The 144,179-nt window shown below is 34.8% G+C and overlaps 1 protein-coding gene across 2 annotated transcripts; it reads right to left on the bottom strand.

Annotated features, from left to right (window-relative positions):
• Nucleotides 1-42,242: 42,242 nt before the first annotated feature.
• On the bottom strand, nt 42,243-103,566 carry PCDH10 (protocadherin 10). Of its 2 annotated transcripts, none has more exons than XM_059168680.1 (5): nt 100,049-103,566; nt 98,457-98,515; nt 97,799-97,905; nt 89,770-90,075; nt 42,243-42,705 (listed from the first exon to the last, which is right to left on the bottom strand). In XM_059168680.1, exons 1-5 carry the CDS (start codon nt 102,677-102,679, stop codon nt 42,638-42,640), a joined length of 3,171 nt encoding a protein of 1,056 aa, XP_059024663.1. In that variant the 5' UTR covers nt 102,680-103,566; the 3' UTR covers nt 42,243-42,637. The 2 variants fall into 2 exon arrangements, with proteins under 2 accessions (XP_059024663.1, XP_059024671.1); XM_059168688.1 differs by lacking the exon at nt 42,243-42,705 and adding an exon at nt 58,454-62,936.
• Between the last annotated feature and the right edge of the window lie 40,613 nt (nt 103,567-144,179).

Consider the following 144,179-nt stretch of genomic DNA (forward strand, 5'->3'; position numbering starts at 1 on the left):
GATAAAGAAGATGGATGTCCCAACTCAACCAGAGAGAAAATTTGACGTTCTTCTGTCTTTTTGTTCTATTCAGGCTCTAAACAGATAGGATGATATCAACCTGCATTGGTAAGGGTGCTACTGTTTACTTGGTCTAGTCATTCGAATGCTAATCTCTCATAATCATACCCAGAAATAATGTTTTACCAGCTATCAGGGCATCCCTTAGCCAGTCAAACTGACACATAAAATTAATGATCACAACTACTTTATACTTTGTGTTTTAGAATTATGAAAAGACTGAGATGAATAAATTTTAAAACAATATGCAAATATTTATTACTCAAAAAATATATAATTTGAAAAGGAATCCAAGCTTCCCAAAACACTCTATAAATTTATTTATCATAGTATACAATAAGTATATGGTCCTGATTAGACATTTACATCTCTATAATGAAAAAATGAAAGTTTAACTTACTTTTATCTCATGAAAACATCTCTAGAAACTTAGTACACTTAAGCCATTAAAAGAAAAAGAAAATGTGGGTCTAGCATGTAACTTTTGATCTCAGGGTTGTAAATTCAAGCTCACATTGAGGGCAGAGTTTGCTTAAAATAATACATTTTAAAAATGTGGGTCTTCAGTGGAACAGAGTAGGCAGCCTAGATATGGACCCTCAACTCTATGGTCAAAGAATCTTTGACAAAGTAGGAAAATATGTACAGTGGGGGAAAATAAAAGTCTCTTCAACAAATGGTGCTGGGAAAATTGAACAGCTATGTGCAGAAGAATAAAACTTGACCATTCTCTTACACCATACACGAAGATAAACTTGAAATGGATAAAAGACCTCAACGTGAGGAAGGAATCTTTCAAAATCCTAGAGGAGTTACGTAGGCAGTAACCTCTTTGACATCGGCCACAGCAACTTCTTTCAAGATGTATCTCCAAAGACAAAGGAAACAAAAGCAAAAATGAACTTCTGGGACTTCATCGAGATCAAAAGCTTCTGCACAGCAAATAGTCAACAAAACAAAAAGGCAACCCATGGAATGGTAGAAGATATTTGCAAATGACCCTACAGAAAAAGGGCTGATATCCAAGATCTATAAAGAACTCCTTAAACTCAACACACACAGAACAATCATGTCAAAAAATGGGCAGAAGACATGAACAGACACTTCTCCAAAGAAGGCATACAAATGGCTAACAGACACATGAAAACATGTTCATCATCCTTAACCATCAGGGAGATTCAAATCAAAAACACATTGAGATACCACTTTACACCAGTTAGAATGTCCAAAATCAAGAACACAGAAAACAACATGTGTTGGAGAGGATGTGGAGAAAGGGGAACCCTCTTACACTGCTGGTGGGAATGCAAGTTGCTGCAGCCACTTTGGAAAACAATGTGGAGATTCCTTAAGGAATTAAAAATAAGAGTTTCCCTGTGACCCTGCAATTGCACCACTGGGTATTTACCCCAAAGATATCATATGGTTTCACTTACTTGTGGAGCGTAAAGAATAACATGAAGGACATTGGGAGATGGAGAGGAGAAGTAAGTTGGGGGAAATCAGAAGGGGAGACAAACCATGAGAGACTCTGGACTCTGAGAAACAAAGTGTGGGTTTTGGAGGGGTGAGGAGTTGGGTAAGCCTGATGGTGGGTATTATGAAGGGCACATATTGCATGGAGCACTGGGTGTGGTGCAGAGAAGCCAAAATTCCTTTCAACAATATTTAATTTTCTCAGTGTCTGTTGTTGCTATCCTATTCTGGCCATGTTCTTAGCCGTAAGAGCAACAAGCTTAGACTGGTCTCCTTGGACCCTGTAGTTATCTCAAGCCTACCAGCCAATCCATCCTTCACCCAATCACCAAAATTACTATAAACCCCAAGTCTGACCATACTCATCTGTTGTTTAAATCCTTAAATTTTTCTGATTTAAGTCAAAACTTAACATGATTTGCAAGTTTTTCATGAGCAAGAGCCAGTTTTACATGCCAAGTACCTTACTGAATTATTTTCAATGCCATTAAGGTATCATGTTCATTATGTCCTAACTTACCTCTTTGCCTTTTGAGAAAACTGTCTTCTACCTGGAAATATTTTTCCATCACATTATCAACTTTTTCTCAACCTGCATGATTCACCCATCAGTCTAAGTTTTCCTTCCCTGAGACTGCCTTTTCTGACTCCCAGAACACTCAATCTGGAACATTCAAATGTGAATTTATCCAACCTTAGGACCAAGTCCCTACCCTTTAAGAGAAATTGCCCTGTTTGCATTTTCTTATGTACTCATTCCTTTTTTCTAGCAGAATCTTTAGCACAGAGTGAACATTTAATACTGTTTTTGAGAGAAAGAAGGATTAGACGAAGGGAGGGAGGAAGAGAGGCAGAAAGTGAGGAAAGGAGGTGGGGGACAAAGAACAGCTAAAGCAAGAAGAAAAGCAAGAAAGTAATCTTTTTTTTTAATTTCTTAATTTTTTTATAAACATATAGTGTATTTTTATCCCCAGGGATACAGGTCTGTGAATCGCCAGGTTTACACACTTCACAGCACTCACCATAGCACATACCCTCCCCAAGGTCCATAACCCCACCACCCTCAAGAAAATAATCTTTTAATCAAATAATAAGTATTTAACTGAGTTATCAATTTGTATTTCATTTGCAAGAATTAATTCAATAATAGTAAAAATAATACAATGTTCAATGAAATAAACATATTTTCATTTTCTTCAATATGACATTCTAGGAATGACCACTAATGACATTTTTTAATATACGAAAATTATAAGCAGGTTATAACCTTTTTTCTTTAGATTGTTCTTAAAATCTGTTAAACGGGGGCACCTGGGTGGCTCAGTGGTTTAAAGCCTCTACCTTTGGTTCAGGTCATGATCCCAGGATCCTGGGATAGAGACCCTCATCAGGCTCTCTGTCCAACAGGGAGCCCTGCTTCCCCCTCTCTCACTGCCTGCTTCTCTGCCTACTTGTGATTTGTTTGTCAAATAAATCTGCTAGATACCTTTTTCTTAGTAACACTACAACTTTTTAATATTCTAAAACTTTGTTATTTTAAATGTTATAATCAGGTATTTAATTGAATAGAGCTGACAAAATATTAAAACATGTAATATATTTGCTCATTTTTTCAATACTTTTACTAATTCAATGAGATTCCTATTCAGATTAGTAATTTGCTCAACTGCATGATTCATTGTAAGAGAACACTAATTTGAAAGTCTCAGAGATAAAATGATGATAGTCTGTATAAACATGCAAGTTAAATTATCTTGCTAATATGAAATTTAGAAGATATTAGACTGAGAACATAAGACACAAATTTAGAAAACTACAGTCAGAAAATACTAAAATAGGTTGTGATTTATAAAATGAGAGAGAAAAATTCCAGCAATATAATTATGTCAACTTGTTTTCAAATGCAGGTCCTAGCTCAGTGGTTTGAGGTGACTAATTCTTTATTCACATAATAAATATTGAATCTGTAAAAAGGTAAAAAAATACTTGAAGTCAGTGCTTAGTAATTCTTTGTGACCAAATTATTAATTCAACTTAGAAAGAAAGACACTATATAAATCTCTCACAAAATAACATGTTTGCTAAACTGTCATTTAAAACTCATCATGGGGAGGACACCTAGGTGGCTCAGTTGGTTAAGTGTCTAACTTCTGCCTAGGTCATGATCTTGGGGTCATGGCACCTCATGGCACCAGGCTCCCAGCTCAGCAGGGAGTCTGCATTTCCCTCTCTCTCTCTGCTCCTCTCCCTGCTCTGTGTGTGTACACTCTCTCTCAAATAAATAAATAAAATCTTTACCAAAATTTTTTTTAAAGAATCATCATTGCACTGTGGAAATATTAATATAAATTTCAGAAAACAAAGATGTACTTGTGAATTTTTTTTATTCAACTGTAAGTGAGATTAAACTACCTCAATATGTTCTTTAAAAAAGGGGGGGGAGGAATTTCAAAGAACTGTTCTTCTCCCTCCCCCTCCAGCCATCACTCTATCCATCTGTTCAGTTTGCTTTCTGTCCCTCATCCTTCTCCCCATCCCCCACCCCCTTTTCCTCTGTTGTCTGTGTTTCTGGATGTCCTTCTTTTGAAGTATCTGCAAACCAAATACTTTAACTTGACAGAGGCCAGGTCTACCAAAAGCTCTTAGCACCTCACATCTCTTTACTACCAGAAAAGAAGTGCAGGTCACCGTCCTGGGAAATCTTGCTGATTTGCACTATTTGAGCCAGATCCCCATGCCTGGGATAAGCAGCTGTGAATGGAGGCGGGAATGACAGCCTTAGCCTAAATCAAATACTTACTTACAAACCAAAGACTCTAAGAAAGTAATAGCTTCCATTTGAATGCATGTTTAGGAGAATTTTCCAGACACGGGGGTGCTGTTTTTGTCAGAAAAACTATAGATGGCATTTCACAGGGAATGCTGGATTATACTGAAAGAGGCAAAGATAAACCTATGACATTTTTCTGAAAAATATTTTCTAAAGGAGCATAATAATGTCAATATATCAAGGGAAGAACCAAGGCTATTTCTCTGTAAAGTGATCTAAAATTAACTAGAATTAGTAAATATATCCATGTAAAACTTTTTATAAAAACTACTTCCTTCTTGTTCTCTTTGTACAATCCAAACTCCTTTGGCCTGACAACAAACTATTATACTTTGGCAAAATTACTTTCTGACATTCACAGGGGAGTTGCACACAATCAAACAGCAGAAAGGCATGTCTGTGTCTATCCCTGTCCTAGGCTAGAGTGAAAGCAAATAAAAAGGCTTGCCAGGGCATAATGCCTCACAAACCCATTTCTGGTTTGGGATTTTGCCCAAAGTAGAGGAATGGATATTTGGGCTGCTGGTTTGCCCATGTCCATCTCAAAAGTTTGTTTACTTTTTTGTGACTCACAATAGTTTCAACAGTCTTACAGTGCCTTAATTTTATATCCACAAATTTATTACCTTTTTCATTTCCACTTAATCAGTTAGTATTATCAATACTTAAAACAACTTGAGGTTTTATAAATTTTCCAGATATTATGTTTACATTTTCTCTTCAAATTTTTTCTTAATCATTACAATGGATGTGTCAGCTAGTTATTTTTATTCTCATTTTTGAAGTGTGTGAGTTTTACTCCTGTGACTGACACTGTCACCCATGTTCTTTATGCTTTAACAGCTACAGCATCCATATAGATCTCAAACACATCATTATTGTCCCCTACCACTGCTCTTAGTATGCAATGTTTAGGCATTCTTTAAGTATGTAGTCTATCTCAAGTATCTCCTTATTCATTCTGTTCTTTAGATCCCTGCCATATCAGAGTTCTTCCACATCATTGTAAATGGTGGCCATTCCCAAAAACCATCAGGACCAGATGGGATAATTTACATACCATTTTCTTATATGTTCCTAGTGAGAAATAGGTATCCAATGTAGCCCTCAATAGATTGAACACTGGTTATTAATTGCAGTCATAATCAAATCTAAATACCTTCCAATTCTACTCTATATTTAGCTAAATGAGCACTTATTTAAGGCCACCTTTGAGTCTCTACACCCTTGTGCTGCCTGCTCTGGACCAGAAGCCATTATTAGCTCTTTTAATCTCCCATAGAACTCCCTTGTCATGTCACATGCTGTCTAAGACTCTCATATTAATGCTTTATGTCGCTGCTTGTCCATGTACTTGTCTTGAGGTTTGGAACTGAGTAAAACTTTTTGTGTACTGAAGAGCATTTACCAATCACCTTGGACATGGATGTTCTGAAAAAAAACTTTCTCTTAGTTGTTCTTGACCTTATTTAATTAATCATAGGCAGTGTCATAATGGGATTAAAGAATTTTTGTTTTTTAGCTAAGATTTTACCATAAACCTGCTTAGGGAATTTTTTTTGTTTTGTTTTTGCTGTTTTGTTGTTGTTCTTTGTTTTGTTTTGACTTTTTTTTTTTTTTTTTGTCTTGGCAACAGTTTTATTTTCATATAAAAATTGTGTAAGTGATACAATCTTATCCGTGTGGGAAAAGAAAACCAGAAAAACACAACTTGCGGAAGAAAAATAATCACTGAACCTAGTCTTCACCTGTATGAATGTAAATGTCATAATAAAAAGAAGAAATTTTTACACAATTTTAATAGGACAAGTTGAGCTCTCAAAATTGTATGAACTGCAAGAAATAAAAGAGATGAATTCAAATGGGACAAGGAAAAGGCTATGATGCTATACAGGATGTCTATACCAGATACAAATAAAGAGTAAAACACATATTTCCATTCCTGTAAGGAGAGAGAGAAAAAAATGGGGGGAATTCATATAATTAGACAACTTTGTTCTGGCTGCTATCCTCCATGACAAAATCCTAGAGAGATGATACATAAATTAGATAGCAAGGCAAGAGATTGTACTTGGATCCAGTTTTGGAATTTTGGAGGTGACCACTAAGCAGGCATTCCCCAAAAATCTGTGGGGGTTGGGGGAGGGTCTAAAACAAACCAAAAATGCATCATGACATGGCAGGGTGAGAGAGGACCAGAGAAGCACTCCAACAGTTCTTACAAATTCTGCTCATCAGGAACATCCTCCGATTTTCAGTACGTCTTAAGGCTGAGTTGAGACCCACAGGTCTGTCACGGAAGGGGAGAGATGACCCTGCTCTGGAGGATGATTACGGATGGACATCCTAAGCCAGACTCCAGGTGGAGGCCATGGCTAAAACTCAAGAGAAGTTGGCTAAGTCTGTGTGATTCAATCTGGGTTTGGCTGGGAGAAAGCACCGGGCATTCACCCAACAAGAGAATGGAAAATGTCATCAGTGGCCATCCTGACAGATAAAAGTACCAGCAATTTAGAGATCACTCAAGCCAAAAGCCTTGCAGCTGAGTCCAGCTCAAGGACCAAGAAAAAGCTCTGTATTATGTCACGGAGCCTCCTCCTCCATGCAAGGTTTATGGAAACTTTCACACTCAAACCCCTTCCAGGACAGGGAGAGAGAAATGGAGGTGGTTATGAAGAGCCTGGTTAACACAGAAATACTATCGCAAATAATAGATTAAGATACCTTAACTGGAAAGTTTAAGAATGCCTTTATTTTTGTGCCAGTACCATACTGTTTTGGCCACTATAGCTGAGTAGTATATCTTGAAATTTAGAATTGTGATAATTCTAACTTTGTTGTTCTTTCTCAGCATTGCTTTGGCTATTAGGAGTCTTTTTCAGTTTTATACAAATTTTAGTATGATTTGTCCTAGTGCTGTGACAAATGCTGTTTGTATTTTGATAGGGATTTCTCTGAATCTGTAGATTACTTTGGGTAGTATGGGCATTTTAAAAATATTAGTTCTTCTAACCCACAAGCATAAAATTTTTTCATTTGTCTTTTTGTCATCTTCAGTTTTTTTCATCAATGTTTTATAGTTATCAAAGTATAGGTCTTTTACATTGTTGGTCAGGCATATTTTTTTGTGCTGAAATTGTAAATAAGTTGTTTTCTTATTAGTGTATAAAAACACAGCTGATTTCTGGATAGTAATGTTGTATCCTATAACTTTATTGAATTCACTTATTACTTTTAATAGTTTATTGGAATGAATACATCATGCGATTAAAAGGCACAGCTTAGGGAATATAGCCAATAATATTATAATAGTGTTGTATGGTGAAAGATGACAGCTATACTCATGGTGAACTTATCTTTTTTATCAAAATTTCTAATAAAGCTTTAAAAAACCCTTTTACTTTTTTGTCTAGAATATTATTTATAAAATGACTTGAAAAAATTCAAAATGGTCACCTGGGTTAGCTCCATCAGTTAAGCAATTCTTGATCTTGGCTCAGGTCTTGATCTCAGGAGCATGACTTCAAGCCCCAGGGTGGGCTCCACTTGGCGCATGGAGCCGTCTTAAAAAAAAGAAAGAAAGAAAGAAAGAATTCAGAATGTTCACTGGAAGCATATTGTAACTGGTGATAACCTGTTAATAAATTTTTTTCCAGAAGGTATCACTTAATAATTCACATACTTTACAGTCCAGAACTTAGTCACACCCCAGGTAAAAAGGTTGTCAGGAACTGCAGTATTTATTCTGAATGACTGTATTTCATTAAAATACTTAGAGGTTTTTATTTCTAAAGTAATAGAGGACAGTAAACATTGGAGTAGACATACACCAGTCTCTGACAAGGGGTCTGTTCACATTTTTTCCCTCAAATTTTGGATTAAAATCTTTGACAAAAATGCTTCACTATCACTGTTAGAGTATAGAAGAGTGCTAATAGAATTCTGTGAATCACATATATAATTTTAAAAAGTTTATAGTCACATTAAAAATGTAAAAAGAAATAGGTGAAATTAATTTAATAATATATTTTAGTTAACCCAATACATTCCAAATATCCTTTCAACATGAGATAAATACAAATTATGATATATTTTTCATTCTTTTCTTTATACTACGATTTCAAAATATGGTACATAATTTATGCTTACAGCCCATCTTAATTTGAGCACATTTCAGACACTCAAGAGTCACATGTGACTATTAATAACTACATGTTGGATTGTATAGCTCTAAGACAACTCTGTCTCCTTGCACCTATCTTCCAATAACTACAAAACATTTAACTTTACCAAGTTTCTTCTCTTTGTCATTATAAGTGGAAAATGCAAATCTGAAGTCTCAACTGTGTTCAGTAAAAGGTAACAGCAGACTGTCAACTTTCTTTATACCTTCTTGAAATAATGATACAATACCTGGGACAACTGAAAAAGAACACTGAAGGATGGTGACACTATTATAGCATCTTTTCATATACCATCTTTTTTTCTTAGCATGGCTTGGAATAATTGATGAGTGATGAAAGAATTCCTAAGATGACAGATAGCAAAAATTTTTAAGACATAGCAAAAAGAAGTTAATAACGTAATGTATCTAAGATTGATAAGAGGATCTGTGGACACAGACAAGTGATTGCCAGATACAATAAATTTGATTGTAATACAAAAGAAAATGATGTTTTTTCCTCTGATCTTTGGAAGACCTCAAAGAAAATAATATATTAATCACTATGAATAGTTAGAAATGCTCAAAAATAGAAACAAAAAACTGAAACTAAGTACAATGCACACTTAGAGTCAACTGAAAACTAAAGATACATATTGCACACCACTTCCCATTTTGTCTTTGTGTGTTCCTCCATTGAGCTGCCTATGGTGTGATGTAATTTTAGCAAGTACTGCAGTCATCTTGACCCATAAGCACAAAGTTCACACATTCAGAAATATTAGAATGTTGAGATCAAAGAAGCTGGTTACCAAACCAGAAACTACTTCCTGACTTCTTCTTATTATTTTCTAACACTTGGTTGGTGCCCTCAGTATGGCCCTCTTACAGAATGGTGTACAAATGAGGATTATGCCCATGTTTTCAATGTTATTTCCCCACCCAAAGAGACTTTCACATAGGGCAATAATAAAGTCAATGCTAAATTACATATTAAATAATAAAAAAAACCCTCGTATTTATTTAAAACATCTTTCACCTAACTTCAATTTTCTTCTCATTTTACTTTCTACTTTACTGAATGACTGGACAATTCAAATGTCATTCAGGGTTTCTTTCATTTTTAAGAATGCATTGATGTTGAAATGATGAGACCTGGTGAACAATAATTACCACGTAAAGTGAAATTTATTGTAACAGTACTGATAGATCTTTGAATACATGAAAATTCTATTTGTATGTTTATTGCCATCTCAATATAGTGCTAGTTCATTCAAACAGGACTATAGTTGTTATAATATGACTTTTAGCCATTTTATTTTATGCTTTCTTATGTGTAGGCACTGTATCATCTATACTTGTTTCATGGTTGACTATGAATAAAACATCAGAAACTAAGTTATATGTCCAGGTAATATAAAGTTGCCTTAACCTCTTTGTAAATATCATCAAATCTTGCAGAAAACCACATTTTCTTTATTTCCAGACTATAGGGTAGTTTCTTTTGAAATGAATAGGTCAAAAAATAAATCATATGCATTTTAAAATATGGATATAGGAAACTACAAAGAAGAAAGAGAGCATGTAGGTCAGGTTAATGATCATTTGCTTATCACAACCAGACCAAAATCTACAAATGGTAAAATATTTTTAGGTTATTTTTTCTGCACAAAGTATATGAAACCCTGCACAGAAAAACTGTTTTCTAAGCACTCAGCCCAATTTTCCTTTTGGTGTTAACACATCTAAGGAGATATATAACACCAGGTTTAGGAATACAAGGGCTTTGATGAAGAGAATTAGAATGACTAAATCTGATAAAAAGAATTTTTTTTTGCATTAAACAAAAAAATGAAATGAACTTTTCTTAAGGAGGGAAAAAAATAACTAAAGCATCTTGCATCTTTCTTCAAAAGCATTTTTGTCTTAGTAACTTATAGCATGACAAAGATGAAAGGTGAAATTTACAAATAAATTAAGATTTTGAGTTTTCATGTCTGGATTATTCATATTGAGTACCTGAAAAATACTTGTAACCTATATTGTCCTTTTATTTTAAAAATAAATCTATTTGTGAACAGACTCTACAGTTGGAATTAGTTTATTGAAAATTAAAGGCATGGAGACAGAGAAGACAATAACTGCATTCTGAGTTCTACTCTGACCTTTATCTTTCAAAACAGTAACTCTCCAAAATTGCTGAAAGGTTAACTAATCTCTTAAAAGGTCACCTGTCTTTAAACTAGCTCCAGTGTATAAATGCTTTTCTGCTATCCTGGAGCAATTCATCAATAACTCATTAAAATGGCACTGTTTCTTTCTTAAAGTTTTTATTTTCCTGAAAGGCTATTTCCTCTTGGTCAACATAACATTTAACATATGTCATAATTTATGAAAACATGATTATATAAGGCTATTATAGAGTCACTTTGTTCATTAATATTATTGAGTACATAGTATATGCCCAGTGCAGGTCTGGTTGCTAGGAAAATACAGCAAAGAAAAAGTCATAGAACAGAAGAAATGTTTGCTGTAATATATGTTTATAGATCATGAATATGGTGTATAAAAACACATGATATTTAAGCTAATATAATGTTTCATGAAGCACTTTAAAGGAAAAGGTACTTATTTTAATATTACTGAATTGATTCAAACATTTTCAAAATTATTTTTTTCTAACTCATTTGAGGGCCTGCAGTGTTTCTTAATATCCTTAATGTTAAATATAAAGTAATGCAAAACTTTGTCTTCTGAGGTTAACTGGATATTTCGATCTGACCAAAAGTCACTAAAATTTAATGGGTTGAGTAAGGTGACTATGGTAGATGAAAAGGGGCTCCTAATTGTGGACAAGGAGAGGATTCTAAATAATAACACAGAATTTGCTTCTACTTTCTGCAAGTTGATCCAGAAGCTTTTTTTTTTTTTTCTTTTTTGGTATTGTTATTCTGAAAAGAATAAAAAATATTTTTTTGTATAATTTTTGTTTATTATTTAAAAATGAATCTCACATAAGTCTATGAACATGTATTAGAGTTAACCATAACCCACTCATTAATTAAGGCCTGGTATGCAATCCTACTCAGAAGGACAATGATGTGCTTTATGAAGACAGATGTCTTTCTTTCAAAGGAATAAAAATTTGTCCACCTTATAGATGAATAATTATAGTTAAAAATAAAAGTGTAAGGTGATATCTCAATGTGGACTGGAAGAGATTATGCTGAGTGAAATAAGTCAAGCAGAGAGAGTCAATTATCATATGGTTTCACTTATTTGTGGAGCATAACAAATAGCATGGAGGACATGGGGAGTTAGAGAGGAGAAGGGAGTTGGGGGAAATTGGAAGGGGAGGTGAACCATGAGAGACTATGGACTCTGAAAAACAATCTGAGGGTTTTGAAGGGGTGGGGGGTGGGAGGTTGGGGTACCAGGTTGTGGGTATTATAGAGGGCACGAATTGCATGGAGCACTGGGTGTGGTGCAAAAATAGTGAATACTGTTATGCTGAAAATAAAAAAAAAAGAAAATATGGCAGAAAAAAATAAAAGTGTAAATGCAGTTTATAAATCCATTTTAATTGAAAGTGTCCTCATTTTTGGCATTTATTAAATTCAAGGTTTTTCAAACAGTTTTTCAAACTGAAAAAACTTTTTTTTTTTCAAATATACGGATCTGCCATATATTACCTAGTTTTTCCTCAGCATAAAAAATTATAAAACAGAAAATGCACCAGTAGATATCAGGGTGTATCACATATAGTAAAGCCAAAAAGTGCTTGGAATCTTGTGTTTCAATTATGTTTATTTCTGTGTCTCTATATATGTATTTATGCATAATAGGTTGTAGTGTAAATCCTTTCCTTAACAAGTTTTTTTTTTTTTATTTGAAAGACACTAAATTTGAATATTAAGTCAGTCTTGAAAACATCAATAGGATATAATGTCTGATTTTCACAAATACTCGTTAATATCACATCTCTTGGGTTGCCTGGGTGGCTCAGTGTGTTAAAGCCTCTGCCTTCCGCTCAGGTCATCTCAGGGTCCTGGAGTCGAACCCCGAGCTCTCTGCTCAGGGGGGAGCCTGCTTCCTCCTCTTTCTCTGCCTACCTCTCTGCCTACTTGTGATCTCTGTCAGTCAGATAAATAAATAAAATCTAAAAAAAAAAAAATCACATCTCTTACTTTTCCTGCAAATAAGCTTGAAAGTTTTAGCATTCATATAAAAATTTGTGTTGATTTGAAAAGAGAATACAAACTTGTGATCTGAGTCATAGGAAAAGAGAAAAACAAACAGAAGTTATTTAAAGGCACTTAACTTATATGGGCATTCAGAACATAAAAGCTCATTCATTACAACATACAACTTAGCTCATGACCAGGAAATAAACTTAAATAATACAGTTCATTCAGAAAAGCACTTACAACTTTAGCTATATTAGTTATCTAACAAAATTGTTTTAAATACAATTTAACATATCATATCTACGCTTTTTAAAATATATGCACTCAGGCTTCCAATTCCCTGTGGGAAATTGAGGCAGTAGTTTTTTATGTTAGTGCTGTTATTGTTGCTTTATAACTATCTAAATGTAATCCTGAATTATTTACTTAATTCCTTACATTTGAATTCGCCTGCTTGCCTAGGAGCAAGTCATAACTCCAATGACACTCCCTGTGAGAAACTTTTCTTTTACTCTCCAAACTAAAGTACTATCGCCTTTTGTAACGCCAGTCGCTATTTAGAATGTCATTCTGTTTTATTTTCTTGATAGCAATTTTGTCATAGGAATGACAGCACTTAATTTAGGAAACCAACAAAAACAATGAAAGGCTGGAAGTCCTTTTAATATAAAGACTTTTTTTTTTAACCTTTCTGTAAAAAAAGAAACGATACAGACAAAACAGAGGACAGATCAGTACATTGCATTTCAGATAACCTTCCCAAGCCCTTAAACTCTAGCACATTCTATGTTTACCTTCATTCAGGAGGAAATGAGGCAATTTAACTGGAGAAAAAGAAATAGGCTTCAGGCTTGCTTGAAGTCCTTTCCTATAATCCAGCCCACCTGTGATTCAGTATTTTTGCAGTTCCACTTTGCTGGTTCTATCATAACTTATCTTTCTAGAATATTTCTTGTAGTTTGTATACCTATTGTTTTTACTATGATAAACTCATGCACTGCATACCCAGGAAGGGTAGGGTATTATATTTAATTAAATAAATACAAATATTCTACATTTCTTTGTGAATTTAAGGTAGTTCTCCTTTTTCCTGTGGAAAAATAGGCAACAATTGACTATCATCAGTAGGTGTGTATTTGTTATAGCATTACCTCCGCTACTTATCCACTTGAGGATCATTATGGCCCCATGGCCATTCACAAACTCATCTATATACAGTGTTGTTTTCTGCCCTAATTTTTAGTAGTATATATATAATATATGATATATATTATATTTACATATGTGTTATATATAATGTATATAAAATATTAATATCATATATATAGTTTGATATGTATATATTTTTTGTTTGCTTGAAATATTTTTGTTTGGTCATATGAATAAAAATTGGAGGTCTGTTGAAGTTTATGTTGAGGCTAATTTTTAAATTCTATGATCTTTGTATCTTAATATCATAGTATTCTAATTCAGTGGTTTTTCTTTTTTTCCACCAATAGATGATTTAGGATATGAAATAAATAATACATAGAATTAACAGTGGAAATAAATGTAGTGGACTAACACTCAAAATACCACATTGCTGAATAGCTTTCGTCTGATTATCAAAGTTAATGAATGTAACATTAGTTTTCCCAGGTGAAATTCACAGTTAACTGTACATGCTAACGAAATACATACTTCTGAGCTCTCAAAAGATGGCAGGAGTTCTAGGGAATAGACCCCAAGAGGGTAATATAAAAATGATAAGTCTAGTAGACAAATGACATGTCTAAAAGGATGCTCAACAGTCACCAGAAAACTGCAAATTAAAACTACTTTATATATAATGACACACAGCAAATGAGCTAACAATTCTGATACTGCCAAGTGTTCACAGAGATGTGGAGCAACTGAAATTCTCATATATTCCTGGTGGAAAATTTCTATTCTACTCAAGCCGTGTTTCTGTCATACAGCATAGCATTGCCATAAAGAGAGTAGAAAAGACAAGACTATAGTTCCACACTAAGCAATTGTCAGTTGTCAGCATCACTGCTAATAGACCAAAAATCAGGCGCCTGGGTGGCTCAGTGGGTTAAGCCTCTGCCTTTGGCTCAGGTCATGATCTCACGGTCCTGGGATTGAGCCCAACTTCGGACTCTCTGCTCAGAGGGAACTCTGCTACCCCCTCTCTGCCTGCCACTCTGCCTACTTGTGATCTCTCTCTCTGTCAAATAAATAAAAAAATCTTTAAAAAAAAAGAGAGAGAGAGACCAAAAATCCACAAAAGTTTGAGCAATCAGGATGGTGATACTTGGACATAAATTCCAATCTCAAGAAATTAGGCCTGAGCAAGAAGTCTAAGGAAAGAGATAAGGGTAAGAGCAGAACATAGCATGATCCATTCAGGTCTGCTAGACATTTTGTGTAAATTGTGCTTTCTACATCTTTAGAGGGCATCATTTCCATGTTGGCTATGTTAAGGAGTACTCTAGAGCAGTGCAGTGTACTATCTGACCATATAAATGGTCCTCCTATGCAGAGGCAGATATCTAATCACAGATATGCAAATTTAGATCTTGGATCTAAAGAATCATATATTAATAATTTATATTTTTATAAAATTATAAATTATAAAAATAAGAGTTGGAAAGAAATTGTGAGCAACCTCTATCAAATAGAATTTTGTAAACGTTTTTTTGTAGACAAAAACAATAACTAAGAGCAATTTAGTCCATAACCAAGGTGTATGGTCCAATGGTGAATAATAGATCTATTATTTTTGTACAAACTTCCGGATTTAATTATAAAATAATCATTAAATAGCAGAAATGTCATAAAAGATATGTGATATTATATATTCAAGAATTTATAAAATAAAAGAACAAAATTAAAAAGAGAGTGTGCAAACGAAAGAACTTTTACATCTCTAACTTCATTAATGGAAAACAAAGCATGAAGTCTTTTCTGCCAGTCTCTGTTAAATCAGATTGAGAGTAGTAATATCCAAAATATTACCAGATAACTTTTCCTTCTGTTGTGTGGTACATACAAAATAGGTTATACAATAAAAAAACACATTTTTCCTTTCAGTATTAGTGAAGCAGTCTCTGGAAACTTATTTTCCCATTAAAGTTTTTTCTAAATAAATAGAGGATTTTTCAAAATAAAGTTATTTTAACACCATGTTATATTAGAAAACCTAAAATATATATGGAAATTAGCTGATAGAGTGTTCTGTTCATTCTGAAACTTAAACCAATGCCTAGTAAAAATATAGATACTTCAAAAGGCACATTTGCTCTGAAATTTTACTGCCACATGTGAACTAGCCCACTGTAGCAGTAGTGTGCTAAATGGCACCGATTAATGTCTCATTATGTAGAAGCTTATTTTAGAAGAGCTTCTACTCTCTTTCAGAACCCATGGAAAGGACACAGAAAACTTCATTTTCAGTACTAACCACTAAGTAAATTTGCCAAACTTAAGATAAGTGCTCATTATCAGTGTAATCAATTTTTTAAAGAAAGGAGCTAATTGTCGGCTTTGTGGCCAAATCTTAACAGAGACAAAGTATTGAATATTTTTAGAAACTTAGAAGTGATCTATAAGCTCCCAATAGAAATCTGTTCCTTACTCCTACTGTTAATTATTCCATAATAAAAAAGTAATATAGAATATATTTGGGAAACTCTATAAATCAAATATTAAATGAAATGACAGAGTTTATATTCACTTTTCAAAAGAAAAGGCACAGATGATGACCTATTATAAAAGACATTAGAGGACTTTCTCATAGTATTACAAAGGTAGAATCGGAACATGGAATTATCTTCCATTATCTCCACCAGGTAATATTTCTTAGATACTCAAATCCTATACAGTGGAAGAAGTAAAAATTTTACCATAGATCATTTCAAAATTGATTTAATTTATTCCATATGCATTTGAAGAAAAGTTATTAAGTACCTTCTGTTTTAATCAAGATGCATTTTGTAGCAAAGAATAGAATACCATTGCAAAGTAATTCATGAAAAAAAATCATTTATCTCATCTGGATTCTAAAATGCAAATAAATAATGTCATCAAATATCTTTCTCTCTCATTTGCTTAGTTTTGCCTGTCTTTCTTTTTTTTAATTTCTTGTTTGCATTCTTTTCTTCTTCAAATAGGCTGCATTTATTTTCTGGAGAAGTTAGACTTCCAGCAGCCCACCTTAACACCCTTATGAGATAAAATCCCAAAAGAAAAAGAAACTAACTTTTCTAACTACTAACTACTAACCTCCTCACATTTCAGAAAAATTTAGACAGTGGGAAACTTCTACCTTTCCACCAAAGGCTACACCCCAAGTCTGGGTTCAGTGAATTATAATCACACCAATACCACAGATGGTGGGAAAATTCTCTAAAGGAAACTTGGTGGGTTACTCTAGAAGAAAATATATGGGAAACCATGATAAGCAGACAAAATAAACAAACAAATAAAAAATACAATTACTACATCTACAACTTTTACATCTTTTACATCTTAAACATCTTTTTTATTTAAAACTTCTACAGCCTTCTATGAGACATATAAAGTTAATATATTTTTCATACAGTATAGCACTTACAATTTATTTTGTTGCCATAAAATAATAATATACAATCATAATCATCAAGTCAAGCATTTTTAAAAAACACAAACTCAGGAAATGACAATATTTTTAAATTTGTCAGTTCTGTTTATGATTTCCAAATTATTGTTATTTTTTAAGATTTTATGTATTTATTTGAAAGAGAGCACAGGCTTGGTGGGGTGGGAGGAGCAGAGCAAGAAGGAGAAGTATGCTCCCTGTTGAGCAGAGAGCCCAATGCCAATAAATCACAGGTCTCTAAGATCATGACCTGAGCCAAAGGTAGACACTTAACTGACTGAGCCACTCATGGCTTCAAAGTTATTATTTTTCTTGATTTAATATTAATTTTAAGAGCTATATGAAGAAATAAAATATTTTCTTTCACATTATAATTCAAAAGTTATTATTATATAAATCATGATATCTAGCATATGCAAGGCCACTTCTGGACTATTCTTATGTGCGATTTGGAGGGCCAAGATTTAGGAGAGATGTGGGTAAGTTAATTTTATTCAGAGGAAGCTGGCCTGATTTTTAAAAATGTTTAAAACTCATATTCTGTAATTAATTAATTTGAAGAAAAGAAAACAAGTCCTAAGTGTCAGAAACTTTAAGTATAAAGGATTAAAAAGTATCAACAAATAGTTGAAGAATCTTTTGTTAGAAGAAGATATTCATGGAAGTTCCAAAGGCCACGAGGAGTAATGAGTGGAAGTCATAAATAGGTAGAATTTGACTCTAAATATAAATTTTAATAGCATAATTAATAAAGAAAAATTTAATGGGTTTCTCCTAAACTATCTTTCACTCAAAATACTTAAACGGAGCCAGAATAGGTGTTCTAATAGCAATAGAGAAGACTTTGAGTTGTTACAAGTTAGGAAAATGAATGCCTGTATGCTTAATAATTTAAAAAAAAGATTTATTATTTCTATTTTTGTTTTAGGTAGGTTATTGAAATTAAAATAAAATAAATGTTCATCTTGATCGTAATGGAATAATTGATGATATTTTAGGAAGAATGTCAGTTAAGTATTGAATGTGTTAACCTTTTGATTTCATTCATAGATATTTTCTTTTTTTTTTTTTTATAGAAACAAGATGGTATTGGGAGGGAGACAAACCATAGATATTTTTAAGAGTCAATTTTGTTTAAGAGAATAATACCTGAAATATAATCAACTTAATATATTATTACTGACAGGAAGTGATATTCATTGTAACTTAAAGAAAATGTTCAACTAATTAATGATGATTTCTCAGTAATGTGTAATGAATTATTAAACTATATTAATATTAGGGAGCATGTAATACTAATAGTGTGGTAGTATTTTATCATAGTATTATATGAAGAGACCTAAAGGTAATTTCTAGGTACAACTTATCTTATTGATGAAAAAACTAAGGAATAAGTTGTTAATTCCAGGACATAATTAATAATTTATTTCAAATCAATGACATATTCAAATTTCTTCACATTATTAATGATCCCACATACTGATACTCTACTGATCCACTTACTTGGAGTTTTTTTGTTTGTTTGTTTGTTTGGTTGGTTTTTTTAGGACCACATTTTCCAACACTATCAAATTAGCTTTCCTCCAGGAAAGTGCGATTAAAATACAGGAGGTTTAGAGGAAACAACATGTGAGAGACAATTTTGGAAACTAGGGATCCTTTTACTGAAATCAGCAACAATATCTCAGGTAATGAAATATTGAGAGCTCAGGGTAATTCTTTTCTTCTTTAAATCCAACAAAGTCAAAACCTATTAAAACCAGCTTTCCACAACCTTCACTATTTTAGCCCTTGTCCTAACCAACATTCTCCTACATTAATGTTGTGGTGTCTCAACTAGCTAACATTCCTGATGGTAATCTTCTGGAGACCTAATACTATGCCTTATATATAGTACAATCTGCTTTAAAATTTTGTGATTCTACATGCTAATGATTCTCAAAGAATTCTCCAGGAATTCTCAAGGTCTCTGAGACACTTTTAATGGGGTCCACAATGTCAAAGCTCTTTTCTTAAAAATAGAATCTGAAGTTTATCGACACTAATTCAGATTCTGCATTACCACTAACCTTTAGAAACAACTATTTGTCAAGTTTTAGTATGATGTCAAAGAAAAATACCCATAATTATCCCAAAAGACTACTGAAATTCCCCTTCATTTTCAACTACATATCTGTGTGCCTTATAGAGACATTTACTTCGTATTGGTTAGACATAAATATATAGTAAGAGATTGAGTGTGGAAGGAGAGGCTGAAAATCCAAATTTCTTCTAATAGGCAGACACTAAAGAGATTTACAAAGTTGTGAAACAAGGTTCCTTAAATAAATTCTTAAAATGAAATATTTCATATAAATTGAGACAGCATTAATACTTACCTAGCATATAAAACCTCTGAATAACTAAGAAAATGTAAGTTTCTGGCATTACCTCCCTTACCATAGCTATTTACCTTGACAAGCGCTGCCTGTGAAGAATGTAGGTATTCATTTATACATTCATTCACTTCATTGATTTTGACAAATATTTATTGAGTCCCTACCTTGCCCCATGCACTCCACTAAGTCACAAGAATTCAAATGGAAGTGCAATGTCTCTGTCTTGTGGTCCACCACTGGAATCTAGTCATATTCCAGAAATTATAATCAACACTTTGCATTCAAGAAAATGGCAATCAAAGTCATTATGGAAACCTGAGATGGGATGTTGGAGAGACTTCCTGGAAGTTAGGAAACATTTTGCAATATTTTACATGAAACTAGTAACAGAGAGAAAAGGTAGGGTATGCAAGGGGAACAGCGTATCATCTAATTGGCACATTATTGAAAATACTATGCCAATATTTTTAACAATAAACTGAAAAGGTCAGCAGTAAAGGGAAGAGAAGTAGATATGAAATCATGGACAGAGAAAAGGATAAGGAAGCTATGTGAATAAGGGAACTCTCTGAACTAAGGCAAGGACACTTTGGATACAAAATGGCTTCCAGATTTCAGACTTTGACATTTTGCGACAGCTAATAACATGGCCTGAGGTGCTAAGGAAAAACTGGGAGGGAGATTTTAAGATATCCCTGTGGGGATTAAAGGATAGGCAGATATGGAGAAACAATGAAATTCAATCCCTAGTGAATAGTTATATCAATGATCGCTTAAGATATGAGTCTTAAACCCAACAAGAGTAAAGAGAAACTGATATCACAGGAAGAGTTCAAGAAAAGAAGTATATAAATAAAGGGAAAAGCATGTATATACGAAACTGATTCAATACAGAGGTAAACATAAAGTAGTAATGGAATACAATACCATGAAAACCAAGAGAGCAATGTGTTGTGAAAAGTGGAAAATTAATGGTGTCAGAGCATACATGGTTGAAAAGCATCACATTTAAATACACTCTGATACAGTGATGCAAGATGAAGGAATAGAATATAGCAATTTGTCTGCTATCATGAGTAATGGTCATAATTCTCCTAAGAGAATGTATAGACTTTTGAACAGTGTACTTCAAAAGAAAGTTCTTAGAGGAAAGTTTGAAAGATAGTTAAAAATACTATGATATTTGACACAGCAATGAGAGATTAAAGAAAGTAGAAGTCTTCATTCTATAGAAAATACGATTTAATGTAGTTCTTCAAGTAGTCCTTACATGAAGGCCTCTTACATGGACTATTCTCTGGAACATACCTATGGAAATTAAGAAGTTAATACCAGAAAGATATTTCACTGGGAAATGCTGAATTCTAATTTGGAAAAATAGAACAGTTTTGTGACTAATGAAGTAAATTATGTGTTTGAATTTGTTTGGAATAGAAAAAGGTAGGGAGAAGTTATAAAGATACATAGTGTGGTACCTAAGGGAATGCCAATGTTTAATTGAGGAAAATAGTATCTTACTTAAATGGTTTTATTATCAGAAAAATAAATATACATGACTTTTTTTTCTTTTTTCAGACTAACCGAACGTAACAGTTTATGGAGATGAAACAGATTTTGCTTCCAGTTATAAGAGATTATATACTATGTCATTTTTTTGTATTTTCTCAAAATATCAATTGTTGATGAAGTTTCATGTTTCTAGAACAAGTATGGTAAGCACAGTAAAATTTTGCTATCAGCTTCAATTGTTTGTGAACCTGGAAAGCATTGTTAAGTATTAGAATTATTATTTAATCTTTATTAGGTACTGTAGCTTGCATTTTCTGAAAGCATATGAAGATAGAAATTATAGGTCAGTAACAAAAGGAAGTATAAGCCTGCTAAATTAATTTTCTTTTTTAATCCAAGAAAATAATGTAGATCTAAATCATCCTGATAATTCCAAGTTTGAGTGTACAATTATTTTGTGATCACTTTAATATGAAAATGATAAGAAATAGTCTGTTAGCTGTATATAAAAACTATTTGGGACTTAAGTGGTAGAATAGTATATTTTAGGAGATATGATTGACCTTTCATGACTAATGGTTTGTGATATATCATTTTACCTCCCTTCCATAAAAATGGACTGTAAGAGAGTGACAGACACTTAAAAGGAATCAAGGGTCTTTTTCCTGGCCAAATTTATGATGGAATTTACTATGCTTCCAAGAAAGAAAAGGATATCTTCAAGGATGGTCATCTTGGGCATAAATTTAGACATTATTGATTATATTGTCCTCTAGTTGAAGTAACTAATCCTTCAGCTGATGGCAAATGGAAGTAAAATGGTCTGATTATTTCACTTTGAATTTTAAAAGGCACACAGTCAAGTTTAAACTTAGCCAGCTAAAAATAAAATAATGGAAAAAGGTGTTGTCAGCTAACTGAACAAAAATAGAAATGTTTTCATTACTTTAAAAATAATGAAAATATATTTTAGTAAAGAAGAAATCAACACTCCATTTCCCAGCATTATTTTGGAAACAGATCATAGGATGATAATGTAAGAAGACCAGATGGGAAACAAAAGAAACAAAAATTAGACTTTCAAAATAATTCAGTATAAGGTACATGGGAACCTGGAAAATAACTCCATGCTTTAGAAAAAAAATTATTATTAATTACACTAAAATTTACCAAAGATGCTTTATGTTAGGAGTCACATGGAAAAAAATTATGTAAAGCATATCTGTGTGTGTGTGTGTGTGTGTGTGTGTGTGTGTGTATGGATATATACATGTGTGGATATACTCTGTGTGTGGACATATACGTGTCTGTGTGTGTACATATATACACACACACTTTAAACATATTTTATTCTTAATTAAGTGAAACAAAATGAAAATGATTCACTGATTTTGTAGAATTTATTAAAAATCACAAAACCTTTCTGAATGTTGTAACACATAGTATGGTGCTGAATTTAATCAATTGTAGCATATTATAAACTTTTCCACAAATAGCTCTCTATTATGACTATAAGGAAAATTATGGCTAATATTCTCCTCATTGGAACTTGTGCTTTATATTTTAAAAGAATTCAAAAGAACAATAACAAAGAAAGAAATATGTACTACTTGATGTAAGGTGTAACACTAGTTGCAATTTAGAGTAATGCTTTTGAAAATAACAGGGTCAATCACTTCTTTTCAGTTCATATGATAAAAAATTGCACACCACTTAAATTAGGGTTAATACATCACATATTCAATGTAACATTTGGTTAAATAGACCATTTACCCAAATTTCAGTGCCCACTTTTAAAAATCAGAGTCTGTAATTTCTTAATCAAATACTATTGAACAAAGTTATTTGTGAATTTTTCACAGCTGTGAAATATCAAATATGATCATAACTCCACAGTTAAAAATAAATAGAAAATTTATGAAATTATTTTGATACTTGAGACTAACTTGCCAATATGTATATTTTTTTCATACGACTTCTTTTGCCAAAACAAAACAAACCAAAACAACATATGTAGAGAGAAATTATGGAATTGATGTAATTGACAATTAAAATTAGGCCTTTATGGTTTCAAATGACATGATTAACTCTAGACAAATAATGCTGAAAATGAAGATTACCACTCATGAGATGATTTTGACCTATTAACGTATGTTCCTGTGAATACAGTTAAAGTTATTTATAAACAAGGAAATCACAGAGCTCTTTCATATATTTATATAAAGTGTTGTCCTTAATTCACTCTTTAAAAAAAAAGAAAGAAACTTACTATCAGCCTAAGACTGTGCAAGGTATTTAGAATAAAGAAATGCATAAAAAGTTACTCCTCGACTTAAGTAACTGAGGATCCTGTACCTCTGAATCCATCATCCACCACACCCCATCGTCCTCACTCCTAGCAAGTCATGATAGCCTACCTTTATTCTTCAGATGCACAAAAGACTCTCCCACCTCAGGTGCCTGTGCTGGAGGTTGTCTCCGCCTGGGATGCTTGACATGACCAGCCAGCTATTTCTCAACCTAAGGTCTTTGGCATTCACGAAATAGTTGCTAAATCCATGTGCTTATCTCCTTCTTTTTGGTTAAAATTTTGCATGGAGGCAAAGATGATGTTCATTCAAAGCCAAATATAGCAAAGAAGTCCTCCTTCTTAAACTCCTTTGCTATTAGTACATTTACATAGTTCCCAGTTGTGGCAATCCAATGTAAGTAAAAAGCTGTTGGACACTTCTCTGGGAAATCTGTCCTTTCCCTAAAGACACACAACAAATGTAACTATTCTCTAGTTCTTTCTGCTTGGAACAGAAGTGGGATGGTTGGAAATGCAGTGGCTATTAGGTAACCATGAGGAAACAAGCACCAGGGAAAAAGCCAGCAAACTAAGAATAAGTAAGTCACTGGTTTCATCATCCTCTAGCTAAACCATCATACCAACCACCTACCTTTGGAATTCTCAAATGAGGAAAAACACTCTTTTTTATGCTAGTGAAATGCCATTACTTATTGGTACAAAGCCCCAGTTCAAGTTCTCTGCTCAAACATAGAGGATGTTCTCTAAAATTCCTTCCCCAACTAGTTATGTTCAAGTGCTGAAACTTTCTATTTATTTCCAAGCATGTATAATAATATGTGATTTTCTCATGTATTTATTTGTTCACCTGTTTATTGTCTCTCTCCAGCTCTGGATGGACTTTAATCTCCCTGAGAGCAGGGACTTTGTCTTTCTGTGTATCCTTTTATTCTCAGCACTTAAACTTATCAGAGTGACAACACAGAGCAAGTGAAAACTGCCTGAACCTAAGAGATAGAGGAGAAATTTTCCATGTACCTAGAAAGGAAAAATATTCTAGGCAAGAAACATTGATATGGGAAAAGTCAAAGAAACATGAAGAGAGGGCAATCTATTCTCCCCAAGTGGAAAGTGTGTGACCCAAAGTAGTAAAGGTGAGATTGAAATGGTGTTATCACATTGGTGGGAGTTTATACTTCACCTGCTATAACATGGGGAATCTCTGATTGAATTTAGTAAAGCAAGTAATGTGAGAAAAAGAAAAGTTTGGTGCCTTGTGTATTAGAAGAAAAAAAAAGATTAAGGTCGGTTCTACTAAAAAAACAAAACAAAACAAAAAGAAAGAAAGAAAGAAAAACTGCAGTAAGTTGTACAAAAAAGCTTCAGTCAAGTTTAAATATATCGGGATGGAAGAGGACAGGTATATCGAGGAGACTTTGGAGGTAGAACCTACGTTGTAATGATAAATTTTAAGAAAAAGTTAAGTTCGTGTCAGTATTTCAGAAGAAATAATATGCTTGCTATAACAATTCAATTGGTTTTATTCCTCTTGATTATAAAGTGCCTACAGAACAATAGCTATGAGTAGTTAATCCTAGATTGGAGCTAAGATAAGTTGTTAGGCCTTAAGATGCATACAGGTAGTAGCTAAAAACGTGGAGATGGATAGATACCTTGCAGAGAATGCAGAGGGAGATGGAAAGTCCAGGAAAGACCTTTGGGGAAACCCAATATTAAATGGGAAAGGAGGGGGAAAATGAGATGGAGAAATTATAGCTAAAAGCAAACAAATGAAAAAACCTAAGAAAGTCAGAAAAGAATAATTCTTTAGAACACAATTAAAAGGACAGATAAGCATCTGGTGAAAAAATATTTTAAATGCCACCAATATATCAAGTTAGGAAACAAATTGAAAATGCTTGCTGAATTTAGTAACTAAGACAATCTCTACTTTTGGAGCAATAGAAAAGCTTCTGTTTCACATAAATCTTTTTCTACTGACAAGAGTATACACGTACAACTTCTTGCTCTTGTCAAAAGAACAGTAACATAAGAGAAAGAATCTACATTAGTTGGACATCTCTCCACTCTGGCAAATGTGATAGGAGAGTCAAATACAATTTAATTTGGGAAACCATAAAATGTACTGTTTCTGGCACACATGTTCTGCAGCGTGTTGTACCTATAGCACACAAATCAACCATATAGCTGTGACTACCTAGTGAGCAATAAATAGAATCCAACTTGTTGGTGGTATCATTCCATCAGGAACAAACTACCCATTCTTAATTTACCATTTTCAGTTATTGGTAATCTAAAATGACAACTGGTAGTAAATGTTACTGAGTTGGGAACAGTGGAATGCATAATTCTTTCCATATGAGAGAAAATACTCCTCTATTAACGACCGCTATTTCTAACCTAGAGTTACATGGTAACGGCTACATTTGTACCTCCATGTTACATGGCAATTCATGCCCAAATGATGATTTAGCTCTGTCATTTTTTTCCCTTAAATTGTCTTGGATATTACCTGTTTTTCTGTCAGATGCAGCTTATTTCCACAACAAAATTCTCCAACATCTCAGAGAAGGTTTTGGATGTCTATGGAATAACTGTGTTCTTTAGTGTCTTTAAATTTTTGCTGAAATTAAACTGCAAACATAAAACTGCACATATAATAATAGAGTTGCTCCCCAATTAAGCACACCTGAATAATCAGCACCTGAATCAAGCCATAGAATTATACCAACATCCTGAAATCCTTCCTTACACTTGTTCGATATTACTAAACAAACGATAACCATTACTCTGAATTCTAACACCGTATATAATTTTGCCTCTTCTTGTATGCTAGATAAACAGAATTTTACAATGTGTACTCTTTTATGTCATATTTTATTAGCTCAACATTCTGTTTGTGAGAGTCCCTCACATCATTATGTACAATTATAGGTGAATTATTCTCATTGCTATATTTCATTATATACTTATAATTAAAATATATTTAGCCACCTATTTTTGATGGCCACTTGAATAGTTTTATTCTGTTTGATTTCTCAGAGTAACCTGTTTGTTTTTCTAGGCTTTATTGTTTTGTTTCTGTATTTGTATATCTGAGTGTATGTTTACTACAGATAGAATTTCTATAAATATTCTCAAACATGTCTTTTGGTGTACTCATGTAAACCCTTCTTTGGAGTGGTTGGCTCTTAAAATGTTTATGCTCTATAGTAAATATTACCCATAATTCCATACTGTGTAAGAGTCCCTACTGCTCCACATCCTGCCACCGAATATGTCGTGTCAGTTTTTCCTTTTAGCCAGTACAGTGAATATATAATGTATCTGACTGTGGTCTTGATTGGCATTTATCTGAGGACCAATGCAGTAAGTCACTTATGCTTACTGATTTTGTTTATTTGAATTTTTTATTTTGTTAAGTATCTCTTGAAATCTTTTGCCCATATATCTATGGGGTGTATGTGTTTTCACTATTTGTAAAAGTTCTTTATTTTAGATAAAAGCCTTTATTTGAAAATATGTACTGTAAAATCTTCTCCCTTCTATGGGTTGCTTTTTCACCGAGTGTCTGGTGTCCTGTGAAGATCGAAGTTCTTATTTTTGATGAATCCAAATTATTTTCACTTATCATTAGGTCTGTTTAAGAATCTTATCTACTTCAAAGTCACAAAGATATTGCACAATATTTTCTTCTAAAATACGCAATCTATTGACAATCAGTTTTTTTTTATGATGCAAGGTAAGAGTATGTATGTATGTGCTTTTGTGTGTATATATATGTAAGTATACATATGTGCATGTGTTTATATATATTACTTGTGCAACATTAATAGATAGAATTCTAAAGCTGTGTTTTATACAACTAATTTTTTAAATTATTAACCTTAAACCTTTGAAACTTTCTTACAATTTTAACAAGGAAAAAAAATGTTGCATTAAGAACAGACCTTTCCATCCTGAAACCTAGGACAGAGTTAATTACACAGAGGACCACAAACTACATCTTCATCTTCATTATAAATAAAGGGATACTCACACAGAGAACGCAGAGCCCTGGATGAAAGGAAATAGAGACAGGAAGATTGGAAGGCAGAGTAGCAAGCTGTTATAATAGATATGGCTAGTGAGGCTTTTTCACGAGAAATCAGGCAGACTATACAATGTAAACTTTTTAATATGTTTCTCCTATAAAAATCTTTAGGAATTTTCTAATAATGTCCACTAAATAAAGAATATTAATTTGAAAGGATACCAAGTTTATTCATCTGCATATGGCAGTTTTCTTTCTTCCATAAATTTTTATACATATTTAATTTTACCTTGTATTATATATTTATATTTGTATAAACCTTGACCTTGTATTATATATTATATATTTATTTGCCAAGAACATGTAGTCTGATACAATGTCTGAAAATTTTTTAAAAATGCAGCTATGAAATGACAAGTATAAGATCAGCAGCAGATTTGCACAACAGATTTCAGCAGTCTCCTTTGTTGAACACATAATTTCTTCTATAATTCACTAGATGGCTCAGGATATTTGTATACCAAGTAATGAAATATCGAAGTTGTACTATTTAAAGTGTGTGAGCAAAGTGACATTGGTAGTTTAAGTTATCTGTAATACACAAATACATAAAAGAGAAGTGGATTCTCTATAAATAAATAAATAAAATCTGTCTCTGGACAACCATAGTTAACTAGTAAAGGAATCAATGAATTTATCATTATCAGAAGTTTCTTTTGGCATTTTAAGTATGTAGATCAATTACCACTGATGTTTAACTTGCTTTGATGGAAAAATAAACTCAGCATTTGTTGCCCATATAATTTAATAAAAGCTTCATTAGAATCCTCATATTTTGCTTCATTTCAGTCTTGATTTAAAACTTGAAAGATGGTTTTGTGTACTATGGAGCTCACAGCAAAACTCAAACCAGAGAATGTGCTCAAGAAACATATTCCACAGTGATTAGGAAAACAGGTAATGAGCATACTACCCTTGACTATAGAGAGGGCAGATTTTTCTGAGTCTCTGTATGTTTACATGTATAATATAAACCAGAGGGTATATTAGTTTGTTTATATAGTTTAGAGAACTATACTGCTTACTAAAGTTTCCTATCCAAAGTAGTGGTGGTTTCTTGAGAATGGCAGTTTCCTGACTATAGCAGTGATCAGAGAGAGACTCTCTCAGAGACTCTCTCTGATCAAGAGAGGTGGTAGTTCTCTTAGGGACTTGGTCTTGCCACATAATATTAACAAGGGTTCCTGAATTCTCAATCAAAGATCCCTTCCTTAACCTTCCCTAGGATTATGTGAGGCATTTAATAATCTGTAATAAATTTCTTCCTGCTTAATATACCTAGAGAGGATTTCTTTCTTTCTAATGTGTTTTGACCAATAGTGTGTGGTGTAAAAATTAAATGTAATGTAAATTAGTTAACACAATGAGTGGAATGTTGTTAATATACAACAAATGGTAGTGAGTATCTCAATTATTGAAATGAAGAGTCCTCAGGTATGTTTGAGGTATAAGCTAAGTTACAGTGATGAAATATACTTTTGAACAAAGTTAAAAGCAAAACAAATACCTGGAAATTTTAAGATACCTCTGGCTCTCTTTTACAATTTCTCCTTATTGTCAGTTGCAATTTACTTTAATCTGGGGGTGTTGACTTTATTCTTACCTTCATAAGTGAAAATTCTGATGTCTCCATTGTAGTTCAGATATTCTGTAAAACTGTTTATGATAGCGTTTAAACAGAGTCCAGAACATAAGATATACTTGATGATTGAAGGAATACAGCTTCTCTTTGGATGTCCTCCAAGTTTACTCATCTAAGTATTGATTTCTAAGTAAAAAAGATGTTACTCTGCTCCAACTGATATGAAAAAAAAAAAAAAAAGGTGAAATCTGCAGACCAGATGAACACAATTCAGTCAGTCTTGTCCAGTTTGCATTATAGTTTTTTTCATAATCATGGAATACTTGTACAATGTAGGAACATTTGAATATGAAGTTCTGAACCATCTTACTCATCATTGTATCACATAGTCTTAGCCAGGGTTGGTATGGTGGCTCACTTAAAAATCACCATGCTTGTCACCATCAACATCATAGCAACAAAAAAATCTGATTACTCTCACTTTATATATAGCTTGTCTATAGCAAATGCTTGGAGGAAAAGAATTACAAACACTAGTTTACTCATGAAGTCTCTGAGGCTCACTGAGATTGCCCACAATTACCAAGATAGGAAGTGGCAAAACCAAACACTGAACATAGATTTGTCTAAAAAATCTTTTTTTTAAAAGATTTTATTTATTTACTTGACAGGAAGAGAGAGATCACAAGTAGGCAGAGAGGCTGGCAGAGAAAGAGGGAGAAGCAGGCTCCCCACCGAGCAGAGAGCCTGATGTGGAGCTCAAACACAGGACCCTGTGACTAATAGAGAGCTACTTCAGTGTGAGATATCATTTTTTTGCCCTATGGGATTTATGAAACATTGTTACTATTTGCCTTCCCCAACTATCATTGTTGTCAACTGAACACAATGGGGATTTACTGACTCTTCTGCTTCTACAACTGAAACTACTGTGTCTCTTCAAGTTTCTACTCTGTCTTAAAGGAAAAAACAAAAACAAAAAACAGACATACAGGAATTCCTTCTTACTATTAGCTTACTGTCAACCAGAAGCCTTACTAATAACACAAAAAGTTGGTGAACACATATTTTGTGTGTTTTATGTATTATACACTGCATTCTTATAATAAAGTAAGCTAGAGAAAAAAATGTTAGTAAAAATATCATAAAGAACAGAAAAAAGAAATAAAGTACTGTACGGGATTTGTCTTTTTTTAATCCATGTATTAGCAGACCTGCAGTTCATACTCGTGTTGTACAAGTCAACTAAATATAATTTTCTCTATAAAATTAGAGGGTACAGTTATTCGAAGAACTCATATCATTTCATTAAAGGCAATTAAGTTATACTATGAAGAAACAATTTCAAAAAGTTGGAAAGATGTCCACATATTCTTTCTGTTGTCAAAATAAACTTTCTCTACTTTTATATAGCATCCTAGGGGGTAAAAAAACTGTATTACTTCTCATATTACTTCTCACCAACCTGAATTGAGCTGTTTCTTTCATAAAGGTTTTTAACTTAAAATGAATATTTAATATATACTAATATTGGCCATAATGCTAAACTCCTGGGATGATAAAATGAATTCTTTATAGTTCCTTATAATGATAACACCACTGTCAAACTAAACCTTGGACATAGAAAAATCCTTCCCAAATAGTTTAGGTGAAAATGGGCAAGAAGAGGCACCTGGGTGGCTCAGTGTGTTAAGCCTCTGCCTTCGGCTCAGGTCATGATCTCAGGGTCCTGGGATAGAGTCCCATGTCAGGCTCTCTGCTCAGTGGGGAGTCTGCTTCCCCCTCTCTCTCTGCTTGTCTCTCTGCGTACTTGTGATCTCTCTGTCACACAAATAAATAAAATCTAAAAAAAAAAAAAAAAAAAAAACAGAGAATGGGAAAGAAACCTCAGAATGCCTTTTGTTCTAATGTTCTAAAAAGTCTAGGTTTTATTTTGATGACAGTATACAGATAAGATGGTAACTGTTCTATTCAGCAAAATAAAAAATTAACTATTCATACAGCAATATAAAATCCTTCCACAACTGTTATATTAAATTGTTCAATTTTTCAACATATTGTTTTACTATATACACATTATTACATTAACAAAATAAAGTGACGTGGCCTTTACTATATTTATAAAGAACATACAGCTTATTACCGATGTTATAATAGAGCTCACATTACATAATTTCCTTTGTTTTCTGTAATCTCTAAAACTAATCTCTCTAAATAAGTCTTCTCCAATAAACTCTACATAGACGTATTCCATAATTTCTTACCTTGTAACATATCTTACTTAAACAATGATTTGTAAATTGTCTTCCTCATTCTTAAGCCTTTTTTATGTGACTCTCAGATATGTCCAGATTATAAACACCGTGAAGGCAAAAGTCATCTTTTGTTTTGTTTTCAAGTCACTTTCTAGAAAAAGAACAAAAAAGATCAAGTAAAAGAAGTGTAGACAATTATTTTGGTAAATCAAAGATGTCACAGAGAAATTAGCATTTAAATCATTGAGGAGTGAAAAATGATTAGGGATACATTAGACAATAAAATGTGACTGAGACTGTTCCACACAAAATGAATACCAAGTGCCAGGAGCAAAGAGATTGAGGAACGTTTGTTCAACTAAGAAGAAATATTTTGGCATTCCTAGACTGAAAAATGTGAGGCATATTTAGGAAGAGGAAAGGTTGAATTATAATTATTGGTCAGGGTCTGAACCGAAGTTGTTTCTAGTTTATCCTGTAAGTTAGTGGCGTTAAAATATTTTACTGGTAAAAATCTTCTAAAATATTATCTGTTATCTTAGACCCAAAATAGACAAAAGTGGAATGTCTGTAGTTAAAGGGGCAGGTCAAATATCCAAATTTTTGTTGTCTATCCTTCTCTCACTGCACCAGGTCATAGATCTTTTAAGTATATTTTATTGTGTTCAGATAGTGGCTTTACTTTTGTGCAAACACAGGCATATCTCAGAGATATTGTACAGGTATTGTGGATTCTGTTCCAGACCACAGCAATAAAGGCAATATTTAAATAAATCAAGTCAACTAATTTTTTTGGTTGCCCAGTGTTTACCCTAGAGTCTACTAAGTGCACAGTAGCATTATATCTAAAAAATGTTCATACGTTAATTTAAAGATACTTTTTTTTAATAAAGGGTTTTTTTTTTAAGATTTTATTTATTTACTTGAGAGATAGAGAGTGAGAGAGAGAAAAAATGAGAGGGGGAAAGGTCAGAGGAAGAAGCAGACTCCCTGCTGAGCAGGGAACCCAATGTGGGACTCAATCCTGGAACTCTGGTCATGACCTGAGCCAAAGACAGTTGCTTAATTGAGCAACCCAGGCACCCAGTTTAAAAAATGCTTTATCACTAAAAATACTATCATCTGAGCTCTGAACAAGTCATAATCTTTTTGCTACTGGAGGGTCTTGCTTTGATGTTGATGGCTGTTGACTGATCGGGATGGTGGCTATTGAAGGTTGGGGTGGCTGTGACGATTTCTTAAAATAAGACAACAGTGAAGTTTGCTACATCTATTAAAATTTCCTTTCATGAATGATTTCAACTTGAAAGCATTTTACCCACAGAAGGACTTCTTTCAAAATTGAAGTCAGTTCTCTCAAAGCCTGTTGTTGCTTTATCAGCTAAGTTGATGTAGTATTCTAAATCCTTTGTTGTCATTTCGACAACCTTCACAGCATCTTCACCAGGAGTAGTTTCCATCTCAAGAGACCATTCTCTGTGCTCATCCATAAGAAGCAACTCCTCATCTCTTAAAGTGTTATCATGAAATTGCAGCAATTCAGTCACATCTTCAGGCTCCACTTCTAATTCTAGTTCTCCTGCTATTCCTGCCACATCTGTAGTGACTTCTCCCACTGAAGTCTTGAACCCCTTGAAGTTATTCATGAGGGTTGGAATCAACTTTTTCCAAAGTCATATTAATATTGATATTTTAGCCTCTCCCCATAAATTACAGATATTCTTTATGGCATCTAGAATCCTTTTCAGAAGTTTTGTCAATTTACTTTATCCAGATCCATCAAAGGAATCACTATCTATGGCAGTTATACCCTTATGAAATGTATTTCTTAAATCATAATACTTGAAAGTAGAAATTACTTCTCGGTCCATGAGCTGCAGAATGTATGTTACATGAATCTTACAGTCCATCTCCATCATAGTTTTTGGTTGACCATATGTATTGTCTATGAGAAGTCCTATTTTGAAAGGAATCTTCTTGTTCTTCTTGTTTATTTTCTTTCTTTTTTTTTCCCCTGAGCAGTAAATCTCAACAGTGAACTGAAAATATTCATTAAATCATCTTATAAACAGATGTGTTGTCATCCAGACTTTGTTGTTCCATTGACAGAGCACAGGCAGAGTAGATTTAGATAATTATTAAGGTCCCTCGGATTTTCAGAATGATAAATGAGCATTGGTTTTAATTTAAAGTCACCAACTGCATTAGCCCATAACCAAAGTCAGGCTGTCTTTTAAAGCTTTGAAACCAGGTACTCACTTCTCCTTTCTAACTGCAAAAGCCCAAAGTGGCATCTTCTTCCAATAGAAGGATGTTGCTTTGAGAATCTACTTTGAAAATCTGTTGTTTAATGTAGTCTTAACTAGATCTACTTTATTAATTAATTGTCTTGGCTAGATCTCCTGGATAACTTGCTCTATCAGCACTGACTGCTTTACCTTGCACTTTTATGCGATGGAAACGCTTCTTTCCTTAACATTATAAACCAACCTCTGCTGGCTTCAAACTGTTCTGCAGCTTCTTCACCTCTCTGAGTCTTCATAGAATTGAAGAGATTTAGAGCCTTGCTCTGGATTAGGCTTTGGCTTCAGAGAATGTCTGTGGCTGGTTACATCTTCTATCAAGATCAGTGGAGCTTTCTCCGCAATTAGCAGTAAGGCTGTTTTGTTATCTGATCATTCATGCCTTTACTTTAATTTCCTTCAGGAGACTTTCCTTTGCATTCACAGCCTAGGTAATTGTTACAGCAAGCTTAGCTTTCAGCCTGTCTCATCTTTAAATATACCTTCTCACTAAGCTTCATCATTTTTAGCTTTGATTTAAAGTAAGAGCCATTAAATAAATAAATAATAAATAAATAAAGTCAGAGCCATGTGACTCTTCCTTTCGCATGATTATTTTAATATCAGTGGGGCAAGCAGAACACACCTTTATCAATTAAGTTTGCTGTCTTATGTGGGCATAGTTCATGGTGCCTCAAAACAATTACAATAGTAGGATCAAAAATCACTGATCACAGATCACCCTAACAAATGCAATAATAATTATTAACGTTTGAAATACTGTGAGAATTACCAAAATGTGACACAGAGACATTAAGTGAGCAAATGCTGTAGGAAAAACGATACCAGAAGACTTGCACAATGGAGTTCCTTGCCACAAATCTTCAATTTGTAAAAGGTGCACTTACATGAGGGGCAATAAAGCAACATATGCCTGCTATTACCTTAGTAAGAGGAGGCCTTGGCTCATTTGAGCTAGAAGTGAGACCTTAAAGAGTGAACAGAAGAGCTGGAAAGCAAGGATTCTCTGAGAATTGAATTGAATGAAGTATAGGCTCTAGCTTTGGAGAGTACCTTGACCCCTTCTGTGGCAAGGGAAAGTCAACAGTACTGGGACAAGTTCTGCAGGATCCAGAATGAGGCTTTAATATCCAGGTGTATTGAATTTGTGGAACTGGCCTGAGAAACATGAGGGTTTGAAGTGAAGGGACATCAGAGTGTGAGACAAAGTGTGAGACTATACATATATGAATCAAGATGCTGTGTAAGGATGTGACTTTTAAGTTAGGGTAGTTTGAACATGTTTATATACTGAGGAACAAACAGTGGAGAGGAAGAAGGAAAGGACGAGACAACTGAATGGAGCAAGATGTCCAAGAGGCAAGAGGGAAGCAGTGGGATTAAAATCTTCAGTGAATAGATTAACCTTGGAATTTAAAAATTTGTCTTCACATTTGGATCCTTGAATACACCCATCTGTAGACCTTTCAGTTACCTGAATGAACGTAATTCTTTCCTCTTAAGCCCATGTAGGTTGACATCCTATTGCTTATGAGGAGCCTTGACAAATACAAACAGTGAAAAAAATGTTCTTTTTAAGATGTAAGGACGGATGCAGGCGAAGTAGAAATTAGGAGACTTTTAGAAGTTATATCATCCTTTCTGATGACTAAACTATCTCTCTGAATTAAGAAGCAAGGTCATCCACTGCAAACTACGGGTGACTCAGACTTGGATTTCAGACTTGAAGAAAGTAGTGATTATTTAATATTGAAAAGGAAAGGAATAGAAAATAGTATGAAATGAGATTACATTGCAATGCTTAGACTATGTGCAATCTGATTTGATGAAATTTAACTAACTATAGAAGTTATTGTCAAATTTTCAATTTACTAGAAAGTATTTCTCAGAAAAATAAGTTTATTAAGTTTTATGTTAATTTTCATATCATTTGGTTCTTGAACTGGGAGTATATGTATACTTATCCTAGATTAACTTTTCAAACTTGAAAAAGTAGACATGATCTATTATTACTGATAATTGCACACATCAAGTATTAATTAGGTAAATCATGTTAGAAAAGCTTCCTGTTAGAAAGGTTAAAAAATAGATATCTCCAAAATATTTTCCCAATGCTTATATTAATTCCCCTCTCTCCATTCCTTTTAATTAAGAATAAATAATAAATGCAATTTATCAGTGTCTTAAAGTGTTCCTTATTAGCCTTGATTTTGTACAAATCAATTACAAATAATCTGTTTTTAAACAAAAAGCATTGTTTTTCACAGCATATCTGAAGGATGATAGACACCCTTTTAGATGATGAGGTGAAATGTCTATTAAACTTTATATATGTACATGCATTATGTATATAAACATACATATAACATACCTGCCTATATACATGTGTGTGTATACATATACACATATTAGGCTAAAAAACATTAAACAGGACCTTTTTAAGTTAAAAGATTCCTGTGAGACTTTTAACACAGTGGGGGGAATTATAAATCTTTCAGAAATGGATGTAGCATGCAATATCCATTTGAAAATGAAAATTCCTTAACTTCTACCATTTTTCCCACCTTTGATCAAGTGACACTGAAGGTTCATGTGTAACACGTTTTGGGAAACTTTAGGCAAGGAGATCTTTTTTTTTTTTTTTTTTTTTTTTTTTTTTTTTTTTTTATTTTTTTTTTATTTTTTATAAACATATATTTTTTATATACATATATTTTTATCCCCAGGTCTGTGAATCACCAGGTTTACACACTTCACAGCACTCACCAAATCACATACCCTCCCCAATGTCCATAATCCCACCCCCTTCTCCCCAACCCCCTCCCCCCGGCAACCCTCAGTTTGTTTTGTGAGATTAAGAGTCACTTATGGTTTGTCTCCCTCCCAATCCCATCTTGTTTCATTTATTCTTCTACCCACTTAAGCCTCCATGTTGCATCACCACTTCCTCATATCAGGGAGATCATATGATAGTTGTCTTTCTCTGCTTGACTTATTTCGCTAAGCATGATACGCTCTAGTTCCATCCATGTTGTTGCAAATGGCAAGATTTCATTTCTTTTGATGGCTGCATAGTATTCCATTGTGTATATATACCACATCTTCTTGATCCATTCATCTGTTGATGGACATCTAGGTTCTTTCCATAGTTTGGCTATTGTGGACATTGCTGCTATAAACATTCGGGTGCATGTGTCCCTTTGGATCACTACATTTGTATCTTTAGGGTAAATACCCAATAGTGCAATTGCTGGGTCATAGGGCAGTTCTATTTTCAACATTTTGAGGAACCTCCATGCTGTTTTCCAGAGTGGCTGCACCAGCTTGCATTCCCACCAACAGTGTAGGAGGGTTCCCCTTTCTCCGCATCCTCGCCAGCATCTGTCATTTCCTGACTTGTTGATTTTAGCCATTCTGACTGGTGTGAGGTGATATCTCATTGTGGTTTTGATTTGTATTTCCCTTATGCCAAGTGATATGGAGCACTTTTTCATGTGTCTGTTGGCCATCTGGATGTCTTCTTTGCAGAAATGTCTGTTCATGTCTTCTGCCCATTTCTTGATTGGATTATTTGTTCTTTGGGTGTTGAGTTTGCTAAGTTCTTTATAGATTCTGGACACTAGTCCTTTATCTGATATGTCGTTTGCAAATATCTTCTCCCATTCTGTCAGTTGTCTTTTGATTTTGTTAACTGTTTCCTTTGCTGTGCAAAAGCTTTTGATCTTGATGAAATCCCAGTAGTTCATTTTTTCCCTTGCTTCCCTTGCCTTTTGCGTTGTTCCTAGGAAGATGTTGCTGCGGCAGAGGTCGAAGAGGTTGCTGCCCGTGTTCTCCTCAAGGATTTTGATGGATTCCTTTCGCACATTGAGGTCCTTCATCCATTTTGAGTCTATTTTTGTGTGTGGTGTAAGGAAATGGTCCAATTTCATTTTTCTGCATGTGGCTGTCCAATTTTCCCAGCACCATTTATTGAAAAGGCTGTCTTTTTTCCATTGGACATTCTTTCCTGCTTTGTCGAAGATTAGTTGACCATAGAGTTGAGGGTCTATTTCTGGGCTCTCTATTCTGTTCCATTGATCTATGTGTCTGTTTTTGTGCCAGTACCATGCTGTCTTGATGATGACAGCTTTGTAATAGAGCTTGAAGTCCGGAATTGTGATGCCACCAACGTTGGCTTTCTTTTTCAATATCCCTTTGGCTATTCGAGGTCTTTTCTGGTTCCATATAAATTTTAGCATTATTTGTTCCATTTCTTTGAAAAAGATGGATGGTACTTTGATAGGAATTGCATTAAATGTGTAGATTGCTTTAGGTAGCATAGACATTTTCACAATATTTATTCTTCCAATCCAGGAGCATGGAACATTTTTCCATTTCTTTGTGTCTTCCTCAATTTCTTTCATGAGTACTTTATAGTTTTCTGAGTATAGATTCTGTGTCTCTTTGGTTAGGTTTATTCCTAGGTATCTTATGGTTTTGGATGCAATTGTAAATGGGATTGACTCCTTAATATCTCTTTCTTCTGTCTTGCTGTTGGTGTAGAGAAATGCAACTGATTTCTGTGCATTGATTTTATATCCTGACACTTTACTGAATTCCTGTATAAGTTCTAGCAGTTTTGGAGTGGAGTCTTTTGGGTTTTCCACATATAGTATCATATCATCTGCGAAGAGTGATAATTTGACTTCTTCTTTGCCGATTTGGATGCCTTTAATTTCCTTTTGTTGTCTGATTGCTGAGGCTAGGACCTCTAGTACGATGTTGAATAGCAGTGGTGATAATGGACATCCCTGCCGTGTTCCTGACCTTAGCGGAAAAGCTTTCAGTTTTTCTCCATTGAGAATGATATTTGCGGTGGGTTTTTCATAGATGGCTTTGATGATATTGAGGTATGTGCCCTCTATCCCTACACTTTGAAGAGTTTTGATCAGGAAGGGATGTTGTACTTTGTCAAATGCTTTTTCAGCATCTATTGAGAGTATCATATGGTTCTTGTTCTTACTTTTATTGATGTGTTGTATCACATTGACTGATTTGCGGATGTTGAACCAACCTTGCAGCCCTGGAATAAATCCCACTTGGTCGTGGTGAATAATCTTTTTAATGTACTGTTGAATCCGATTGGCTAGTATTTTGTTGAGTATTTTCGCATCTGTGTTCATCAAGGATATCGGTCTATAGCTCTCTTTTTTGGTGGGATCCTTGTCTGGTTTTGGGATCAAGGTGATGCTGGCCTCATAAAATGAGTTTGGAAGTTTTCCTTCCATTTCTATTTTTTGGAACAGTTTCAGGAGAATAGGAATTAGTTCTTCTTTAAATGTTTGGTAGAATTCCCCCGGGAAGCCGTCTGGCCCTGGGCTTTTGTTTGTTTGGAGATTTTTAATGACTGTTTCAATCTCCTTACTGGTTATGGGTCTGTTCAGGCTTTCTATTTCTTCATGGTTCAGTTGTGGTAGTTTATATGTTTCTAGGAATGCATCCATTTCTTCCAGATTGTCAAATTTATTGCCGTAGAGTTGCTCATAGTATGTTCTTATAATAGTTTGTATTTCCTTGGTGTTAGTTGTGATCTCTCCTCTTTCATTCATGATTTTATTTATTTGGGCAAGGAGATCTTTAAATCACATTTTACTGCAACATATTCGACTGTGCTCTATTGTGTACTATTTTATTCATGTCTGATATTGTGACCATCAAGTTCCTACCTCATTTTATTCACACACACACAGACACACTTGCACATAGAATCAGGATAGTGTGAGATGTAGGGAAAAGCATACAACCTACAATTTAAATCTGTTAGTCTTTTTTATCACTTCTAAAACTTGCAACATGAGCTTTTTTTAGACCACAAGACCATGTGGTTTAAATGTGAGAGGAATGTATATATCTTAGTTTACCTTTAAAATTCAGCATATACCTATTATGGGCATTTCTAATGAAACATTATTTGCTTAATTGCTTCATTTTATCTTTTCTTCTGCCATGTTATTTAAAGCAGCTGATAGTAGGATCCATATGTCAGAAGTCATTTTGAAGCTTCAATACTCACTAACCTTATAATTAAGAAATAATCAAGTTTACGTGCTTCTCATGATTTCATCAACTGCGAATTGATTGAAAGTATCACTTTTCATATAAATGTTGTGATGAATAGCACAGTACTTGTCACAGATGGAATACTTAATAAATATTAGCTTTTATTATAGTTTTAAAACTATCATAGTTTTGCTTTTAATGTGAGTCCTCTGTGTTAACTTTGCTTTGTGCCACAATTTGAAATTGTATAAAAATTCATGGTAGAGGGGTGCCAGGTGCTCAGTGGGTTAAGCCTCTGCCTTCCACTCAAGTCATGATCTCAGGGTCCTGGGATTGAACCTGGCATCAGGATCCCTGCTCAGCAGGGAGCCTGCTTTCCCCTCTTTTTCTCTGCCTGCTTCTCTCTACCTACTTGTGATCTCTGTCTGTCAAATAAATAAATAAAATCTTTAAAAAAAAATTCATGGTAGAGATGGTCTTTTACCACCTTTATCAAGAAAATATTTTTAGTCACACCTGCCAATATAACTTAAAATATAACTATTCCTTCCTTATCACTAATAATTAGAACCATTTTAGTAGGTCCTTCACAGTATTGTAAGAATTTTTTAGTTTACTTTTATTCCTACCCAGAACTTCTACTGAACAGGGGATTTCACATGCATTTACGGAATGAGTATGCCATGCCCCACCCCCCTCCCCAGCAGGTCATAATATATTCTCTCTATAAAATGGAGATTGTTTTTTCTTAAATTATTCCCAACTAAAACTTGACTCATGACCCTAATTGAGATATGAGAACTGATTTGAGTCTCTAAATCAACTGCAGAACTCTATCAAGGTCATAAGGTTTTTAGGAGTAGAGCTAGGAGATAATCTAGTTTGAAATAATTTCAGAGGCATCATGCTGCCCGTTTCATATTGTTTGTCTATTCTCTATAGTATTAAAGTTAAGAGTGGTACTAATCTAATATATACATTAAGTTACATTTTTAAAGCCTTTGAATTTTCTTTTAAATTCATGTCAATCCTTTCCTGAAAAGAGCATTTTAGTATATGGGTATATATGTTTTTTTGATTATAGTATCAGAACTAATTAACGATTATGTTTTTTCACAACTACTGTTTAAGTACATCATCTCCTTTCATATATATTTTGCAGATTAATAAGTGGCAAGCTTTGCAAAGTACTAAACACAATACATTTCCCTAGCCTAGATTGAATACAAAAGTATTAAATTCATCATCCACTCAGTTCTGCTTGAATCAGTATTAGTATCAAAGTATATATTTTGTTCAAAGTTTTACCCTTTGCCCTTGATCTGATTTCAATTATACTTACTTAATATCTGCACATTCTAGAAACACCAGAATTTAGGAACTTTTCATCTTCAATTTTAAGACCTATCCCCCTTTACTAACAAACCCAGATGAGATGCATATTTCATTCTTTTGTTTGGATTATAATTTCTGCCCTTTAAGCAGAAAAAGAAAGCTCTATTCATGAGTGATATAAAGAACAATTCTAAGATGTACTTTTACTTAACGCAAAGCAGTTAGGGTATTAAGAGTGAGCAGTACATACTCTTTCAACATAAAAGTTAGGTGTTTTAGAATCTGCTTGTAAATAAACATGGCATTGATTTCAAGGTTTTGAACATACAAAAATTCACTGGGTTCCTTTTATCCTTTTATCTTCCTGTTACAAGAAAGGATGTGGGTGCTTTAAATCCTCTTGACATGTCTGTCACCAGCACAATAAACTCCCCTCCTGAGCAGAAGAGACCCTTGTCTGTCACTGGGATCTCTCCGGAGGTGATGATTGCCAAGTGGGTTTTCTGTCGACTTCCTAAAATGTAACCTCCTCATCCAGGCTGCCAGCTCTAGCATGACAGATTGGGTGGATGATTCCATCATCGCGTCACACTACGTTTTACCATTTGGGGCCAGATGTCATCTTTGGGGAAGAGAGTTAAAGCTTTTGTCAGAGAGTATTTCTCTTGTTTCACTTAACATCTACTCACCTTTTGGTATTGAAAGAATAAAAAATACAAACCGATAAGACTATCCCCAGGCAGAGTTTTCATGCTACCCAAAGCAGTCTCGGCAGTTACAAAGATCCTTCAATAATCTGTCAAAAACTGACATCACAGTGTAAAGAGCTGTTCATTTCTATATATCATTTTGGATTGATGTACGTGCACTTTTATATCCTTCAGTTCGATATAACATTTGGCCTTTCATGTTCTCAGTTTAAGCTACAGGGAATTCAAAGCTATTTCAAAGCATAATTATATCATTCTGCATATAAAAGGCTCTATGTCCTACAGAGGGTTCGATGGAAAAGCAAACTCTTTCAAAGAAGAAAATTAGAAGTAATTCCCACAACTAAAATTCACAAAAGTTAATACATTTTTCATCTGCTGAGAACAGTTTTATTTTTTTTAAACCAATAGAAGATTAATCAAGAAAGTGTTGGGGACTATTTTTGTGAGGTAGGGAGGAGAAGAGTAAGAAAGGAAAATTGGAGAGGACAGCAAAAACATGATGCAGGTACATTATACATATTGTTTGATTATACACATCACATCAGAAGAATCAATAATTCATATTGCTATGGCAGACAATAGGATTGCCAATTCCATATGGTATTAGTTAGATGTTGCTGGAAAACACTATTCTCCAAATTTGTATGATTCAAAACCCATAGTGTACTTTAACTGGGAACCTCTGCCTGAGGTCTCCTTTGAGATGGCACTCAAGCTGTGGACAGAAGGTGTGGTCTCCTCTGAAGATGCAATTTGGGAAAGGGCGTCTGCTTCAGAGTTCATTCATGTGTTTGTTGAAGGGCCTCGATCTCGTGACACATGGGTCTCACCACAGAGCTGCCTCCACATCTCTGCAAGCAATTCAGAAGAGAATGAGAAAGTGTACAAGTAGTGTCCCAAGACAGAAAACATAACCTTTATATAATCTAACACCAGAACCAAATTCTGTTTCATAGAAGTGGGTTCCATAGCTCAACTACTTTCAGGAGAAGGGGGATACTCAAGAGTTCAATACCTGGAGGTGATAATCATTATGGGCCATCCTAGAGGCTGCCTACCCTACATATTACATTCATGTTAAGTTGCTTTTGGTATTTTGTTATATTACAGAAGACTTTTGAAAATGTAAGTCCTGTAGTTGTGGTTTTAAATGGAAAGTAATTGCCACTCCACAAATTTATTTTTTCCAGATATCTGCTCTCCAAATATGCCTTTAGTAGTTTTCAAACGTTTCATAACTAGAAAATGACATGTACGGTTATTTTAAATCTTTAAAGTAACTCTTTGTTAATCTTTTTTTTGTTTTTTACCATGGCAAAAGAAAGATTAAAAAAAAAAAAAAAAAAACCTCACAAACATAATTGTGTAAATTCTGAAGCTAGCAAAATACTTAGCACAGAAGTTATGTAGCATATGGTTATCCTAGTCCCAAACAGTAAAATGCGTCTGTATGTGCCAGCTCTTAATTACCTGCTCATTAACACTCAGGTGTCAATTGCTGGTGGCAAAGGCAATACCCAAATGGCCTAGTTTCTGTCATGCACAATGTAATTAAATTGACCTCAAGTACTAAAGCTTGCAAGTTGCCTGATACTTTTGGACACTAATTTCAGGCATTATTCAAAATAGAATAATATGGTGAATAAACTAACATAAGAGAAAAGCACTATCAGATTTCAAAATGTATATTCACACATAATTATAATCTTAAAAACAATAGAATAATCTTAAAAACAATTGAACAAATAATTACAATTCTAATCTATATCAAATATAACAATGCATATCATCTACTTGGTTTTACCATTATCAATCTAAAGCTCAAGTTTAAAGTTTATCAATTTTAAAACTCAAAATAATGTTAAACTTGTTACAAACCAAAAGAAAAATAAATCATTGTAATAGTCACATTTGGGAAATAGAAATTGCATATTATTTTTTATAATTTCATTTATTGATATATAAAGAGAAAATATGTATATCTTACATTTAAAATATTAATTCCCAAATGTAACCAAATGTGAAGCATATATGTGTCTTTTATATGGTTCTAACAATAAAGAAATATGTACTTCTAGCAAGAATCCCACAAACTCTCCATAATCTAAGAGCCGATTTTTTCATGACTTTGTGTTGTAAGACTTAGCTCATTATGTGAAAGCTTATTTTTAAGCTTCTATTTAAAGAGAGAGAAGAGATGAATTCATTCACAAACCTTTGCTTTTCATAAAATCTCACATAAATGAAAAGAACATTTTCTGCAGAAAAGCCTATAAGAACAAGCAAAAGACAAAGAAACAAGTGAGCAAACAGTTATAACAACATTTTGGAAGTTTGGAAGTGGATCAGTAAGTTGCTATCAAAGTACTAGTTTTAAAAATATGTAATCTTGAGCTGGAAGTTAAGAGTATGAGGGAAGAAATCTGATTTATCCCACAGAATATTCCAAGGCTAAGGAATTAATAGAACAAATTAGTTCTGAAGTGGGAGTGAATATAAAAATAAAGAGAAGGATCAAAAAATGTCATTGAGAAGCAATTAGACTCCAGGTTTCTCTCATCGACTGTGCATATGCAGGTGATCAATTATCCTCTCTGGTTAGAAGACAGGAAATTTATTCTCTAAGGAGGTTAAAACAGAGGTGCCTACATTGGAAGACAGCAGGTACGGTTTAATGTGAGATCATCATACCCAGAAAACTTAGGCTCTTGGGTCTCCCAGAAGTCTTTCTCCAATTAACTTTCAGAATGCAAGTACAAAGGCTTATACTTCCAGGCAGAAGATCTGAACATATGTCTCTGGATACCTCTAACTAGTCTAAGAAGAAAAATATACCAAACATACTGACTTTGGGTTTTCCTCAATTACATGATCCAGCAAGATCACCCTATAGACAAAAATACTCAACAAGTTTTCCACACAAGGGCAGAGTTTACCTTCAGCCTTTTAGAGTATCATTTTGAATTACAGACACACAGCTAAGCATCATCAGACATTGGCAAAAAAAAAAAAAAAAGAAAAAAAAGAAAAAAATCTCTACTGTAGATTCCTGGAAAGAGACACTATTGCAAGAAAATAAAATGTAATATAAGCTATCATTAATCTCTTCAGGTGAATAAGAGAAAATATTGTATACATGAAAAGAGTTCAAAATACCTTTAGAGAGGAATATTGAGAAAACATTAAAAAAATATCTTGGTCTTAATAATAATATAATGAAATAAAAAGCTCAGTATAAGTTTGAAAGATAAAGATAAGAACATTTCTGAGAAAGTAGATTAAAAAACTGTGGGGGCGCCTGGGTGGCTCAATGGGTTAAGCCTCTGCCTTTGGCTGAGGTCATGATCTCAGCGTCCTGGGATCCAGCCCCACAGCTGGCTGTCTGCTCAGCAGGGAGTCTGCTCCCCACCCCCCGCCTGCCTCTCTGCCCAATTGTGCTTTCTCTCTCCATCTCTCTCTCTCTGTCAAATAAATAAATAAATAAAAATCTTAAAAAAAAAAAAAAAAAACTGTGGAAAGTAGGAAAGAAAAAGTGAAGAAAATTGGTAGGTCAGTAGAGGAGGTTCAATATCTAAATATTAAGGGATAAAGAAAAGATGAAAAGAAGTAAGGGAAGAAATGATGAAAGCAATAATTCAAGAAAATTTCCAAAAACTGAAAGGTTGGGTGTAAAGACTAAAAGAGTTTACTAAGTATCCGAAATTCAGATGGAAACAGATCTACATCAAATCATGTGATAACTATGAAATTTCAGAACTTGATGACAAAGAGATCCTCCCATAAGTTTCCATAGGAGCTGGGGGACCTATGCTCATAAAAAGTTTAGTTTCTACTTTGGAAAATGTTCTATTTTGGAAGGCAATGCAGGAAACCTCTCAAAGAACTTAAGCTTAATATCTGACAAATTTGTCTGGAAGCAAGCCTAACCAAGACTTAAATTGTTCAAGATTTTGGTCCTGTCCAACAGCATACCACTCACTCTTATGGTATAAACAAAATTAAGCCCAGTGTATGTGTTGCCTTGACATCTGGCACAACAAGGAAGACTTTAAATAACCTAACTCCCAAGTTTCTCAGTCCATTCTGCTCCCAAAGATAAGATCCCTTAACCAAACAACCCTACTTATCAGGGGGACCAGTTGAAGGTGGGTGTCAGTTCCTTGCTCGCTTATAGAACAAGCCAATTCAAACAAGCCAATCCTATCTCACCAGAACCAAGGAATGCCTCCCCAGTGATACTACAAAGCATACCTCCTGCAGTCCCTGGCTATTCACTCTGTTACTGAATGTAGCCCCTTATGGCCATGCGCAGCATCCTTCCTGCTACTTTCCACTCCAAGGCTGTGACTAGTAAATTGCTGTTGGTTTCTTCTGTCCAGTATTAGGTGCTACATATTTTCCAACCCCATAACTCTAGGACACAAATTTCTCCTTCACCAAAGGGGTGATGAAGAGGTAAGTAAAACAACTCTTTACATGATGATACAATCATGACCAAGGACACATGGTCAGCTTAAATTAACTGCTCCTGGATAGCTAAATGGTTTCATGATATAGGTATGGCTGCCTGGGACCAAACTGTCATTGCTGGTGGACTTGCACTTTGGCCTATTGGCCACTGTGTTGTCTTTAGCAGATATTGTCCTCCCTTCCCACCACAGAATGCTCTTGTCTTCAAGAAGAGATATGTTGTTAATTAACAATTCCTTAGCATATGTTCTACTGTGAGTCAGTCTATGTCTAGCAAGAGCCTCTAGGACTTCTGCCTGTAATGGCAGTGACAATATAAAACTATACCCGATCAGCTGGTGCTTCTGTTCCACTTACAAAGATAAGCTAGAGCTCTCTGGTCAGTGCATCTAACTTGAGAACCATCAAGTTAGGTGGGGCAGCCATCTGGACATTATTGTGATTGTCCACCTTCAGGGAGAGTCAAGGGGTGGCTTATTATGAGGTTTGTGGAAAGGAAGAAGATCACCTCCCTAGCGAGAATTAATCATGACACCTAAGTCACTTAATAAGAGTTGTTTGGGCAAGTGTAGATACTTTGCCCATTTCCTGTGCTGCCGTTCCCCTTGCTGCTATCCCAAGTATACATTTCAGACAACCTATGCACCAGGCACTGATTGGGGAAAAAAAAAAAAAAGAAGAAGAAGAACAAGAACAAGAACAAGGGGAAAGAACAAGGGGTACCAGGTTCTCCCCAAATAATGGAGGAGGTGACACAACTGCTGTTTCAATGAAACGTCCCTAGCCAATGTGCCTGGACTTGTCTTCATGCTGCTGGCTACCAGCAGGCCAAAGGGTTAATCATCTAATCATGGGGCTTGACCACTCAACTAACAAACTGACTAGCAGTGGTAGTTGTTGGCCACATACTGAGCTCCTCTACAAACAGTCTCTCACAGACCCTGAGCATCTATTCTTCCATACCATGCTGGTCATTACACCTTGGGTCAAGGAACCAGCACTCACAAGATCTGCAGAGTTATCAAGCCCTCCATTCTATAAGCTGGAGTCAAATCTGACCCTCTGACATATCCCATCTTCAGGAAGGTCTAACCTCACCTCTCCTCAGATCCTTGCTAGTTACCACAGTATTAAAGGAGGTCAACCCTCTCCCAGCCCCCTAAGCAACATGGAAAGCCCCATAGGAGCAAGTTAGTGAATCATTAATGGAGTTTATACACTTTATGGAACATATTGCCACCATTACATATGATGGAACCTGGTGGAATGTTCTGCTTTTTATTCCTTATCTAGGATGTCCCAGATAATGCAGGATCTAAGGGTCAGCACAGTTGACTATATATGAGGCAGTCATCTTAGCACCAGATACCCTGGCCAGAAAATGGCTCCATATGTACATTTTTCTAAACTCTTGGTATATTTTATAAGAATTGCTCCCTTAGAGGTAAAGAACTCTAGCAATCTCTTGTTTCACAGAGACCTAAAATATAAATCAAGGAAACAGATGTCACTATGTATACTAAGGCCACAATTTGGCCTCACCAGAACATTCTTATTCTCCCCTTTGGAATTTCAGAGATTATTGATAATGACTAAGGCATTCATTTCACTTCTCAAAACAGACACTGTTAGGCTCTGGAAGAAGACATTCAATACAACTTCCATGTCCCCTCTAGGCCTCAGGCTGACAGTTTAGTTGAGAGGTTTAATGCCTCCTTCAAAGAATTCCAAAGAAAGCAAATAACACTCTGTTATTGCCACAGGCATGAATTAGTTTAAATCCACATTCCCTAGGGACATGCACTCCTTGTACTAATGCCACACATGTTCCTCAATTTCCTTTATTGGCCATAAAGGGAAAAACCTCTAAAGTTCATATTTTTGAAGTTCACCTCACTATGTGGGCCTCTGTGTTGGGGAGACCCATGGCTGATGCATTCAATTGAAAATATACAGTTTATGATCTGCTGAATGAAGAGGCATAAGCCATCCTCACAAATTTGGCAGATATCTCCTTCAGTATCTAAGCTCCCACTTTGTGAAAGTGAAACCACAGTCATTCTGATCAAAAACAATTTTAGTACACTCACACAAAGGAAGTAAAGTCACGAGATTTTTACTTACAAATCTCAGGACTGTGGTCAAAGAGCCAGGGAAAGGCAGATCCCTGTCCCAGGCCATGAGTAAGCAGGCGATTGAGAACAGGGTAGCAAGTACCTAAAAAGGGGTTGCAGTGGACATCACTGACTTTTCACTGGCTTAATTCTAAGTGGTTAGTTTAAAAGGTGTCCCAGGAAGAGCAAAGTGGGAACTTCTGGTGGGAATGCTAAGCTCAGGCCCTTATCTAAACATCCAGACTCTCTGCAAGAACAGGGTTATCATACTCTGAAATGCCTAGGAAGCAACTCAAAATATTTATTTTTCTCCTCACACTGTCTTCTTCCTGGTCAAGTGCCTACTTCATGTCCTGGAGAGGTACTTCTACTACCTAAAAATCTCAGTTCATCACCAAGGTAAAAATTGGTATCAAGATAGCAAGGAGTCAATTAAAGTGTAAGGACTAAAATTAAAGCCCAATATTATGTTCTACCTTGCCATCAGGCCTATCAAGGAGTACCCTGAATGGTCTAACCTCACCTTCCTCATTCTCAGGAAGAAACAATCCCCTGGCCAAACAGCTCTGCCTATCAGGGGGAAGCTGATTACAGCTGATTACAGTAGTGTGGTTTCATTTCTCCTTTAGCTCCATTGAATTCTCCCTGGTCACATCCTCCAGCAGAAACCACGGAGAACCCCTCCCTTTTTTTTAAGGATTTTATTTATTTATTTGACAGAGAGAGATCACAAGTAGGCAGGCAGGCAGAGAGAGAGGCGGAAGCAGAACCCCTCCCTTTTGATACCAAAAAAGCCTGCTTCTTATAGCCTCCCCACCCCACCCCCCATAGTGTGGCCCTTTATTTTGTGTGGTGTCCTCCCCGGTCTGTGAGTATATGTGATTCATAAATTGTTGTCAATTTTGTCTGTCTCTCTAGCATCAGATGTTGCATGTTCCCTATCTCCAAAACCCTAAGGTAGAAATCTCTCCCTCGCCAATGGGATGGATAGCTGACAATTAAAATCACCCTTTACTTGACTACTTATTTTGACTAAATTAGTTGAAGTAAGTTGAGCTAGGTTGGGTGAATTTATTAGCTGGGATTATGATGATTTTGTAAAGTCAGTTTATTCATACCTATTCTCAATGAAGCAGCAGTTGTTAATAACATTTCTCTGGGAGATGTACTTCTATTTGACTCTAGTTTTGCTTATTCACTGCCAACATAACATGGCGGTTAAGAGGAATAAAAATGCATATATTAAAACAGTTTATTCTAAATATAAATCATAAAAGGACAGTCAGAACTGTCTTTAGTTTCTTAGGCCACATTTCATGGTGCCTTCTACATGGGAATCATCCTTAGAAATGAGCATGTGGTGTAGGGAGAGCATTGAAATTCAAAAATATAAAGTGAAGTTCTAGATGCTATAGCTTATTTTTATATTTTCAAATATAGTTACTCCTAGAATTTCAAGTTAAAATAAGACACAGAGACTAGAGATGTAGCCTGGCATAGGTTAAGAATTCAGTCAAGAGAAAGAGTTTGGACCTTACATTTATGGTTATGTTCTTCCATCAGTTGGTCTATATTTATCTCATTTGCTTCATAGGTAAGTTAAGGACAAGAATATTTTCAAGGACCTGCTCTGCACTAAAAGTTTATTATTCCATGGGGTCCACTTAAAAAGAAAAGAGAAAAGAAAATTAATTGCTAATAGAGTTTAAATAGGAGTTGATGAATACAGGTCAAACAGATAATAGAAGATAAGTAGATAAAAAAAGATAAACAGATAAAAAATAAATAACTACTTTACAATTATCATGTCTTGTTTATTTTTATTTATATGTCTTCCTCTTCATTATGTAGTGTCAGGTATGTCACAAAAAGAGACAGAGGTTTTGACTTAATCTGCCTCCTTTTTAAATTAGTCAAGATCACTTTTGGCATAAACACTAGCCAAAGTTGCACAGAAGAAAAAAGAAAACATTTCAAAATATTTCTAATTTACATATTATGTATTTGTAGAATTATTTCCAAATAATCATAAAAAAAAATTCAACTTAAGAGTTTTAATTTAAATGGTCATAATAATAATGTTACCACAGAGAAAACAAAGTAAAATATAGCAGAGACTGTCATTTGATTATAAGAGTAAAAAATCTAAAATATTCTGATATGTTTAAATATTATGTAGTTTGGGTTCCAGTTGGACAGCAAGCATAGCAGAAATTGAATGATAGAAAATTAACAACCTCTCCTACAAATAAAATTACCCTTTTCTTTCTTTTATGTTGTCTTCCTTGAAGGCAGCATGATCCACTCAGACAAACCAAAACTCCCAGTCATAATTACTTCTCCCTCTCCCTCATCAGTCATCTGACCACCTACCCAGGGAGAAAGTACCATCTGTTTGCTTTCTCAATTGTCTCTCAATTCTGTCCTTCCACCTCCATTTTTACTAGTCCAGTCTGTAAGTTACTTGTGCTCATTTGCTTACTAGCTAGATTTACAACAATAGGTTTCTCATTATCCCAATTTCTCTTTTTTTTTCTGTTTTTATTGTTATGAGTTATCTCATAACATGATCTAAATCATAAAGTGTCATTATTTGCAGCATTTAGTTTCATCTCTTAATTATTATTATATCTAATACTGGAATAGATTCTTCTAGAGTGTTAAAGGAAGTATTATATCGAAACTAAAACTGTGCTACATATCTAAATTTTAAAAATACCTAATATCCTTGATCACTCCACTTACCTGACTTGTAATTGAAAACATACTTACCACCTCAGCAGCAATACTCTTGACTAATAATCACAGTGCTGAAAACTTGTCATCTAACTTTATGTCATCTAACATGATTCTGCAAGAACTCTTAATGGCATTTCCACTTTCTCCCCTGTTCTGGTCCCTATAATTGCAAGTGGACTTTCTCAAGATTATTGAGACACCTTTAAACTTAAAATATTTGCAAACACTGTCATGTAAATCCATACATCCTTGTCAGAGAAACAATGAACACAAAACACACCTCTACAGAAACATTCCAATGAGATAGTTTGGTATCTGTATATTTTAAAATAAAATTTATATATCCTTTCTCTGTTTTACTCCTTTTTTTTTCCTTTAAGATTGTATTTATTTATTTGAGAAAGAAAGAGACAGCAGAGTGAGAGAGAGACCATGAGCTGTGGGGGAGTGGTAGAGGGAGAAGCAGGCTCTCCACTGTGGAGGGAGCCTGACACTGGGCTGAATCTCAGTACCCTAGGATCATGACCTGAGCCAAAGGCAGATGCTTAACGAACTGAGTCACCCAGGCTCTCCTGTTTTACTCCTTTCTAAGGTATCTCGCTTTACCTCAGTCTTTATCATATTTTAATTAGAATTACCCAACCATCATTTATTTTCAGTAGCTTTCTCCTTGTTTTAACTTACATATGTATATGACTACATAAACTTTAAAAATCGTAACTGTTTCTCAATCTCTTAAAGCTTACTGGAGAATGAAGTAAGGCAATGGTTGTATCCTCACTCCCTCTCTTTCTCTCTTATTTCTCACTTTCTCTCTCTAATTCAACTTTACTTAATACATTTTATTATACCATTGTGTTGTCTCTTTGTGGTCCATGTAGCTAGTATAAAATAAGGATGTGACCACAAAATGCCAGAAGAAATTGGATCATTGATTTCCCACATGTGGAAAAGGTCATGCCAGCTTCTTGAAGATCAAATATATCATTACCTTCCAACCAGACATTCTGATAGTATAAAGATTAATTAATAGAATGTATAGAATATATGTTTGCCTATAATATGATTTTATCCATGCATTCTTCCATGAGCCTCTTAGTATTGGTTAATATCTCTCCCCATCACAGACACATACATACAGACACACAGACACACACTCACACACACACAAATATCAATTTTGAAAAAAGTATATTGCTAGAAAATCTTGAAGTTGGCCATTCATTCCATTATTGATTAGGAAACACAACAAGAATATTAAAAACTCTCACACTTCTAGAATAAAATTCAGTTTCAGTCTTATGTAGTTCACTACACCAATACTTGTTTTCATCCCTCTTTTCATTGATTAAGAGAAGAGTCACTCATCATGATAAAGGAGCAAGCAGATGGAGATGGTGTTCCAAATTAGATAATTGTAACATTCATTAAATGTTTCTTATTCCAGGCAGACTAGGTGAGCAATGATCCAATGATTAGCAACTACTCTCTCAAAGAAAAGTAAATATGTAAGATAAAGCAAACTAAAAACTGTCTTCATCTATACAATATTCTCAATAAAATTTTTACATGAATTAATTAATAATTAATTACATATATTTTAAAATTTAAGCATCCCTTTAGAAACACTAATTTAGTCACAGATTAATATGAACTGCTTTAGTTTGGTGGTAAATTTAAAAACCTATTTTTCGTTATGAGGAAACAAAGCTTTGATTAATTAAAAAAAAGAAGAAAATAAGACAATTTTGAACACAAAATTGAACAGATCTAGGGAACAGGGTCTGCCAACCTAAGAAATGACAACTTCAAGATGTCTACAATTACAACCATTGGTGGGGGGGGGATCCATTCACTGCAACAGATATTGAATACGGAAGGTTTACATGGCACTCCTTTATTATCTTGATTTAATCTTGTTTGTTTAAAGATCATACTGTAAAAATAAAGAAATCAAAGCTGTTTATGCTCTTACTATCCATCAGAGACTACTTGAAAGGGGAATCTCCCACAACAAGCAGAGCTCTCCCAACCCAACAAGGAGAGCTCCAGGCCCTTACCAGAACATGCCCATTATCGGAAGGATAAACTGTTAATATTTATACTGACAGCCAGTATGCCTTTGGGGCAATCCATGATTTGGGGATGTTATGGAAACTAAGGGATTTTCTTATGTCCTCTGAGACCCTAATCAAAAAAGGACCATGAGTAAATGAACTTCTTACTGCTATTCTTTTACCTTCTGAAATTGCTGTCATCAAAATTGAGGTCCACGCGAAAAAGACTGAAATTGAATGTCAGGGAAATATAGCTAACTTTCATGCAGAGACAGTAACAATGGAATCTGTAAAAGTCACAACTCAGGTGGTGAACTCCTTCTGCTTCAGCAAAAAATAACCCCTCATTGCTAGACTTTTGTCATCTTGAGACGCTTGTAACATAGCAATTGTCTGATCCTGAATCAAAAAAAAATAAGATGGGCAAACAATGGCTGTAAATTAAATAAACAGTTGGGGCAATGGGAAACCCAAGAGGTTGGCTTTTCCTGGCCCTCCAGTAAACCCCAATTTTTAGGTTTTCATTCCTTTATCCAACACGGTGCCTTTAACATTACTGAAATTATGAATAGACATTGATGTAGCAACTTCCATAAAATGTTGCAAATAGTTTACTACCAACATCTAATCTGTCAAATCTATAATCCTAGAGAAACTACTTTTGTCCCATGAGGCCTCAGACTTACTCCCTCTGGTCTTTTCAAGCACCTGTAACTGGAATTCATTCAGTTGCCACTTACTGTAGGTTATTGATATGTACTTGTCATTTTCTGCATGTTTTCTGGGTGGTTGAAACTTTCCCCTGCTACAAAGCTGATGCTCTCAGAGTAAAAAAGAAATTATTAGAGAATGTGATTCCACTTGGGGATTACTTTCTGCAGTCTCCAGTGATAGAGGCACCCACTTCACTGGATGAATCATCTGAGCCTTAACGAAAACCTTGCAGACTTCTTGGAATGATTACTAGTCCTATCATCCTCAATCATCAGGCAAGGTCGGGAAAACTAATGGTATTGTCAAACACAAAATCGTTATGCTTGTTGAAACTACTGGACTCCCTTCACCTACAGTATTGCCTCTGGCCTTGCTGACTGTTCTCAGACCCCCTTTAGGAAACATAAACTAACTTTATGTGAGACAGTCACTGGTACACTAATGTCTATTGGTATACAACTTTCTGCTGTTCCCTCATTGTCTTGCTAGTATGGTGAGCTACTGTAAGTATTTAATGCCTTATGCTAAAGAGTATCAATTGGTTAAAGAACCCCTCCCAGATCCTAATTCAAAGGATCCTGTTCGTGGCCATTGTCTGAAGCCTGGTGACTAGATATTCTGGAAACATCATCATCAGAAGACTCCTCTTGAACTCCACTGGAAGGGATGTTACCAAGCACGCTGAACCACCAACACTGCTGCAAAACTGGAAGGCACCAAGTCTATGGTACATACACATCTCGCAGCTAAAGAAGGCTTTACCTGACATCTGGTCCTTTACAGACACTGAAGACCCCTTAATCAAACTGACAAAGAATACAAGTAGCTGACATTAGGGTAGACTACTTCCACCCAACACACCAGATTAAAACTTCCTCCTTTAACTAAACATGAAAGCTTTTTTTTTTTCTTTTCTTTCTTTCTTTTCTTTTTTTTTTTTTTTTCTGCGTCTTTCCTTTACTCTAGCATTGGCCTGGAAATCTAACACCCTCATCCATACTTTCCAGACCACGCTAATGATGGTGAGCTTCAGACAGTCCCTCTTAGAAGTCTTTTACCAAGTTCAACTTTTATGACAGAACATCTAGTGCCTTGTTTTTTCCTTTCTCCAATTATAACTGTACTTACGCAATTCAACTCATATAGCTATGTAGACCTTTGTACAATCACACTCTCACATTCCCATGAGTATCTAGATTGGATCTGCTCCCAATCACTAAGAGATCTCTCCAGCAGCACACGTCTTTGCAAGGTATTCAGAATGATTCTTTATTTTAGGCTATGAGATTTACTCTCTGAATGTGCTGAAATCCTATCCGATCCCTGAAGGGGCAAATGTATTCATCTCAGAATTTGACTCAGAATTTGCTTCCTTTGGCAGGGCCATACTTCCCTGATTAGGAATAAATGTAAATAAGAATATGATCAGAACCCTCTCCTTAACTTTTGAAGGTAGTGCAGAATCTGTTGCTAAGACAATAGCTACACAACAACTCAGACTTAGACTTTCTGAACACGGTCATTCTTGATAACAAGAAAGTCCTCGATTTTCTTTCAGCTGAGTAAGGAGGTATCTGTGCTGTGGCCACCACTACCTGCTGAACCTGGATTAACACTTCTGAGGAAGTTGAATCTTGGGTACTTGGATCCCTGAGCAAGCCACTTGGCTTAAAAAGACCCCTTTAGTGGGGTCTTTGACTCATTTGATTTTGATTGGCTTGGGTTTTGGGGACCATGGCTCCAAAGTGCACTCCAAACATTAAAAATATCCTGCCTATTATAATCATAATAATCGCCCTAGTGCATTGTATTTACTCAAAAGCCTTAAGTGCATGTTCACAGTTGCTAACCACCAAGAAAATGATCTCCCTAAGACTAGAATTCCAGAAAAGAAGCGAAGAGAATAACAAATTTAAGGACTGTGAACCTGGAACCATGACCTATGGATACCACAAAAAGAAACAGCAGAAACTGCCAAGTGGTAGCTGAGAGTGGTGCTAATGCCTTGAATTTTGATCATGTCTCTCAGTCAAGCTGACAGTCTGATCAAAAGGAAGGAATTGTTAAAAAGGAAGCCACAGGTCCAAAATGAAGTCACTTCTGCTAGACCCACATCACCAAATGGGGGCTTTATTCCTAACCTAATTGCAGTTTCAACCTTCCCCAGGAATGCAATCTTAATTAGTCCGTCTGGAATTTTCTGCTCAGCACCAGTGAAGTAACCCACATAATAAGATCCTTTTATTCCCCAAAGGGAAGTGACCTTTCCTGAAATAATCCTTTATTTTGTTTATGACTCCCTTGTCCTGGCTTTAAAAACCTTTCCCTTTCTGTAGCACTTCAGAGCTCTCTTCTACTTTTTAGATGGGATGTTGCCTGATTTATGAATTGGTCAATGAAGTCAGATCTTTAAAATTTACTCAGTTGAATTTTTGTTATTTCACACTGCCCAAATTCATTTCATAATATAAGTCACATGCAAAAAAATATCATTCTGTCAGTTATTCAGTAATTCCAACAAACATTTATTTGCATGGAAATAGAAAGTTATTCAAAAAGCACATTAGGGGTTGAGGGGGAAAAAATCAGGTAAATATATCCTGATCACACACATATTTTTTTCAATAGTAGGAATAGAGGGCTATTTGAGAGTAGCAAAGGGAAATGACTGGAACTCAGCAGCTGTGAGTTTTATTTCCTGGACTCCAAACCACCAATAAATAGAGGCAAAGGTGAACTGAGCTAATGAGTGGATACCCAAGGCAAGTCAGCTTGCATGTTGAGATTTTGCAATAAGCACTGCTGAAATACAACTTGAAAGCAGTCTAGAGTTTTGAGAAAGGAATAATTTCCATTTGTAGACTGTATTCCATACTTCTGGTAATCAAGAATAGTGATAAAAGGATGAAAGTGATATTAATAGTAAAATACACTACCTAATGTGCATTAGCATTGTGCTATGCATTTTACATGTCAGTCCACTGAATTCTCATAAGACTTTTACAGCTAAGTGTACTTCATATTTTACAAAGATAAAGATCAAGATTCAGATGCGAAAGAACTTTTTGAAAAGATCTTCCTTCACTTTCTACAGCATTAAATAAATTTAATTTGAAATAGTGATCATATGGTGCAGTGCTTTTCAAACATTTGGGCAATGATTCACAGCAAGAAATATATTTCACATTGTGACCTATTTCACACATGTATCAGAAAAAATGTTTCACAAAGAACTATTTGTTTTTTTACCATGAGTGATGTGCTTTCATACTCTTCTATTCTACATTTTTACTATTCTATTTACTTATAGTTTTGTTTTATGTTCTCATCTTAGTATATATAATTACTCTCATGTCCACAGTTGGGTTTTGACCACAAATTTGATTACTTAATTATTTGACCATTTAATTATTCAGTATTTTCCTATGAGTTCTTTGGTTCTCAAGGCAAACTAGAATTTTCATGAAGGCAGATACTACTTCCATCCATCCTTACCTCCCCTCATTGTTGGACCTTACTATAAGTGTGTAATTTAATAAAATTTAATTTTTGTGTCTGAAAATTCATAGTCTTGGTTAAATGGAAGATTCCATGATATGATTCCCAGAAAGGGTAAAAGTAAGTGATAGGAGGCACAGGTCTAGGGGAACAAAGTAAGTTGCAGTTATAGCTGTCAACGTTACATTGAGAATGATCATTCCTGTGTATTTCAATTAGTACTTTTCCACCATCAGGTTGGCATTATTTGATGTCCAAATATGAGAAGAACTTAGTCCTGTCTCTCATTGCTTCATAAAATGAATTTCTGTCCAGATTCATGTAGTCTGAACTCAAGCAAATCAGTTACATAAACCACAGATGAGATTACAAAGTACATTTCTTCTATTACCTTTTATCTGTTTCAGACTGTAAATTTCTGTAAGATTCATTTAGATTGTTTTTATATTATAAAAAAATCTATTCCATAATTTATATTTTCTTCTTGAATAATGATACACATCTGTATTTTATTTTTTCTTATGATTCCTTTGACTTTAAATATGAAATAATTTCTAAAATTTTAGATAAAATGTTTTCCTCTTATTGCTTGAAGGCACTCATATCCTGTGTACAACTTCTCTATATCGTTCCCTGTGGACCCTTGGTATTGCTACAAATAAAAAAAAAATTTTAAAAATATTTAACATTAGGTGGAAATATATATATATATATATATATATATTTATTTATTTATTTAAAATATTCATTGTAGGAATCATGAGAATCATATGGGACTAAATGTCTACTTTCAGAAGAATAAATATCATGAAATCCTTTAAACCTAGCATATGTTTCTTTGAATAAGACTCAGTTTTGAACAGATGTCCCCTTAGACCTGTTATATTAAGACTAAAATTACTAAATCAGCATTAGTTGTTTTTAAACTTAGGGCCATATTTTGCCACTGATTTTTATTCAAAGCTCCCACGGGCGTCAGTGGAAGATCCATGCATGGAAAAATGGCATAATATGTATCCTAGTTTTATTTATTTCATATGTATACAGCAGTATAAAATAATATATTACATTTACACTCATTTTACTTATGTATTATTATAGCATTCACAGTAACAAACACTATAGTTAAGATTTAAACTCATCTTTTGTTATAATACCCTGTTTTCACTCACAGATAACTGTCTCAAAATGTGTTCAGAGCTGAAATTCCCTGCTTACTTTCAGCTCCACGATGTAAGAATGTATTGGAAGTCTGAGTTCTATCATTCAGAAATTTTTGAGTCTCATGTGAAATTTTAATATTGCATCATTAATGCAAAATTTTCATGCAACTCAAAAACATCTGGAGTGTAAAACTTCAAACAAAGCATGTGACAAGCTTTCAAGAAATAAAAGTCATTTTTCTAATTTTACAAATACTTAAAAAATAACAGTGTTTAGAAATACATGCATGCACACTAAAGGTATTAGAATTTTAGTCATATTATTGCCTGCAATACTCTGGCGGCACCCATCTACCAGCATCCTCATCGAATGCTGTAATCTAAAACCTATGCCAAGTTTTAGAAGAAAAAAAAAATGCTCTATTGAACAGTAGTTTCACAAATTACTATATCAGCATTTTGTTGGACCTAGCAGAGGGAAATTTTTTGAAGTGCTAACAATATATAAAATAATTTTACTACTCCATGACATAAAAAATATGGAATTTTGTCATTTTCTGTTTTTCCTTGTTAAAAAGGAACATAAAAAGGATGTTAAGTGCAAAGCCTTTACCACTACAAAATTAGCTGAAAAAGATAAAGAACCCAAGAAATTGTAATATGAAAAATATAGGATTTTCAGAAAAATTATCAAGTATACCAATGTTTTAAATATTTTTGACTTCCTGGGGTATTAAAAGCACACATAGAAATATGAGGGGGAAGAAAGAAAATCACATGAAATGACAATTAACAGTGCTCTTATCCTTCAGTATCATAATTTTCTTTATCCTGCCTAACATTTGCAATATTCTGGGTAATTATATTAAATATTACCTTTACTCTAACAAATACTTTTTGTAAGGTGAAATGGTACAATGCATACGCAGTTATTAAATTTTTGTTGAGAATTGTTGATGATTTTTGTTCCTCCTCTTGTCGGAGAAATAGGAGAGTTTCTACATTACAGAAGATCTGATGTCAAATTATAACGCTATTAAGAAAATAAAGCAAGAGGATGAGTAATTAAAATATTTAAATCTCCTATAGTACTTAATTTGCAATGTTTGATAAAGGCATTGCTTTTAATATCTTCAAAAAACAATATACATATTCCCTTCATATTTCCCAAGAAAGATGATACACTTATAGTGACACCATTATTTCTGTTAAGTAATCCTGACATGATATTTAAGTACTGGATTTAAAATGATTTCACAGAATTATGTTTGTAAGGTAAAAATTAGAATTTCACATGTGGATAAAATATCTCTAAAAATTGTCGTTTGACATACCTTTGAAACATTAAGACACTGTTTCCACAGGAAAGTATTTTGACATTCTTACTATTTTAAAACTAACCATGTTATCAAGGAGTAAATATCATGATTATTTGTTCTGGAAATAATGATGAAGTATTTTCTAATAATTTAGATATTATTTTCCTTTGATAAGTGTAAAGTTATATAAGACTGGATATTAGGACAACTGAATTAAATAGAAAAACTATTCTAAAATTCCTTTTCATGCTACTCTAATAAACTTTAACTTGGAAACCTTTACTATTGGAGGATTGCGTTTTTCTGTTTTATAGTTCCACCATCATTGGTAGATAACACTTTAGCCAATTTGCCAAAATTATATCTTTACTCAACTGTAATTTCTGATTTATTCTGGATGCAATAGAAAATTGATTAATAACTAAAATTTAATATTTTGTTTTAAATAATTCTAATTTTCCCAAAAATTGGGTAAAGTTTTTTTGTTTTTTCTTATTGTTTGTTTTTGTAGATTAATGATATAATTTAAGAATTTAAATGCAAATTAGAACTGTTACTATGACATAAAAAACTAATGCATAAATATATGGCATAAAAAATTTGTCCAAGTGAGATTATATACAATGACATAAAGGGCTAAATAATTAAAGAAACTTTCTTAAGGTTGAATGAATGAATATAACTGTAATACATAAAGTGAGAATATCCTTATTTTTAATGCATGTGATAAGGCAGATGGATGTGTGTTTTTCCCCATAATTGTAAAATGATGAATGAAAGGTTTTAATTAAAGCAGAGTGACTCAACAAGAAAATCATTTTCTTGTTTAAAAAGCAATTACAACAAACAGACGTTTATCCAGCTAAATTATATAGAAATAGAACCTTACTAAAATAGTCTATCATTCAAAATATTGATGTAGTAGTGCCAAAAGTTTGAGAAAATGTTACTGCTGCACTAATGTGAATGGGTGTGCTTTTTGTGTCATATGTGATGGATTAGTTTTATATATTTTAAAGGGTCCCCAAAAGGCTGGAACACTACACATATTATTTCAATGTATAAAATGATTAGGATTATGATGTATTAATATCTATAATTCGATAACAGTCAAATGAGTGATGCCAAAATCCACTCAAATATATACATATCAAGGACATATAAATATGTATATGCATTTTAATGTTAAATTGAAGGAATATATTCCCATTTAAATGACCATAAAACTGGGTGGGAAACATTTGTTATGTGTTAAGTTTTAGTCTGTTCCTTAATAATATAGCACAGCTCAAACTATCACTGAATTCACAAGATCAGTTGACAAGGTAAATATTACCAAATTGATCTGTAATTTGTATTGGACAAACATTCACATATGTTGAAGGTTTTTTTAGAGGGGAGCTATGAGAATTCTGGTTTTTGCTAAGAAGATTATCTCAAATTCTCGGATTTTTCTCTCTTAATTTCTCTCTTAGTTAAGCAATAAACAACAGCAGGGAAAAAGAAAAAGAAAACTATGTAAAAGAAAGAAGTACATCTTAACAGATTTAATAATTAACTTCATTGACCCCAAAATAAAAGGCAAGGTTAACCTTTCAAGGTTGACTCCGGGAGAATTTGTTTCATTAATAAAACACTGGCTATATTTAAGCTATAAAACTTTCACATGTAAGATAATACTGAAACAATAACATCATGTTTCTATCTCCAAATTTATTTATTTTAAATTTAGAGATCCCTTAAATCTTACACTTACTCTTTATCAGTTCAGATATCGATATATCTCTATATATTCATATAGAGTTATAAATAGATTTTATATTCATGTGTTATTGGGAGACACAAAACTATGTAAAACTATGTAAAATAAAATTCCGTGTGAGTTCTATGGTTGAGGACTTCTTAAAATAGTCATCTCAATGTCAGATATTACATCACAAAATGTACAGACACCGAATGTTTGCTTTTGTTTTTTTCTAACAACAAATACAGGAGAATTTATAGATTCCTTATAAAAACTTTAAATGATTCTAAATTCAAAGCCATAGAAATAGAATCGAAAGAATGTAGATTGTTAGAGATTTTGATATTATTACATGTTCAGTGCTCTTTTGATAACATCGACAACTATATCTTTGGCATTGAAAATTCAGTATGAGTTCTTGACAAAATTTTGTAGCTTAGAGCTTCATTTTCTTTTAAACAAGGAAAAACAGGGTTGAGTAAGATATGAAAATTGGGATGAAATTATTAATGATTTTTTTTTTCTTAGTAAGTTTATCTTTGGGACCCTGAATTACCTTTTACTTTACTGTATGATGTGGACTGTATGAATCCATTTAAAAACCAACTGAGTTGTACCACATTTTAGGAAAATTATATAATATAATATATATATTTTATATTTATTTAGAATCTTTGAAATAGTACAGTAAACACTTTGCAACACGGTGTATAAACTACAGAATGTCTTTGATATTTTGTGGGTCTTCAGAATACAACATTTTTTATAACCCACAGGTGAAAAGAACATAATCACAATCTCTCTTGTAAAGTTGGAATAGTTTGGGGAACACTTGATCACACAAAAATAATATAAAACAGTCAAGTTTAAAACAGTGATATTGCATTTATAATGCACAAATTTCCTTTATCTCTATGACTGGCTTCTCGTGGTGAATATAAACATCTAAAGGGCTCAGTGACATTTGGAGAGAGATATATAGTGCTGTAAACAGGCACACACTGATCGGAGAGGCAAAAACAGTTGCCTCTAAAGTTTCTACAGTTCTGCACGTTTCAACTCATTTCTCAGGCCTGCTGAGAGCAATTAGGTCCTATAATTGGCCACGATGACTCCGCCGGCAATCTAATACTCAGTTATACACAACTAACTGGATGGCCAAGATAATGAAGTTGAAAAGTTGATGCTTTTGTTGGTCGACTTTGTGCAAATCATGCTGCTTCAGGTAAATCCTGTAGAATTGACTAGCATATCCTTTTCCGTGCTGTGAAAAAGAAAGAAAAATACTCTAAGAAAAGGAGCCTGGGTTGGGTTTTGGAGTTTTAGAAGTGCATGTCATTGTAAAAGAAACAAATACAACTGGAAATAAGTTGTGTCCCTATACCAGACCCATGTAGTGTCAAAGTATTTCTGTGGTAAACTTGGTTTCTAATAGTCAAGTCATTCTGGTGCTTGGCTTTCTAAAAATGACAATTTTAATTTTTAAAAAATCAGTTTTCATGTGGGAGATGTATACTTTATATACCAATGACCAGGAATGTGCAGACTAACTTTTTAAAGTGACATACTCAACAATCCCTACTTCACTTCACTACTTATGCATGGTCGAATGTAGAAAAATATGTGTGGCTCTTAAACATTCTAGAGTTGTTACTATGAACAACCAACTGGTTTATGTTTGGTGCAATAAATTCTAAATTATATTTATTAAATCAATATATAATACAGAAAACTAACAGAAAATGTTTATGTAGTTAAATAGCTAAAGGATATTTCACATTTTCTAGGTTTACTTTATCTCATCTTTGAAATTATGCAAAAACCAAATCTATTTATGTCTACAAAATTAAAAAAATATATATCTAAATTCATCCCCTAAAAGGAATCAGTTTTCTTATAAAGAAGGTAAAGGTGAAAAGAGAAAAAGATACTGAATTTGGCCCAGTCTTATAAAATGTATTGAGTTCTGAAGTAGAATTTCTAAATTCAATCATTTAGGTTTTATGATGTTAAGTATTTTATTTATTTATAATGATAATGGGTATTTCTTCCCACCTATCCATAATCTTTATAGTTGCCAATGAGCACAATGAGAACAGAAACAGCATCCCCTATGTCAGTATCTGGCACATAGCAGACATATGATAAAAAGGTACTGAAAACTGTGTACAATTGTGGTAAGAGGCAATTTGGTTGCCTAAAATCAATTATAATAAAATTATATATATAGAGAGAGAGAATTAAAAATTAAGAACTACTCTAAAAAGCATAACTGAATTGTTTCAATCTGGTGAATAGCTGGATTTTTTTGTTTCTTTTTGTTTCTTTCTTTCTTTACAGAAACGTAAGAACATACAGGTCAGTCCAATTCCTCATCTACGGTATTTCCATTAGTTTCAAGTAGATTATCTGGTTATATGTTTTTCCTAATTTGTTTCCCTGATTCTCTCATTTATTTTTCCTCGCAAGCTCAGTTTGTGACCAGACTATGAAAAATTTCTTCCCTAGGCCACTGTTTAGCTGACACATCAATTAAAATTGTAAAAGTGAGGCACCAACCATTGACAGAAATAAAGTGAAAATGAATATACTCATGTACTATATAGTAACTAGTATCAAAAACAATCAAAACATATTTTGGTTTGTAATATTATATAATAATATCATGAATTATAAAACGAGTTAGCTCTAACATGGTAGTTATTATAACTTACCTCGTCATAATGCTACAGAGAATATTCTATAAAAGCAAATATAAATTTGGTCTTTTTAAATAGTCAAATCCTATTTTCCTATGTTGCTGAATTCAAATTTCCTGTTTCATGATATACTTGAGTATGTCTGATTTAAATATTTTGGTTTATACCCATCAGAATTTAAAATTCTTCAGTAAATTCAAATAATGAAGCACTGTAGAAATTCAGATTTGTAAAATGAATTGGACAAATAATTACAGTGACCAAATAATTTATTGTCCAAGATGAACAGTTTTGTAAGTAAAAGGGAACACTATTAAAAATTACATAAGACATAATCTTATGCTTTCATGGACAACCAGGAAATATGAACACCTTATAAAAATACTACTTTTCTTAAAAATAAGTTAGAGGTATTATTTATAGGATGAAGTTTTTTCTTAAAATACTCATTTAGAGGAAGCATCTTAAAATGCTCATTTATAGGAAACTAATTTATAGGAAACATCTCGAACACTTATAGTTCGAGGACAAAAGAAACTCGTGACCTGTCCTCAACCTATAATGTAGTTTATTATGTGCAAAACTTAATATACTGAAAAACTACATCATAGTATAGTGCAGAAATTAGCCAACCTGATACATATTTAAATCAATAAAATATTTCTAATTAAGTTAAAAGATTACTTATAGGAAAAGCTATTAGCATGGATATTATATGTTCATTTGATTCAAGCAAAATACAAAAAGAAATTATATTATTAAAATAGTCCAGAGTTTTAAGAACAAAGGAGTTTAACACAGATTATACTTGATATCTTAAGTCTAAACATAAGCTTAAATGCATATTTTAATTACTACTTAGAGTTATGAGCATGTTGCTTTTATTTAAAAGTGCATGTATTCCAGCAGTTGTATGAATAATATAATCGCTTTTTATTAAATTATCTCTCCCACCTATCTGTTAATTCAGAAATGTAAATCTGAATAGGACAAGTGTTAAGGGCTGAAGTTGAAGGTCAGAACAAAGTAGGACAAGGAGGGAAGATTTCCTCCATTTCGGAAGCAAATTTCCCAAATGTGAAGTACCTGCCAGACAGACTAGAGAAAATGAAATATTATTACTACAGTTACAGTCACATACATTTTGGTTTCAAGGCTTTTAAGAGCTGAGTTTGAATACTAAATACTCATTATCTTTGGGGGTTGTCTGGGTTAATGTTGGACAAGTAACACACAAATATATACATATATATAAAAAAGCAATGTTATTACATTTTAGAGTCAGTGCCAAAGATAGCTATTCCACAGCGTTAAATGTTAAGGCTATGCATTTGCTGAAGCATTTCAAGGTATAGAGAATGGGTCAAATACATTGAATCTCTATGCTTTTGATGTATTCTACGTGTGTTTTGGAATTATGAAAGCATACTTGGAAATTTTCTGCTTTTTCTTTTGAATTCATAAATGCAGTTTTTTTCCCCTTAGCTATTCATTAGCATATGTAGGGAACTTGCCACTTGATAAAGATGAAAGATTTTTTCAGTCAAAACTAAAGTAATAGGAAAAGGACTGTTAGTTTTTCTTTTTATTTCTACTTACTCATTTACTGCATTTATTCTTCAAAGTAAATCACAGAAATCTCACATTTAAGGGCTTTATCTTATTGTTTGAACTATGGATGAAAAAAAATCACTCTTAAGGAAAAGAGATATTCAAATATTTACATTTTTGTAGTTTAGCACACATACATGTGTATATATTTAATACATATGTACGCATATATTTAACATATTTTTTGATGAAAGTTCCAGGATGCATATTTTTCCTCATATTGTGGACTCCTATTACTGCCTTTGATAATTTGTAAAGTATAATATTAAACTTTGGGACTCTACAAATTCTGATCGATGTCTATAAGCATGTATGTTACAAGGACAATAGTAAAAATATCAGTACTGATATCCTATTTTATACCATGTATAATAGTATAATTACCTTGGTGAAAAATAGTTTGGTGTAATATATTAAAATGACAACATAATAATTTAAATATTCATATTTATGTACTTGCATAACAGGAAGCAAAGTACCTTTTATACTTTATGAAAGTATGAAGCACAGAAGCTAAAGAAATATATAAATATGAGAAGGGACCTAACCTATTTCTGTGACTGAAAGAAAGAACAGCTTTCAAATATCCCAGAGACTCCACTGCAGTGAAAAACTTCCAGAGGCTGAGATCAGTAACCTACTCCAAAGCACATTAAAATGTTTAATGAGCCTCACGGTCAGGATATTTCTTTATATGTAAAGTGAATCTAGCAGACAAGAGTTAAAGCCCATTACCCTTAGAGAAGTCAGAAACACCTGCCCTCTGTTCCTTGAGTAAAAGCATATCATAAACTGAAATATCGTTTAAAAGCAAGCCTCCATTAGAGGTCTGTCCAGTTGAATAATCAATTCTTTTAACTTTCCTCTATCTTATTCTTGAGATATTTTCGAGGATTCTCTTTCATAATCTTGCTAATTTTGTTGTTGTTGTTGTTATTGTTTAACTGTAAAGTCCAGCAATAAGCATAGTAGCGGTAACTACTAAATGTGGGTCACTGCTTGACTTGTCTTTTACCTTCCTTCCCCCTTGAAGAGTATTAGATTTGCTTTTATATTTTAAAATATAATTGTACATGGTTCACATTGTAGATGTTTCCTTTCCACAAAAAAATGACAAAAAGATTTTAAATTTTAAGATATATATAATGAGGGCTCCTGGATGGCTCAGAGGGTTAAGCCTCTGCCTTTGGCTTGGGTCATGGTCTCAGGGTCCTGGGATCTTGCCCCGCATCAGGCTCTCTGCTTGGCGGGGAGCCTGCTTCCCTTCCTCTCTCTCTGCCTGCCTCTTAGCCTACTTGTGATCTCTCTCTGCCAAATAAATAAATACAATATTTTTAAAAAAAAAAGATATACATAATGAAAAAATTGATTCAAGTGTATAGTTTATTATGAATTATAAAAAGACTGAAAGCCTTCAGTTAATATATGTTGTCTTTTGTCCAATAGTACTAGCTTAGTGCAGCATAAACTTGTATTCTTACATTTATTTTGTAACATTCACAACATCCTCATGCTAAATGTCCCTTCTTCCTTCCGTCAAGCAGTAAGGAATTATAGAATATATCTGGAAAACAAGAATTCATCTGGAGAAGTGGTTCCCATATGTAAACTTGATTAATCTTTTAGAAAGAAAACTTTGTGAAATAAATGACTCAAAAAATCCCTCAGAACACACATGCAAGAAAGATACACATTAAAGCCAAGTGTTCAGGTCAGTCTATATGTGTATGTAGTGCTTACAATGTGAATTGCAATTAATGAATGTTTGTTAAAAGATAAATTCATGCGTATTTAAAGAGGTAAGAAATTGGCAAGTGTAGTTTTGTGGTAGAGAAATTGACATGAATGAATGAGTAAAATGGATCTTTTCTAAGAGAGGAGCCTAGGATGTTGAGCCCATTTTTTCCAGAGACTGGATTCTAGCTCTAGCAATTCTAGCACCCTTAACTACTATTAAAAAGAAAACCACTGCCTGTCATTTTCATCTTTCAAAATGACATCACTTAGATCAAATTCCTAAACTGGAGCCTCATACCTAATCTAAATGCAGTTTCAGTCTCCCGGAGAAATGTAGTATTAACCAGTCAGAAAAAACTCTTTGATGAACCATTAGCACCAGTGAGTCAGACACAAGTGCCCTCTCCCTTCCCCAAAGGAAGATGAGGTAATCTGCATGTTAAGACCCCTCCCTATCTTATTCCCCCAAGGGAAAGCAGCCTTGCCTGGAACAATCCTTTACTTTTGCTAACAACTTTCTTGCCCCACCTTTCTTCTATAAAAACCTTCCATTTTGTAAAATTCCTTGGAGGGCTCTTGTATTTGCTAGAAGGGATGCCATCTGATTGTGAATCATTTAATAAAGCTAATTAGATCTTTAGTATGTACTCCATTGAATTTTTGTTACTGAACAATAGTCAGCATAACCCATACTGCTCTATTTTAGTTATGATGAAGACCGCATAGTAATTTGAGGCTACGGATTAAAAATGAATTTGCTAAGAACAGTATGTGCAAAGAAGGAATTCCTTTTGTAAGCTGTAATGTGACCCCCAAGTTCAAGTATATGCACTGTGCAAAGAACTGAATTTACTATCAGTGAAAATTTCAGAATTTATTGCTCAAAGTTTATTTTCAAGCCAAGTTTTATAGTTAATTAAAAGACTTAACAACCTTGAAAATAGTAGCTTCATTTGTCCAGAAGTACATTCCACAACTGTGACAATATACCATGACTCTCACATAGCTTTGCATGAGGAAATGAATCCCCTGAAACATCATGGGTTCCTTCTAGATAGAGAATCCATAAGCTTTTAGAAGTTTCTATATACTTGCATGTGTTTGTGTGTATGTGGGATGTGTAATTTAAAATTACCTTCACACAAAGGTGTTGGTACATTTACAACTGGTTCACTAGAAAGTTTCTGGACCGTGGGTTACTGCAACCACACAAGTAGCACTAATATTTTTGACAGGATAGATGTAAAATCATGGTTTTGTTTGGTTTAAAAATCTTTGACTCCGTTTTGTGAGATTAAGAGTCACTTATGGTTTGTCTCCCTCCCAATCCCATTTTCTTTCATTTATTCTTCTCGTACCCACTTAAAAAATAAAAAATTATATATAAAAAAAATCTTTGACTCCAATTAACTAGACTAATTAAGAGTGATTTGAACACTACAGCAAAAACCAGTGATAGTGTATCAGCTCCTTTAATTAGACAATACACTTTGATTATTATCATTATCTAAATTGATTTAAGCAAGATAGCTAAAAACAATAATCGTGCATAATTTTTCCATCTAAACACAAGAGTTGTCAATATTCTAAATACCTGTTTTTAAATGCTAAAAACATTACACTTTAAAGTTAAAATATTTGGGGAAAAGTAAAAACCTACTATGGCAAGATATTGCATAAAATTTTATAGATTGAAGGTATCTATTCCAAACTCATCTAGAAATGTGGAAAATTATGACTCAGCAGCTTAACAAATTTTTTTCTGAAGGGAAAAAATAATAGGACATGACCCTACCCAGCACACTCTGGCCACTCCATCAGGCTCTCTTTGATGAACTAAACCACCTTACCTCATTGGTGTCTTAAAAGGGAGTTTGGAGACTGAATTAGGTTTTAAATGCTTCCACCCTACACTGGTATATAATGAGGCAATAGAACTCTAACATATGTGGCCCTTTATGTTTATGATATCGTTAAAATTTTCCTGGAATCATAATCCACTAAAATATGAACACTGATTTGAAAATCACATTTTTTATCCTGGCAATGCAGAAGTATCCTTGAAATTTGTTTTGAAGACAATCCACTCAACTATCTGACTTTAGTAATGACAAAGAATACTTCCATTCAAGTTAAATAAATAACATTATTCTATGTATCTAGAATTCTAACAAGATATCTGTATGTTCCTTTAAAGAATAAATAGTTCTTTTTTTCTTTGAGAATCATGAGTGATAACATTTACTGACATTTAGACACTTGTATTTCAACTAATTTCCTTCAAAACAACATTATAAGATCAAATTAGTTATTTCGCTGTAAGGTTGAAATTAGCATTAATTTTCAAAGCAGAAGGCATGAAAAAAATGCCTGAATGGGATTGGTCATTCCTACAGGTATAGGGATCATATAGATCTCTCCGCAACAAACATCATTGTACTGTGATATTCGATCAACTATTAGTGATGTGTGCAACTTTGTCTTTTATATGAAAACCAAGCATAAATTTCACCAAAGAAAGGAAAAACGTCAAAAATAAATACATACATCAAAAAATATGTAGACATACATCTAATTAAGCACCACTAACCTACTGAAACAGAGATACAATTTCAAAATAATTTAAGTAAAAGCTTAGATAATTAAGCCATGGAAATAAGTGGAAAATCTTCTAGATTGGTCACTAAAATACAATTTATACACGTTTATTTTCAAGAAAGATACACACGACTTAGAAACTATGTGTAAAAATGGCCGTTTATTTAATATTGTTAATGTTATGATTTCCCCTAACATGATTCAGTTGCTTCTACGTCAAAACAAATAGCAGATTAAAAACAGGAACTACTGGCTCAGAGAGGGGTTGGAAGGCTGACCACTCACACTAAAACAGGTTAGGAAACCCAAGACTACGTATGCACTTCCAAAACCCCTTGAGCAAGGTTGGCAGAGGAAATACAGAGTGCCCAAGTACATCTGAATTTCAAATCAATAATGAACATCTTGTAGTATACATATGTCCCATGCAGTATTCAGGTGTCATGTCTTTTATTTGCTAAACCTGTCACACCTACCCTAAGTTGTCTGCTTCATGACACCGCAGATGTCAATATTAAAATTGAGGCCAATATTACAGTGTTTCCTAGAAAAATGTTGCATTATGTTTTCTAATTATTTTATAACACTGTAATTCATATATTCTATATGTCTTTCCATCTAAAATGATTTAAAATTAAGATATCAAAAAATTTTATAAATTTAAATTAAGATTTGAAATTCAAAAGAAGAAAATATATACAAATAAAATTTAGAAAAAGAGAAATGAAACTCCATTATCTACAATATAAATTCATATTTAGTGAATTAAATATCATACATAGATGGACACTTAATGGTCATTTAAATTAGTTCCTTGTATCAGGATTAAATTTTAACCTTGTTTTGAATGAAATCTTTGTTTTTGTGAGATAGATATAGCATATTAGATAAAATGTTCTTCTTTTGCATAATAAACATAATTTTAAGTACTTTAAAATCTAAGCCTTTGTGTACATTTTAATTTTGGTTATTCCCTAGAAACTCATTTAACCACCTCTCCTTTGCCCTTTCAATTTAACCTACCATCAGATAAATAAAGATTTGAAAACTGATAGGCGAGGTATCTGGGTGGCTCAGTCAGTTAAGCATCTGCCTTGGGCTCAGGTCAGGATCTCAGCCTATGCTCTGGGCTTCCTGCTGGGCAGGGAGCCTGATTCTCCCTCTCCCTCTGTTCCCTGCCTCCCTGCCCCCATTCCTGCTCTCTCATGCTCTCTCTCTCTCTCAAATAAATAAATAAAATCTTTGAAAACTGATAGTGACGGGCGCCTGGGTGGTTCAGTGGGTTAAACCGCTGCCTTCGGCTCAGGTCATGATCTCAGGGTCCTGGGATCGAGTCCCGCATCGGGCTCTCTGCTCGGCAGGGAGCCTGCTTCCTCCTCTCTCTGCCTGCCTCTCTGCCTACTTGTGATCTCTCTCTGTCAAATAAATAAATAAAATCTTTAAAAAAAAAAAAAAAAGAAAACTGATAGTGAACCAAAACCAAACTCACCTTTTAAAAAAATCTCAGAAATGCTAATATTGAAATAAGATTATATCGTGCTTATTAAAGTTTAGTTATGTACTAATTAAGTGACAAGATTTGGATCCTTAAATAGTTATATTACCTCTCATGACTTTACATTTTGTGTTTCAATAGAGTTCGTCTTAATTACTATAAATATTTAACCACATAATAAATAAAAGTCATGCTATGCACTTACTATTTATGAACAATATCACAATAAATCTAGGAAAGAGTTCAAATTTTAAATAATCAACCTTTGCTGAGGCTTGTAACAGATTCTAGTTAAATAGTATTAACAATGTATGTTTACATATATCTATAACATTATTAAAACATGATAACTGTACAAACCTACCTGCATATATAATAAAGTTCTCACACACACACACACACACAAATAAAAATTTTGTCTTATTCAAAAAAAAATATCTGAGATATTCAGTTGCCACAAGACCACAGAAAAATAACTATCTAAGAACCAATCTGGAAATAATTTATGCAATAATGATGATGAGTGAAAATATCCAACACTTAAAAATTCTTACACTGAAACTCCCCAAAGCTAAAGGAAAGTCAGATAAATTACCTGTAGCCATAGTTATCCTGTACTATGAATAATCTCTTGTCCCTGCCTGTAAACATGTATTACAATGGATTTCCATTTATGCTCATGTCTAATTACCTTATATTTACTTAAATTTTTACATACGTGTTTGCAAATGACACACAACAGACCATTGAAAAAATATATTAGTGAGATTAACAGTAGGTGATGGTGAAACATGAGGCTTAGGGTTTTTGGTTTTTTTTTTTTAAAGATTTATTTATTTATTTGAGAAAGCAGGTGTGCTTGTGCAGGATCCTGCGTGTGGGGAGGGTCAAAAGGAGGGACAGACAGAAAATCTTAAGCAGACTTTCTGCTGCAGGGACTCTCATATCATGACCTGAGCTGAAATCAAGAGTTGGATGCTTAACGAAGGGAGCCATCCAGTCACCCTGAGGCTTAAGGAGTTTTTAAAGAGAAAGTGATCAATCAGAAAAAAAGAATAAAAGGACTAATATAGTTAAGGCCAGAATAAAAGGACATGGAAATTATGGAAGTTTGAAAGATGGTGAAATCAGGGAAGTCTATGTTAAGAATGAAAATGGTTAGGTTTGGGGGTTTGTTTATTTGTTTTGGCATTAAGACATTATTATCATTATATTAATTTGTGTAAGTTGGGAAGATGCCTATCTAGATAACTAAAGAGAAAAAAAAAATAGCACTTGCTTTCTTTAGCTTTAGGATGTTTCATTTGTTGATTCATTGGTGTAGTCTATAAGCATTTATGGGTGTTTACTTTGCTCCAGACAAAATTCTGGGACTTGAGACTCTAAAATGAATACACATGGATTCTGCTTTAAAAGATTTAACAATCCAATAGTAAAAACAATTGTTTTACAAGATATTTTAAAAAGAGAATCATGTATAAAAATCTAGAAGTTATAAGAAGAAGGTGTATCTGTCTTTGTCTGGAAAGGCTGCTTATTAAAGGTAAAATGAGTTGAATTTTGATAAATGAGTAAGAGATGGCCACACGGATGTAATGAGTGCTTTTAGAGAAGAGAGAGAATTCCAGAGGGAGAACAGAATGTGTCCAAGCACAAGGACCTGGGGAAAATGGTGTATCAAGAAGGTGACAATCATTGAATGACACGAAGCAAAGACTGTAGGCAGGGTTTAAACATAAAACAAACTTTAAGCTACAGAACAATATTGTGGTCACAACAGGGAGCTTCCCAAAATTTTCAGAGGAGGCTATTGAAGTCAAATGTCTATAAATATAAATTAATACTCCACTTGGCGGTAGAAGCCAGATGGAAAAACAGAAGGGTCTTCGTTAATTTTGGCAAACTAGTCAGAAAGGACTCGGATTGGGGAATGCAAAAGAAAGTACACTTGCATCTCCTCACAGAGCCCAGTGAAGACCGAGAGTTTATACTTTATGAATCTGGAAATAGTTTGCGTTCCATCACCCTAAATCTCCCAAATTTAATAAAATATTTTGCAATCAAATGATTACCTGGGTGTTTTGGAGCTGATCACTCAATACAAAGTTAATTGTGAAAGAAAAAAGTGGTGAAAGGAGCTGTTCAAAGACGTGATTCTGTATGGAATCTCAAGCCTCAAGTAGTATCAGTAGCAATAAAAGCTAAATACCTACAGAAAAGCACGAAACATTTTTTTCCCAAACATCTTAACAAACAAAAATATAAGGAGGATAATGATCATAAACAAACATTAAATTTACTTTTCAACTGTGAAATTGATTTTTTTTTTTAAGTAAAATATAGCTTCTGGTTTATTCTTTCACAGAGACACACAATTAAGTCTCATCCTGGGAACATCTGGTTGGCAATTCACAGAAATAGTGAAAACACAGGGCCAATTTTAATTATGACATTTAAAATAACATATTTTAAGTGATTAAAGGTCACATGCGTTGATCAGATCTTTCCTATCCAAAAATAACCTCAACCTACTAATATTTTGTTATCATCTTTCCTTGTATCTACTTTTCACTTCCAAAAATATTAAATATTAATTTAATAAAGTACACATATTTCATCTTCTCCATCTTACTGATACGTACTTTCAGGGATGCTCCTAGCTGGTTATTAGTTTTCCAATCAAAATATAGTCCCTTCTGGGTGCCTGGGTGGCTCAGTGGGTTGAGCTCCCAACTTCTGGTTTCGGCTCAGTTCCTGATCTTAGGGTTGTGAGATGCAGCCCTTTCTAAGTCTGAGCACTCAGCACAGAATCTGCTTGCCCCTCCCTCTCTGCTCCTCACCCGCACTCCCACTCTCTCTCTCTCTCTCAAATAAATAAATGACACTCTCTCTCTCTCTCTCTCTCAAATAAATAAATGAAATCTTAGAAAATAAAAACAAAAACATGTATTGCCTTCCAGCACGTGATCCTCAGTAGTAGTATAGTGGGGGTGCAAACTTTTCCCAATCATTCAGTCTAAAGTTTTCAGAATGGTCCTGGATAACTATTTTCTTTATCTTTTATTGCTACATTGAGAATTCTAATACTTTCTATTTCTTTCTTTTTTTTTTTTCAAAATTTCTCTAATAGTAATCCTTTCATTGTCGTCGTCCACCAGGCTCTTATTGCCACAAAGCCTGACAATGACAATAACACTCTGCTGACAAAAAAACAAAACCAAAAACACCACCCAACACATCCTTTCTGATCCCCTCTAAACAGTGCTCACTTTCTGAAGCCTGGGATTCAAATAGTGAATGAGTTACAAACAAAAGCTCCTTCTAGAATCAGGGGGTCTCAAATAAAGTCTAGCTCTCTCTTTCTAGCCATCAGACCACAGACAAGCTACTGAACATTTCTTTTTCTTAATTTTATAATCTTTAAATGGGCCAGAATACCTATTTCATTTGGTTATTGTAAGGTTTATATGTATTAATATCTGAAAAGTTTTTAGAATCACGAGTGCTAGGCTGATAAATTCTTAAGAATTGTTAGCTACCATTACTATTGGTATTATTACATAAAATGAGTCTTAATTTCTCCAAAACATAACTTTCAAACTATTCCTTATTCCCTAAACTATTTCAAACTAATTCTAACTATTCCCCCTGGATTTATGTTATAGATTTGGCAACCTATATTATTTACTTCTTCATATACATTTGTTCTCTATTTCTGCACTTTTGTTCAATTCTGTACTCCAAGAACACATTTTTTTCTCTATCAGTTAAAATCATTCAGATAGTGCTCCAATAATGGCGGCAAAGTAGAATTCTATAAATCCTTCCTTGGTTACACTCTGAGAGATCTTTTCCAATGATAGCCAAAGGCATTTATCATAGTAAAGTAAATATCTTGTATCTGTATCTGTTAATGAGCTGAGAAACTTAAAGTAGAATCATTGAAAAACAGTGCATTTTGAGAAGAGAGAAAATGCTTAATTGCAGTTGACGCTGTGATTTCATTCATAGATATGTAAATGAAAAAACAATTAAATCTGTTTTAAAATTTCATTTTTTTCCCCATAGTTTGGCAACAGTACTATTAAGTGCAGGAATTTTCATCATTTTATAAAACGATGAGAAGTTTTTATTTTCATATGAAAACATATGAAATATGCACATAAAAGGAATATATAATGTTGAATTGTAATCAGGCACTAAAACTTAGTTGTTAGGGCTATTGTTATTCAGGCAGATTAGTGATATACATGCAAAACCAACCTGGAAGGCAGGAGACAGAAAATACATAGAATCATACTCATGGACTGTATGTACACAGAGAGCCCAGTGAAAAAAACCATAAACAAAAAGTAAAGTTTGGGTAGATTTTTAGGCACTTCTCAAATGAGCATCTGACATCACTTGCTAGTTCTATGTGACTTTTAAAGACAAAGTTACAAAAACCTAAATATACAATGCTGCCTCAGAGTATTAGGTTTATCAAATGGGATTTTAGTGAAGAAAAAGAGGCAAGAAAATATCTGAGCTTCTGCATGTTCAAATACTGATTTATGACAGACAGAGATATCTATCATATATCCTATAGAAAGACTCCATTTTCACATTTACTTTGTGATGATCTTTGGGCATCTGCGTCTCTGACACAAGGATATCAGAACTCTTTGGAGTAACAATGCCCTGCCTAAGGCCAGAATTTATTCTAATGTGTTAGTACGATTGTCAAAATGTAGATTGTGTCAAATTAGATATGGGCATTTATTCGTATCACTTAAAATTTTTGTTTTTGGCCTGAAGAAATATAAATTCTTTATTTTCAAATATAATATGCTGCTGCTTATACTGAAATAAGAATCTATCATCTCAAAAGTGTATTCTTTGTCAGATTATTTTTACTGTTTGTCATACACGATCAAGTATCTTTACTCATTGTAAATGCACAAGGTAAGTAAAATAATGAGAACATGACATTTTAAAATCACACTTTGTCACTAACATCACCATAAAATGGTGGTCATTACACCTTTGGTTCTATTTAATCGGTTTCATTGATTTCATAGATATAAAAGAAAAATAGGGATACTGTACTTTTAAAAAATATGTATTATATGAAAGAATATATACTGCAGATGTAAAATAGTGATATATTGTGAAAAGAACATTTGGAGTCTGATTTTTCTCTGGGAGTAAAAGAAAGCATAATTAGTTCTATTTGAGCCAGAATTTTAATTTTCTCCATACTCAGGCTGATGTCATTGTTCCAATTTTAACTGAATATATGGTTGCCTTGAACACTTAATGAGTGCTTCCTGTGGGCCCAAGCACTCACTGCTTCAGATATGTTAAATAATTTAATCTCTACAATGAGCTTTTGAGGATCTATGTCACAGATGAGGTAAATGAGTTACAGGAAGGTTAAAGAAATTATAGAAGTCACCCAGCTAATAACTGGCTGGATCAGTATTGGAACCCTGGCAGATCAGCCCTACAACGGAGCTCTTAACTATACCACATCACATCTCTGATAGGAGGACAGATATAAAGACCTACTCTTGTAATTATATCATGGGCTACAAGTCCAAAGGAAGTACACATATACCATAAGAACAAAATCAGAAAGTGGTATTTGCTGAAAATAATTTTGAGTTATCATAAAGTCAAAATCGATAAAATTGGTGACGCTTGGGAAAACTTACCCTGAAAACAAAACTAGAATATTTTTCAAGTATTTGCCAAGACCACAATCCAATGAGGTAAGTAAGGTTGTGCTTCATGCACATCTTAAAGAGGGAGTTGAGAACTTTTTACTAGTGTCATAATATGGTTCTTTTTTTTCCCCAAAATTACCTCTAAAGAGGGCTGGTAGTTAGCATGAGGTATAGGGTGGGGAGATATCAATAATTAAATATATATTTGCGTACTTCTAGATTGGCACAGAGCAGGTGACACTGAGATGACCTGATCTGAGTATGTCGATCTATGCAGAAGATACTGTATCCTTCTACTTAATGATGATGCATAAGGCTATATATGATCACTAACAATGAACCTGACCTTATGCCCTTTACTTTTTCAACCAAACTTCTCATAATATTTCTGTTTTCCTCCTGGATATCTCTCAAGTATTTCAATTGATTCCGTTATTACATATGTATTTAAGTTAAGATATTAATCTTATTTTCGCATGTGATGGTTATGAGTTCATGAGCCATAATCATTTTCCTATATAGTTGGCCTAGAAAACATTTATGTAATATAGTTCTAGGGCGAACAAAACTGAAAACCACTATGCTTGGAATATAACAGGATCTCAACAATAAGTTTTCTTGAATGTGGGTCACCCTGTTTTTGTCAGTAGCTTGGGAAGACATGCCTAAACAGCTAACTAAACACTTTCCTTATACTTCTACACTGCCATGGCACTACTTTACAATATATAATAGTATTACAAATAATAGGACCTATCAACATCCTTCTGAAATTAGGAAGTAATTGAAATATGAAAAACTCTGAAAGATTAATAAAGGGCATAGAATTAAATTAAATTAGAATAAATTAGAATAGAATAAATTAACCTCAAAGCAATATAACATTTTTTATAAACTATCTTAAATGATTTTATTTAAGGGGAAGATTATATCTCCCCATTTTAGATATATTAGCACAACTTCCCTATAAGCATTATGAAAATATAATTTCTATGAAGAATTCCTACAAAGCAAGTAATTTAAATTCCCAAGAATTATGTCCCTAGATTCCAAGCTCGATATTAAATGAGAGAGATGAAAATTAAATCATTTAATATCAAGTACTTCCTAAAAATAATTCTAAGTAAGCCTGCATTAAAAAAAATTACCTTTCTCAGTATTTCAATGAGTCAATATTTTGTTCTTATAATTTGAGAAATAATTATCTTCACACCATCCCATAAATAATTAAAAAATACTGATTTCCCAAATACTTAGCTTAGTAAAGTTCAAAGGAGATAGAATTCATTCCAGTCTATCAATAAAAGGCATTTTTACATTCTCTAATACCAAACAGCCCCTTTGGTTCTATATAATTAAGTATATTTATATAATCACAAATTATTCCTATATATAATTCAAAAATTACTTCATTACCCTTGATAGATAAAAATAACTATCACCTTATAACACTGGTTGTGTATTTATGAAATCAGTGCCTTTATCGTGTCTTATTTCATCTTTTCTTGCCTGTAAAATGGACCTTCAATAGTAGCTACTACTGTTATTAGATTTAGACTTAATATTTAGCTAATACAATTTCCCATTTGATTATTTTTCTTTTCATTTTATTTTTCTTAAGTATGTAATTCATTCATGATTTCTGTTTTCAGGCCAATGCTACATTTTAATTTACTCTCCAAAGTAACCAAAATATAATAATCATATACAGTGTGTTGCAATATCTTTCAAAATAATTAAGAAAGCACATGTTACTACTAGGTTTAAGGAAGTAGCCAACTTGGGGCACCTGCGTAGCTCAGTCGGTTTAAGCATCTGCCTTCAGCTCAGGTCATGATCTCAGGGTCCTGGAATCAAGCTTCCTGCTCCAGGGAGCCTGCTTCTCCTTCTCCCTGCTCTCTCTCATTATCTCTTTCTCTCTCAAATAAATACAATCTTTAAAAAAAAAAAAAAAAAAAAGAGGCAACTTAACGTTGAATCATTATTAATGTCTGTTTCATTTTTTTATTTAATCGTGAGCCATTTCACAGTAACTGATATCAAGGATTTTCCTTAAAATTCAGCAGAAGATAAAATGATACCACAAGTGGAGAATTCTGATTATAAGAGAAATAAAGCAGCTCAATGAAGATTCAGTATTTGACAAAGTCAGATATTTAAAATCTAGTCATCTGTCTTCCTTTTATTTATTATTATTATATACATTTTTAAGTTGTAACACATACTTTCAAAAGACATGATCTATGTTATATATTGCGTATCTTTCTACATATTTATAAATGTAATAGACATTTTATACTCGACGTTTGCCCTATACACATGACCGCAAATTTCCTTCTAAAACTATGATTTCTAAATTTCTGGTCCTGGATATTTAACCATCCTTTGCAATTCAATGTGAGGGGGACAAAAAAGGCTTTACGAATCCAATTTTTTCCCTTTCAAAATCCTTCAGGAATACAAGCCATCTACACGGAAACAGAAAGGGAAGGGAATGTATAAAAACCTAGGCTTTCTCACTTGCCTTTCCTTTGTCCTCCAGTAAAACCGAGCCTCATCCTCTTCACTCCTTCACCAGCCTCAGTGCTGGGAAAGGCGTATTCCGCAGGAAATACATATCAGGGCTAGAAAGTGCCATTCTACCAAATCACAGCTGACATATGCCTACGTTTGTAGTTTGTAAAGCTCTCTAGGTAAAGCGTTTCCACATCTCTCAGGAGCAAATACCAATGTCAGGGTCAGGATATTTCCCATAATGTGTAATTCACATCTCTCAGGATGCAATATAGATCCATTTTTTTCCTTTCTGCTCTCAATAAAGACAGATTAACTGATCCTTATCTATGTAGTATTTGTTTAAACACTTAACATTTGTTAAGTCACCTCTCCCCTTTTCTTCTCAATTCACAGTCCCTCAATCCTTTTAAACTCTCTTTAGATATGCCATTTTCCAAAAGGTTAATCTCTTTATTTTAGTAAGTCTCCTTTTAGCATCCTGAGTACCAATTTGCCACAATCCTCTAACCTAGACTCAAAGAAATGTGAAATACAGACATATAATCTGGTATTCAAATGAACATATTTAAATATTTGCTTTTATAAAATACCACTAAGTTAACAGATAATGTTTCCACAAATAAGAAAGATATAAAGACAGGTACCAAGCATTTGTGAAAAACTAGACATGGTAAGAATTCCAAAAATAGTTAAGAGCAATCATGTTCAAGGGGAGTACATGCTAACTAACTTGTCTTTTTAGTTTACATATTGGTGTATTTTAGGCTCTGCTGATTGCTTTTCCTATATTATCAGAGAGAATATCTGGCTATTATATTTTAGTGAAACAAAAATATTCTATTTCATTTATTCAATTATATAAATTCAAAAACCCAGAAAACTTCATTTTTAGTTTGAGGTCAGGATAGTGACACTTCCTGGGGTGGTAGTAGAAGAGGACAGAATACAGGGTTTTTTGAGGTACTTTTTGAAGTACTAGGACTTTTTGGCTACTGGACATGGTACCAAGTTAATGTTGGGATCACTGATTATACAAGTGAGCTTATTTTGTGAAAACTTATGTTATACATTTGTGATTTCTACACCTTTCTACGTGTATTTTATACTTTAATAAAAATTTAAAAATAAAAAACTAAAAATGGGTTGCTATGTATGGAGTTTATTTTAATTATGAATCAAGTTAATAAAATGTAGGTAATATTAATAATATTTATGAGAAAATTATAAATAATAAATGTAAAAGTAAATAATATTTATGAAACAACTATGGGAATTTGAATAATAATGTGACAACCAATGATAGTAAGAACTTTCCTTAAAGAAATACTGTTCTTGTGGTTATGTTAAAAATAAACTTAATCTTTAATAAACATATGCTGAAATATTAATGGAGTAAGCTGTAGGATCTCTGGATTTGCTTGAAAAATCTAAGTGAAAAGATAGTGTTTTAGCATTTGGATGAAACAAGTATGGCCAAGAATTGATCATTGTTCAGGCTGGAGAATATGGAGAGTTTAGTACTACTCAATTTTTGTATATGCATGAAATTATCCATCATTTTTATGTTTAAAAGTATAATTTAGTAGAACTCTGTGGGTTCTACGTAGTATTGTTTTCTATTACCTTTGTTCTTATCAAAAAGATTGAGGTAATTCAAGAATCAAGATACAGCTATCAAAACATATCTTGATTTCATGACCTTCAATATAATCATCTGATGAGTACTTCTCTGGCAAATAAATCTTAAACCCACACCACCAGTGACTAGCAAAAGGACTAGTTTTGGCATTAGGTTTATTAACAGTAGGGAAGAAAGAACACAATAATTTCATATTAATTTTATAGGTCAGCCTCCAGATTTTCTATGTTTTGTAAGAATGAAACGACAGCAACAGTTAAACTATTTAACATTCACCTTCATATCTATGGACCAATTCCTAACACTATTTTGATTAAACCTACATGGGAAATGTTTTATCTTATATACACGATCAAGTGTATTCCAGAAACTTATTATGTACACTTTATATACTGTTGTCATTGTTGACTCAGAACTTTCTACCAGGTGTCGCACTTTGAGACAAAAACCAATGTTATGTTTAGTGAGCTCACAAAGACTCCCTTCATTATGGCTATTCTTTATCCAGCATGATTCAAAATTAAACTCAAGAAATATATATTTGATACTGATTTTATTTATGTATTTCTCCCCGGCTTGGGTCTTTTTTCCTTTTTAAGACACTTATTTGAAAATCATAACAAAGAATATTTACAAATAACACTTTTTATGAATAATGCAGTCTTTATCTAACTTGCAGCTGAAATACAGTCATTGGCATAAAATGAATCTTACACCACTAGATGACAAACTAACTCACTTGTCTAGTACGTGTAAGATACACCATTGAATATCCAACACAGGTAATACTGAAATCTAGGGTAGGATTGTGTCTAATAGCAGCATGAAAAGAGGAAAAAAGTCCTACTTATTATAACATATTTACAAACAGTAACAATAATGTTTTCCTCAGGATATAGGCCTCTATTTCCTCCACACTGTCATGATTAATTTTACTATAATACACTGATTCTCAAAAAGTACAATCAGCATCTTAAAAATAAAGAAACAGACCAAAATTTATTACATCACTTATCTGTTTCTCAAAAACCACTATTCTGATGTTTAGCAGCTTCTGATAATGAAGGAACCATTACTTAATCATGCTAAAATAATAGGGAGATAAAATTAAAAATTAAATCATATTAAAAATATAATGTTTCTATATGAGATATCTATATGCACAAATGTATCCACACAACAGAATCATGAAATGGAACACAGAAAATATGTTTACAATCACCTGTCCAATTCAATGATTTAAAAGCTATCATTGATAATTTTTTTGTCACTGATAATTTAATAACACTCTACAGATTATGGAAGTTTTGTAATAACACTCTACTGTACAGATAATGGAAATGTTGAAATTAAATTCGCATATAATCTTTTCAATCTCATAGCTAAAAGAAAGATATTCCTACGAAAAAGAAAATGGTATGTGCCTAGGTATAATGTACAAGTATAATGTCATAAATGTACTGATGAAAGATTCAGAAATAAAACCCTGACTTTTATCTGTGAAAATTTCTAGTTTATAATTTGTCCTTATCCATGTCCTTTGGTGTTTAATTACATTTGGGATTCAGTGTTTTCAAATCCTCCATGCTGTCCTCACCTAAACTGATGTAGGTGATTAGGGACCACTAATGAAGTCATTAGGGAGTCTTATTGGATCTCGATAGAAAACTTCCAAGATTTTTATTATACTTTGGGAAACATTAAATTGACTCCCATTATGCTGAGTTTAGTCCTAATTTGATAGTATTATTTAATCCTGAACAATGAACCTCACAGTCCAAATTTCCAAGCTATATTGTCTAAATGATGCTATCTAATTCCTATTAAAAGGACTTTAGAAGAAGCAGACTCACCCAAAAATTGTCTGGCACATTGAGTATTAAATAATGTTTAATGATGCTTATAAGCAATTGAATTTATATATTCCAGATTCTTTACTTTACTTAATGCATTTGAATTTTGACCCACACATCTTCAGTATGATGAGCCAGGGGAAAAAAATCCCAAGTAGATAATCCTTTTCATTGAATAATTCTATTTATATTTTAATTGATAATCTTCCTTTGTTAGGATCACATGATGGGCAAGTGCTTATATGGATTTACTTCCAATTACAAAATAAGAAAGAAGATGGAAATGATCTGTAATATAAAATGAGGTATATAAATAATATTAACATGCTAAATGTTAGCTCAATAAAATGCAAAGTATACATGAAATAAACTTCTTTAAATAGTAGATGGAGACTCATATACTAAGGATTATAAAATATTGAGTAAAGATATTAATTACCTCTTTCAATTAAGTCTTCTCTAAAAACCTTAAATATATTTTTTATTTAGCCAAGTATCTGTCAGTTCAAAAATATAATTAATAACATGCAAATAAATAATTCCTACATGGGAATTATATAAGAAAAATAAGTAACTACACTAGATGAAAATTTGTATCTATTAGCTTTACAAAGAAGTGAAAGATAAGACCTAAACTATGAAAGCTGCTAGTAAGTAAAATATGTCAAGGAAAGATTATCTCAAAGATCTGGTACGAAAGGGAGTATTTAAATTCTAAGAGAGTTAACAAGTATGAAACAAATTTAACACCTTTTTAGAATATAAGTTTTTAGAATGAATCAAAAGGTGTTTAAAATCTCAGAGTATTGAAAAACTCCATCATATTTTACAAAGCACCTTGGATATGTGCATATCAATATTTTGAATGAGTTCACAATCTCTTTCCCGTTATAAAAACTTGTAGTATTGTAATAGCCACGAGAGAAGGATAACTAATTTAAAACATATTTTAAAAATTGGAAGAAAATAAAGTTTGCTTAGAGATGAAAAAAACAAAACAATACTGTGTACAGACGTGTGTGTGAATGATAGTATAATGACAGCATTAAAGATTATTTGGGTACTTCAAAATACTCATTCAGCCATTCATTCATTTTTTTATCACATAATTTTTTAGCATTTATAACATGCATAGCTGGATAATGAGTCTAAATACGCCAAGAGAGTATTGGATACCAACCAGTTCCAATGCACCCAAAGGCACAGGTTTTAAATGACAGGTGATAAGTCACTGAGAAGCACTGATGTCTGAAAGTGAACAAAATGCTTACAGAAATTGCCAGATGTGTAGATGCAAAATGAACATCCACCTCAGAAGGATTTTTATAGCTTTCACTTGAAGTCGTATTAATTGAGGTAGACCATTACTGAACAACTACAGAAGAAATAAGATAATGTGATAATATCTCAGTTATCTGGAGTTACAGGAAGGTTCCAAGCAGCTGTTGCATCAGCTAACTGCAGTAAGAATACAAATCATGAATAGATTATCATTTTTCAAAGAAGTAAAATATAAAATTCAGTGAACATTAAATCTAACAGTAGATATACAGAGAATATGAACTGGGATTGGGTTTTTTCCTGACCCTGAGTTATCATTTATTTCCTGCTCACAAAACTGAGGTGAGTAAACTACTTTAATTATGAGAGATCAATTCTTAATTACTAAACAAAGGAATTTAATGAAAAACAGAAGGACTGGTGTGATTCAAAGACCAGGGATTTGTCACAAAGATTTAAACTAAAAAAGTGAGAAAGTTAGGTTCACAAATCTAGAGCTATTCTTATAAAGAAGAGTGAGAGAAGCGAAAGCCTCAGAAATAAGATATTATTAAAAAGTAACACAACTTGAAGAAAAAGGGAACATATGTACTAAAATTAACATATGTACTAGGAAAATAATATCCTGAAAAAGATGTCCATTCATTTAGTGATGTATGGACCTAGAGACAGATGTTAAAAAGGCCCTGTATAATAATGCTTATTTATGGACTTCATTATTTGATAAACTGATGCTATGTTTATGACGTTACAGGAATATAGAAATCCCAGAGAAAACATATACAAGGATTTGTAAATATGAGGGTAATGTGTACCAATAAGAAAAGTTGTTTTATTTTGAATCTTATGTATGCTCTTACCAAACTATTGAGTTAAATTACAAAAACGCACAGAAGGCAGATTGAGACAATGAAGGGATTGTTATTTTAAAACATGCTCTACAATTTTAATCAACTAAAAACTTGAAGTGCACCATAGAAATAACATAGATGCCCAAAAGAACTTTCTCAAAATGATGTTTATTGAAAAAAGTCTAGGTAAAATGTCAGCAATTTTTCAAATGGGATGGTTCAAAGTTCCGACATCTTTTCTTGTGTTATGTTAAGATTGAGTTGAATTGAAGTTTCAAAAGGACTCAAAAAGTAGGCAAAAATAAAATTAGGTCAGGAGAAAACCAGTAATTTTTTGGAACACACCGACTAGTCTAAATGCTGTGTAATGTGAACAGAGGATGAACCATGACACTTCAATAAATAGTTCCCTACAGCCCTGTGAGTCTAGAAAATTTCATGGATTAAGGGTTTAAAAAATTATTATGTCAATGTATGTTTTTCATTTCGTTCAGTATAATTTATTACTGTATGACCCTTTAAATAAATGAAAGAAGGATTTTTCACAAATGTATTTTAGGTGAAATTTCATTTTATTTGACTTTTGATTGTTGTCAATTCTTAGGCACTGATTAGGTTTATTGACAAGAAATCAGCAAGTTTCCAATGAACCCTTACACCTTTATTACTGTACTGTTTATGCTGATTAGAACCAAAAGATATGCTTATTTACTAACAAAAGTTGTAAGCAATGATGTTCAAAATGTGAAGTCAAAATCATAAGTAAAAATGATTGCAAGAGTCCTATTTAGGTGTTGTGTTAACTATTGGGTTTTTCTAAATTTTCTTAATAATATAGCTTTTATGTATTATATTCTTGAACTTAAATCATTTTTATGTTCCTTATTTTTTCTGTATAACGTTGTGTCATTTGAAATACTGTTATTTTAAATAAGATGTCTATAATACTAAAGAAATTCTTGAATTCTTCACAATAAAATGTGGTATTATTTTTAAACTCCAGGTAATATTTTTTTCATGTTTTATTTTAATAAGTGCGAAAAACAGTGATTAATTTTTATTAAAAGTTAAGGTGATATTTTAGTATTTTTTATGACTTTGAAAAGGTAAAGCTACGCTAAAATTCACTCGCACTTTAAGGTAAGTCAAAACACTGAGTTTTGAATACAACCATTTTTTACACGTTTGTATTTATTTCTTTAATCTTTCAGTGTATCCCTTCGGTTTTCATCAAAGTATTAACAAATTACGACATTATAACAAAAATAAGAACAAGCATGCTCATAGTGCTTGTGACTAACCAGTTTGAATTGCTATTCTTGATTTAAAAAATAACTTCCATTTCATTAAATGCATCATCTTTGTGGATCTTTCCCTACACATTATAAAAAAAAGAAAAAGGAAACATAGTTGTATTTGGGCATTTTAAAAAACACAAACTGTTTTTTAGCATGTGCATACACGTGCTTTTGTGTAGAAGTTGGTTCCTTGTGATTTTTAATTTTAAATTTGATAATCAGAAGTATAGAAATGGGAAGTTCCTGGATATAGACAATGATTTCATTTGTATTATTAAGCATTATCATTTCCTGATCATTTTATAAATGACAGTGGTAGCTTCATTAGGCTTTATCTTTAGAGCTCTACAAAAATAAATATTCAGCTACTTTCTTCAGATTAAGTAAACTTTATATTCACTAAAAAAATAAATGCATGTCCAACAAAAGAAAACTACTACTCCAATAATTATTTAGGCATTCTGGTTAAAAACAAGTTATAGGTGCCAAGTTCTTAGTTTAATTATGTAAGGGACATTCTTTTCAATGTAGAAGGTGAGAATATTTCCATGCCTGATGATAAATAGTACAAGTATTAACAACTATTCTCATGTGAATTTGGAGGGCAAAATGGTCAGGGATGTTATTTGTAGTTTATACCATCAAATTAACCATAAAATTGTCTATGTCTATTAAATCAGAACCATGATATAATTTTTAAGATAATTGTGTGAGTCTAAGACAGCATTAAACCCTGAAAGCTGAAGTTCTATGAAGAACTAAGGATAGTATAAGTAAAAACAACAAAATACTTCTATTTCTGCTTATTTTTCAGCCAGGTCACACTTCATCCCAAACCCTAAATTTTAAGTGGTGTGAGTTGGCTAACACAGAAAAAATAAAATAGTTTTTAAAACCTAACTTATTTTACCATTTCTGCATCATGTGCAAACAAATTTTAATTTTCTTAATTAAATAAAATATGCATTCTTTGATTTCTAGCAACACATATAACTATTTTAGGCTATTTGAAATCACTAATGTGTGCAGATGTGTGAGCTAAACTTTAGGACTCAAGCATCCAAATTTCATCATAGTTACTATGTTTGACATTTCAACACTTCCCTTAAGTATATGTGCTCTCCTTGTATTTTTTAACTTCGAAAGATAAAGCAAAACAAGTATCAATAGTTTATAGAGAGCATAGTTTAGGAACAACTATTTATACTCAATACAATATACAGCATACATATTGTATTTATACAATTATATTTATACTCCTAATAGTTTAGGAGCAATTATTTGGTTCTGAAATGCTAAAATACTTACTATATCATGTGTGGGGTAATGGTATTTCTGAGTAATTTGAAAAGTTAGGGGCGATCCTTCATAAAACAGTTTAATCATTGTTGCCATCACAATGTATATATCCTGTGGCAGATCTATTCCGTTATTCATAGGACTTATCAATGTCTAGAGTAGCAATCTTGTCCCCAATGCATTCAATGAAATGCCTTTCATCTTTACATTCACAAGAGCTAAAATATATGTTCTTCTAGCTTTTTTCTTTCCTTTCAGTATTTTTTCGATTTCCTCCCATCCATAAATCATAAAAGAAATGACACATCAGCAATCTGTCTCATTTTTGTTCCTAGCTTATGATTCTATGACTTTTTACACTAGAAGAGGAAAGAAAGAAAACATCATGTATGTTGGAGCTGCTATTTAAGATAAAAGTCATCTTTTGACTGAGTTTTTATGAGCTTCACCTTTATCAAACATTAGTTTATATGGTTCGACCAACCTATTGAATTGTCAGTGGCATTTACCCATTAACTAAGGAAAAGATAACTATGTAGTAGAGAATATAGGATTGTTTCATTGCCAAGATCCTCAAAGGAAATACACTACAAAATCTCTAAGCATTTTTATTTTCACAATGGTCGTATAAAATAATCCACTTAGAGAATATGGTCCCAATATTGAAAGAGCTGAATACAGGTTTCAATGTCTCCATGTTAGAAGAACATATTATTTTAAGTAAATGAAGATTATTGCTTTATTTCTATGTTTCCTTCACATAGTTCCTCTGAGTCTGATCAGAGACTTACTCCATATCAACATATTTCTAAATTACATTGAATGACCAAAGTGATGGCTGCACTGATTTCCTAACGTAGCCTAAAATGTTTAATGTCACTATGGAAAAAGGATGATTATGTGATAATGCTGGCATCAAAAAAATAAATAAATAAAATCTCACAGTGACTCAAGTGTCAAGAGATGTTCTTCCATCTTAATTAAGCCCTTCAAAACACATGGAAATCGGGGCGCCTGGGTGGCTCAGTGGGTTAAAGCCTCTGCCTTCGGCTCAGGTCATGATCCCAGGGTCCTGGGATCGAGCCCCACATCGGGCTCTCTGCTCAGCAGGGAGCCTGCTTCCTCCTCTCTCTCCCTGCCTGCCTCTCTTGCCTACCTGTGATCTCTGTCTGTCAAATAAATAAATAAAATCTTAAAAAAAAACCAAAAAAACACATGGAAATCAAGTAAACAAGAGATCAATATTCAAAGGAAATATGAAACACATTTGAAAATGTTTTCAGCATCAAAAGTTATGTTTGATTGTTGTCAACAACCATGTCCTAACACAGGAACCTGTCTTCCTGATACGTATATTCATTTTTCCATAGTAAAGTGCTGCCTACATCCAAGAGTCACTTTTATCTTGTTTTGGAAAACAACCTGAACTCTATTTTTACTAAGAAGAATGGCATGTTGAACTTATTCCCTCAAAGGGAATACTTTGATAAAGCCTTTTATGTAATACTTACTCAAATATGGTGGTTTGTAAGGCGCTCGAGTATTAGACAGCAGTCCATCCAGTTCCTTCCTCTCCAGAGTGCTGTGAAGGGCCTTCTCTTTGCCAAAGGTGGAGAAAGACCTCTCGGTCCCAGGCTGGGCTTCTGGAGTTTCAAACACCTCAGTGTCTGGAACAGAGTCCATACCAGGAACATGCAGATTGCTGCGATAATCAGCAGCCTGGCGTCCATCAGCGGGGACAAAAGAAGGCATCCAGCACCGATCTGAGTGGCCCAGCGCTTTGCATTCCTCAGTGCAGTTCGAGAAGAGATCCATACCTTTAACCAGGGGAAAAAAAAAAAAAAAAGAAACTCCAGATTCAGGTTTCATTAATGTGAGAGTTTACAGGTAACATAAAGAGTTCTGGGTGAATGTGGTTTGCCCAAATTTTCTTGCCTTAACCTCATAAGAACCAAATATGTCTTTGTACTGTTTTCCAAAGGGTTAGACTTCTAGCAAAGAGGACCCTGAGATAGATGTTTCTAAAATTCTCTGAGTATTGGGAGAAAAGTCTGACCCTAAATTATTTAAGTAACTAGGGAATGGTGAGTAGAAAAAGGACAATTTTTTTTTTTTTAATCTCTGGTGAAATTCATAAGAGAGAAAAATGCACAGGGTAATTCTTTTATAATCCATAATCTCTAATGATGATAAGACATCCAACATTTTTTCTTCTTTAGAGACAAAAGCATCGAACTATGTGAAGCACAAATGATGATATATAGATTATGAAATCTGGATATGAAATAAAAAAGTGAAATTCAACAGAAATACAGCACTCAAATTGATAAACTCATAAATAACAAGAATGAAACACTACATGAGGGGCCAAAAGCATGCTTCCTAAGGTTCTCAGAAAATGACCCTAAAAGGTATATTTTAATGACATTCTGGTAGCCCATATTACTACAAACCAATTATCACTTACCACAGCAGACAAACCCAGAACAAACGACTGTAATTAGTGAAACCAGGGTAATCAAGTGTATTTTGAGTCAGGTACAGATACTATTGACAAATGCTTTATTACTTGTCCCATATTGGAAAAACACTTGTCCTAGTCAACAAAAGAACTGTTTCCCTACTAATCCGAGAATATTCAGATTTCAAATGAAATCTTCAAATTTCACTGTCTCCCACAGATTAACAAGATTATTCAACATTACCTGATTATGACTCAAGAAAGTTCAGTTTCTTAAGCAAAGCATAACAATTTTTGAGCATTATAGAATACTTTTTGATATTTATTTTGTTAAATACCCCACGCAGAAAAACAAGTACATAAACCCAAATCACATTTTAATATTTTTCTAAACATACCAACACATTTACTGTGCTTGTTTTTAAACAGGATCAATTTAAAGTAATTTGAGTGTGATTATTCTGTATAAAAGAAACTCTCAAATGAGTATAGATTTCTTTTTTTAACTGACAGATTAATATTTGTTTAATGAACCCATCTGATTGTTTCTTCTTATAAATACCATGAGCGATTTGAACTCTTGAGTCAGTTTTAGTTTATAAATTCCTGATGGTATTGTGTCACAAACTGCTTTACTTGTTTATGTGTGTATGGTAACATCTATATGAATAAAATATAGAAAAAAAATTTCAGAGTATTAATCGTCTAGATTATCCACAAGTATTTTGGAGTTCAGAACAGTGAACTATGTAAATTATGTTTAAAGAAATAAAACAAAGCTTCTTATCCTATATTAATCTCACTTTATTAATAGTTTAGTCACTTTATGACTTTTTTATTTTAAAGTAAACTATGTATAATGCCGAGTCTGACTTCGATTATAATGTTCCATTGATAATTGTCATGCATAAACCGGGAAATAAATTACTGATCAGTGAACTGTTGAGGAACTTAAAACGTGAGCTGAAACCAGGATAAGGACCCAGACTAAAAAAGCATGTAAAACAAGTCAATGTTTTTCTAGACACCAGAGTAGCTCAGTTTTTTTATCCAATTTCTTCAAGGAGTTATGTATAAAGGAAAAGAGTAAGGGAAGGACAATGTCCCTGATACAAATTGACATACAAAATCGGCAGAAGCTATAGAACCAGAGAGATTTGTATTTTGAATACTGTATACTGTACTAGAACTGCTCTGTATTTGCAGTGTGATAGAGAAAAGAAGAATTTTTGATAGATGGAACTACTGTTAAAAGTCCAATTATTATGAGCAATCATTTGTTTGTAAATTAAATTCAAGGCACTAAATTTGAAGTTGGTGGAATTAATTCAAATAGTAAGATCAAATTGTATTATTAGACCCTAATAAAGATGGGTATACAATGCAAATTTGGTGTTAATGCAAGTTTTCCTCACGTGGACTGATAAATATCATTTTAAATATATTACACAGAACCATTAATAATCTTCTAAGTCTTTTTGAGCACCTGTACCCAGACTCTCATATTTTTAAATATGATCATCTCTCTTATAGAAAGATTGTAATAAACTAGTCTCTCAACATTATTAAAATGTTTGATTATATTAGAAGTTACTTTCAGTAGGACTGGTTTTTATAGATAGTGTGTACGCAGCTCTGCCCATTTTTTTTCCTTGAAGCTAATGATTTTTCTGGTTTTTGGCTTCTTTAGTTATTAAAGGCTAGTTAAAATTCCCTTAGATGATGTAATCAAATTCTCATGAGTTAAGAAACTGTACAGAAAATATATCGTGTGCATAACAAGAAAAATGTGAAATATCATAAAGTTTTGTTGGAAGAATAATCTTACTTGACAGAAGAAAGAAAACACTTGTAAATAATGTTCTTAGTGTATTTATGAATTAGTACTTTTAAAGTGTGATTCCCATAGTAATAACACACAGCTTTATACGACCAGAATGAGAAATTTGGTGCCACAAATTGTGCATGAATATATTTCACCAGTTTTACTTATAAAACAAGTGTACCGATTTCTCATGAGGAAAAAAATATGAGACATACCAACAAAATTAAAAGAAAAATAAAAAACAGTACATCAATAAATTTCAAATCATTTGCCTTTTAGATAAATAGTTTGAGAACAGATAAATGTTCTTATAATCATTCCTCACTTCAGGGAGTCTCTAAAAGACTAACAGTATTTACCTTTTTTTTATTTATCCCCAGGCCCATTAAACATACTCTTTAATAACCAAATAAACAGAATTATATTTCAATTTTATTGTGATAAATTACATGATATACAGGAATGCCTGGTATTATAGGGCAGGTGACATATTAAAATGCATGCCTTTCACATTGCTCTTGGAATTTTTTAATATCTCAAATTGAAGTCCCAAGAGAAAATAAATTTAACTTGATTTTAGTTTTTCTTATTCAAATGCCCTTACTATAGAACCTATAAGATTTGTACAGCAGAAAAATACAGGCCAACCAAACCTCAGTTTTGAAGTTTTGGTATTTTCTAAGAAATATGTATATATATATATATATATATATATATATATATATATATATATATATATAATTTGAAATTTCTTCTCCTAGTTATTTATTTTTACAACTTCTCAGAAATAATCTGTTCTACAAGGCATGACAGCTGACGTGATAGACTGCCTGTTAATGCAAAGATATATTTAGACCAATTTTAAAATACATATTTTTTAACCAGCAAGTAACTTGTTCCTTATAGTCAGAGGCAGTAATAGTACCACTGAGAATGAATTGTCATTTCAAAAATATTATAATTGTATTCAATTTGTGCTGTTTTCTGATGAATGTACTAATATGAAGTTATGGGTACATTTCTTCCTCATGCACCAAAGTTTCATAAAAATGTTTAATTTTTCATAACATGATAAATTAATTTTAAAGAAAATCAATACTGAATTTTTTGAAGAAATTTCCAGTCCTCCTTTAACCACTTAGCACCAAAAAAATGGAGAGATATTAATTACAACCACAAAAGTTGCTATAATTTTTAGGAAAATATAGCTCATAGTCAGATATTTATCAGCATAATTCACTCGTGAAAAAGTCAAAACATGTACATTAAAATTTCTCCCTACTTATCATTTAAAATGTTTATATTTTTCTCTATTTTATCTAATATTTTGTCATATATTTTTCCAATTATAAATCTTTCTGTAACATCAATTGTAGTTCAGGTTTTCACCAGAAACCTGAATAAGCTTTTGAAAACAATCATGTAAATTCATTTTATTTGTAAGTCCAGACACTAATCAACAAGCATCTAAATTCTTACTGGAGTTGGGAAAGAGAAATTTGTACTTTTGATAAATCATAAATTGTCTTGTTGATAATGTAATAGTTGTGCAATGGCTGAGCACATTTCATGATATACTTTACCTACTAGTTTGAAGATACTGACGATTCAAATCATTTTATTTGTTTTTATGTATAGCCTAATATTGACCTGTATCATGTATCAAGCTCAAGAATTAATTAAAAAATAAACACACTTAGAAGCTAACTGTCGCTGAAAGAAGAATTTACAAGAACGAGTGACTTGACAACTTTCAGGTACACCACAACAAGTAACATTAACAGAATCACTTATTAGGGTTATCTTCTTCAATATGCTTTTTAAGAAGGAGCAATTAATTCCAGGGGTATGCATATTGCAAATATTTAAAAATGAGGCAAAAACCATTCTTACAACTGAATAAATCTCCTCAGATGTATCTGCAATAATGTTAAAATGTTTAAGAATATACAACTAAACTGTTTATATCAGTGTTGCAAATCACAAAAAAATTCTTTTAATCTAATAAGATACTAAACAAAAGTGAAACTATATTTCTTTTAAGTACACTTTGACTTTTTTTTTTTTTTTTTGGCTATTTGAGTTGTGATTAATCAGATTTTCCTCTTGTGATTTTCCTCTTTTATGCATATATTTACCACATCTCCCTGGACTTCTGCCATATCTAACCAATACATCAATAGTGCACTGAAAAAAACGGAAAGCACCTTGACAAGGCTATAGAAAGAAAATGCCACAGAGCAGTGGTCAAGCCGAAGAATTTCACACATGGAGCCAGGTGCAGTAGAAAACTGAAAAAGCTTATGTGATTCTCTGTGCAGCTGCCTCCGTGTTTAAAGCCCTTCTATGAACAAGATTGGTGACTGCAAATGGCTTAGAAAGGAGAAAAGCAATGGGGGTAAGGAAGAAAGAACAAAAAAGAAAACTATTCATAGAAGAATAAATAGAAGACATATCTAAATAAATAAATACAAAATAATGTTAACATAGGAAAAGAAATTGAGAAAAAACAGTAAGTAAAGAAGTTTAAACAGGTGAAGCACTAAGCTCAGTAGTATATATAATGTATGTAATATGGAATGAGGTACAGACTGAAAGACAGAAGTCAGGGTCTATGACTTTCTAGTATTATTTTTCCTTGATAACCTGGTGTTTTCCCCCTAAAAATTGCCTAAGTAAAATTTGTCATGGTATGAATTTTTTCCGTATCGTAAACCTGGAAATAGATGTGCTATGAATAATATTTCCTAAATATTACAAAATTGGAAGGTCATCAATACCTGGCTTTACAAGAAAATAAAACAGAGCTACTTATTCACCTGAAATGGGTTTAACTTTAAGGAAATATTACAGCTGCTTGCTATAAAGTTTATGGTACACAACATTAGTGTGAACTGGAGAAAGTCATAAAAGTAAATGTATTTCAATTTTCTGCATTTAGGGTTTTATACTTAAAAAAGAAAACACTTCAAAAGCATTCTTACAATAAAATTAGACATTAAATCTGATTGCTATTCAATACACAAAGGTGAGATTACTTCTTAACACAAATGTGTCATTACAATTCTCAAACAGCAATTATTGTGCTCAGTATGTTGCAACTGCCCTGGAACCACCAAAGAAATACAAAAATAAATTAATTCTGTAACACTTTTCATGTTTAAGAATGTAAAGGGATAGGGAAATGTTTTTTGCTATTGATAAAGAAAAATACAAACTGCCTTGCTTTTTAAAAATGTTTTCCAGGACACAATTTGGCATTTTCGTTTTTCTTTTAAATCTTTGACATCTCAAATAATTTGAAAGAAACATTACCAAAATGGCAACATTGAGTCTCTGAGAAATAAAATAGGTACTGGGAAGGCGCATTGATTAGAATCTATTCCCAACCATCTTACAAATTTAGCACTTTTTGCAGATGTTTATTCGTTTCTCTTTCTTTGGTTAGGTTATTATAGCTCATTATGTCTGACGGACTAAACTAATTAAAATGTTCATTGAGACTGGAGTGCTACAGAAAAAAACAAAGCAGGGGATGGGGGAGTGGGAAAAGAATAAAATGCACCCAAGGAAACATGCAGCAGATACTGTTTAAATATTAAACATTTTGTTTTAAAAGTTTAAAAAGGCTAACTTAAATTAGAAACCCTGAAAAACGAATGGGAATGAACAATTCTAAACATATAGCTTTTTAAAGATAACAATAAATCATATGCCATATATAGGCCAAAAATGAAAGGGACTTTGTACTCAAATATAAACTTCTGGCAAGATCTGGTTTGTTGTCAGGTTCCCAGACACTAAATAGATGCTCTGTTCACTTAGCGTGAAGGCCCGCAAGGGGCAGGGACCTCCGGGGATTCTTGGCAGTTCTCAAGTCTCATTAGGTCTGCATATTAATGACTTGCAGCAATATAAAGAGACCCTTGAGCAGCCTTTTTTCCCCCCTCCTCCTGCCTGTGTTTCCCAAGGCTAAGGCAGCCTCAGACACAGCACACATTAGCCAAGTGAGAGGCTTGCAGTAACCACTGCTGCCAGGAGACCATGGGCGGGTACTGCCCTTTGACACACTGCCTCAGCACCATTCAGAGGTCCACCAAGTGTGTTAAGGAATGTGTGCTCTAGGACCAAGGTTACCTTGAAAATGAGGGCTCTATCTCTCTGTGGTTACATCATTAACCAAAATGAAGCTCAAAATCAAGTGAACAGAGTTGAATCTAGAGATGGCCCAGTGATAGACATTTTTATAAGTTATAAAGGTTAACTTGCCTTTCTATTTCTTTATGTGTCAGAAAAACACAAAACTCAATCAAAAAATAAAAAGTAAAAAAAAAAAATCAAAAAGCACCTTTCTTAGTTGAAATGCAAATGAAGGGGGAAGAAAATTCAACCATTGTGAAATCATTTTCATCATTATAAGGTATATGTTTTATTTTTAAAAGTGTTTTCTTTACGGATTAGTAAACAGAGTTATCAGCATCTTATAAAATTTAACAGTTAAATTTATATAGAAAAAAGTAAAATAAACAATGTAAAATATATGCATTATACTGCAACCCCATCAGGGGGTATCATTAGCCTTACATACAAATACACATGAGAGTCAACACTTGACAGGTCAGGGACCCTGTTGAAAATATGGGGAAGCCTAGGATGCCTGAGAAAATACACATTATGAAATGTTTACTAATGACCTGAAAGCTAAGAACCCAGCATTGGAAATCTTGCTTTCAGCCTATTCATGACTTTTAATCACCATTCCTTCTCTCATTCAATACTCAGTGGCTTACAAAATGCATTGCTCTCAAAAGGAATAAATTTGGATTCTATTTCCCAATCACCACTTATTCTCTGTGATTTTGTGCAGGTCAATTAATTTCATTCATCTTCAGTTACCTCATCCATAAACAAGTCTAATAATACCTTACTTGACTGAAGACTGAGGCCTGACCAGGTGAGAAATCTATAGGGTTTTTTAATGCAATATGATTACACTAAAGAACATTGCATAAGAAAGAAATAGCTCATTTTCTATCATATTTCACAACGCATCTCTAACTTTACCCAAAGGAACATTAGATTTTTATAATCCCCCTTGAATATACAATTATCAACATAGGATGACACCATTTTCCTGTGGACTTACCAACCATGAACCTACAGAAAATTACCCGGGACATCATTCTTTCTAGATTTACTTTTAACAACGACAACAACAAACTAAAAGTCAGCATTGCCTTTTGAACACACTTACCAGCTGACTGGCCGCGGTTGGTGGCATCATGATCACTATCTCCCTGTTCACTGTCTCCATGACCACTGTCCTTAGAGCTTACTATGTCAGCTTCCTGGAATGCAGAACTAGAAGTACAAAAACGTGAATATTAGAATAAAAAATGTGAAGAAACACAGAAAACATTCTTCTGCCACCACATGGTCACCAATGGTGCTGCAGATTCATAAACCTCTCAGTTGGCTTTATTTCTGCAGAAAGCTAGTTTTCATCACTTTAAGCCTAATTCTTTAAAACTGAGCAGAACAGTCAGTTCGAGCCTTTAAGACATGTCACTTTAGTCATTCTATGATTAGCGTTATGCATATGTGTATATCATTTTCATAAAAGAGAGTATATATCCACCTGGAAAAGGGAGGCTATCAGAAGCAGTGTAGGAGTATAAATTGATAAAATATTAAAATATTTAAATATATTCAGTAAGTTTTATATAGATGAATTATATCCATATTTTTAATGTATTGTCTAGGAACCCCAACATAATCAGTATTTATGTTCTGACCTAGCTGGAGATGCTTTATACGTCTTATATTTTAATATTGGACAATACACCTAATTCCTAATTTTAGTAGGTAGTAAACTGTCCACACACGGCTAGGGGGAAAAAAAAAGTCCATACCTGTTAACTCGGCGAGGTCTGTCAACTAGATAGCTGAGCTCTGCTCGCTGGTGTTTAGTCTAGAAAAAAAATAAATAAATCAAGAGCATTTGAATGCTAAGGGCTTAACTAATAGTCTTCTTCTGAGGTTAGGAACTGAGTCTAATTTAAGTAATTGTGTGGAGTTTTATGTATTTTCAAGCTGTTCTAAGACCTCATCCTAGTGATTACTGGGTAAGGTAAGGGCAAAATGCAGAGACATGTCAGTCTAGATTTTCAGTAAAAGTTAAAAAAAATTGCAAAAATAAAAGGCCAATTTTAAACGTGTGTGTGCATGTGTGTGTGTCATTAAGGAGAGAATGCAAATGACCTCATAGCTAGGGCTCATAAACTAATAGAGTTTATTTTATTCTATCCCTAATAGAATCAACCTAGGTATACTCTCCAGTGGCCTAAAAAAGTGTTTAGGTGCATACTGGTTTGACACAAGAAAAACAGCACGCTCAATAAGAAAAAGTTTGGATATTTTATGGAATTATTTTGTTGTTTATTTTCAAAATGTGCTTAAGATACAAATGAGCTGTACAAATATTCATGAAAGTCAATTAATAATATCTAAGACTCAAATAAATAAAATAACCTGCCAGGAAAGGAATTCATAATCCCCCTCCAAACACCCTCTGCATTTTCCTCCCCACCTCCACCATCCACACACCTTTTCTGCTCCAAACCTTCTTGTACATAAATCAACTCTGTTCTCCCCCTCCCTCCCTCCTTCCAACTTTGCCACTTCTCCATTTTTAAAAAGAAATCAGAATTGACAAGCCAAATTCTTCGAGGAAGAAAGCCAACAGCAGTGATTTATCAAGAACAGTGGCAAAATGTGATTATTAGCTAAAAGATGTATTTAAGGTAACACTTGTTTAAGCCTTTTGTTAGTTTACGCTTACAGGGATTTGTGCCAAAGCAACTTCATTCAAATTCACACTGTGTGGGCGTTGGACTTGAGGAGCGTCTGTAAATGCTGTCCAGAGCAGAACTGAAGGCTTTTCTGCAACCCGAGTTCAGAGGACAAGGATCTGATAACTTATTCACTAAAACATGCATTTGAATTTAGACAACTGTGCGAAGTTAAACAATCTATAGCTTACTTTACACGCGACTGAAAGCATCGATAAACAAAGCAAACAGAATTAACTTTATTAATGCCTGGGACAAACGCAAAAAAACCTTTGCCAGTACCAAAAAGTTCCTCCATCGCAGTTCCCTCGCTCCCCTCAGAATTCTGAAAAGGGGAAGGACTGAGAAGGGGTTAGGATTTTAAAGGAACTATGCCAGAGGGAAGAAGGAGGGTCCAAGGTGGCAAAGCACCAAGGGGAGGAAATGAAAGTAAATGTGGAGGGGTGGAGCGCAGAAAATTAGGGACAACACGAAGTTTAGGTTACATACGAAGGGGTGGGATAGCCTCCCCCCAATTCCTGCCCCCACAAAGATACAAATAAGTTAATATCCTAAATATAAATACACAGTGCACCAGAGATACAAGGGCCGGGCTAGAGAAGGCTTTCAGATGGAGGAGATGAGAGATGGTGGTCCTTTCGCTTCAGCCTTACCTCGTTGGACAAAATGCTTCCGTTGGAGATGATGTCGGGCTGCTGGTCTGTGTAGCCGGTGACGATGGCCCCACAGGGGTTGTGCTCAGTGTCCGTACTCCGTGAAGGGCTGCAGGGTTTAAGGAACATCAAGTCGGTCTTGGCGGACTCAGGGGTCAGGCAGACCTGGTAGCAGTAATTCTGGTTGTGGTGGTGGGAGCCGAAGCTCCCGGACTCCTCCACCGGCACTTGAGCCGGGTTACTGGGTACATTGGAGCTTTGCACCAGCATGATGTCCGACTTGCTGAGTTTCTTCTTGCGCGCCCGGGCTTGGCGGCCGCAGCAGGTCGAGCCCCCGCTGCCACAGCAGCAGCAGCAAAGGCAGCAGTCGCTGGCTAGACACGTGTAGATGTTGAGCTTCTTCTCTTTTTGGCAACGCACGGCAAGCACGATCATGGCTAGCAGGAATATGAAGGATACCGAGCCCAGCGCAATTATGAGAATGAGGGTGAGGTCCAGCGAGGTCTCCCCGCCGCCAGAGCGGCTGGGGCGCTGATGCTCCCCTGACCCCCCGCTACCGCCCCCACCCCCACCCTGGGGCTCCACAGCTCCATCCACCAGCTGCACCACCAGGGTGGCAGTGGAGGACAGGGGCGGCTGCCCGTGGTCGCGCACCTCGATCACCAGCTCGTAAGGCCGCTGGGGGTCGCGCTTGGCCGGCACCCGACGCGCGGTGCGGAGTTCCCCAGTGCGCCAGTCCATGCGGAAGAGGTTCATTTCGTTGCCCCGCACAATGCTGTAGGTGAGCCGGGCGTTCTCGCCGTCGTCCGCGTCCACTGCGGCCACGCGGGTCAGCAGGTAACCCGGCTCCGCCGACCGGGGCAGCACCTCCCGCGCTGGAGTCCCGTTGCGCCCAGGGAGGGGCGCCACTATGGCAGGGGCATTGTCGTTCTGATCCACGATGAGGATGTTGACAGTGGCGTTACCAGCCAGAGCCTGGGGGCTTCCGGCGTCCCGAGCTTCCACTTGGAAGCTGAAGTCCTTGAGCTGCTCGTAGTCGAAGGAGCGCAGGGCGTACAAGTAGCCGTTCTCAGAGTTGATGGACACGTAAGTGAAGACGCTCATGCCCTGGATCTGGCACTCGAGGATTGAGTAGGCTAGCTGGGCGTTGGCGCCCTCATCGCGGTCTGTGGCGCTCACCGCGTAGATGTACGCGCCCGGCACGTTGTTCTCGGTCACATACACGTCGTAGACGGGCTGGCTAAACCGCGGTGCGTTGTCGTTCACATCTGACACTTGTACCTGGATCGACTTACTGGTCGAGAGCGCCGGCTCGCCCCGATCCCGAGCCACCACTGTTAGGGTGTAGGAGTCTCCAGCCTCTCGGTCCAGAGGGGCCTCAGTCACGATGGTATAGTAGTTCTTGAAGGAAGACTTGAGGCGGAACGGCACATCCCCCAACAGCTCGCACTGCACCTGCCCATTTTCCTCTGAGTCGCGGTCGGTCACGCTGAACAGGGCCACCACTGTACCCGGCGCGGCGCCTTCGCTCACCGCCTCCTTCACGGTGCTGAAGCTGATCTCCGGCGCGTTGTCGTTAGCATCCAATACTCGCACTAGCACCTTGCAGTGCGCGGGCACGGCGTTGGGGCCCAAGTCCTTGGCTTGTACGTATACTTGGTACACTGGGCTCTCTTCATAGTCTAGCTCGCCGCTCACCTCCAGCCGGCCGGTGCGCGGGGAGAGTCCAAAGAGCTCCCGCGCCCGGGGCGAAATGTGACTGCTGAAGGAATACACGACTTCGCCATTCTGTCCCTCATCTGGGTCTGTGGCGTTGAGCTGGATTACGAGCGTGCCGGGTGGCGAGTTCTCTGGTAGGGACACAGTGTAGACGGGTTGGTCGAAGGCGGGGACATTGTCGTTGGAGTCCAGCACTCGGATGGTGAGTAGGGCAGTGCCGGTGCGCTGCTGTTGGGGGGGTAGGCCCCCTCCCCCGCCGCCTCCCCCTCCTTCTCCTCCTCCTCCCCCTCCTCCCCCGTCCACCGCGGTCAGCACGTAGCGGTGCACCGCTTGCTGTTCTCGGTCCAGCGGCTTCTCCAGCACCAGCTCCGCGAATCGGTTGCCATCCCCCTGGGTCTGCACATCCAGGGAGAAGTAGCTGTTGGGGGTTATCTCATAGTCGCGCAAGGAGTTGGTGCCCACGTCTGGGTCGAATGCGCTCTCCAGGGGGAAGCGGGTGCCCGGCGTGGCGCTCTCAGAGATCTCCACCGTCAGGTCCGGCTCCGGGAAGGAGGGGGGGTTGTCATTGATGTCCAGCACTTCGATCTCCACCCGGAACAGCTCCAGGGGGTTCTCCAGGAAGACCTCCAGGTGCAGGACGCAGGAGGGGCTCTGCTTGCAGATTTGCTCGCGGTCGATCTTCTCGTTCACGTACAGCACCCCGGTCTCCAGATTGAGGTCCAAATAAGGGGTCCGCGAGTTGGGCACCGTTTGAAACCTGCGAGCTGAAAGTTTTGTAATGTCCAAGCCCAGATCTTCAGCGATATTCCCCACGAAAGTGCCATGTTCCTGCTCCTCCTGCACTGTGTAGTGAAGCTGGGAAAAGACTCCTTCCACCATCCAGAGCAAAGCAAAGAATAATAGCACAATCATCTCCAAAGGGAAAGGAAGCAGCTTCCCGCAGCCAGCCAGCCACCCAATCACCTCCCCCACCACCACGAAAAAAAAAAATCTGAAAAAAAAAATACAAATAAAAGTGCGCTATGTGGGGGGCTCCTGTGGCTCTCTGTCCTTAAAAATCTTATTCCTTTTGCTTCATTTTAGGGCTTCCCCCAAATCAGCCTCATTTTTCAATCTTAGCGCAGGAAGGGTGACAGGCATCCCCTTTCCTCATCTGTAATCTTCCCACTGACCAATTAATAAAATAATAATACAATAGTCAGCGTCCTTTATTCCGACAGTCTTGGCGCAACGCGGCGCTGGCAAATCCCAAGGAGGAAATTTCGATATTTCAAGACTGTCCTCGGTTTGTCTTCTTGCTGATGGGAGGAGAAGGAGGAGGAGGAAAAGGAGGAGGAGGAGAAGAAGGAGGAGGTGGAAGAAGAGGAGGAGGAGGAGGAAGATGAAGAGGAAGAGAAGGAAGAGGAGATGCTGCTGGCACCGCTGAACATGCCTCAATGTCAACGGCTGGCAAATGCAAAAGGGCTTAAAAACAGCAAGAGAATTTTGTGCCGGAAAAACATAGAACGGCTCTGCAGCATAAAACTTTCATTCTCTTCATTTCTCCGGATGGATGTTCTTCTTGGCATTTTCTCCTCTTTTCGCTCTATCTGTATTTTTTGGCTTTCATAGTTCTGTGTCTCTCTGTCCTCATCTCCACCACCATCTGCCTCTCTATAAGTGTGATGACCAGTTTCTTTCCTGCTGTTTTCTTCCCAAGCCTCTTTCCCTCTAACCTGTCTCTCTTCCTTCCAGTCTTTCCCTCCTCCTGCTTCAGCCCTACAGCCTGTGATCTCGGCTGGCAGTTTCTGAGCTCCGAACGCTCCGCTTTTCTGTTTTTGCGCAGCGCCCTCATTCTGCCAACCAATCGGTGAGGAGCACCACCCACCGAGTCGCCGCTAATTGGCCAAACTGGCTGTCAAGCAGGTGCGTCATTCGGCAGCCAGGAGGGGCGGGATGGAACCCGCGTCCCGGCTGGCGGTCGGGGTGAGTGTGAGTGTGAGAGTGAGAACAGCCCCGCAGGTCCCGAGGCGCTGGCTAGGGACTCTGCCGCGGAAAGTTCCCAGTCCCCAGCCGCAGGTAATGGAGAGGGAATAGAGAGGTTCCCTGTTTGCATCAGCAAATGCGAAAACATAATAGCAACAGCAGCGGTGTCCTCTCTTCGGATCGGGGTTTCCAATGACGCTAACATTCTTTTTCCTTTAAGGTATTTTCCTTTACTACTGATCGTGGAAATAAATCACCGGGAAGGGAAAAAGTTGCAGAGGGGCCACTAACTACAGGGGTTACCTAATTACCTAATTAAGGGACTCTGGCAGCGTTTGACTTTTTTTTTTTTTTTTTTTTTTTTTTTTTTTTAGATATCGATTGTGTAAAACTAAGCGTGAGGATCTGAAGGGGCTGTGTGGGAAGGAGTGAAGCGGTTGGAGTGTGGGGTGGAGGTGGGTCCTGAAACGCCCAGGGATTCACGCTAAGGGATGTGGGAGGACAGGTACTATAGATGTTCAGACCCCTCAGACTTGCCTCTTCCCTTCCTCGGTGTATATCCATGACATTCTTACCAAATAGATTAATTCCCTTGGGGACCTAGTTCAAACTGAGAGAGCTTTGATCAATGACTGAGGAGTTTCGTTTGAGCACTGCCTTCAAGCACGCCAGCCTAACGCTCGACTCGCTGGCATCAGAGCATCGTTGGGCGCTGCGCGGCGCCTTGGATATCCCTGCGCCTCACCCCGCCAAGTGCTACGCTGCGGCGGCGCGCTCAGGCTATTTTCTGCTTTTTCTGACATTTGGAGATCCCCCTCCTCACCCCCATACTAAACCGGGGCACCGATTGCTGCCCAGTTTGAGACAAGACCGCTGGATGGGAACAGCGGAGCGGCTGAGAACACGGGCTGGGGTGAGGATGGGTAGGTGGGCAGGAGCCGAGCGCATGCAGTGCCCTAGTCTGTGGGGCTCCGGGTATCGGAAAATGCGCTTGCACACTTAATGGTGCTCGCATCCATCCTCCTTAGCCCGGTGCACAAGACTGTGCAAAGCCCCAAAGGAGCGCCAAACCACACACCCCGATCTCGAAGGATGCGCTTCAGGAGCTCTGAGTGCCCACTGCCGTGACGCGAGGGCAGAGCAGTGCATCCATGCATCCAGTTCTTGTGAAGTTAAAATACAGCGCGAACTCTTCAATCTAGAGAGTGGAATGAATGTCAATTCTCCAAGAAAAAGATTTTTAAAGCATATTTTTTATATTAACTAATGGGCTGTAGAGGGTTGTTATTCACTAAAGCTGTCCCTGTTCAGTCTTTTCCCTATGCCACAATATAGAATGGTCCCCTGCGGCTTCCTGGTAATGAATGACCCGAGAGTAACACCGCCACAACCTGCGAGAAAAGGAGAGCCCTTTACCCAACCCTGAGGTACGTCGACATTTCTTCGTGGCAGGGAATTAAGGAGAGCGAGTGTCCACAGGCGTGATTACAGACTGAGGCATGGCTCTGTGAGTCCCGTGAGTGCGTGTCTAGTGCCCTGACACCCCCACTCTTGGCTCTTTCATGGAGATGGGTCTTGCCTTTGAGCGGTTAGAAGGAAAAGATGCCAGCAAAAATGGCTAATCCTTTTTCAGCTGCAGTAAATTGACTACTGGCCATAGCCAAGAGAAAACCGCTGCAGTTAAAATGATTTTAGCATCGTGTCTACTGCTGAGAATGGAGTGGTAGTTTATAAAAAGAACCTGTGGATCAATGAAAAGGAGATTATAGTGTATCTGAATATTAATAACGGCATTGCATCTGTATTTTCTACCCCCCTTCCTTTTCTGTAGATCTGCAGGATTGAAATGAAATATTTTGAGCTCTTCCAACTGACTCATCAGAATTCTGGAGCATTTTTAAAATGACGGTAATTTTCTAATGTTTTCATTTATACGTTTGGAAACACTTGTGTGTGCGCGCGAGTGCACGCGTGTTAGCATGTGAGAGACATGTGGCTGAATGACAATGCAGATCCAGAAATTGTTTGAGGAAGAGGGTTTGTGTTTTCAAAATGTAGATGAAGTTTGAGCCGACTTGGGGCGTTCGCTGAGAGCCACAGAGCTTCCAGAGGTGAAGATGAGAACGTGGAAAGATGGCCAGATTTGCCTGTAAATAATCACTACATCCACTGTAACACTTGAGCTGCATTTTTTTTTTTTTTTTTTTTTTTTTTTTTTTTTGGTAGCTGTTGTGTTTGAGCCGGGAATTCTCTCTGCAAACGTGGATTACAGGCGTCTCCTAGCGGCGAAAGCAGCATAGGACAAGCCAGAGAATTTTTCTTTGGCGCTTTCTCGTTTGGCAGGGTTCGCCTGTTGGGGGCTCTGCAGGATTTCTTGGATCGCGAAGGCCTGTGTCCGCGCCGGCGACGCCGGCCCGGGTCCCCTAGAGGTCTCGCCTCTCTGACTTCTAGTCTTTGAGGCTGCCCGGGACCTTCGGGGTGACAACGGGGTCTTCTGCCAGGGAGAACATACCCGAGCCCAGCCGTCCTCCTCCCTCTAGGTAGCTCCATCCAAGGGCATTTGAGAGAGTATTTTATTCAGGGCAAGATTCAGATACTGGCATCAATAGCCTTCCCCGCCTCTTTACCCTGGAACCATTACACAGCCCCACTCCGCCACCCACAAAACAAAAGCCTTTTAAAAAGGCCTCTTAATTCCTTTTCCTTTTACATTTCCTTCGGTGAACCCCGGAATTTAGTGAGGCCATGATTACAAAAATGAGAACCTCGGTAGAGGGGTTCACGACCTCTTTGAAGTGCAGAATATACTGTGGTACTGCATCCCACTCTCCTCCCTCCTCCCATTATGGACCGCAGAGGGAGCAGTAACACCTAGGGAGCACACGTTATCCCCCACCCGCAACACCCCCTCCAGGGGAGCCAACCATATGGGCTAAAACAAATTGCATCCTAAACTAGAAGGGGAAAGTAGTTATTATTTTGAGGGATGTATCAAAATCAATTGTCATAAAAGTCCTGCTTGGTGTATGAGAATGATAATGCACACTCATGTATTGCATTGGCCTCTAAGTACATCAGAAACTGGGGGGGGGGGGGCGCTAAGGATCCCACAAATTTGTTTTATGTACATAGTTACAAACTTCAAAACTAGGTAACAGGGTTGCTTTCTTCTCTACCCTTTTCTGGAAAAGGCGGGAGGGAAATAAGTTTGTTAACCAGCGTTTGGATAAATGAGTGTTTGCAGTGATTTAACTTGACTTGAAAGCAATTTGTTTCTAAATCCTCTTATTATTGCAGTGTGCCCAGAGCTTTGAAAAGGTTTTTTTTTTTTTTTTTAAGAAATGGAAGAGAAAATTTTAAATTGTCAATGAGAAGTCTTTCAAACACTCGACCCAACCAGGATTGAGCTACATGATACTGGCATTTATCTTCCCAGCAAGGAGAGTGCAGAAAGCAAACTTAGAGGACCTGGACCTTACTGCATTTCTTATGGGTATCCATGAGACAGGTTTATTTGTAGTAGTATAACCTAACTTAAGAGGTAGGAAGGCAAGGCTTTGGGGGTAAGACATTGTGTTAGTTTTGATCATCTACTTTAGAAAGAGAATGTTGACTAGAGTTTCTAGAAAAGATTTATAACTTACGCTATTATAAGCATTTAGGTGACTCTTTAGGTACTGTGTTATAATGTTCTGGTCAACAGAGAACAAACCAATCCATGTTTTGGGGATTGGGAATACTAGCTATTCCATTAAAACATTACTTATGTTCAAAGTAGAAATGTTCTTCTCCATTTTGTTTAACCTAGTTAATATTGGTGCGGCTTCACATTTCAATGTCTTTTCAGTTATCAGACAGGGCCAGCGTTTTGTTAAACTCTAAACAGTGAATTAAAAGCACTGATGAGCTGAAGCAGCCCTCTAATGCAAAATGACAAATTGCACTTAAGCAATACATGAAGAAGAAAATGATTTATGGATTTTTACAATGGTCTGAGCAAATGAAAGCAACATGAATTATACATCCTAATGCTCACGATATCATTTTCTAATAATACTGTTTCAGTTCAGATGCTACACTCTCATTCTTTCTATAAGAGATATTGATCAATAAGAGGTCCAGGAATATTTTTAAATTAGGCAATGGTGTCTGATATGGGTTCCGAATATATATATTTTTTTCTGAGTAGGGGACAGAGGGTGAACATTGAACATACTAATATTCTAGCAGCTCCTTCACATATCGTGTCTTTGAGTGATTAATAGTCCTTTGGAAACTTACGTTTTGTTCCACACCTTTCAGAATGCAAATAAATAGATCTAATTTAGAATGACAAGCTTTATTACATCATGACCTCATTCTCTGAAAATCAAAATGCATAATCTCATCTTACCTTTTCCTTTTATTGCTTTTGATATTGAAAAATTGGTTTCTCCAAAATGTCTCTTACCTTCTTCATATTTGTTTTATCCTATTTTTCCAGAACATTGTTTAATTCCTTAGTGTGTTAAAGACACACCTGAGTTAGTAAAAAGGTCATATACCTTGATTTTATTTTGGTCTTAGTAGACAGAATAGATCTTATGGGTGTCATAAATTACAGGAAAAAAAATCAGATTAAATTTTATGTGGTGCATGTTTTTTGAGTCTGGGAAAAAATAAAGTTTAGTTACCTCTGTGTTATGATGCGTGTCTACTCCTAGCACTTTTATTTAACCATTTTTGGCTTATATAAGTATTTTAGGGCATGGGTAGAATTTTAAGTGAAGACTGTCTTTGCTGTATTATGTACTCAACCACAAGAAACTTCTAATTACCCAGAGGCCTCCAGAGCCACATTATTAGGCTTAATCTTAATTATCCAGGTTTATAAAAAAAGAAAAAGAGAAAAATTGAATCACAGCTTCTGCTTTTGACAGCATTAATAATCACTCTTACTGCAAGTTTACTGAAATCAATGAAGTGATTAGGATTGTAAATAAGAACTACAAGATATCACATTTAAAAGGCAAGCTGCTTTGCTAATATAAGTGATGTGTGGGTTTTACTGATGGAGCCCAATGGTAGAAATGAAGGTTGAAACATTAAGATCGATTCAGAACAATTTCAAAAAGTAATTGCAAGCCCTGATTAAGTTTATATAAGTAAGAAAAAAAGATGTTTAGAATTCTGTGTTTTTTTCTTCCCCAGTGTGTTTACTTCTTATTTGACAATGATACAGTCAGCATAATGCTAGCATTTGTCTGGTAAGTATAAATTGTGTTCTTCAGGGAAAGCCCCTTGAGTTTATAAATACAAAATGAGATTACCCAAATTGTGATTAGGGTTATAAGCCATAGCATTATTTTCTGAAGAGTTTGAAAATGTTATTGGAGACAGACACCAGGCAAAGAATATCAAACATAACTTGAGAATTACATTAATAATTAATAATTGGAATTATAATAGTAAACAGTAAATAGATACTTTAATAAAAAATTATCTATTTTGGTTTGATTGCCACCCTACTTAGTATAGCTTTTTATAAATCAGAAACTTGATTTTCCTGATGCCTTATTTCAATGGGCCTAGGATGCTACACTGTAAAGTGCTTTATTTTATTACAGTTTTTGGAGGCTTTTTAGATGAAATTGACTAATGACTTTTTTTTAAAATATTTTGTTTATTCGACTAAAAGAGACATAGAGAGAGGGGGGAACACAAACAGGAGAGTGGGAGAGAGAGAAGCAGTCCTCCCACAGAGCAGGGAACCTGATGCAGGGCTCAATCCAAGAACCAAGAACTGGGGGACACTGACCTGAGCCAAAGACAGACACTTAACCACTGAGCCACCCAGGCGCCCCTTGACTAATGACTTTTAACAACAGCCAATGTTTTCCAAGCGTTCTTACATGAGTTATCATATCCCTCCCCATATCTATAAGTATACAAAATGAGAATTTAGAATGAGTTTATCATTTCAACATTATAGGTAAAGATACTAAGGATGTTCAGAGTTTAAGTAACTCTTTGAATGAATACAAAATTCACATTCAGGCCTTTTGATGCTCATGTTGAGGCTCACTTTCCTATACCATGATGTTTTTCTAGTTTGAGTTAGATTTATTTAAGAGGTGAAACAAACAAACAAAAAAGAGCTAATTTAGAGGTGAGGTTCATCCAGATTTTGTACGGCAATAGTGCTGGTTTTATCCTAGTCAAAATGGCTAGTAAATTGAGTTGAGCCATGGAGAAATTCATAAATGAATTTAAGGAGCTATTTTGTGTGTGTGTGTGTGTGTGTGTGTGTGTGTGTGTGTGTGTATGTATGAGGGAGTATTGTCAGGAAACCCAAGCTTGAATATGTTTTCTTACAAGAGTGAATGGTTTCTAGCACCCACCTCTTTCTCATGCAAAAGTGTCTGACATGTGAATTGTAGGTTTTAATAACTGAAAATGGAAATTGATAAAACAAATATGTCCAAAAGGAAGGGAGCTCTGCTTCATCCAGTCCTGAAAAATACAATGTTAATCAATGGTTCCAGAAGTATTGTCTTAGTTTATTAGAGTTTGTTAAAAGCTAGAAAAAAACCAAGAAGTATATCAGTTTTTTTTACAATTCAAATATTAGTGTTTACTTTGTATAGGTTTCTGAACTTGTCTTTAATTTAAAAGGAAAACTTTCTTTGAGCAAAATTTCTAATATCATTTTATACTAATTTCTTCAGTGTTGCTCAGAAAAGATTGTTATAACTTTCTATTTTAAAGTTAAAGAAATTTATTTGACAATTTTGTGCCAGCAGAAAATGAAAGGAAACAACTTTAAAATAATTTTAATATGGAAAGAAATAATCAAATGAAGATGATTATGGAATCTTATTTACCTGCTGTAAGTAAAATATGTATTATTATTTTGATAATAAGTATTGACAGGGGAAAATATCATATTTCTTTTAGAAGTGTATCCAGTTACTCAGAGAATGTGCAATGTAGACTCTACAGGGTAGGTTCTATATCTTACTCATTTCTAAAAGTACCCAACTGTGAAAGGCAATGGTACAGTCAATTATGAAGAACATAAACTTGAGAATCAAGTCAAACTAGGCTCAAATCCCTGCTTCTCAAAATATTTGAGAACTTGAACACTTTACTTAATTCCTTTGAAATTCTGTGAAAGTGTATTTAACATGCTGAACATCTGTTAAAATATGATAATATATATTGACCTTGTTGAATCATTGTGAGGCTTAACTAAAATGTAAAACTCTTGGCCCATAGTAGACTCCCAATAAATGTTAAATATTATTATAGCAAGATGTTTGGAAGAAAGTGTCCTTAAATAGGATGCTTACTGAGAATAATTGGCACTGATTCCTAACTATTTTATCTCCTTCATGAAACACAAACTATTTACTTTGAGGTGCAAAAACAATTTCACATTGTTTCTATTTTACAGGAAATTATAATTTTGAAAATTGGATGCAAATAATACAAGAAAAAGCCTAAACCAACATTTTAATTAGGTACCAAGACATAAAAATCAATAATGACCTTTTCTCATAGTCGTGTTTTATTTTAAAACTTTTATTTGTTTTCTTCCAGATAAGTTTAAATTTTCTATGTTTTTAATTTATATAATATTGACATGTAGACAGATTTTAAAAATCATTTTGTTAAGAACATGCTCTTTCATTGTGCAAATTTGTTTTTCTTCTGTTTTTATCAAAATTTTAAGATTAAAGTACACTTATTTGATAGGCTCACTTATTTTTCTTCCAGTTCTTTAATGTAAAGCCTTTATACCTACTATTCTATTCATGCTGATGAGTACTAAAATTCTCAAAATTAAAAACAAATTAGTGAATATCAGTTACTTAAGACAGAATGAGTTTGTTAGAATTAGACTCAATTCTGAGTCTCAAGCCTCAATCGTATCTGACTTTCTCCTCAGCATCCTTCTCCTTGTAATTTTTCTGCCTAATATTGCTGTTACTAGTATTGTATTCTCTTCAGCAGCTTCTTAGAATTTTAGAAACAAAAATATGCATGGGTGCTAGTGTGATAGGAGCACAGTCATAGGAATACTGAAAGAATAGAAAAAATGTAAATCATGGATATTTTTTTTAAGGATTCATACTCAATTTGAAATATAAAGAACATACGTTAAAAGGTTTGAATAACTTCATTGAACGGAATGAAAAAAAACTGTTAAAACATATAGTTTTATATGACCATATGACTATGACCACCAAGTGCATAACGAATAAAGAAAAGACTACAATAAAACCAATTAGTTAAGCAAAGATTTTCATTAAAGGGCATTTTGGTTATGATTGATTGATTTTTGAGAGAGAGAGAGCACACACGGGTGGGGGTGGGCAGAGGGTGAGGGAGAGGGAGAGAGAGAATCTCAAGCAAACTCTATGCTGAGCACAGAGCCTGACCTGGGGCTTGATTACAGGACGCTGAGATCATGACATGAGCTAAAATCAAGAGTCAGTCACTCTGAGCCAACCAAGTGCCTCTTGTTATGATTTAAAACTATCTGAAGCAGGGTAGAGGGGTTTGCACAGTGGAGAAGTGAAGGCAGTGAGAGCAAAAAGCTTTCTGTAGGGATCATAAAACAGCAAAATAATCTTTTCAATTATGGGGCAATATCCTGACCCTGGACTCAGTTCCTTAAGTCTGCCATGTCCGAAGGCCTTAATTTTGTTTCATTGGATTTTTTTCCTCTCCATCACCACCGCAAGAACTTGGCCAAATTTAAGGTCAGTAGACAAGGGTGATATCCTCATTCAGCATACATACCTGAGTAATGCTTTTGGTATGGTTTGGGCTAATGCCCAAAGTTCAGCCTTAGAATTATGATAAAATGTAATATTATTGCTTGTTCATTAGCATATATATTTGAGGACCTTGGGGCTATTGTTAATCTAATGATGAAGTGCTGATTGCTGATTTTCTCAAACCATTTTTTAACCTTTCCTACTCAGAATACCTAAGTATCTAATTTAACAAGAACATATTTTCATTCTGCTGGACAGATAAGAGAGAGAAGTATTACTTAAGTCTAAGGAACCTAACAGACATTCAGCTAACTGGTCACATTTTTGATGGATTTGTTGGCAGCATAACCGGTACTTCATAAAAATGTGCTGATTAAATAAATGAATGATTGACCTTTTAAATTTCTACTATTATTCATCCTAAAAGATATTTCTAAGATATTTTGCTCAATTCCACAATCTATGTTTTTAATAATCTGTATTTGAGAAAGGTCTTTTTAAGTTGGTTATTGCAAAGAAACCCAAGATGGAAAGTTCACCATGTAAGTGCTTACAACTAATGAAATACATTTCTTCTCTCTCCAATTACTACTCAAAAGTGATGTATCATTATGATTTTATTTTCTAATTTTCACCCTATTTCATATATACTGTGTTGACCTTAAATACAAATATGAATAGAGTAAGTAAAATGGCCAATATTCTGAATTATTTTATTCCTTTTATAAGGTCATGACAAACTAAGGAGTCCTCTGTGATTAGAATGTTAGATGTTAAGGGTAAGCATAGATGAGATGGGAGGACATTTGCTGCCTCAGACAGAATCAGAAGATACTATAATTTTAGAAGAGTATTTCAGGATTAAGTTAAAAAAATGTTGATTAATTTTGTAGACTCTAAGTGATACACTGAATTTCAAGCCAGAGGGGACACTGTACTAAGCTTCTCTATTCTTTAATCTCCCTAAATGGAATTATGTCACTTCAAGAAAAGGCTATCAGTTGCCTTAGTGTGTACAGATATATATATATAGATATATATCTATATATATATATCTTTCATAATCCCCAGCTTCCTTATTCCATAATTACCAGACCCATATTGTAGTTTAGATGTTATGGAGTTTGGAAATAATTCTGTAATTAGTCTGATAACAATTTTACATATGCAAGATTCAGAATAATCCTGTGAGGTTTTTCACAGACTAATAAAGTCAGGATTAGTTGACCAGAATGAAAGATTTCAGTGTAAAGGTAAAGTATACACTTTAGGGGGGGAAAAAAGCATATTAGTTAAAACTGTTTTTGGTATAGGAAAATTTTTAAGAAGTATCAATGGAAAAGGATAGATGGCACATCAGGTGATTATAAGTTTGCTTGGTTTAAAAAGGAGAAGTTTGATGTCTGTTGTGAAAAGAAAGGTTTATTTTTTTCATATTTCATGATAAATGAAATTGAATTACCTGCAGGATTTGAGCATTAATTAAAAGATATAAAACCATGGGATAATTAGATTTATTATAGCATCTGTCAACTGAAAAAAGAGGTAAACTCGAATTACCAGAAATTTAGTTTATTCAGGAATAGCAAAAGAACTACAAATCTGAAGGCAAAACTTAACCGAGCTTTTGTGACCCTGAGGGCCGCAGGTCGCTGCAATGGACAAGGTGTGCAAAGAGTGGGGAGTCCAGCCAGAATCTAAGCAGTAAATTTATTGGCTTGAGAAGAGGGAGAGATTCTTCGCGGTTGTCCATTGGCCCAGAAATAAGTTTTCCTCTTTTTTAAATGGGGCTTTTACGGCAAATCAGTATCCCAGGTTTCCCTAAGAGCGCATGCGTGAGATTCTCCAACTCCAAAACCTCTGAGACTTGGTTTCGGTTTTAGACTGAAATCCTTTCAAATGCGGCAGGTTTATGTAGCTCAGATACCTTTCTTCCAACAGGGCTTAACGTTGTGCTCTTCGGGGTTTACTCCTGAAGGCAAGTAAAAAAAACACTTCCGGAACAAAAACGTGAGAGAAAGCAGAAACTGTGCTCTTCCACTACGTGAGGCCCTCCAACGGAGAACAGTAGCCTTCTCCTCTGAGGCGTTCCTGGCATCCCCACCCCAATTAACCAAAACTGCCATGGTGGCAATAGATGGAGATTCTGGGAGGGGAAATCGAGGCTTGAACTTTTTGGACCTCTCCTTACTGCAATGTGAGTTCCCTTTTGACACTGATGTGGGAGGAGGGGAATTAGGAGGAGGGGAATTAATATTGTTAGCCTTTCTTCATTACCAGGGTTAGAAAAATACCCATTTTTTGGTGTTGAGATCCCAGAAACTCGTAAAAGGTTACTCAGTTAGGGAATCCTGAACTAATAACCTGTTTTTCAGATTCTGAGTGGAAAGTTTTTTTTTTGTTGTTGTTGTTGTTTTCTTTATTCTTTGGAGAGTGAGCGAGAGAGCGCGTGCGCGAAGTGAGAGCAAGGCAGGTAAGTCCAAGCTGGGCGAGTGGTAGGCAGAGGCAGAGGAGGAAGCGACTCCCTGCTGAGCAGAGAGCTCCATCTGAGGACCCCGGAATCATGACCTGAGCTGGAAGCACATGCTTAACCGCTTAATCGACTGAGCCACCCAGGGGCCCCCACCCTCCAAGTGGAGAGTATTTCTAACATGCATAGATAGCTTGGATGATGTCTTCTGATCGGAAAACTAAGATATTGGTTGTTTTATGATTATTTCTTACTAAATTCAAATTAAAATTTGTCTGAAATGTTTCTGTTTTTCTTTCATGTTTTAGTATATCATTTCTTATTTAACTATTTTTCTATAATCAAATACATAAGATTTATCTCTGAAAAGCAAAAGAAAAAAAAGGGTAAATATCAACCTAGAACACACGGTTTATTTTAAAAATCTATTCATCTTTGAGGCGCCTGGGTGGCTTAGTGGATTAAGCCTCTGCCGTGGGCTCAGGTCATGATCTCAGGGTCCTGGGATCAAGCCCCACCTTAGCCCCTCTGCTCAGCAGGGAGCCTGCTTCTCTCTCTCTCTCTGCCTGCCTCTCTGCCTGCCTCTCTGCCTGCCTCTCTGCCTGCCTCTCTGCCTGCTTGTGATCAGTCAAGTAAGCAAATAAAATCTCAAAAAAAAAAAAAATCTATTGATCTTTGTCATGATTCTTTTAATGGCACACCTGAATTAATCTAGGATGGGAAAATTCATTCACAAATTTAAAATAAATGCTCATTTAAACAAATGCTCCTTTTTTTCTTACTCTTAAAGTTGGTGGCTTAGACTTAGCTGACTTTCTTATGACTTATGTAGCATTTTTATGTTTAAAATAAGGACACTCATGGGAGCGTGAGATCTGATTATAGATTGAAGACTTAACAGGAATGCCTCTATTTCTGTGCTCTGAAATTTTACATATGAAGAAGAATTTTAGATATAAGGATAGAAATGCTGTTGATTTTATAGTTTATTCTAACTTAAATAATTATGAATAAAATAGGTTAAAATTAAACATTATGGCATTTAAGAACATCTTTTTAATAGGGTGCTGTTCTCTTAAATTGCTGATGATCACAGAATCCCTGCTGAATTTGTATTGTATTCAGCAACATTTGCAAATTTTCTTTTTTATCTGAGAAGAATGTGTTTTATTTCAGTGAATTATAGGTGGCAGTATACACAGCTAAATTCTATGTTGTATTGCAGGTAGATAAGAGATATCTCAGTTGGTTAACAATTTCATATTTAACCTTTTCATAATTCTAACTTCCATTCTTAACTCCCCTCATCTTTTTGTTTTTGATATAAAAATATCAGATAAACTTCCTCAAATAAGAATATGCTCTTGGGAAGTATTTTAAAGCTTAAGTTTATTCTGAAAGATATAAAGTTTTTTTTTTTTTTTTTTGGTAATGTTATTAAAGGTACATTAGAAACAGATAATATTCACTGACCAGTTGATTTAATATTAACATCAGAATTTTAAAACTGAAAATTCTCTTAGAATTATATATCAAACCAGTGAGAGGAGATTTTTTTATTCTGTCTTTACATCTTCTGTTTTAAAAGTTACAAGCAAATGTGTTTTGACTGCTAATTATAAAAATTCAATACTTTCTTGATTTACTTTCTTGAGGTGTGATATCTATCTTTGAGAAGAAGTAGAAAATTGCTATTCTTTATGCCTCATCTCCACTCTGAAAGCATTATATTCATGACTATGATTATAAAATTATACATGTTGTAGAGAAACAGAAAACCTTTAAATTGATGATCAATACCCATACCCATCTTATGGAGAATAAGAACATTAGGCATTAAAGTGGTCCATTGACACCATTCCTTCCGGAAATTTTCACAAAGTGTGTTCAAAGGATTTATGAAGGTTACTCAGAGACATGCAGGGTTGGAAGATGTGGCAGAGTGGAGGTGAGAGCCAAAGAGGCAAGCAGGTCAAACTCTGGTGCCCTGGATTTTCCTGTTGCTTTGTTTTACATGTTGAACTTTGTAAAACAATCTCTTTCCCTTTTAACCTAAAACAATTTTATTTAATCCCAAATCCTTACATATAAAGGAGAAAATTGACAATGGAGTAGACTGAGATACTTGCTGAGGGTCAAGTCAATAATTAGTAGTGTAGGGCTGACTTTACCCAGTATTGCTACTATACTGCTAACCAATAAGTGGTATTTACTTTGTATATGTGTTTTCTCTGTTGTGGGGATATTTTATGTTTGTTTACTTGCTTGCTTTGTCCCTTTCCTACCATAGTTTATTTATTTTAATGCAGTCAGTTATCTTGCAATTTTTGGCCTATATGTAACTTATAATTTTCAAATAAATTTGCTTGCTTGCAAATGCTCACATTAATGCTGGGCTGTTGTTTTAGGATCATTTGGTTCTCTCAAGCTGATACTGAAATATTATTAATTCTAATAAGAAATAAGTAGATGTAGAGGAATTCAGAAACAGTTTCTTCAGATTTTTTTCAAGGTCAAAAAGATAAGTTCTCAAAACTTGAGTGTTTCTGAAGTACTTTCCAACAGGTTTTATTGTTTTTTGATAAGATGTGGTTCTCTAGCATTTGGAAGTCTGAATAACCTTAAGCATTTGGAGTCCCGAGGTAGGCATAGGCTTCCAGAAATGTAAGAAGACTTTAGTTAAATGTATTGAGCTAAATTCATTTGAAAAACAAATGGAAATCATGAAAATAAACCCCAAATCTCCTCCAATTTGGATTGGAGAAATACAATGGACCCCAGGAATTAGCCTCCCTGTTTTTGAATAGTTTACTCTTTCAGATAGCTTTTGAGTCAAATAGTTATGTTAAGAATGAATATCTTTTCACATGAAAGACATATTATGCTTGGAGCTATCATATTCCCACAGATTATGTCTTTCTGAGAATGTTTTATTATTATATTAGTTGAGATCTCAATCTTTCCCACTACAGATGCCTAGGTTTAATAAAAATAAATAAATGAATAAACATGTTCAAGATGCGGATAGATATTGCAGTGAGTACAGCGGACTTATTTTGCGTGTTTGTCTAGAGCCTAGGAAAAAATCATTTATTTCAGTTGTGCTTGCATAGATCTGTATGATAATCTAGATTTCAAGTTCATGAACTCAAATTTATTTAATATAGGGCCTTCCCCAGAAGTTAATACATCTTTGTGCTTCAATATGAAATATAATGAAATAAAAAATGGCAGGAAGTTTTGGTTCATTCATTTATTCCTTAAAGAAATGCATATTCAGCATCTACCATGTGTCAAGGTGTTTGGGATATATTAGTGAATAAAATAGACAAATGTTTTGCCCTCATTTTAGTGTTTGTGTGTACAGACAACAACAAATCAATGTATTAAATAAATAAATCATCTAGCATGTCAGAAGGTGAAAAGTGCTATGGAGAAAAGAAAAAACTGAACAGGTTAAGAGGATCTTTAAAATTAAGTACCTCTGAAATTTGTGAGGGTTATAGAATTCAGAGATGACATAGAGTGTGTTATTATTAAGTGACTATGGTTGTTTTGCCATAGGAAGAGAAAAACACAACCTTAACTGTTCTTTTTTAAGATTTCCTTCAGGAGTTGCTTTAAAGTAGATTTCTCATTAGCCATGAAATTGAATGTTTTCCCACTAGGGGATTTGCCCCAAACACTAAATTAGTGGGAGAACCACTAAGATAACTTTGTCATTCTAATGGCAAAAAGGTTTTTAAAGAAAAGGTGTAAGGGGCTGTTTGGATAGAGAGGAGGTTTCCTGTTTTTGTTTTTGTTTTTTCCCCCCTTTGGCAGTAATGGAAGGTAGTATTTAAGAATGTGTCACTGAAGGTAAAACTGTGGTTTAAGATCTTGAGTTCCCAGAAGACCTTAGGAGAATTTGTTGGTTACATTATCAAAACCCTTATTTTCCATGAGGAGTGGCTAAACAATAATAAAAATAAATTAAAAGCAAGAAAGAAAATGTAGTTATTGTCATTTGAACACGTAAGTTTCACATGGAAACTGACAACAAAGAACTTTATCAAACTTGACTGCTCCAAGAGCCTGCCTCCATTGCTCTTTGCAAAAATATCATTCTTATGCAAGCAGAAGTCTTGCATAAGACTTTCCTTTGTGAATGCATACTCTGTGATTACAAAATGCTCACTCTTGCTTTAATGCTCTGAAAGATTTTCTCCTGCTGCCTCAATTTCCAAGTTTTATTTTAGCAAAATTCCTATCTTCCAAGCTTACATATTTATTTGTTACTAACTTCATATACTTATTTACTCACTTATTTAAAAATGTGAAATGAAGTCCTATATGTTTGGCACATTGTGCTCAGTGCTTACAAAAACTTTCTAGTTAAAAAATTTCATATGAAAGAAAAGTGGTAAAGTGATACCACTAGTCTGAGTACCTGATTTGAGAGCCATGGTTTAGTTCTTTCTGGCTTATAGCTGTAAAGAGATAAGAAGAGATGGAAGACAGGCAGGATATGGGTAGAAGTATCACTATATATTTCTGATACACCAGATACATCAGAAAACAGGGAGAGGTATCTGTATGAATTCAGTTAAGTGCTACACATGTGATGATGTACATAATGAAGACAAGGAGAAAAAGTTAAATGTTTTTGCTTGTAGTCCTTTTAATAAGAAAGAGACATTTTTAATATATTTCAGAATGATTTCAACACAGTGGTTCACATTTATACAAAGTTAATACTAAATTACATTAATGGTAATAATCCTTTACATTTATGTATTTAATAAGTTTGTGAAGTCCTTGATTAGTTATTTTTAAAGTTCTTTCATAAAGAAAATTATTTTGTATAGATTATATTTTTAGAATTTGGTAAATAAATTGTACCATTATAGATTGTATTTAATCTACATTTTTTAAAAAGATGCTTCATATATATTTAGCTTACTGATTTGCTGTACCTGGTTTGCTGCAAACCTATTTTTTATATGAAGATTTTCCTATTTTACAGATTGATAACGCAGTTAATGAATATATTTTTAATTCTAAATGTTAAAAGAATCATATTTAAATCATTCTTGCATTTACGTACACTGAGCTCGGTACAGTACACCATATATGTAATTATCTCATATGTGCTTGTGGATGTCTTGTTTCTAATAATTTTATCACATATTAGAAATATGTGTTTTAGTTTCTATAGAATAATTGTTAAATTTCATATAATATCTTTCTGGGAGAAATGTGAGTAATTAAGCAGCACAAAGCTACCTATTTAATTAGCCTACTTGTATCCACAGAAGAATCTTGAGTTGTAAAAAGTCAGAGGGAGCTTGCCTTTAGTTAATTGAATCAGAGGATTTTTTACCTTTTTACATTTCTCTCTACTCATTTGATTTAGGTGTAGTCATTCTAAATGACTCACTAAAAAATTCCAGACTATATACTTTTGTATAAGTAATATTTTGTTGAAGTCTCTCTATGGTCAAATCTAGGGCCAATATCTAACTTATTTTGTTACCAGAAAAGCATGAATATGTTTTTTTGATAAAGACGTATTCAAATATGAAAATAGATTTCATTGATCTTTAAGAGTAAGGGATTTAATATTTTGACCTCTACTGAATAGTTTAAAATGTAGTTTGAGAGCTGCTTAATCTATTTTGTGGATATTGGTAAATCACAGGTGTGGAGAATTTGGCTTACATATAGATCCTTCTGTCCCCAGTTAATTGTAGTGTTTATGAAGGTGAACTTTACCTGTTTCAGCTTAATATTTCTTTTAAAGGGCAGTCCTAATTTAGAAGCAATTGAATAAAAAGCATCATGCTTTTAATTACTTTATAAAATTAACCTGATTCTTTCCCCCTTTGAATACTCTAAATTAGATTAAACTTTTTGGGGAGAAACAAAGCCGAGGGGAGTTGCTAGTGGAGAAGTGTTTTGAAGCCCAATGTAAGTTACTAATCCTTTTATGGAATAAAGGAAACTAAGAAAAACAGTAGCTGCCATTTCAGCTCCATAACTCCAGTAGCTCCTAGTGAGATCATTTTGAGACTGCTGAGTAGAAATAGTTTAAAGGTCTATTGTAAAAGAAACAATAATTTTATTCATTAATTAGATTCGTCAGAGACTGCTTTGATTTTGCAAAGTGAATAACCTTTTATTCCCTGGTTATAGTTAAATCCTTAAGCTCATTTGATATCCTGTGCCCCATTAGATTTCACTTTAAGGTTTCACCTTTGCAAATGCATTATACCAGGCCAATCCCTTTAATGTTTTCCTTTCCCTCTCACTTTAATAAAAAAGCGGGGTAACTTTTCTTAAAATGAACACAAGACAGGGAGAACATAAATTGCAGAATTGAATGCACAAGTAATAGAATGAGCAACATTTTGTTTGTGTTTCCTACTTCAACTCGAATAGATGATGAAGACTGCTTTTTTTTCCCCTTACCAATGATTTTTTTGTGTTGTAAAATACTGGATTTTTTTGGAGATTATTTTCAGTTTTGCTACTTTTTAGTTGAGATTGATTCAAAGGCAAAATTTATGCCAGCATTTGGGATTTTGCTGTCTAGCATCTATCAATTCACACTTGATTAATTTGGAGTTTTTGAAAATTTTGGTGTAGTATTGAACTTTTTTGGCCCAGTGGAAAAGAGTATATGAAACAAATAGTGTAAAAAACCATATATGAGAAGTATACATACATAGAGATCAAGCAGTTTTCAAAGTCTTAAAAATAGTTGAAAACATTCTTTTTTGTTGTTGAAAGCATTCTTTTTCAATCACTTTGATATGACAGTTTCAACTTATTTATTAATCATAACATTTATGTTCCTAAGAAATATTTTAGATTTTAGCATGTTTCAGGTTACAGTTGCTTAAAAGTAACTAATTTTGATTATAATTTTTAAATGTAATACATTTGCATACATTTTAACTAAATAGTTCAGTGTGCAAAAAATGGGAATTGTCTGCTCCCACCTTCCCCATCCAAGATACCCAGTCACCAAGGGCAAGTATTTTGAACTTTATAAGCTTTTTCTTTGGATATTTCTAGCTATGTATCTAAATACTCCATTGATATTTTTATTTCTTGACCTTTCAATTTTAGGCTGCATATAGCTAGGAATGTCCCAGAGTAGAAGCTCTTTTAACAATGCATTCATACATATTAAAACATGCTTCTATACCTTCCATTATCCCACTGGAATCTTACTATAATTTTGGTTAAAATATTATTTGGTGATTACATTATTATAAGTATGAAATTTGTTTATATCTGAGTTAAATGCCATATGCTATGAATATAATTGCTTTCTTGTGCAATGGATTTTATATGGAGGGGATGATAAATTATGTCTTTAATTTGTATATACCTATCTCTCCAAATTCTCCAGAAATGCTATAAAATTCCCTCAGTACTTACATATCAGATAATCTTTTAGATTCTTTTGTTTTGTTTTGTTTTGTTTTCTCTTTTCACTGCCAACATCTTACTCTGTTCTGCAGCAGCTGAGCTGCAGGTCAGAGAAATAGTTATCAATCCCAGGATTTCCTTTCACCATCATCTGGAGATTTCCTGTGTGTTCCCTTTTGTTCAGTTTATCTTTTATGTGTATCTTTATCCTCTTTCTAGGTTTTTCCTTAATTTTAGGTGAATGTGTTGTCCAGAAACAAAGGAGAAAGGGGTTTGTCTTGGGAGTCACATTTTTGAGGTCATAGAATTCTGAAAAACATTGTTGAACATTGTATTTTGACTGAAGATCTAATTCTAGTTCAGAAATGTTTATTTGTCAAAAGTTGAAGATTTCATTTCTTCTAGCTCCCAAGGTTGCTCTTGAAAAATCTGACATTCTGATCCTAAATCTAGCTCTGTGTAATGTGACCTGTTGTGCTTATTTATCTTTCTAGAAGATTTTAGGATTTTTCTCTTTATCTTTGGTATTCTGAAATTTCAGGATGATACAACCTATGTGCTGCTCCACACAAAACAAAACAAAAACACATTTCACTGAGCTGAGTACTCACTGGGCCATTTTCCACTCTAAAATGTGTGTGTTTTTAAAAATACATCTTTATGTACCCTTTTAATACCTCTCTGAGGAAAAAAAAAGATTTTTTTCTGAATTATTATTCTTTTCCTATATACTCTTCTTCTCAGATCCTATTTTCTGTTTGTTATTTTTGTTCAATGTTTTTAATTTATAGGATTGTTTTATGTGTGGTGCTTGTTGACCATCAATTCAGTTTTAAAGCAGAACTAAAACGTTGCTTTGATGATCAGAATAAAAGAGTTCACTGGATGCTCAGTGTACCAGGGTCAGTGTGCGAATAATATGTGTCCCTCACAGTAGGAAGAATCTAATCAGGGATTCTTAAAAATGAATGTTTGTGATCACTTATCTGGGACTAATTTGCACAAAGCAGGATCTTCTAATCTCTTGCAGAAAGATGTAAAATGGGCTGGAAATGCCACTTTTGACTCTGCAGGTTTTCGTGTTAAAACATTTGTTTTTATTTTTATTTACCTCTGTCACCTTTGGTGACCCAGAAATAACAGCCTCTTGTACTTCCCAATTGCATAAAGTTAATGTGTGTTGAGGGAAGGAAGGGGTATGTTTAGGACTGGGGGAATGATTAGAAAGATCTGAGAAGTGATCTATTCCATCTTTTAACAAATCTTTATTTTCAGTCTTATCCCATGTGCTCTCCATGTTGCTCTACTGATAACTCCAATTCCTGAACAATTCATTGGTGTCTAAGGAGGGACATGACTTTCTTCCTGTGAAGACACTTTAGCATTGGCTTTGTTTGCAGTGCTATGTCAGTTATCAAGTATCCATCTACTTTTCTTTTACCAAAAAATTTCCCGACATCTCTCATCCACTGTGTTTTCTTCTCATTCTCTTCTGTATATGTAATTCTTAAAAATTAATTTACTCGTCATTTTATTTATTTACTTTTTTACATGTCATTTTAATACAGTTTTGAGAGGCATCAGAGGGAAACCATGTTCAACCAGAAGTCATGTAGAATAATTTTAATTTGTAAAACAATTCGGTAATTCAAAATTTTGATTATTGTAGTGAATTCACATTAATAACTTTATGTTAGCTGAAATTGTGAAATGTTCTTATGAGAAATAATTACTTGCTAACAACAGAATTCAAATCAGATCTTTTACTGGAATAAAGATGATTTAAAAAATACATATAGGGGCGCCTGGGTGACTCTGTGGGGAAAGCCTCTGCCTTCGGCTCGGGTCATGATCCCAGGGTCCTGGGATTGGGCCCCACATCGGGCTCTCTGCTCGGTGGCGAGCCTGCTTCCCCTTCTCTCTGTCTGCCTCTCTGCCTACTGGTGATCTCTCTGTCAAATAAATAAATAAAATATTAAAAAAAATTACGTATATTTATATACTGATTGAATTCCTTCATCAGGAAAAACGTATCACCAGTCCTACCAGAGTGTTCAATTGATTTTCTAAAGTACTCAGTTCCAAATGTTAAAAGTGTATAGATGAGGGGCACCTGGGTGGCTCAGTGGGTTAAAGCCTCTGCCTTCGGCTCAGGTCATGATCTCAGGGTCCTGGGATCGAGCCCCGCATCGGGCTCTCTGCTCAGCAGCTAGTCTGCTTCCTCCCTTCTCTCTCTCTGCCTGCCTCTCTGCCTACTTGTGATCTGTCAAATAAATAAATAAAATCTTAAAAAAAAAAGTGTATGGGTGAGACATCCTATGAATAATATTGGAATCTGTTGTTTCTAGAAAAACTGCCACTGTTGTTGTCCATGTTTCAGACATCACTAATGCTTATAAAAATGTTGATATCATTGGCCAATATAAATTGTCCTGCTCAAATATATGAAATTCAGTGACCATATTCATATGTAGCATTAAATTTCTATAATTGAGCTAGAGATAAGAGTGTACTATTGAAATGGGGGTAAACTCTGGAAGGAGATGAATTCAAGTCAATTCAAGGTAATATTGTTGACTATTTCATATTACAAATGAGAGCAGAAACATCCAAAGGAATGTAGATTTATGGGAATGTAAGTTTATGAGATATATGAAAAAGAAGTTTGGAAGAGACAACTGTTTTTGTTTCAGATGCATTAACCTTGAGGATCTTTGGAAATGTTAAATAATAACCTGTAATCTGCAATCTTTTGAAATATTAAATAGCAATCAGCAATCTGATGAGGACTGGACCTCATCAAAAAGGTTTGGTTAAAGTATATAGAATTGATTGAATTAGTTAAGCTTTACACACAGGAAGACTCCCGTATCACAGGTGCTTGACTTTTTTCACTTGTGAAAGAAGCATAGTGGAAGCCAACTTAGGCTGAATTGAACACTAAAAAGTCATTCATCCAGACTTATTTCAGATATTCATTCTGCCATTCCAAGGTGTGGCACCCCTTCCATAGGATTCAATATTTCTAGTGTAAATGTTCCATCACAATGGTGTATCCAGTAGCAAAATGGAAGAAGACATAACTCCTCCCTTTTAAGGAGACTTAGCCAAATTTTCACCCCATTCTGTTTATATCTCTTTCACAAGAATTTAGTTGTATCTCACCAGGTTACCAGGATGCCTTGGAAATATTATCTTTTACTCTGTATGGTAACATGGAAAGCTAAAAACAAAACAAAAAAAAATGACTTTTTATATTTAAATAGATAAAGGGAATGGAAGATTGAGTATGCATCTCACAGTTCTATGTTAAGTCACTGGCATATAGATTGCATTTCGAAATGTGGATATGTATAAATCACAGCATGTATATTAAAAAAGCCTTATTTTGAAGTCAAATTTTTGTGTGTTGAGCAATGAATGGCAGATGAGGAACTAAAGAGAAACAGAAAAATCCTTCAAAAAGCTTGGATGAGAGGGGCGCCTGGGTGGCTCAGTGGGTTAAAGCCTCTGTCTTCAGCTCAGGTCATGATCTCAGGGTCCTGGGATCTAGCCCCGCATTGGGCTTTCTGCTCGGCAAGGAGCCTGCTTCCTCCTCTCTCTCTGCCTGCCCCTCTGCCTACCTGTGATCTCTGTCTAATAAATAAATAAAATCTTAGAAAAAAAAAAAACTTGGATGAGAGATAAGAAAGAAGATAGGACAGTAGTCCAAAAATACAGGGTTTGTGAAGAATGAAGCTAACTCAGTAAAAGGTGACTCAGAAATGGAGGATGTGTTGAGGCTGAGGACCAATTAAAATTTATTAAGTGATGCTATCTATTAATGTATTGAATGCTTTTATATGCACTAAGCCTTTTCTGTAGGTGTAATAATCTCCATTTTATAAATGAATAAACTTAGGTCTGAAAGATTAAATGACTTAAATTGAGACCCGGAGTTGCTAAATACTAGATCTAAGAGTTTTATTCGTAAGAGGCCCTATGTCAACTCATAATCACAGTTTACCTATTTCTTCTTAATTATTCAGGATCTCCCTAGAGAGAGATGCACCTAGACATCTGGGTGGCTCAGCTGGTTAAGTGGACCACCTCTTGGTTTCAGCCCAGGTCATGATCTCAGGGTCCTGATCTCAGAATCAAGAGATTGAGCCCCTCTTTGGTCTCTGTGCTCAGCACAGAGTCTGCTTGAGGTTCTTTCTCTTTCTCTTTTTCCCTCCCCTGCTGCCTCTGCTCTCTGTCTCTCTAAAAATAAATAAGCAACAAGTCTTTAAAAAAAAATAGGCAGGATTTCTACTCTGAACCACCATTCAACTTAATACTTGCATTTTTAGTTAGGAAGGTAAGAAGCTCAGTGAAGGGGAATGGATAGGTTTAGTCAGAATGGAGAATGAATGAGTAAGTTTTTCGTGGAAAAAAAAACTTCCTAAAGATGAGAAATTTCAAAACAGTTTTACCAGTGCCAAAGGTGCCAAAGGTACATGTTCTAATTATGTTTCCAAAGCAGAAGCTGATGATCATATTTTAATAAAATTAATACTACTAATTCTCTTGAACTATAAATATTTCCTTAAGGGAAATAGTAGTTGTGTTTTACATTTCATTATTTTTGGTTTCATTTGGTCTCTTGTTTAAAAATTTAAATAAAGAACAATTATGATAACTGTGATAATGTTATAATTAGAATTAATTTTGTTTATATGAAAATGATACCATAAATGTCCGTTGAGATGGTGACTACACTTTTATTTTTATTCATTTATTTATTTTTTAAAGATTTTATTTATTTATTTGACAGAGAGAGATCACAAGTAGATGGAGAGGCAGGCAGAGAGAGAGGAGGAAGCGGGCTCCCTGCTGAGTAGAGAGCCTGATGAGGGGCTCGATCCCAGGACCCTGAGATCCTGACCTGAGCCGAAGGCAGAAGCTTAACCCACTGAGCCATCCAGGCACCCTGGTGACTACATTTTTAGATGATTTTGTCCTTTAGAACCGTGCTTTGCTGTAGAGGTTCAAATAAGTTTATAGAATAGAAAAAGGGTATGATTACTTTTTAGGGAGGGACCAATAGTTTATTTCCTAAAAAGTCTTCATTTAAGTGGATTTTTCTAGGTTGCTGAATAACCTGATTCTCTGAATGTATTGAAATTATTTCTGTTTGTCTAGTATCATTTCATATTGACCAACAGTATAAGACTGATGCATATGAGCAGAATGTATTTAACCACAATAGTGAGTAACTTCAAAGAGACCAGAGTCGTAAAAACCTGTATGACTAGAAAAATCTTTATTTCACGTAGTTAAGCCTTCTCTGGGACCAGCTGGTAGGTGTTCCTGAAATAAGACATAAGACAACTTGATTTAATTTAATCTTATAGTATTACTAAAATTGTTTAATTCATCTCTCATCTCATGGTGGTCTTCTCTGAAGAATAGGCTATTATTTGTGGCACACTGTTACATAAATGTGTGTAATTGTCCAGGCCCTTAACATGTATTAATGTACTGAGATCTTTTTTTGTTTACCCTTTAATGCAGCATTTTAAGGTTAATAATATTATTCTCATTTTACACATGAGAAAACTGAGGTTACAAATTATTATGAATTGTCCAAGGGTTATAAGTGATTCAGTCAGAATTATAACCAAGGCCGTTTCCACAGCCCAAAATGTAAAGGACTCTGTATAATATTGTCTGTAGGATGCATGTATTAGTGCTTCAGGCTGCTGCAACAAGTTACCAGACACTTACTGGCTTAAAACGATGTATGTTTGTTCTCTCAAAGGTGTGGAGGCCAGAAATCCAAAATCAAGTGTTGGCTTCTGCCAAAGCCTCTAAGGAAGAATTCTTTGCCTTTTCTAGCTTCTGGTGGCTAACAGTTTTCCTTGGCATATCACAGTGTAACTCCAGTTGCTTCCTCCGTCTTGGCAGTCCTTCTTTCTTGTATGTGAGTGTCTCTTTTTTTCTGTGGCTTATAAGGAAAGTTGTTATTGGATGTAGGACCCACCTTAATCCAGCATGGTCTCTAGAGATTCTTAACTACATTTGTAAAATCCTTATTCCAAATAAGTTCGCATTCTGAGGTTCTGGGTGGGAAGATTTTTGGAACATCACTTTTCAACCCATTACATTGGGCATGGCCAAATTTTTAAAATGCTAAAAAAATTTGAAATATAACAAAAGCACAGAAAAATATATAATACATAATGTACAATATAATTAGTAATTATAAAGTGATCACTTAGGTAGCCACCACCGATATCAAGATATAGAACACTCCCAGCAATCTGAAAGTACACTGTTTCCTTTAATGATTTTCTCGTGTTCATTAGAATTGTTCTGACTTACAGTGAATCACTTCCTTACTCTTCTTTAAAATTTTGCTTTTCATGTAGTGAGATAATGGTATTATATATATTTTTAATTTATATAAATGAAACATTATCACATATTTTAGTTTGTGTTATGCTTCTTTCAGTTAATACTGTATAGGAATCATAGATATTATTGAGAGTGGCTGTGCTTAATTTGTTTTCTTTACAACTTGTAAATTTTATTTTTATTGCATATGTTTGTTATATTTTTGTGTCTATCAAAAACACTATTGTTATGAACATTTTTGTATATTTATCCTCATGTAACTGCACAGTTTTATGTGAGATATATGCTTACTAGATGATAACATATTTTCAAAGCAGCTGTAGCAATATATCTCTCATCAGCAGTTTATTTGAGTTCCATTGCTCTCACATATTTAATAATCCATGACATTGACCAAAATTTTAATTATCTGATAATTTCATAGGTGTGCAGCAAATTCCATGACAGTTTTCACTTAAGTATCTCTAATTACCAATGAGTATCATAAATTTATTGGATTTGTACTTTTATGAACTGCCAGTTCAGTTCTTTTTCCCGTTTTCCAATTTATCTTTTCTTGTTATTTCTTTTTTTTTTTTTAATTATTCTGAGTAGGAGTCCAGAATATTTAAATAAAATTTTTATTTTATGTAATGTAAATATTTCCTTTCATATAATGGTTGTCTTGTTCTCCTTCTGTGTATGTTTTGATGAGCAAGAGTTTGTTGTTTTTTTTTAAAGATTTTATTTATTTATTTGACACAAGTAGATCACAAGTAGGCAGAGAGGCAGACAGAGAGAGGAAGGAAAGCAGGCTCCCTGCTGAGAAGAGAGCCTGATGCTAGCCTTGATCCCAGGACCCTGGGATCATGACTTGAGCCGAAGGCAGAGGCTTTAACCCGGTGAGCCACCCAGGCATCCCGAGCAAGAGTTCTTTTAACATCAGTTCAGTCCATCTTTTTTTTTAAGATTAGTGCTTTTAGGGGTACCCCGTTTCAGGCTCTCTGCTCGGTGGGGAGCCTGCTTCCCTTCCTCTCTCTCTGCCTGCCTGTGATCTCTGTCTGTCAAATAACTAACTAAATAAATAAAGATTAGTGCTTAAAAAAAAAACTTCCTATTCTTTCCTAAAAGTGCTACTGTTTGTAATTCCTTTTGTCTGTGTTTCTCTGACCAACCAAACCTTCTCTGATTGACACTTCCTTTTTTAGAGATAGTGGTATTTTAATCAAGTCTTACTTATTGCGAGCAATTCTGTCACTTTTGGCGTGTTGTACATTTCTTGTATATTGATTTTTCTAGGTTAACTTGGAGGCAGATCTTAATTTGCTCATTTTCATCTTCTTGGGAGATTTATTTACAGTGGGCCTTCGCTATCTAGTAAGTATGGATAAAAATGGGCTGGGTTTGAAACTGGTTTTACTCTGATAGTGTTTTTTGGATAGAGAATCTCCTCAGCTGATTTCAGTGTTGGTCCTACTTCATGTTGGTTAGGTATCTGACTACATGGAAAGCTGCCTATTTACCAGATATTTTATATATGACATTTCAATTATCTCTTGAAAACTACAAATATATATTTATATATAATTATAATCATATTACTAATGAAAATTATGAGATTGAATGGCATTAATATACTCAAGGACGCATTAGGAAATTATGAGTTAAAATATGTGCTCAACTTTCATTTTTTTAGACTCCTTTGATGTCTCTCCTTAAATGCATTTTCAAACTTTAAAGTTACAAATTCACATATTTTTTATGACATTGCCAATTTAAAAATAAGTGAAAGAGCCCTGCTCTAATTTAAACTACTTCCAAATTTCTCCCTATGAGCAGTCTTCCCTTATCCATATTCAAGTAAAATTATTTACATTTATAATCTTTTTAAAAGTTATTCCTGTTGTTTTACATGTTAGTTAATGTATTTTCTTTTTCTTTGAGGAATTTTGGGGTGAGTCATAGGGAGTCTTTCGAGGACAACTTGCTTAGCAAATAGACTTTCTTCCTTGTTTGTTTTTTAGCAAGTATTTTAGATCAGTGAAATAAGGGCAAGATAGGCAAAACAAGAAAAAAGATCCAATTAGAGAAGTTCACTTACCATTTGTCGGCAATAGATTTGACTATGGTTGCCATTTTGAAATTTATTCCTAAGAGGATACTTATTTCCCGTTAAGCTAATACAGTTTTATTTGCTTTAAAACCTTGAAAATCACACTTTGATGTTTGTAATGGGATAAGTTCCAACCTTGTATCTCAGGAATTATTCTTTGAAAACAGACAGTAATTCCAGATTCTTCTACTAGGTCCAAATCAATGATGAAGGCTATACCTCTGAGGTTATGGGATAGGCAACAGAAGTCTTAAAAAAAAATGGGAATATCTATCTTTTGACCTTATTTAACAAAGTGATGAAAATGTAGTAATTAATTGATAAATTTTAAGAAAAAAACTAAAATATAGTGCATAGTTCAATATAGTACTTCAGATAAATATGCTCACAGTTGTGAGATTTTCTAATCCTCATTTGTCTTCTAGCATAAGGCTATGAATAACTTATTATCTGTTTAATTCTTAGAAATTACTATATTATCCATATAATACCTAAATTCTAATGAAAATTTAGTTATTCAAAATAAGACTGAAACTTGACTAGCATTAGCCACTAAGTGGTAAGCAGTATTCTGCACATGCTCTTACCTATGGTTGCTTTTTAGTATTATTTCTTATTTTGAAAATTTTTAGTAGTTCCTAGGTTTTAAATTTAATTCTTTCATAAGTTTCTTGTACTTTATAATTATAATCACTTGTCTTTCAGAAGAACAATACAAAAGGTGGCTATTATATGCTAGTCTCTCAGATGGATTATGTTCTATCATGCTGCTGTAGTCCAAACACAAATACACTGTCTTACTGGTTGATATAGATTGAAATCTAAGTAATCTATATTGTCATTCTGGGTGTTGGGGTTTTCCCTGAAAATCATGCTTTTCAATTTCCTTTGAGTCTCTTTGGCTCAATCTCCTGCTGTTGTAATTATTAGAAGTCCATAGAGACTGGAATTTCTCAAAATGTAGACAGTTTTATTCAGAACATGAGCCCTCAGGCATTTCTTTTCATTTTTACTTAGCTTGAGATATATAGATACACCTTTGACTTTAATGTGCTTATTACAGAGCCTGAACGCAGAGTATGCTTCCTTGTGCTTTGAGATACAGGTGGCAAGAATTCTTGATCTGCCAAGGAATTTTATTTGCTTCTAAATTCTGACTGTACCATTTTATGACTTTGTTATATTAAGATTTTAATAGTGCAAATAAGGGTCAAGGCTTCTTTGTTGATGAAATATTAAATCACTCTTTAGTCTTCTTACATCTGACAGTTATTTTCTACTTCATCTGTAAAAGAGGAAGTGTGTGAGCTTTCATCCAGTGGAGTAGTTGGAATTTATTCATATGAGTTCAGATCCATTGAAACCTGCCAACCATATAGAAACAGTTGCCAGTGTGGGAGAAGTCTTCCTTGTGTTGTGATAGAAAGGGTTTCACTGTTTAGATGTGAACTTAAAATAAAAATGTATTCCTCCATTTAAAAAAAAAAAAAAAAAAAAGCCTGTGCCTGCTTTTCCCAGATGGCTTTCTACAGGAATGAGGAACAAAGTGGATTTATTTGATAACATCTTAAATCTTAAATTATTTTTCAATTCATATGTGTATGTGCTTACATATATTTTATATATGTATGTGTGTGTGTGTGTGAGGGAGAAAATGTCTTGATTTAATGTCAGCTTTAAATTGGACACAGAATTTAGTTGGACTTGTTTTTGACCAACTAGGCAAGCAAGCAAAGACTTTTTTTTTTGAAATGTATTCATTTGATTTTTGAACCATGACTGATACTTTGGCATTTGTATTTAAAGAGTATCCAAAATGATCTGAATTTTTATCAGTGAGTGTTTCTTGACACTAGTATGGTTTTTCTCTGCTACCTGGGTTCTTTTGTTAGTGATGGTGTTTTCATTCTAATCACCTGTAGCAGCAAAGATGGATTCAGATTTAAAAAAACATCAAAATCCTGGCTCAGAGCTCCTCTGGCCAAGGGCCTGGGAGTTGAAGGAGCCAAGATTTCTTAGGCATGACTGGAAAGAGAAGTCCCAATGGTGCTGGAATGGTGCTACAGTGCCAGAAGATGGCTCATGAGTGAGGTGTAGAAGAATGATAGGGAAGACATCTATTATTTGCTTGAAAGTATTCAAGCCAGATCCTGGGGAGAATCATGAGAACTCTGATTCCTGAACAGTTACAGAAGCAGACTCTGAATGAGCTGAAATGCACATGCTTCAGCATAGTTTGGTAAAAAAACTGGTCTTCTTCTTCTCCATAACCCCCTCTTCCTTTTTTCTTCCTGAGGCCAGTTGTTGCTATTATTTCATCCTTGTTCTATGCTCTAGGAGTTATGGTACTTATACTAGAAAGCCCTCTAAAGTCTCAAAACCCAACCCAAAAGGAAGGGGGTGGGTATCTTTCCACCGATAAAGAAGGGACACCAAAACTTGGGGAAGAGTGATTGAAAGATGTGGATTGTTTTACACACTTACTTTGGAAGGCAGGAGAATACTTAGCAATTCTTAATATCCCTATTGTGCATGAATTGCAAGAGTGAACTGTAGAGGGCTTCCTGGAAATCTGAACATGACTCATGGTGGATAGTCTCTCTCGCTTAACCTTTGACCATACAGATATTAAAAAAAAAAAAAAAAAGTTAAAATCCTGTTTATTTTGCCTCTTCCGTGTTTCCCAGTCATTTATTCCCCTTCCATTCATCCTGTCACTGCCCTAATTCAGGTCTTCGGTCCCTAACATCTAGATTTTTGCAGTTTCTGTCTAGTTGTTTAGTTCTCCAGTTTCTCATTTTAAATGTTACTTTCAGTATTATTTTTCAGAAATACAATTCTCATCCCATTATTTTTCCTCCTATAAATCTTCCATGGCTCTTTGGTTTTAAAGTTCCAAATTCCTTAGAAAATGCACAGCTTAAGAGAGTAGCCACAGCCATATTCAGGTCTTTACATTTAAATGTAAACTTAATTAAAAGTAAATAAAATAAATAAGTTCATCAATCACAGCTTCATTTCATGTATTCAAAAGCTACTGTGGCTAGTGACTACTGAATTGGATAGCACCAATTTAAAATATTTCTATCATCACACAGTTTTATTGGATAACTCTGCCTTAGAATCTTGTACAAGCCCTTCCACAACATGTTCCAGCTTACTTTTCCAGCATTATGGATTCAGTCATGGGGATATACTTATTGTTGAAAGCATCAGCCATTCAATCATCAAACATTCATTGAGTAGACTAAGTATCATTCTTTTGGCAGCACTACTCTGAATTAAGAAAGAACAAAACTGTTCTCATCAAGTTTATATTAGTGGAGAAAATAAACATCCAAAATATTAAACATGTAAAATACACAGTGGTAAGGGGTACTAAGAAGAAAAATAAAAATGATAGTGTCCAGTGAACAATGGGTGGGTTGTTACATGGGGTGTTCAGGAAAGACTTTTTGTTAAGCATTATTGGCCAAGACCTGAATGAAGTGAGGAAATGAGTCATGTACCTCTCTGAGGGAGTTTAAGTCTTTCATTCAATTATCTTCAAGCTTTTGCCCCTCTTATAATGTTTGTGAGAATATAATCTATAAAGGTTACATCATCATTAAGTGGCAGCCTTTATCTTGCTCTAAAGATTTTTGGTCTCAAGCTAGAATGTAATCAGAATCCTAGACTTTTAAAACTAGAGACAACTATAGAAATCATCTAATCTATTTCTTAATTTTAAGGAGGAGATAGCTAAGGTGTAGACAGATTTAACTGATTTAAGTGGCAAAGTGAAATAGTGGTAAAATGTCAATTAGAACCTGGTCTCCTGGCTTCTACTGTTGTCTTGCATATGGTTGAGTTTCCTAAGTAATGGGATTAAAATGAGGAAGACCTCTTGAACCTTTAAGAAAAAATTTCTTTAAATATTTAGTTTAGCTTCCTCAGAATTTTGCTGATATTTATGTTTCAAAAGAATCATTGTTTTTCTTTTTACATTGCAAAATCTATTTGATTGTTTAGAGACATATTTGTAATTATTTCTGCATTTAGTTGTCTTTTAAATTTTAGCTTACCAATATTGTAGAATACTTTTAGCATTATAAGCATGATACATACACGCTGCTTTTGTGTTCACAGAGTGTATTTTCAAAAACCAAAAATTTATTTTGTGTATTCCCAACTAGCATAAATTCATGGATTTTAGTTGATTTATTATGGCCTTATTCTCTAAATGAAATCCTGAGGAATTGTTTCAAGAATTCTCATAGATGGTGGGATAGTAATTTAATTAATATTCTAGAACATTTTTTAAGAGATTAGAAGCCTTAAACTCATCTTTGGTAGGTAAGAGCTACGTCTTCTCTCCTTGTGGAATACAAGTTCATGGCACATTATTCAAAATTAATATCTTAGTAGTATAATTTTTATTAAGCTGACTATATTGTCAATGAATAGTAAGCTCATAAGTAAATCTTTATTTAATGATTTTGTGAATTTCAGTGATTTCAGTGAATTTCAACAGTGAAACTAAGGATACTGAGAATGTATTTCAAATTAGGTGTTTTGGAGAATTACATCACCGGTATGCCAATTTGGGTCAATCCTGGTTTTGCTCCCCTCACAAGAATAATAGCTGATATCTTTTCAAGAACAAGATATCACTGAGAGAATTCTAGAACATGGGGTGAGGCTGAAGCATACCTCTATACCTCAGAGACCAAGACAAACTGCATTAGAAGGATAACAGAAAGAGCTACATGTTGACTGCATTGCACTTTCCCAGGATAGCATAGTACCATACACAGTGGTCTTCCTTGAGCCTCTTTTTTTTCCAGTAGGAAAATAGAACTTGCAGGTCTTTGTGGGAGCCCTCACTCTGATCTTGCATCATGAAGATTGCAAGAGAATCTGTGGGGCTCAATCACTGAGAATCTGACTGCCATAGAGAAGAGTGGGAGGGATTTCTAACAACCAGCACTTGTATCTTGGCAGACTGAGTTGATACATGAAGTGCCCAAGTAGTGATCCCAAAGAGCACATCTGCTCATCTGCAGAACCTAATCAGGGGTGCACTCTGACCAGGGAACTTGGAAGGGTGCAGATCTGCCTGATTCAGATCCTCAAAGGAAGAGTTTGCTAGCCTAAAGCCCAGTATGTCTACATAGAGGCTGAGTCATGAGCCATAGCCCCACCCACTATGGAGACTCTCATGTGACTCATAGGGCTGAGAGGCAGACAAGCAGAGTTGATTGCCCCCAGAGCAAAACTAGTACCTCATGTTGAGGCTTCCTGTGCTATGCACAGGTGGGAGAATTAATTCATAGAAGGCTGAGAGTGGCCTCAGTCTCCACTGAAACATAGAGCCTGTTTGGGAAATTGAGAGTGGTGTGGAGTGGCTCCTTCCCATCCTGTCCTGGCAAAGAGGCTGAGATATAGCCCCACTTGCTGTGGAGAGTGTCTTCAGTCCCTTGTAACCAGAAGATCTGGCAAAAACACCTGAAAGGTGTGCAGTTTAGTGCTCAAGCCAAAAGAAATGACAGACAAAAACAGCAGTTTATAGAGAAAATCCAGTGGCCTTGTACAGCCAGGGACCTTGGGGTACAAGTCATCCTAAATTAAGACAACAAAGAGCTTCACCAGTTTTAGAGCTACTTCAGCTGCACCCAGGCAAAGAATTTAGTTCATAGCCCTGTTCATTGTTAAATTCAGCATCTAGTCTGTTTAACCAGAGAACTTAATAAGAGCAAACAGGAAGCTACATAGCTGATTCAACAGTGGGACTATGTACAGTGGTTCTTGACCCAGAGTGTAGCCTGTGGCTTCTCCTGTCTGCAGAGCAAAACTGGTGGCCTTATCTGACCCAAGAACTAAGTGTACATTCAGTCCTGATTCAGCAACCTCCCCCCCACCCCCAGCAACAAGCTGTACAGGTTATAGCCCTGGCTTGCTTTCTTTCTAGGGCAGGGAATCTTTCATAGCCCTGTCTACTACTATAGTCCCAGTCCCAGTCTGACCAGAATATTCACAAATACAGAGACCATCCTAAGCCTCACCTGGGTAGGGAACCAAGCCAGCAATCTTATCCAACTATTCTGTCAGTGAGACACCTGCTATCCCTGTACTCAGAGTTCAAACAGTTGCCTAGCCTCAAAATAGATCATGATAGCAGGCCCCAGCTGCCCAAGGACATTATCAGCAGACATACCCAGAAACTCTAATTGAGCTGACTGGTGAGAAACAGTCTCTGCCAAAACAAACCTGTAAAATCTGGAAGAGGAGCCCCTTTGCTCAAATGAACAGATAAAAATGTAGGGAATCAGGAATCACAAAAAATCAGGTAAATATGATACCTCTAAATGAAATAAATAAAGCTTCAATAATTAAACCTAAAGAAATGGAGATCTGTGAACCATCAGAGAATAGGGAATAATCCTCTAAAGTAGTTTAATGAATTGTAAGAAAACCTAGATAACTAAATGAAATTAAGAAAACAATGCATGAGGGGCACCTGGGTGGCTCAGTGGGTAAAGCCTCTGCCTTCAGCTGAGGTCATGATCCCAGGGTCCTGGGATTGAGCCCCGCAGGCTCTCTGCTCAGCAGGGAGACTGCTTCCTCCTCTCTCTGTGCCTGCCTCTCTGCCTACTTGTGATCTCTATCAAATAACTAAATCTTAAAAAAAAAAAAAAAAGAATGCATGAGTAAAATAAGAAGTTTGACAAGGAAATATAAGCCATTAAAAACAACAGCAACAAAAAGAAATCCTAGAGTTGAAAAATACAACAAGTGAACTACAGAATTCAATAGTGAATTTTAGAAGTGGACTTCTATGATGTAGAAGAAAGAATCAGCCACCTAGAAATATTGGAAATTAACTAGTCAAAGAAGCACAAAGATAAAAGAATGAAAAATAGGGAAGAAGGCCTCCTGGACTTGTAGGATGTAATGAAAATAAATATTTACATTATGGGAATTCCAGAAGAAGAGAGAGTAGGGATGGAAAGTATATTTAAAGCAATATGACTAAAATTTCCCAAATCCAAGGAGAGAGATAGACATGCAGAAGTGTGAGGCCCAAAGACCCCAGATAGATTGAATCTGAATAGGTTGCCCTGAGAAACAGTGTAATTACTTTGTCAAAAGTCGGAGACAAAGAACTTCAAGAGCAGCAAGAGAATAGAGAGAAGTTACATACAAGGGAATATAGGTGGATTCCTCAACATAAACTTCTCATGTCAGGAGAGAATGAGTGACATTCAAAATACTGAAAGAAAATAACTCAATCAATAATTCTATATTCACTGAAGCTGTTCCTCAGAAATGAAGGAAGGATAAAGATTTCCCAAACAAAAGCTGGGAGAATTTATTGGCACCAGACCTCTTTTATAAGAAATGTCAAAAGGAGTTATTTGAGTGGAAATAAAATGATGCTAATTAACATCATTAAAACACAAAAAGCACACATTTCATTGGTAATAGTAAATATATGGTCATAGTTAGATTTTGCAGGTAATGGTGGTGTATTAACTCCAAGCAGTAGGTTAATGGAACTGAATGTAGCAAAAGTAATCATAAGTACAATAATCTGTTATTGTTACAGAATATAAAAAAACATGTAAATTGTAACAGAAATAACCTAGAATGTGAGGGGAGAAGGAAAAAAAAAGTGTAATGTCTATAAATTCTATTGAAGTTAGCAGTTTAAAATAATTTTATAACTTTAAGATGTTTTATTTAAGCTTCATGGTAACTATAAGGGAAATTTTGGTAGTAGTTACAGAAAAGAACACAATGACACAAAGTATACTGATATTAAAAAACATTAAAACACAAAAGAGAAAGCAAGATAAGAAACAGAACAATAGATCTACATAACAACCAGAAAACAATTAACAAAGGCAATAATATTTCCTTACTTATGAATAATCACTTAAACATAAATGGATTAAAATTTTCAATCAAAAGATACAGAATGGCTAAATAGATTAAAAAACAAAAAGTCAATGTCCAACAATATACTGCTGCAAGAGACTCAATTTAGCCTTACAGGCACACACAGACTGAGAATAAAGGGATGGAAAAAGCCATTTCAAACAAATGATAACCAAAAAAAAAAAAAAAAGAAACCCAAAAAAAGTATAATTATACTTATGTAAGAGAAATACAGATGGAAGCTATACTAATATCAGACAAAACATATTTTAAAATAAAAGCAGTGAGAAAGAGACAAAGGTCATTCTATAAATGATAAAGGGTCAGTACATCAGGAAGTTGTAAGAGTACTTCCACAAATTTAGTTGTACTTTTACAAATTTAGAGCCAAAATTAGCGCACTTAAATATGTAAAGCAAAAACTGACAGAAGTAAAGGGAGAAATAAAGAGCAATACAATAACAGGGACTTTAATACCCATTCTCAACAATGGCAAGATCATTCAAACAGAGAATCCATAAGGAAACAGCAGTCTTGAACACTATAGACCAAATGGACCTCACAGACATGTACAGAATGTTTTGTTTAACAGCAGCAGTATGCATATTCTTCTCAAGGGCACATGAAACATTTTCTAGAACAGACATATATTAGGCCACAAAACAATTCTTGAAAATTCATTAATATTTAATTTTTTCCAAATATGTTCTCTGACCACAGTGGCATAAAACTAGAAATCAATAACAAGAGAAAAACTGGAGAATTCAGGAACACATGGAAATTAACACTCTCCTGAAAAACTGATGGACCAAATAATAAATTAAAGGAGAAATAGTTTCTTGAGACAAATGAAAGTGGAAGCACCACATACCAGAGCTTATGGGATGCAGCAAAACTTGTAGTAATAGATGCCTACATTAAGAGGCAAAGAGCAGGGCGCCCAGGTGGCTCAGTGGGTTAAGCCACTGCCTTTGGCTCAGGTCCTGATCTCAGGGTCCTGGGATTGAACCCTGCATTGGGCTCTGTGCTCAGCAGGGAGCCTGCTTCCCTCTCTCTCTCTCTGCCTGCCTCTCTGTCTACTTGTGATCTCTCTCTGTCAAATAAATAAATAAAATCTTTAAAAAATATATTAATTTTTTTTAAATTAAAAAATAAAAAAAAGAGGCAAAGAGCAGCTAAGGTGGTAGAGTAGTAGGGGGACCCGAAACTTGCCTCTTCCCTCAAACACAGCTAGATAAATATGAAATCATCCTGAATACCCAAGAAATTGATCAGAGGACTCACAGAATAAACTGCACAACTAGAGGGAGAGAGGAGGCCACGTTGTAGAAAGTAGGGGTTATGGAGATGTGTTTTGGGGGAGAAAAGGATCATAGGTGCTGCAGAGGGGAGGGAGCCCTGGTCTCAGAAAGAGGCAGTATTGAGAGAGAGTGTAGAGGGGTGGATCCCATAAGGAAAACACTTCTCTGAAGCCATTGACTGGGGAAATGAGAGGGGCTGATTTTCCTGAGATTTTACAACCAATTGAGCTCAAAGACTGGAATTTTAGTGGTCTGCTGTGTGGCTGGTGTAGAACCCTGATGGCACTGCAGTGCTCCTATATAGAAGGCAGGCAGGTCATGAGGGGGTGGGGTGGGCAGACCGCATGATCTGAAGATCACCCAGAGAAGCACTAGAAGAGAAGTTTCCCCCTTCTTGGAGTGCATCTGAGAGAGGTGGCATTGCCTTTCTAGGGAAAAAGGAGTCTGTGGGACCCATTTCCCTCCCCCACCCCTCAGCCTAGGCTCAGAGACATCTGCTGAGGGTGACTAATCTGGACAATGACTCCGTAATGTGCTTTGCTCCAAACCCCATCCTCCTGTCCTCTGGTGTGACTGGCCTTCTGGGTCAAACCTGCATCAATTCCAGCATGGTGAGACCCTCCCCCAGAAGACCAGCACAGGTCCCTTTCACACCAGGTCCCTAAAGTTTGAAGTTTTAAAAACTCAGCCAACCTGGCTGGGATAGAGCCCGAAGTGCTCTGCGTTACTCCAAGCAGGCAAGCAACAGTAAAAAAACAGTGATGTGAAAAACACGTAGGATACACGAGGGACATTTATTCACTCTTCTGGGAGGGCTTCCCTGACACCAGCAAGCACAAACTCCTCTCTTCAGGGACAAAGGAGCTGGCTGGTGGCATTTCCCTACTCCACCCCTCAGCATAAACTACTTCAGTAAACAGTGCAGTGCCAACAATGGGACCTAACTTGCTTACACCAAACCCTGTCTGCATCCTCCCACCCCCCATGCTCTGCTGATACTGCTTTTCTCAGGCAGGTGTGCCTGAGAACCAATGCAGCAAGGCTCCTCCCCCAGAAGACAGGCATAAACCCCTGCATGCACCACATCTGCTAACCACAGAGTTCTGCAGAACTTCAGCTCTAGTGGAAATAGCATCAGGTCACTTTCAACAAGCAGACCAGAGCACTCCTAGTTAAAACTCGCCACACTCTGGCCCAAGTCCAAACACTCCCTACTGCAGGCAAGGAAATACCCTGCTGAGGAGTGACTTAAGGGATAGAGCAGCCATAACACAGCAGTAGAATACACACAGAATACACAGGAGACACTTCCTGAAGCACTAGGCTCTGGAGAGTATATGACTTCTTAACAAAACCATTACTCTCAGGAGCAGGAAACCTAATACTCTTTACTAATACACAGATGTTCTAAGAAAGATTCACGGCAGCTGTAGTCTCAGTTTTGAAAGGGAAAAAAACCACATTATTGATAATTGCAAAAAATCTAGGAACAAGAAAAGGGAAATCTGAGCAAAGATGAGGGCAATAGTAAGCAGAAGGAGAATAAGACAGAGTTACATCAAATCAGTTACTTAACAACATGCAACCTCATTAGCTGGGAAAGCCCCATGGAGATAGGCTGAAGTCCCGAGTGAGAGGTGTAGGAGGAGCGTCTTCCCCTCAGGTGAGACTTCCAACTGACCATTTCTATATGGGCCTCATATATGGGGTAAATGATAGGGTCTGAAGTTAGACACTTGTTTGCCTATGTGCAAGGGTTTTGTTTTGTTTGTTTTGTTTTGTTTTTGCTTATGTGCAGTTTGAAGCAGGCTGCATTTCTATCTTGTCTTTACATCTTTAAGGAGCCTGTGTAATGTATGCTTGTTTCCAAGCCTGGATTCCATTCTGGGGGGCCAGCTCAGCCCAGAGCCAGAGGAGATACAAGGCAAAATTTATAGCCCTTGGTGTCTAGACCAGAAGGGTCAATTCTGACCTGAAGACCAGCTAATGTCAATTAACCAGGCTCCCAAGGTCACTCAGGCAGCAAAGGACTCACAAACAATATTCTTTTTTTAAAAATTTTATTTATTTATTCATCCATTCATTCATTTATTTATTTTTTTAAAAATCTTTATTTATTTATTTATTATTGACTTTATTTATTTATTTATTGTGATCTCTATCACAAGCAGGCAGAGAGGCAGAAGCAGGCTCCCTGCAGAGCAGAGAGTCCAATGTGGTACTTGATCCCAGGACCCTGAGAACATGACCTGAGCTGAAGGCAGAAGCTTAACCCACTGAGCCACTCAGGTGCCCACAAACAACATTCTTTAGCCTTGCTGAGTACATGCAGGTCAGGGTGGTCAGTTATACATGACAGATCATAGACCTCTCCATGCATACAATGTAACAGACAAAAAGAGACCTAGACAAAATGCCAAGATGGAAGGATTCATCCTACAAGAAAGAACAAGAAAAGGTTACAACCTGGGATCTAATTGAAACAGACACAAGTGATATGCCTGATCCAGGATTTAAAGCAGCAATCATAAGGATACTAGCTGAGCTTGAAAAAAACAGAAGACATCACAGATACCATTACTACAGAGATAAAAGAGCTTAAAACCAACGAGACTAAAATGAAATATGCAGTAACTGAGATTTAAAACTTACTGGATATAATGACCACAAGGATAGAAGAAGTAGAGGGATGGATTAAGTGATATAGAAGATAGAATTTTAGAAAATAATGGAGTTGATCAGAAGAGGCAAAGAAAAATCTTGGATCATGAAAGTAGACTTAGGGAACTCAGTAAGCATCAAAGATAATAAAATTCATATCATGGGAATCCAGAAAAAGAAGACACAGGAAAGAAAGCAGAAGTTTTATTTGAGGAAATTATATCTGATAACTCCCTTTTTTGTTTTTTATTATTTTTTAAAGATTTTATTTATTTATTTGACAGACAGAGATCACAAGTAGGCAGAGAGGCAGACAGAGAGAGGAGGAAGCAGGCTCCCCGCTGAGCAGAGAACCCGATGCAGGGCTCTATCCCAGGACCCTGAGCTGAAGGCAGAGGCTTTAACCCGCTGAGCCACCTAGGCGCCCCATCTGAAAACTTTCTTGATCTGGGGTAGGAAACAGATTTCCTAATCCAGGAAGCACAGAAAACTTCCATGAAAATGAACAAAAGCAGGCTGAGAGCAAGACATATCATTGTTTAATTTGTAAAATATATAGAGAAAAATTGTTTAAAGCTGCAAGATAAAAGAAGTCCTTCACTTAAAAGGAAGACAAATAAGATTAGCAGTAGATCTCTCCACAGAAACTTGGCAGGCCAGAAGAGAGTAGAGTAATATATTCAACATGCTGAATGGGAAAAGTATGCAGCTACGAATACTCTATCCAGCAAGGCTATCATTGATAATAGAAGGAGAGTTTCCCAGAGAAACAAAAACTAAACAAGTTCATGTCTACTAAACTGGCCCTGCAAGAACAAGAAACATTAAAGGGGACTCTTTGAATTGGAAAGAAAGATCAAAAACTACAAATCCTAGAAAGGAATAGAGAAAATCTCCAGAAATGATGAAAGAAGTAATAAAGTGGCACAAAATTCATATCTATCAATAATCACTCTGATTGTAAAAAAAAAAAAAAAAGTAAAAGAATATATGTTCCAATTAAAAGATAAGAATGTCAGAATGGCTAAAGAAACAAGACCCATCCATACGCTGCCTATAGGGGATTCATTTTAGACCTAAAGACACCTGCAGATTGAAAATGAGGGGATGTAGAAACATTTACCATACAAGTGCATGTCAAAAGAAAGCTGAAGTAGCAATACTGATAGAAGACAAACTAGATTTTAAACCAAAGACTGTAACAAGGTAAAGAAAGGCACTATGTCATAATAAAAGGTTTTATCCAACAAGAAGATCTAACAATTATAAATATTTATACCCCCAACTTGGGAGCAGCCAAATATATAAAAATATAACAAAGAAACTCATTGATAATAATACGATAATAGTAGGGGAATTTAATACCCACTTGTATTAATGGCAGATAATCTAAGCAGAAAATCAACAAGAAAATTTTACACACTGGAACAGATGGACTTAA

Source organism: Mustela lutreola, chromosome 1, assembly GCF_030435805.1.
Source record: "Mustela lutreola isolate mMusLut2 chromosome 1, mMusLut2.pri, whole genome shotgun sequence".
In the NCBI taxonomy this organism is placed as follows: Eukaryota; Metazoa; Chordata; class Mammalia; order Carnivora; family Mustelidae; genus Mustela; species Mustela lutreola.

Coding starts and splice junctions, on each gene's coding strand:
- PCDH10 (XM_059168680.1), bottom strand. CDS start 102,679: ATGATTGTGCTATTATTCTTTGCTTTGCTCTGGATGGTGGAAGGAGTC. Junction 98,516..100,048: donor GAAGCATTTTGTCCAACGAG/GTAAGGCTGAAG, acceptor TTTTTTTTCTAG/ACTAAACACCAGCGAGCAGA. Junction 42,706..89,769: donor TTACAAACCACCATATTTGA/GTAAGTATTACA, acceptor AATTGCTTGCAG/AGATGTGGAGGCAGCTCTGT.